This window comes from Sinohyriopsis cumingii, chromosome 2, assembly GCF_028554795.1.
Source record: "Sinohyriopsis cumingii isolate HCF-2022 chromosome 2, ASM2855479v2, whole genome shotgun sequence".
Classification (NCBI taxonomy): Eukaryota; Metazoa; Mollusca; class Bivalvia; order Unionida; family Unionidae; genus Sinohyriopsis; species Sinohyriopsis cumingii.
Window position 1 is genome coordinate 9,356,282 of NC_142962.1, and position 140,254 is coordinate 9,496,535.

At 35.6% G+C, this 140,254-nt stretch overlaps 1 protein-coding gene across 1 annotated transcript; it reads right to left on the reverse strand.

Moving 5' to 3' along the window:
• Positions 1 to 24,025: 24,025 nt before the first annotated feature.
• On the reverse strand, positions 24,026 to 114,611 carry LOC149804321 (uncharacterized). Its single transcript, XM_089938773.1, has 13 exons — positions 114,441 to 114,611; positions 105,335 to 105,560; positions 95,193 to 95,300; positions 91,231 to 91,335; positions 84,934 to 85,061; positions 80,559 to 80,691; positions 77,144 to 77,320; positions 67,510 to 67,706; positions 61,467 to 61,593; positions 50,774 to 51,067; positions 47,355 to 47,486; positions 45,074 to 45,231; positions 24,026 to 30,234 (listed from the first exon to the last, which is right to left on the reverse strand). Exons 1-13 carry the CDS (start codon positions 114,581 to 114,583, stop codon positions 30,096 to 30,098), a joined length of 2,067 nt encoding a protein of 688 aa, XP_089794899.1. The 5' UTR covers positions 114,584 to 114,611; the 3' UTR covers positions 24,026 to 30,095.
• Between the last annotated feature and the right edge of the window lie 25,643 nt (positions 114,612 to 140,254).

Genomic DNA, 140,254 nt, shown 5'->3' on the forward strand with positions numbered 1-140,254 from the left:
GTCGGCGGACAAACGGGATTAGCTAGTGTCACGTACCAACGCTTTAACTTGAAGTAAATGAGGACGCTTCTCGACCGAAAAGATTATGAGTGTGATGTAGACATTCAGCTGAAAAATAATTCAATGTTTCACCATATGTTGTGCCTTTCCGAAAAGCGTGAATGGACTTGAGATACGTTTTAAAAGTTCAGAAACTATTTTTCATCAAATATGACTATTTACTATAGAAAACAAAAAGGTCCGGCTCCTCAGTAATGAAAAAAACACACTACAAGAATGCCCGTGGGTACGCATTTTTCGTTGAAATACGTCAGTGACATTAAGGATCAAGGAACAGAGACCTTATTTGTGTATGTGCAAAAGTGAATGCATTCATGGGGAAAAAGATATGCCAAATTATAGCTGTCTCATTCCATTGGAGATGTCAAGCATGATGCTTGTGGGTGTCATGCAGGGTAAGTAATATAATAATATATTCTGGCTTTATGTGCACAACTTATAATGCAAACCAACAAATAGACTACATGTATGCATAAAACATGATGTATATTTCAGATGTCTAATTATATAACACAAAACTTCTTTTGTCCATGTAATTATTCTATAGAAATTGCTGAGCTTGCATAAAGTCTTCATATGACTAGTTTTCGTACTTGCCAAGATGCTGCTTCCCATCCAATTTCATTTCACCTTTTGTGTGTGAATCCATCCATGAATCATAAATGTATATCTTCATTTTAAAATGTCATATTGCAACAAGAAGCTGTAGTGTCTAAAAGAATTTTTCTAACACTTAACTTTCATATATATATATATCCTCTAATAGTTTCCACGCCACCCACTCACACGTTTTTCTTTTACCAAACTTAAACAACAGAATAATGTTATTTATATGATCAATTTTCACACCTTGGTACTATGTATCGCGCTTGATGATTAAATTAGAATGCCTTGTAATTGAAAACCTATTTAATGTATTTTTACAATATTGGACTAAAGGAAGAGGGAAAGTGTAACCATGTGTGTGGGCTACTTTTATGTGTTGAGTACTTCAACCACAAAGGTCTTAAACACGAATCAAGCACATCCAACTTAAACAGATGGATAGTTCCATGTAAATTGAATTTGTCAGCAAGCCCCTTTCAGTGATCTAAAAAATTAAAATATTCATTATAGCAGAAGCAAACATGAGACAGAGACAGTAACACCTCATGGCCCAAAAGCACCTCAGGATAGATTTGCAGACATTCTCTCCGTGATTTATATTCAGATTTTCCTTCCATCTTCTGGGCTTTTCTTATTTCATAGTGACCCTGATGAAAATAAATATCCACATCTCATTACAAGTGCTAGTTCTGGAGGTTGGAACAATATTGACGTAGTTTCTACACTGTGAGTTGAAAATGATTATTATGTACACAAAGGTGCATTGCTTTAATCAGATATTATAGCGATTTCGGGCGAAGATTTTATTGTATTAGATATTGAAATTGATGAAATGGAAAAAGCTGTTCAGACTGCATAACCAATGACAACTGGATTCAGAAGGGATTAAACAAGGAGAGCTAACTACCAAGGAAATGTCATTATGCAAGAATTTCAAGATGTCAAACTAACATATTCTTATTTTGAGAAGGTAATACAGTGAGAAAGCCAGGGAACATTGCGAAAGTCATTTTATATTCAACTTTAAATTCGGAAGCATTTAATATGGTCATTACAATAAAGTAAACGCTAGTAGAGAATAAACACAGAGTCAAATAGAAATGGTGCACCAAGTAAGGGCGGTAGATTCGGCATAATAATTTACCAAGTCAAGTCTACTTTAGGAGCAAGCGTAGATGGAAAAGTATTTTATATTAATACAATACATATAGGTGCTTAGAAGTTAAGCGTCCTAATTCAAGAACAGACAGTCTGTTGCAGAACCCTGTGTCCAGAAACCATGAGGTTTGGTTAAAAGTAATAATGGGAGAATTAAGTTAAATAAGAACCAAGGCTATATCTTTCAAGCACAAGGTCAGACGTATGCACTTGGTCTTAAAGGGAGTTTGGTAGGGCCATAACGACGTTTACATTGAAAGAATTAGATCTGAACAGGATGTATTAGAAAACAGCTGGTTACCGTTCTTAAAAAAGTCCTACACAAAGTATTTATCTTAACACAGAAAAGTCACTTTATCCAAGCAAGAAGTATACAAAACTAAGAGATGCTTAAAAATATTGGATGAGCCAGCTTTAAATGCGTTGTGCACTGGAAGAAATAAGTCTTAACAGTTATCGTAAAGTAAATGAAGTTGCAGTTATTCATTGATATATTGTTTCTACATTATTAATATCATGTGTATTGCTATATATATTGTCAATGCTCATTGTTGTCACATATTTTTATATATTCAGACATAATAATATAGCTTCAACTGTATATTTACGTTGCATTGCTAGGATGACCATCAATCTCACTTCACCCTTTTTGTACTTACAAATAAGAATTACCGGTACTTTTCTGGAACTGGTAAATTTCTTGGTAGCACTCTCAAGTCATGCATACCATGAATGAATCATAATTAAAACTGACAACTTTGTGCATGAGAGGCTACTAATTGTATTCAACATTTTATATATATCTATATACTCTTTATCACTAGACATTTTATAAAAACATGCCTTGCTCATTTTCATATAACCCAATGATATAAATGGATTTTATTAATGTTACTTGCATAAACTATATCATTCAATATTTTGTAACACACCACAAACAGTGTCTGGATTGAACAAAATAACATTTGACGAAAGACAGAATCAATATAAAAAGTGTTATAAGTACAAAATGTACCTCACGTTCTTACAGTGTATCCAGCTATATGTAGAAGTCTAAGCGGCAGAACGTAATCAAGTATGTTTTTATGAGTTCTATTTCACGTTTTAAATGAATATGAACTGAGGCAATATTCATTGTTTCATTATCATCTCCAGAGGAAGATTATTTACTTGCAAATAAAAATGTAAAAATATTTAAATTCCCACCTTCAGAAAGTACATATGCCAAGTAGAAACCTTTTTCTGCCATAATATTATCCCGTGTCTAAAATTTTCAAAACACCAGATTTTAAAGTTATATTACAGTCGCTGACTCCTCCGCCCATCAAATCCGACATAAGTGTAAAACAACCATTTCTATTTACTACTACAACACTTTAAACGTATTGTGGTGCTAGAAACTGGACTGTGTCTGGGATTCGACAATGTTTGATGAAACAAATTCAATTTAGATTTTATTGCAATCTATGATAAGGCGTGTGGTTGGATATTAAGAAAATTCCTGAGGCTTATTCTTCCTGGTTTGATTTTGTGAGAGAAATGGACAAAATTGGGGGTAACTCATGGGAAGAAAATGTATCCAGGTTATAAATATTTTTGGAAAAGGCTTTGAGATATATGAAACCTGTCAGAAATATCTCTCACTAAACGTCCAATTTACTGTAGCACCAGCACAATAAAACGTTCATCCTTTCTGGTCAATGAGCGCATCCTTTCTGGCCTAGCTTTTGTTAAATCTTGATGATCATGATCTCTTCCATCAACACCATATTGGTTTTGCCCTCGCCAATAGTTCAATTCTACCTTTTTTCCCAATACTTTATAAATAGCATTGAATAGCTCGATGTCTGGAACTTCTGTGTAAGATATCATAGCCTTTTAATCATCACATACGTTCTCAAAGGAGACCTTGTCTGACTAAAATCATCTACTAATTCGGTTAATTATGTAATTCTGTCAACAAGTATCTCATTCTGCTTCTCCACGGTTTAAATTACAATTTTCAAAGTTTCTGACCAAGTTAAATCTGCAGTAGAAAATGGTCATAGTGGCAAACATATTTCCTGTTACTACCTGTAAACTTCCTGTGTCTACTTGGCAATCGTATTTACTTTAAATATAAAGTTCAACAAAAATTAGTATGTATCGAGATTGATGTCAGCTGCCCTCTAAATCTAGAACGGATAGTAATTGTTTTCCAATTGATTGTCGTTAAAGTTTATTTAAACTGTATACCTCTGGTCATGGTTTGATAGCTATATTTATGTTATTTTTTCAGTTCGTATTAATCTACTTTTTTAATTAAAAAATGGATCTTATATAAAGTCTAATACCTACAGCACAAATATATCTATGATTTATACGGTAGACACAATTTCCTCTGTCAATAACTGCGTGGGACTTTGGTGATTTAGTACTTTCCATTTGTGTAGTCTAACTGAATATGGTTGGTCCTATGTCCAATTTGATGTCAGATTCCTTTCCAAGCTATAGTACTTATTAACTGTGAGTCTGCCTGCAGGAAATAATATTGTCTTGCAGAGTTTAAGTGGGCATGAGAAACATAAGAATGCAACAAATCTGTTGTCATATGTGCCTGATTCTCAAATCAAAATCCAAAATGAACTGAATGATTGTTGGTAAACGCGGAAATTAATGATTTCATTTTTGCATCAGAACATAATATGAGGATGCATTACACCTTTTTTTACAAGCGATCTTATTAGTTCTTTTTACTTACTTGTTACGCTCGTAGTATCATTGATTAGTGCGTTATACTCTTAATCGAGAAAATTTAGGTTTGCATCAAGCTTGGTTAAATTCATATCGTTTTTGATAATTGAGAAAACATCGAGTTTAGGATGAGTTGCACACGATAATTAATATATAATATTACAATGTATCGTCGGTGTCAATTACACTACCTACAAGGCAGGCATAATTGTTTGGGAGTTACTCTTGTCTGAAGCAGCCTGTGAGCCTTTCATGATGTCGCTTGTTACATTAGGGGCTCATCTGCAGTTATAAATTGACACTGACGGTAACACGTTTGTTGACGGTCAAAACGTAATGTGCAACAAATGAAGGTTACAGAGTGCCTATAAATATCAAATAAATATACCTTCAAAACAACCTAGGCGGTGACAGATTCCTTTTGAATTTCATAATAAATAATCCTGTTGAGTAATATATAATGACGCCAAATATATCACCGCTCTACATTCACAATATGATGAAAGAGTTCGCATCTGTAGTTAATGCAGGAATTTAATTGCCTGACAAATGGTCCGTAAGTGAAATTGTAGAAAATATATCAAATTACTGATTAGCTTAAATGCATTATATCAATTTGTTAAAGAGGTCCTTAATATGCTGTAGGATTTTTCAAACATGTATTCGGTGTACACTGAAAACTGATACGGGTTACGGATCACTTAAAAAAATATAATTAAAAAAATACACGTGCACGGCAAAAAACTAGGCGAATATTAAATTCATTGTTTTATGTAATGCAAGAAAATTTCAAGTCGCCGGTCTAAATGAGTTGCCGGTGCAAGTAATCATTGTTGAACTTGAAGATTGCCACACCAAATGTGGGCATTGAAATATTCAACTTAGACAATGAACACGGCGGAGATGACAAACGAAGCGAAGAGAGAGAAAATCTTCATGATCTCTGTCAATAAAAAAGTTAATAAAGACATAAAACACAAGAGGATCTTACAAGTATGCGTGAAAAACAATATCAGAAAAGTATACGCGATTTGGAGGAAGTAGAGGAACAAGTATGACATGCTTATGAAGAAATATTCAAGTGCAAATACATTGAGTCAATACACAAGGACGGCGGATCGTTTGATATTATTCGATGCTAACGGACAATTTGTTGCCATTTACGAGTTTGTCTAATACAATTTGGTTTGGCAAGCGTGGACTGATTAGGACGAAAATGGCTTTATAGAAAATTGTATTCGAGCAGGAGAAGCTATCTCATGCTAATCAGTACTTTCTGAAGTCTGGTGACAATGCTTACTTTGTCATTACTATTCTGAGTGAAACGTATTTCCTTCAGCATTAGGATTTTCCGACGGGCGTAGAATCAATTACTCTCCATTGAATCATGCTCTGAAGTTAAGCAAACCATCAGTCGATAAAAATGATGATTACTTCCTTTAGATCATACAACTTGCACAAAACCGTGATAAAAGGATATCAAGAGTCGCAGAACGATAAGATTTACTTGCGTTATTTATACTTCCACGTCTGTCCGTATGACAACTTCGTGCAACAGCAGCACATATACGTATTGAAATTCCTTAACGGACCAAGCTGACTGGTACTGGACGTGAGGTCACAGATGGTCAAGATCGCTGCCATGTCAAACCCATTACCGCCGCTGAAGCTGTAATGAAAGTACATCAACGATCAGAGGTCCCCTTGTTAAAGTTACACAAGCTTGTTGGTGATTTCGCCGATTACCGAGCAATCATTCCACAAGCATCCAAGCAAGACGCTATGAAGCTTCTCTCAAACATACGTCAGTCGATCTGATCAAAGTTGCAATACGAGGTACCTCCGAGTCATTACTGAAAACCATTATCGGTGTATACTGTACTGTTCTGCTTTCTGCTGCGGACTCTAGATGTTAAGATGAACTTGTTTAAAAGCTCACGTGGGTATTTGTGATCTTGAAACGTGGAGACACCTGAGACATAAATGATGAATTGGCAAAAGGTTTGCAATGATGATCAAGTGTGCTGATGCTTACACCCGAAAAGGTACAGGATGGACTCTTTCCAGATGTACGGAAGTTCACGTTGATGTTTCCTTGTACGATTAATTTTGCTGATTCAAACATAACTTGATCAGCTCAAGCGGATAAACGATACAACACATCGGTAACATTAAAGGTGCCCCAAGTGAGATGTGATGTAAATGCAACCAAGCTGCATAATATTTCTATTAGAGGCAGTAGGAACAGTATTCGTAATGGCCCTGAAAAAGGCGACTCGCGGATCCATAACGTCTTTACAAAAGTTGGAGAGAAAAAAGAGTGCCTTATGCGATCCACATTTTTGCTTCAAAAGGCCCTGTTGCATCTACACTTTATGGATAGTTGCAGCCTGTTTTATATGAGCCATCAGATGTACACTACTGATGAACGTTATAATTATCCATATCTTTGTCTCCCAAATCCTCTTTTATTTCTTTAAACCATATATTTGGAAATGTAGCCGATGATAGAAACTGCATTTGCATGATTTTTTTGCGACTGTGTTTGCTCTATTTAGTTTTATGCCTAGTATTTATCGTAAATCAGTCATAAGGCGGAGTGTATTATGGTATATGATGATCGGTCCATCTATCTTTAACCAAGTTTGGTTCCACATAATAACTCAAGTTTTCCATAACCTACAGATGGATGACTTGTATTTGGGGTAAAAAAGAACCATCTCTATTTTGGTGGTAAAAGTTCAAAGGTCAAGGTCATAGCGACTGAGAGACGAAATTGGCTTCCACAAAATAACTCAGATTTACCACCTTTTTGCAGTTACCAAATTTTGCAAATGATTTGAACATATTTCAGGATGAACTCTGTCAATCTTTGGTGAAGCGGATATAGGTCTAAGTCACTGTGACTGAAAGCAAGAAAATGGTTTACACAAAGATTAGTTCATGATCACATACCTGGACAAAACTTCTCAAGAAGGAAGAAGTTGATATTGAGATCTAAGTTCAATTTCACTTTGACGGAAAGAAGAGCAATAAGTTTAGAATAATTAAATTCGTTCTATGTCACCTGAAGCAAGAAAGAATCCTTTGCTGGTCAAATCAATAAAATTTAAGGTCTGAAAGACTAAAAGAAGAAAAAACGGTTTATATACAAATATTTAAGGCTTCTTCAGAGGACTACTTAGCACGTGTCGGACAAATAATGTATCACGCACGGTATACTCCTCTCAGGCTTTGAAGTTATTGGCTTATGATATTTGCCATCAATTCATTATATCTAAAACTGAACACTTCTAAGACTTTTCCCGATCTCCTTTGCTGTGGCAGTCACTGGTGTTAAGAGCTAGTGATTGACATTATAAAACCAATACCCATATGCATAGAGGAAAATGAAGATTAAAAAGGGCGAGGAGAAGAAACAGAAGGATAATACAGGTGAAACAAGAAAATAATATATTTTCATCTTTACATATATTTATTGTGATCTAACGTGTCTGTGTGAGAAAGTCATATGTGATAAACCTACCGTAAAAAGTGAGTGAATTTGATGACAGGACTTCTACATCATCTTACCCTTGATTCAAAGGGTGTCCATTAAAAGTTTAGAATTAAAGCCATCAAAATATACTGAAATATATTTATATTACATTATATAAAATTATGAATTGATTTCCATAATAATACAAGCTATTTTTATTTAGATCCAATTCTAGTACTTATAATTACATGAAATCAACAGTTTTACATTAACTAGACAAAATCTTGATTTTAAGCTAAAAGATGGCCGAACATTAAATGCAAAGTATAAAAACTAATTATGCGTCTCTCAAATGTATACTAAGACAGTTGACATTGGATAGCTAATTATGTGATATGGTAGCTAATTATGTGATATGGATAGCTAATTATGTGATATGGTAGCTAATTATGTGACATGGACAGCTAATTATGTGATATGGTAGCTAATTATGTGATATGGTATCTCACACAAAATTTGACAGCTGATATGGGGCAACTGGACAACTAAGGAATGTGGTGTCTTACACATATGCTGTGACAGCTAACATGAGACAACCAGACAAAACATGGAACATGGTGTCTCAAAAACCAGACACAACCATATAAAATGGTACCAAACACGCAGGCTGCGACGACTGACATGGGACAACCATAAAAGCCATGGAACATGGTGTCTCACTCATAGGTTGTGACAACTGAGATGGGACAACCAAATAAACCATGGAACATGGTGTCTCACACATATGTTATGACAATTGACATGGCACAGCCAGACCAGCCATGGAACAAGATGTCTCACACATAGGCTGTGACAATTGACATGGGACAAATAGACAAGCCATGGAATATGGTGGCTTACACATAGGTTGTGACAACTGAGATGGGACAACCAAACAAACCACGGAACATGGTGTCTCACACATAGGTTGTGACAATTGACATGGAACAACCAGACAAGTCATGGAACATGGTGTCTCACATATAGATTGTGACAATTGACATGGGACAACCAGACCAGCCATGGAACATGGTGTCTCACACATAGGCTGTGACAACTGAGATGGGACGAACAGACAAGCCATGGAACATGGTGTCTCACACATAGGTTGTCACAACTGACATGGATCAACCAAGCCATGGAACATTGTGTCTCACACATAGGTTGAGCAGCAGAAAGGGCGAACAGACCTAAGGGTTCCGACAAAAAAAAATAAAGCTTCCATGGAAATCTAATCCGTAGAAGGGCTCTGTTTACCAAATAAACGCTTCCTGGAAGGGTTTTATTTTTGTTGGCTTCAACCCGATGAATAAACCCTTAGTTCGAAAAGATAGCTGCAAAATAAAGTTGTATACATATTTATTTCATTGCTGCTTACGTTTTTTACGACCAGCTATTGGTAGCGCCATTTCTGCTGCTATAGTAATTTTAATTGATATGAGTCAGAGAATTTTACATCAGAGTTTTACAAAAAATTTAATTTTTATTTTTAAGATATAAATTGAAATTAATAATTATTTTATAATCATGGATGTAGGAGAAGCATTAAGAACCAGAATAACACGAGAAAGACTAGAAACATTTAAAAAATATATACCATTACGAAAATCAGTTAAACGAAAAATACAAGCTATTCAGGGTGCAAAAGAAGGATTCGCTGAATCATAAACCAGTAACTGAAACAACTGAAAAAAGTTCTTTTAGGTGACGTGGATGATCCTGCAGTGAGAAAACATGGTATCCTTCCTGTGTTGAAAAGAATTGAGGAACAAACTCGACCTCAACCTGTACCGGGACCATCTAAAGCTAAAAAACCTAAAATCATATATAAATCTAAAATTAAATATAAACCTGGAGCTGGTATCGCAGCTGAGGATGATGACAAAGATACAATTGTACCTGAAGATGAACGACCCGCAGAACTTGAAGATGAATCTGAAAAAAATTCTTCCATGGGAAAAACTTAATGAAAATGGTTTACAAGCAATAAAAGAAACGACCTTTTGCAAATGAAAATGAAGTATATGAATTTGGGGCTTTTGCTCACTCTACCTTTAGAGAAAGAAAATAATTTTAAAACCTGAATATCTTTCTAAAATTAGTAGCAATGATTTATGGAAAGATTTAGTATTTAAAGTAAAACTATTTATCAAACATTTATGCGAGGTGCATTAGATGCATTAAAGTTAGAGAAACAAGAAGCAGAAAAAATAAAAGAAGAAAAAGAAAAAATAAAAAAGAAAAGAAAAAAGAAAAGTCCTGAACCTCAGCAGGAAGAAGAAGATATACCTCAACCTCCCCCTCAGCAGGAAGAAAAAAATTCCTGAAATAGTACGTCATGAGATACAACCTGATGAAGATGTCGAAGAAGAAGAATATCATGATACTCAGCAACAAAAAGAAGAATCGTCCTTAGAATATTACAAAAAAAATGCTTAAAGAAGATGTTATTCATAAATTTCAGAGCAGTGAGAATGAAGCAATCAGGATTGCTGCTCGTCCTGATACGAGAGATCTTTACTTGAAAAAAGATTATCTTGATGATATACAACCAAAATTATGACCAGCATTAGTGTATTTTGTATCTAAAAATGAAGAATTTAATATTGACGATCCAGAATATAAAAAATTTCATGAAAAAGTAATAGAAAAACAGAAAATATTTCAAATATCAAAACCTGCTACTGGTAAGGGTTATAGTATCTGCCCTGATATTGTTGTCAACGATGTATCTCGGTTAGAGGTTCTTATTGGAGGAAAACGAGCTGGAAATAATTCACACGAAATAATTAATGAAGTAACTGATATCTGCCGAAGATTGTTTCAGGCAAACATTATTTATGTAGCTGTTTATCGTGATCTTATTGATGAGCTCGTCGACGATTACAGTAATTAAACAATTAAATAGTAAATAAAAATGATCATACATAAAGGTCATCGTCCATCATTACCAGCTCGTGTGGTAAACTCGCGGTTACCGATGTATAAAGTTACATACGGTGGTCAATTAGGTTTAGTTACTCGAATAGCAACTAAGCTCGGTCCTATCGCTAAGCAGCTGTCAATGAAAGCAATGGATTTTGTTCGCGATAAAGCTGCAGCTGCTGTTGGTGCTGCTGCCAGTAAAGCATTTGATGCCGTCAAAGACAGAATATTAAGATTAATACGACGAAAAAAAACAACTGTAAAATTACCGAGTACCACTGAGATGCCCCGGTGATGTTAGTAAAATAATAAATGACTCAGCTAATCAAAAACTAGCGTCGTTGGCTCAAAATGAGATAATAAATACTAGCGCATATGGAGGCGGTCTTCGTTTTAGACGATAAAATAATTTATTATAAAAAGGTTCTCGCGGACATCTAATGATGCTTTTAAGCTAGATGAGCTAACAGAGAAAGATGAATCAGTACGAGATTTTCAGTGTTACTCTTATGACGCGATAACACCAAATAGTAGCAGTCAAATTGAATTACAGGTACAGGATACAACAAGATATTTTCTACCATATGAGGCGTTTATCGAGGTGGTTGGTTATATCGTAAAAAATGATAACACCAATTATGGTGCGAATTTTAAGGTTGGATTCGTTAACAACGGTATTATGGCATTGTTTAAGAGCGCCGCGTACATGATTGATGGAAAAGAAATTGAATCGATTAATGATAACGTTGATGTTGCAACAACAATTATTGGCCTAGCAAGGTACTCAGATGATTTTACCAGATCAGCTGGTCCTAGCATGATGTTTACTAAAGATAATTCTGATGCTGCTGATTCTGATCCATTTGTTATAAGACGACCAAAAGATCGTGCTAATCTAGCTCAGGATGCTGGTATCGAAGATATGATCATAAAAACTAATGATAATTTTAATCTTGGATTTGCTGCGTGCAAAAATATGTTATCAGGTGATAATAGAAGGTTTTCATGTGCTATTCCGCTATCACAAATTTTTGGATTCTGTAGGTGGTTTAGAAAAGTTATTTTTGGAGCTAAACACACAATTGTTTTTTTTATCGAAAAGGTGATAGTAACAACGCTATCTGGAGAGGAGGTGAAGCAAATGATAATGGTAAGGTTGTATTAACTAAGCTCACTTTGTGGATGCCATCGATAACACCATCAACAGATGAAGAACTAAAATTATTATCTTTCATGAATCAAGGTGGTAAATCGATAATGTCGTGGTTAACAACGGTTACGGATAATATTCAGAGTAATATTAATGGTAGCTTCACTTGGCATATAGCATCTCAGCAGGGTGTTTCTGCACCAAGACATATTTGTATAGCTCTTCAGCTCGCTGATAGATTAAATAACCAGCAACGTAGTCATATGATTTTTGATCATTTTAATGCCAGTGAGATCTCACTGAGAATAAATGGACACCAAGAACCAGTTGAAGAAATATCACTGAATTATGAGCAGAATTCAATAGCACGTGGATATCATCGTTTATGGAGCTATATGGGTCGAGATCAAAATATTGACACTGGTTTGCAAATATCTCAGCTAGATTTTAAACATTTCTACCCGATTTATTATTTCTCGTTGGAGCATCTTGATCTGCTGAAACAATCTATTGTTGACATGCATTTTAAAGCTACAATAACTAATGTAGGTAATGCTCCATTTAGAGCTGTTGCTGTCATACTCAGTGATAGAACCATGATTTTTGAGGGTATTAGTGGTAGAATGAGAGTCATTGATGCTCCTGTGGAGAAAATGTGATTTAAATCAATCACGTTATCTATAAAATGCCATATGAACATGTTAGTGTGACTCTGACTCCGAGGCAGACTAAAAAACTTCAAACAGATACAGCAAAAAAATGTGGAGTGAAATTAACACTAAAAAATGATCGGATTCAAGGTGGACCAAATAAACTATCTATAACTAAAATACAACAAAAACATTTAAATAAAGCTAAATCATCTAACATCGGAGTACAAATTAGTTTATCTCCAAGTGCTATAAAATATATGGTTAAAATAGGTGGATTTTTCCCACTGTTAGCTGCGTTACCAGCGTTATTCGCTGCTGCTGCACCAGCTGTAGCAAAAGCTGCTGCGTTAGGTGCTGTTGGGACAGCATCTGGTATGGCAGCAAAAAAAATGCTTGGTGGGAGATATAGCAAAAAAAAGGACGAGGACTTCGATTACCAGAAACACCTCCATCATGGTACGGAAAAGGTCTCCGATTACCAGGAACAAGGTAACACCGATGTCTAATTATGATCTAATTAACGCTGCTAAAAAACTAAAAATAAAGTTTTTCAGAGGAGTATTTATGCGAGATCAACTACCAGCATATCCAAATAAATATGAAACAGGAATTATAAATCTCGATAACAGTACTGGACCAGGTACTCATTGGGTAGCTTACGCTATTAATCCACGTGAAATTATCTACGCTGACTCATATGGATTAGCTCCACCTGAGGAATTTTTAAATTATGTAGCTCAGTTAAATACCCCCAACGTGGTATTCTACGCTACCAACACAAACACCAGCCGATCCTCCGATATGTGGTAGTGAAGCAATAAATGTTCTTTCTGCGATATCTAATTCTGATAAACCATATCATAAAACAGTCCACGAGTACACTTCAGGTAAATTAAATCAAACAAATAAATATAATGGTCGATATTTATGGTAGATCTTTGTTAACAAGAACAATAAAAAACATATTAGGAAAAGAAAAAATTGATGTTGGTGATCTATCCAAGTACGCAACAAAAGATGATATTAATAATCTTTTATCGTTAGCAGAAGCAGAATCTGACGAGGTTGCTGTCTTTCAGGATCAATACGGTAAACTAAAAACAAGTAATGTTAAAATCGGTGATATAATTAAACGAAATGAATATAATATTCACGTAGGTGATTTTAATACTATTAAGGAAGATACTAGAAAAATTAATGATATTATTAGAAAAGCTAATGAAGATATTAGTAATCGCGTAAAAATCACCGGTGATACAATGTTAGGAGAAATTAACATGAATAAAAATAAAATATCTTCACTAGGAGATCCAACAGCAGGTGAAGATGCGGTAACAAAAAAGTACGTTGACGATGTAAATTTAAAATTAGGTATTTTACGCGCAGAATATGATTCTCATATAATATCCTTCGCAACCTTTAGAAAAAATACTTTAGATCCAAACAAAGCAGCTAATGAATTTTTTAGAAAACCTCCTGTAGTTAGCATAAAACTCGCAGAGATTAAAAAACTACTTGATGATACAATTCGTGTGGTATCATCATCTACATCTGCAACATGGACAAGAATAGATAATACAGTAAAATATACTCCAGCTGTTACTGGTATATACAGATTATCGGTAATCAGTCCAATGAAATTTAAAGTAATTATAGCTGGATTATCAATTGAATCTCCTCACCCAGTAACAGTTGAATTACAAAAAGATACTGAAGCATTATTTGAATTACAGCCAATTGATAATGTTTTAGTTAAAGCAACTTACTCATACGTGTTAGAATTTCTAGTTAAAACATCTTAATTAATAAATAATGAGTGCATCAAAATACAGGTATAATCAAGCTCGTGCGTTGCAGATGTCACTGAAGAATATCATCGACGTCTACCAGGTAAAAATAAAAAAATATCAACGACGATTAGTTATCATTGATGTTGTTGTTTATTCTGTCTCAGCTCTTGTTGCTGGTGCTGGAATAATATTATCTGCGATAACGATGATGGCACCGGTAACTGTTACCATAGTTGTTTCCGCAACCACCACGTTGACTGGTGTATTTAATATCATAACTAAAAAGATATCTTCATGCGCTAATGTAAAATTAATCGAGTACAAAGATAAACTAAACACAGCAACGGCAGCGTACTCAAAATTGTCTTCGTTGTTATCGGAGAAGCTTAATGACGGGGTTATATCTGACGCGGAGTTCGCATTAATAACTAAAATTTACAATCAAACGATTAAAGATACTAATATAAATAATGACAGAGCTACTGCAACAGATCGCAATGAACACAACACAGATAAAAACAACAATGATATCAGCTAGTTCAACTAAGCCTGAATTTAGTATTATTTTTCCTGCTCCTATTTCTATCAGTGAAATAGCACTAGCTCAGTTGCGCGTCTATTACAGCTGGCCAAATATAAGATCGAGTTCATTCAATGGATTGCGATCAAATAATTCTTTTGTTTTTGCTTATAAAAATAAAGCTGATGGAACGTAGTTGGAATACCAACAGGCAGCTATCAGATCGAGCAAATTAACGATGAGCTCGTGCATAACATAAAAAATATAACTGGACAAGATCCTGGAATAAAGATATCTGTGCACGAACCGACATTAAAATCAATTATTGAAATAAGTTCAAATTACATCGTAAATATTTATTCGAGTTCAATAAGAACCGTACTAGGTTGGTCTGAGGTTAAACCACCAGAACAACCGGTACCACCAAAACCTATAAAATCAGAAGATTATACAGATATACATTTGTTATACATTTGTTAGTTATTCTGAGTTGGGATATTATTAATATTAATATGAGTTACAAATAAAAAATAAAAATAATAAAAAATAATTATTTAACAAGATAGTTTATCATCAGAGGAAAAGATGAAATATTATTGATATTTAGAGATGATGAACCATATATAGGATATCCATATATAGGATATCTCGATCTTTCTATTGAAATGAGTGAAAGTTTTGAATATTTCAGAGAAATTAATGAAGAATATAAAAAACAGTTAAATAAGTTAAAAGATTTATTTAATGAGTGTATAAATTCAGGTTCATGTGACGAGAAGATGATGAAAATGCAAGTACGTGTATTAAATACACTTGCAGCAGATATGAGAGATATTAACTCAAGTTTAGTTCACATCGTCTTTAATAATAGATCACCTTATAAACAAAAATTTTGGATACATATTCACTAACTGAAGAGACGTTAAAAGTTTTTAATTTTCCTGGTTGTAACGTGGATGAATTAAGAAAAACTACCGCAGACACCATTAATGATTTATTTAATGAAATAGATAAAGCATGGAGAAAAGAATCACCACCACCAGCTATTCTTAAACGTGATAATGCTGAAGATGGCACCGGACGACATACTTCACCTGAAATAGTAAATATAACTAATGTCATCGCAGTTAATCTTAATTGTGATATCGTCGAGAACAGTTATATCGCTGATGCATCAGTATCAGATCAAGCTCATCAGTGGTTCGTTCTTTATTCGTTTTCACCAAAAGATCCACCAGGATTTTTAATCATCCAAGAACCAATTAATCTTGTTTATCTTCGGTGTCATAATAATTTACTGCAACAAGTAAATTTCTCACTAACAGATCAACACGGACATCTGCTTGATCTACGTGGAGAAACTCTGAGTATAAATTTATTAATAAAATCATAAATTGTATAGGTAAAAAAATATATATTTTTATATATACATTTTTTTACTGATTTTCACTATCTATCAGCTTTCTCAGTTGTCGTGCACGAGTATCAATCATTTTTTTAGACTCATACTCGTCAGATAGCGCTGATCTGATCTTCTCGAAGGCACGAGCTAATGGGGTGAAATCTGCTATCTCAGCCTCATCGATGTTAATAAGTGATTTGTACATAGCAGATTGAATCTTTTTTATGAATCTGTACTGGGACGACAGAATATATCTACCCTGCTGTTTGTTCTGTATTATGGTATCAAAATCTTCAGTAATTTTATCAAAATCTAACTCATCTGATAGTGGTATTTCTTTGATTTTTAATACCTTAATAGATTTAATTATTTCATCAATATTTTTCTGATTCATTATAATATTATTTTTATTTCTAAATAATTTTATTTATCCAGTATTAAGGGATAATAACTGAATTTTATCCAGCAACCAAATTTATATGAAAAAGTTGATTTATATACTCCTTCTGCAACAAATTGCACCGCGTGCATTAATACCAAAATATTTACCAGCAGAGGACATTGATTGAAAATATAATTCTTCAATTGTTTCTGTGCTGAATGATTTTACTGCTCTGGAAACTTTACGTCCACCTGTGTTATTTCCTTTTATAATATTTTCACTCTGAGTAATTACCTGAAGGTTATCTACAGAATTATTAAGTTTATCTCCATCAATATGGTCAATTACAAGACCATTTTTGATCGGTCCATTGAAACATTCAAACACAAATCGATGGTTAAGGTAGGTTCTATCACAACCACCATAGCGCAAAGTAAACCTGAGATAACCAGCATTATTGACCTGACCAACCGGTTTCTTCGTTTTACGGTTTCTAACTGTTCCATCACAAGATGCCTCGTAGTTATCATAGATAGGATGCTTCCTGTATATGGAATTCATATACAATAATCCATTTGTCTAAATTAAAGTTTGTTTGAAAATCTACTTAAATAATCCTCCTCACACTTAATAGCGATATTACTATCAGGAGATTTCTTATCGTAGTGTCTTTTTAGTTCTCTGTATTTATTTCCACCACATTGTGCACAAATACGAGTTTTTGCTCGAATTCCAATACTACATCTGATATATCTTGTTGGTCCAACTCCACCTCGATTTATATAAGCTAGATGTATCCCACAAAATCCTTTTCTGCACGATCTACCACAGCAAGTAAATGAGCCAACCATCAACCATTTGCACTTGTTCATTACTATTTAAATACTTGTTTAAAATATAATATGTTATTTGATCTCGATGAGGCAGAATATATTTTTCCTTAGGTAGATCAAGCTAAAAAAGAATTTTACGATGATGGAGCAGCTCATGTGTGGTCCACGTGGAAAACAGCTGATATCGATAATGCTATGAATGATACACGAGCTAAAAAAAAATAATCAGCTCACTCAGTAATGATAAATTTATATTCAGAATAAAATTCATTGTGAATAATGAGAACGATGTTTGGATTACACGTGATAAACGTGATCCTGTAATTAATGGAAAAAAATCTGTTACTGTAAGTAATAATTCTAGACCAGGATTACTAACAGGTATATATAAACCATACTATGTACGAGTTTATCCGGTAGCAGCTGTTGTTTATGGCATTTATCGATTAAATAAACCCACCGTTGAGAATCTCGCTAAGATGAAAATGTCGGTAAAAATAAACTGTGTAGCTGAACGAGTGATAGAACACTTTACAAATGCGCGACGTGGAAACGGTCTAACAGATCTACGAAAAGAAAAAATAAATAATTGGGCAGAATCAGTTGCTGATGGTGCATCAATAAGTGACGTTGCTACGCTATCAGCGAAATTAAAATTCCCTAAAACAGTAAAAATGCTATCTGGTGAGATATTATACTCTTCTGCGTATAAATCCAAAGGAGCACCTATTGAAATAATTGATCATAATTCTCATGCTTGGAGTAAATCGGTAACAATTTTTCCTCGAGATCGTAATATTAAATTCTACTCTGAAAATATAATTGATTTTATTTATAAAATAAGTAGATCAGATCGTGTATCTGTTTGGTTATTTTCCAGTGATGAGAAATACGATCAATTTGTTAGACCTAATGGAGATATGTATCGAAGTGAATCTTTACATGATTCAATGATAAAAATAGCAGAAAAATATTCAGTAAATAAAGAATTACTTGCTAACTGTTTTACTATTCCATCTGTTGTTGCTCACGCAGCAATAGAGAAAAACTCGTGGAAACCAACTCGATGGGAATTTCTTAAATATATTCAACAAAGTTGCATTGAATACGGTCACAGAGGATTATGGAATACAGATTATAATTATGCTAACATGATTTCGTTTGACATGATAGCATGCTACCCAGGTAGTTTTCTAGGATACGGCGAGTGCAATAAATATTTCACTCAATTTGGTCATCCTACCGACGAGATGACCAGAGTATCAGTTAATGGTCCGCTGCCAGATTTTATTTTAACAGGATTTGCTCGTGTTGTATCGTTTAAGTTTGCTGCAGGATTACATAAAATATGTTATGTTTGGTTTGGTAAACATTTTTCAGAACAACGATGGGTTCCAATAGTATTATTGCGATATATGTTGGATTCTGCGATGTTAACGTCGTTGACGGTCAGTGAAGCAATTATTTCATATCAGAAACAAACTAATGTTTGGTTACCAACAGAAAACAGCGACGCAAAGGATTTAGGCAGAAAAATAATTGGTAAGTTTACTCAAGGTGGTGCGTATGATCATCAACGACATCATTGTAGATTAATAATGGATGAGGTTGAATTAGATTTTATTATTGCTGATACCGCTGAGAGAGGAATATTTTGTAGCAGAGAAGATATTTATCTATCTGATGGAACAAAGTTAGGTATCGTGGTTAGTTATCTTGAAGGAGAATCACCACAATATATTCATTTAAGATCATCAATGTTAGCTTATGCGAGTATAAATTTATTATCGATGATAAATAGATTTCCCGATGACGCAGTTAGAGTAGCTACTGACTCATTCTACGTCGACAGAAAAAACCTACCAGAGCTAGAAAAATTAACCGGAGATGGTTCATGGGGTACGTGGAGATTAAAAGATGAAACCATTTTATATTAATGTGAAAACGCTGATGTAATTGCCGGGAATAAATGCTACTCAGATAGTGTACTAGAAATATCAACAGCACCAAATGTGTATGATCCCGCAGCGACATATAAAACTGTTTACATAAACAGACTAGGTAGTTCAGGTAAAACGACTAGAATGATAGAATTATTTAAGAACTCTGATGTAATTGTTTTAACACCAACACATCGGTTAGCGAGAGAGATGAAACAATGAGGGGTTAATTCTAGCACATACCACAGTTTTTTCAAATATAACGGTGGTGCGTGGAGTCCATCTCGAATGGGAGAAAAATATATAAATAAAGTTATTATCTGGGATGAGATTTGTACTGTTTTTGTTGGAGTATTAAAAATGTTTCTAGATTGGTTATTAACGAAAAATGTCGCAATAATCATGTGCGGCGATCACGGTCAACCGAATCCTATTGATGGAGAATCACCTCATATGTGGTTGAAGAATTTTGTTGATTACTATAAAGAAGTTGATACCGATTACAGATCAGTAGATGGTAGATTAAGTGAATTTAAAAAACTAATCCGATTAAAATCTAATAAAATTCAATGTAGCGTGATGCGTGAAATAATCTCAGAAACATCAATGAAAGATTTTTTATCAACGTGGACGCCAAATGATCTAATAGTTGCTAGTAGAAAAATAATCAGAGATGTACTTCAACGAAAACTATTTAAATTACATCAGGAGAAATTTCCATTATTACCTGTGCCGGTATGTTATAGACCAGCTGATACCAGATTAAAAAATATTGACATTGATATATCAGGAAAAGGAAAACAAAATTTAGTATTAAATGATATCGTTACCGTCGATATTAATTTAGCCTAAGAAGCACTAAACGCAATAAAGTCACCTTGGACTCTAGGATATGCTATGACTATACATTCTTCACAGGGATTAACAATTTCTGATACTCGAGTTTGGATTATGGATGACTACATCGAATGGTCCAACTTGGTTTATTTAGCTGTTTCCAGAGTAAAAAAAAATATCTCAGTTAGGTCGAATTATCTTAGATCGATTATTAGCTGCGAAACCGACGAATGCGTAATAAGAAAAAAATTATTCAGCTATAAACAATTTGACCAAAAAAAATAATTATGAATTTGATTTGGATGTGGATTTCATTTTATTGCTGAAAGAGAAACAAAGTAATCATTGCAGTGGTTGTAATTGTATTATGACGTGGAGTTATGAAAAAAATGATTCCAGACACTTTACGGTGGACAGAATAAATAATAATCTAGGTCATAATAAAGAAAATGTTACTTTAGCGTGTTTAGAGTGTAATCGGCGTGGAGTTGATTATCTAAGTGACTGAGGAGGTAATTGAGTATCAGCTGGAATTACCTGTAATTCTTCATGAGTAAAACCACGTTGAGGGGCAAATACATCAAGTATATAAATTGCTGGTCTACCTGATGATCTCGTCACAGATACTATTCTGTGTGTTGTTGTGCTCCAAATAGGATCAGTTGCTCTTTTTCTGCCTCCTTCAGCCTCACCCGGTTTATATAAATACCTGACAATAACATCACCTAATACCGGTCGAGCTGAAAAATTGCATCTTTTTATCGGTATAATTTTTTTTGTGACAGCAACTGATGGTTTCATTGATATTGCTCTTGTTGGCTCATTATTCAGCGCTAATATAACACTTGGTAACCTAGTAACCCAATCATTAGATCTTTTATTTTGAATGAATTCCATCACATATTGGTACCCAAATAATCTTTCAGCTAGTGTTTTATTAAACCGCTCAGCAATAGCCTGGTCGTTGTGGATATTAACTTTTCCTCTTCTTATTTTTGTATATTTTTGTTTCATTAAAAAAGTAACCGCACCAAGAAATTCTCTTCCTGGATCAACCTGAAGTAATTTTGGCCACGTTAATGGTCCTCGATATATTTTTTCAAATGCGCTGGCAACCTCAGTTGCTGTTTTAGTTACTAGTGGCTCAGCTTCTTTGTATCTGCTCACGATATCTAATACAGTTAGTACATACTTGTAGGTTTTATCATTAACAGTATCATGTGGTAGGAACATTATATCAGCCTGATGAACTTCATTTGGTACACTAACATCAAAATGTGCGTATTCTATTCGTTTAGATGGTGGTAAATATATTTGCCAAATAGCTTGTTTAGCTAACCATGCAGCAGCTACTGATGGTTTTACTCGAGCAGCTTTTGCTAATTTCTTAATAGCTGATTTACCTCGCTAAAATCCAGCAGAAGAATAATAAATTGCTTCCATAATATTAATTACCAGCACCTAAAACTAATTTACCTTTCATAGCAGTATTAATTATCCAACTAGCTAATCTCTCCTTGACAGATTTATTTTTTATAGAATTTAATGTATGAATTAATTTTACATCAGCTAGATGTCGTTGTAGATCATTACTTCAATAAGCGATATCATGAGCTAAACAAGCTCGATCGATTGCATTTATTGGATCCTCACCAGGATTTGGTTGATCTTGATTATTTAATCTGATATCGAGTCGAGTACCTGGTCCGCAGTAATTATATCCTGGTAAATGTTTTTCTCCACGATACATAGACCAAAAAAATCCTGGAACAGACATTAACTTTGCTGCAACATCACCCCTGTGTTTTCTTCCTTTTTTTTTTTGATTGTTTCTGATTTAGTTGATTTCTGACCTGATGAAGCGAATCTAAACTTTTTTGTGCCACATATTTCACATGTACCAGTAACAGCTGATCTATTATTACATGTAGTAACCGTAGTCAAGTTTGTCGTTGGTGTACGTGTTTTACATCTCACACAATATAAATCCATAATATAATTATATCATGAATGTAATTGATTTTTCAGCTACAAAAAAATCGGTACCAGTCAAACATCATGCTGCATTATCAAATTCAATTAGAATGGTAATAATAGGTCCATCTGGATCAGGTAAAACTCAATTATTGTTGAATTTGATAATGAGGTGGTTAAAATGGGATAAACTATATTTAGTTGCACCATCTGTAGATGATCAACATTGCTATCAGGTACTTAAAGAGTTTAATGAAAACACAGCATTATTAAATGACGGAGAAAATATTATTGATTTTATAACAGATGTTGAAGAAACACCATCAGTTGATGTCTTAGATGGTTTGATTAATAATTTTATTGTCTACGACGATGTAATGTTAGATAAACAATAAAATCCAGCTAGAATTTTCTCTCGTGGATGGCATAAAAACACTGATGTAATTTATGTAACTCAGAGATATACACAAATACCAAAAGTCATCAGGGATAAATGTAATATGTTAGCTGTCTTTAATGGAGTTGATGTTCATACACTAAGAAATATTCATCAAACATGGTGCAGTGGAGACATGGATCTGAATAAATTTAAAACTTTCTTTAGTCAAGCTCAAGCTACACCTTATGGTTTTGTGACAGTCATTTTATGTGATCCTAGAACAAGATATCGAGTCGGTCTAGATAGAATCTTTTAACATTTCCTCTGACTCGTATCAATTAAAATTACTACTGCAGCAGAAAGGGCGCTACCAATAGCTGGTCGTAAAAAACGTAAGCAGCAATTAAATAAATATGTATACAACTTTATTTTGCAACTATCTTTTCGAACTAAGGATTTATTCATCGGGTTGAGGCCAACAAAAATAAAACCCTTCCAGGAAGCTTTTATTTGGTAAACAGAGCCCTTCTACAGATTAGATTTCCATGGAAGCTTTATTTTTTTTGTCGGAACCCTTAGGTCTGTTCGCCCTTTCTGCTGCTTAGGTTGTGACAATTGACACGGCACAACCAGACAAGCCATGGAACATGGTGTCTCATACATAGGCTGTGACAACTGAGATGGGACAACCAGACAAACCATGGAACATGGTATCTCACATATGAACAATATAAGGAGTATTCTGTTTATGCAGGCCAGATAGGAAATCCTTTGACATCAGGCTACAAACAGCAGGCACATAGCAATATTGTACCAAAGTTTTACTCAAATACGGCAACTGATGTAGATGATATCTAACTTTTATAATACCTAAGCACAGTAACTTAACATAGCTGACACCATTCCTGCTGCAATTTAGAAAGTGATACCTACATATTATCTTTAAAAGGCAAGACAACATGAGATATAAGATTCCAGTCCTTAACATTTTTCTATCACAAAGGTGAAGAAAAAAAAGAGGAACCAAGAATCCAGAGTGCACAAAGGTAACGTTTCCATATATATATATATGACTATGATTAACACTTGCCCTTAATGTTTGCAGTTATATTGTGTACCAAAGATCACTTTACAATATTCACATATTTAAAGAATGATACCAAAAATGAGATTAAAAGATTTATTAAGAGGAATGTAAAAAAGAAGTTATTTCAAATATTATCAAATTCAAAATCATTATTATTATAAATATTCCATCCTCTTTCAAAACAGACAATGTAAAACAAAAGCTTCAGCAAATATTCTCACAGAGGGAAATATTCCAACTTTCAAAGTTTCTAGTACGAAATGTTGACCTTTATGAAAACTTGTATAAACTGTCCAGTGAGAGTAATTCAAGAATCACACACATTCTGTTTTAACTTTCAGTGTCATTGTAAAAATAGTTTACACACAAACATCTACATCGATAAATACAATGATCCATTATCAGTAAAATCTCTGTGCACATCCATCCACACACACACACACAAACACACATGCAAGCACACACAATGGCCATAATTTGTCAAATTAGTGTACACAGAAACATACACATACATACAATGGCCCATCATTTCTAAAATCAATGTACACAGACACAGACACATACATATACATACAACAGCCCATCATTTCTAAAATCAGTGTACACAGACATATACATATACATACAACAGTCCATCATTTCTAAAATCAGTGTACACAGAAACATACACATACATACAATGGCCCATCATTTCTAAAATCAGTGTACACAGACACATACACATACATACAACAACCCATCATTTCTAAAATCAGTGTACACAGAAACATACACATACATACAATGGCCTATCATTTCTAAAATCAGTGTACACATATACATTCAACTGCCTCACATTTCTAAAATTTATGATCACATACATGAAATCTTGATATTCATACAATGATAATATATACACACATCAATAAAGACTGGTTTTTAGTCATAAACTGTAACTGGTATATATGTACAAATACATAAAGGTTTCCTGTGTTTTCCATAATCAACAATGAAAATGTTTGTTCAACACTGTATATCAGAAAATGTTTGTGATTACTTATTTCTACCATTTTACAATCACTGGTTCCACCCAAATTCAAAATGATGACAAAATAGAATTCTGCATCAATAAATCTACATCTACTATCTCTGGAACAGAGTTCCATAGTTGCAAACCAAAAATGTTTTACACGAATCTAATGCAAATATAAAACCACTCAAAAATGATGTGGTATACTGTTACTTCCTAAAGTGATTGGAAAAATGTTTTTTCTTCTTATGCAGTTGATACAAAATATTGCTGGCTTTGATTTATTTAAACATTCTGAACCCACATCTCAGAATGATGCCTGAAGTTGGAAAATCTGAAAATTCTGTAACTTTGCCAAGCATGAGATCAAGATGATTTAACTTGTAGAATTTTCCCAAAATTTTCATTATGTTACTTGTACACTAAATTTAAATGAAAAATATTAAATCAAAAGGTCAATTTTCAACATCAATGTAGAATCTCACAAAAATTTAATATACACATTATAGCTGTTAATCTTTAGCATAAAACAAGCAACATAGGCTTTTCATGTTGACTGTACAGAGACAGAGATTATTTATGTCTGCACTGGACAGGTGGAGAAAGGATCAAAGAAAATGTATCATTTGATTCGAATTTGTTTTTGCTGCTAAAGATTGATCTTTTGATTAAATGTATATGTATGCTGTGCAAAGAAAGCGGAGAGGAGAGGGACAGCTAGAGATAGTCCGTCAGAGCAATTTAGCGTTATAATAGCCAGAGTCATGTGATGCAGAAATAACAATTCATTAAACATATATTTATTTCAATGATAGAAACAGGCTGATGTATGGCATAAACCTGATGGATTGAAACTATTTATTTCATATTTGGAAAGCAACATATAATAATTAAATTTTCATTATAGTTGTCCAATTTTGGCTAAGTAATAAACAGTTCTAATTTATGCTGCACTGGCACTGTCTTTCGCTGCCTCTTCATCAACTTTCCTTTTCCAGCAGAATCAGTAAGATTGCATTTTCTCTCAAGCAATTTTGTTGTCCTGTGGTTACATCTGAGACTTTTCATATTCAAAATGAGCTAGTTGCTGACCATTCTCCATAAAATTTTACAAGGAAAGCTGACTCATTACCACCTTCGATACATCAAACAAAAACTTGTTGTAGGGTTTAACCCCATTTTTCAGCACACGATAGGCTCTACATGGTGGCCAGTATTAACGGTGGAGGAAGAGCCGAGGAAAATCCCCAGAAAGAACCAATGACCCACGAGAAGCTACTGGTAAGCTTTCTCACATACCACGTTGGCCAAATCTGAGACTCAAACCCACACAGACAGAGGTGAGATGGCAGACAATTGAAAGTAATCATCATCTAAAAAAATGGGAATATATACCAGTCTAAATGACCTTAATAAAATGGGAACATATACCAGTCTAAATGACCTTATTAAAATCGGAATATATACGAGTCTAAATGACCTTTATAAAATGGGAATATATACCAGTCTAATTGACTTTAATAAAATGGGAATATACACCAGTCTAAATGACCTGAATTGATCATTAATAACATTCAATTCACTTAGATGTAATGCCAATGTATTTAATTTGTATTATCAAAACAAAACTCACTGGACATTATTAAATCAAAGAATAATTTACAACACATTCAAACAGGCACAAAAAAACTAACTAATAACAGCTGTAAAAACAAACACTTCGATAAAGATAAAACAAGGCACATAACTTCCAAGAGTCCTGATTAGGAATTATGTAATACAATTAGGGTTTTATTGGATACCTGTTTCAACAGGTGCCAATATGCTTGCAAAGCCTTTTAAATAGTACATTGTTATTAGATACTAGGACAACAAACCACAAGGAACCCTATTGAAATATGCTCTGTCTTGGGGACATGAAGGGGTCAAAACATGTGCTTCCAGCAGGCTGACTGTTATGCCATGGAACTGGGCCTTTGGGTCAAAACATGTGCTTCCAGCAGGCTGACTGTTACGCCATGGAACTGGGCCTTTGGGTCAAAACATGTGCTTCCAGCAAGCTGACTGTTACACCATGGAAATGGGCCTATGGGTCAAAATATGTGCCTCCAGCAGGCTAACTGTTACGGCATGGAAATGGGCCTTTGGGTCAAAACATGTGCTTCCAGCTGGCTGACTGTTATGCCATGGAAATGGGCCTTTGGGTCAAAACATGTGCTTCCAGCAGGCTAACTGTTATGCCATGGAAATGGGCCTTTGGGTCAAAATATGTGCTTCCAGCAGGCTGACTGTTATGCCATGGAAATGGGCCTTTGGGCCTTTGGGTCAAAACATGTGCTTCCAGCTGGCTGACTGTTATGCCATGGAAATGGGCCTTTGGGTCAAAATATGTGCTTCCAGCAGGCTGACTGTTATGCCATGGAACTGGGCCTATGGGTCAAAACATGTGCTTTCAGCAGGCTGACTGTTATGCCATGGAACTGGGCCTTTGGGTCAAAACATGTGCTTCCAGCTGGCTGACTGTTATGCCATGGAACTGGGCCTTTGGGTCATTGGAAATCCATGTATCACTATCTTATGTATGCAGTTTCCAAGTTTAGAAAAACTGACACAAGCAAAAGCACATAAATACAATTTAAATGGCACAAACATAATGAAATATTCAGAAGAAAAATAAACCTCTTTCATTTAAAGTACAAAAATAACAAATAAAAACCTAAAAATTCAGATGACATCTTATATAGGTACATTATTTTCTATGAGAATGCCTCTAACTTTAATGACAAAAGACACAAAATTAAACTGTCTTGATCAGTTATCGCCTGACACAATGACAACACTGAAGTAAAGGAAGTCAACTGGGATCCATTCATAAGGAGTTCAAATGCCACTGATTATATCAAACTGTAGCCATCATTTACTCCACCTTTTAATGGGACACAATCTAATCAAATTTCCACAGCTTTAGGGGAGTCAAATTTTTATAAGACAACTAAAAATGTGATAATGCAACATGAATGCCCTAACTGTGAGGTGCTACTGAAGGGACAAAAGTTTCAAATTCAACAGGGTTCAAAGCTTGGCAAATAAATTTTAAAAAGTGTCATAAAATTAGCTTTAACTTAGGTCTGCTAAACGCAAAGACTCCAACCTAATTCTGTTGAATCCATGTAGTACTTTATAAATTATTGAGTGAAAATGAAATTACTGTTGGGGGTATGGCTTGGATGGATATGGATAACGCTATGTCACTTCCATGTATATGGCACAGCCATGCAAATCTTGTTCTTAGTAGTTTAATCAATCAACATCAATGGTAGAATTAGACTGTACCTTTGTCAAAGGGCCACATCTGTTATATTTTTAATCAATCAATATCAATGGTAGAATTAGACTGTGTCTTTGTCAAAGAGCCACATCTGTTATATTTTTAATCAATCAATATCAATGGTAGAATTAGACTGTGTCTTTGTCAAAGGGCCACATCTGTTATATTTTTAATCAATCAATATCAATGGTAGAATTAGACTGTGTCTTTGTCAAAGAGCCACATCTGTTATATTTTTAATCAATCAATATCAATGGTAGAATTAGACTGTGTCTTTGTCAAAGAGCCACATCTGTTATATTTCTAATCAATCAATACCAATGGTAGAATTAGACTGTACCTTTGTCAAAGGGCCACATATGTTATATTTTTAATCAATCAATATCAATGGTAGAATTAGACTGTGTCTTTGTCAAAGGGCCACATCTGTTATATTTTTTATGGAAACAAATAATAAAAGCCCAACACCCTGATGACGCATCCATGTCACCAACAAGAGACTGCATACTTTAACTGCACAATTTTCTTTAAAAATTCCAACTTTTTGGAAAATGGTTTCTCAAGTTCAGCAAAGTACCAGGATCTTCTAACTGCAGGGGTATTTCAGAAAAATGCAAAGAAAATGTTATAATGCCAAAAACTGTTAACTTACATTACCATCATAACCCCAACCCTAACCCTAACAAAACCTTTCCCCAACAAATTGGACTGAATGAGCAATAGTTCCGTTATTTGACATAATTATGATGTTATCTGGCTGCAATTCCTTTGGATTTAACATCCACAACAAGCAAACATAAATCAGCCACATGTCTATGCTCTGGTATTTACTCTGTGTGATGGATGAAGCCACTATCTGTTCTGTAGATAAGTTTAAGAATGCAAATGGACAGTATTTGTCTTGATTTTCTTCTGATGATGACCATAAGACCTGGATGGATGGTGTAACAGTAATACCTTGACATCTCTATTCTTCAAGATTTGATTCCTGGTTCAAGCGCTTGTAATAACAAGGTTTCTTACAATAAAGAGCCTCAGTACAGTATAGTCCATTACGTGACACTGATATGTTATTGAACTCACCTTTGGGATGAATATGTTATATATATTTGAGTACAAGGTGGGTCCAACTCCGAAAAATACATACACTCTGATCTGCCCTTGGTTAATGTGCAGGCAGATCAGAGTAAACAGATTCTTTTACTGTTTTTATGCTTGCACTCAATTTGCTATCACATAATGTGCTGGCAGATCTGGTTCTATCCAGTCTGCTGATGTATCAGACCTATGTGATAAAACAGATTCAAAATATGGTCTCCATGACTAGCCTATCAGATCAAATCTTTAATATTTATGAAACTTGCTCATTACAGAACTCACCCAGTGTGTTGCTGATATAAACCGTATTCCAAGTGTGACTGAAATCTGATTCAAAATGGTGAATCCAGAGTGGTAACAAGCCAATGTTGACAGATGGATGCAAAACAGCTGACACACAATGAACACAGCCAAACCATAAACTCCCTTGTCTTATGACCAGGTAAGCTATGATCAGCTCATACCAATCCTTAAAAGTCAAAATACACCCACTATAATTACAATTTAAACGTGATGTACATCATGCCTGATTGGACCACAATTTTTATGTTATTTATTTTCTACCTTGTAAGTCTATATTTTTCAAACAAACTATTCCCAAATAAAAACACACCTCAGAAAACCATTGTACAAAAGGCGACCAGCGTGTTCTTTTCTATACATTTACTTTTCTACAGCAAAACTTGTAAAATGTTCTACAACACTGGTAGCACGTTATCTATTTTTTGACTGAAATGTAAATGGCAGCAGATCTTTAGCTGGGAATCCATGATTGACGAGGAGTATTATCACCATGGCAACAAATGGAGCCAGAAGCAACCACTGAAGGTCCTGAAGAATATTCTGGTTAAATCTGAAATAGAAATAATAATAATAATAATAATAATAATAACAATAACAACAACCTTCCTCCTTCTTGGCACTCAAAGGAAAAGCAAATAGACTATGGAAAGTCCTTGAGATCTTGTGCCATGTGCAGTGAGCCAATCTTAAGAAAAGATAGCCAAATACGGTATCATAAAAGGGTTGAATAATAATAATAATAATAATAATAATAATAAAAATAATAATAACAATAATGATAATAATAATTACAATAACTATAAAAGCGCATCTTGCTTGCATAACAGCTGATCATTTCACCAAGCAGTTTTGTAGTATTATAAGAACATGACCTTATGCAAACTATCTTCCAGCTTTTCCATCATGTTGATTTTCCTTTTTTTTCACTAACATGTTCAGTGAATCACAGGCAAGATAATCATATGATATGCATTAAACTTGTTCATTATCAAACTTGTCCAAGGTCCTGATGATAGCGTAGTTCCCCTTTTCAGCTCAAGAGAGATCACCCCTTTCTTAAGGTTGCCATGTCCAATACCAAAATGGTATATATTACTCATTCTGTCTCTTTTAAGGCCAGCTTTTCAAAAAAGAAAAGATAACCTTAAAAATGAAGGATCACACTATAATAAGATATTTAAAATTTAAAACATTACCTCTGGAGTTGAAAAAAGCTCAGTCAATCAGATACAAGATCATCTCATTATGTAAGTATATATGTTGCTCATAATCGAAACTGTTCAAGATCCCAATGATATAAGTATATATACCAAGTTTGATTTAAACAATCTGAATTATGACCTCCAGACTGGTAATAAGCTCAGCTGATCAGGGAAGTGTTATGTATATTTAATTTCTATTATGTGATTGACCTATGTCCATAACTGAGGGTAGGAGTATGGGCCCACAATATAATCTAAGCAGAAGATCTGATCTTATTTGACAATATGACCCTCATCCTGGTCCTCTTCTTGTGTCTTAGGTTTTTATATTAGGGTTGTTTCTATTTGAATTACTCATTCCTATCATAACATCTTAAGTGGAATCAGTCTTTTAGTTGTGTTCAGTTTTAATGTGAGAGGATTTGCTTAAATTATTCATTGGAATTACAAAGAACTCATTAATACTTTCAGAGTAAATTGTTATTTTGGGATCATTGAGAATTTATTTAGATACATTTTGGATTATATCAGTGTGATACACCAAGACTTACCACATCAACACTATTCCATGCTATTGGTACATCAGCACATTCAAAACTGGAATCATTCAGAATACTTGGGATTTAATTCACAATACTGTATTTCATGTTATTTTTTGTACATGAAAAAAAATTATTAATTTTATTGTACACAAAATATATATGTAAAATAAATAATTATCATTTTGTGGTAATGACCGTGTACAAAAATAAAGGAATCATACCTGGACATGGCCTGCAGAACACACGACACCCGACAACCAAAGGTACAAAACTAATGTATAAATTCTTTCTCATTCTGCTCTCAAGAATCTGTTGTTATGAGAGAGAGAGAGAATAACCTTTATTGTTCAGTTACCTGTCAGTTATTCCTTATGTAAACACTGCAAGGGCACTATTATATTTCATTGGCAATTAAAACCTGAATAAATAAATTGTTTTGTTTGCATAATGAGATCCATTGTCACTGTGCCACATGGGGCCCCGAGTGGCCGAGTGGTCTAAAGCACTCTCTGTTACGGATCACTGCCATCTCACCTCTGTCTCTGGCGGTTCGAATCTAAGATTCAGCCAATGTGGGTATGTGAGAAAGCTTGCCAGTAGCTTCTCGTGGGTCGGTGGTTCTTTCTGGGGTTTTCTCGGGTTCTTCCTCCACCATTAATACTGGTCGCCATGTATAGCCTATCGTGTGCTGCAAAATGGTGTTAAACCCCACAACAACAACAACAACAACAACTGTGCCACATGGCTATGCAGATGTAATATACATGCTAATTAAATACGCTTGACCTTTAGCTTGGTCTTTTCCAGTAAATACTGGATTGAAGACCAGATTCACCAATACAGGTCACATTAAGGAGGCTCTACATAGGGTAATGAGGCTACCCATGGGGTGTTGAAAATGTGTACAACAAGCCCATTAACTCAAGAACAATATTAATCTACTGATACTTGTTCCAGTTGGAAAAAAAATGGCAAATGAATTTAACAGAGATAGAGAGAATAATAAAGCAACGTGTATAAAAAATATTATTGTAATATAAACACGTTATTTTCAAGGATATAATTTGTGATCCGAAGTTGGACGAATGCACCAAACAAATGCAAAAACAAGATGCAAAGAAACATTCATAATTTTCAAGAGTTTTGCAAGTCTTCCAACAAAAACAAAAAAAAATTCACATTCTTCGTCATGAGCTGCATTGTCACTCCTTATGTAGTAGTCCTCTCTACCATTTATTACATTTGAAAGGCCAGTAACTCTGAAGCTACTGATTATCATGTCCATTTTCTTCTTAGATTCTTCAATGGCTTCAAAAATCTGGTCATCTGCTGCTTTGAAGGGGCTACTATGGGCCTAATTTCACATAGTTTTGCCTCCTCAACAATTCTTATTTTATCGTTAATGTCCCATTTCCTATAATTTCCTCTTACTGGTGACTTTGCAGGAAACTGGCTTATATCCCTCATACCTTTGCTGTAGTCCAGCTTGTCTACTGCAGGTTCAGGAAATTTTTCAACAACAATGGGCACCTTTTAAATAGTATCTTTTGGTATGATGGCATTATCTGCTGCATCAATATTTGATTTGTGCAGTTCAGCATCATCTTTTACACTGGCGTTCTCGGTAACTGAAGTAACAGACAGGTGATGGATTTTATCTTTGTCTTTTCTGGGCCATCAAGGTCTAATTTTCTGCCTTTTGTTTGGTGGTTCAGTGCATTTTGGTGGTGGATGGAAAAAAAGTCTCTCCCTTTGGCAGGGGCTTAAAGAAACTTAATAATGAAGACATGCCCAAGCACGACCAGACCAAGATCTTTAAGATATTAACTATATATAAATCAAACTCATGCAGTCAATGTCTTTTGCATTTATGATTAAAACTAACTGGGTTTTATAGTTTTTATTGCATTACTATACTGAGACAATAAGACTAATTACCCGATGGTCTGTGGTCTTCGCGTCTTCCTGCACTGAGATATTATTTTTACTGGATAAATAAACTCAAATGGCTTCTGAACTCATTTTCAAATGCATGCGTTTCTTTGTTACACTGACTGATGTAATCAAGAGTGCTCATTAACGATATCTTCCAGCTGTTAATTAATAGCGGTATATATATTGCAACAAAAAAATACACAACCATTATATTTTTTCTCGTTGATAAAAAAGACGAAGAACGGCAATATGAATGGATTCTCATTTAACAAAACAGTTGCCCTTTCCAAGTAAGCAAAGGGCTTTCTACACACTAATAATTAGTGAATATTTCTTTAGTTTTTTTCTTTCTTTTTCATTACTAGATGCCTCAGATACACATTTACGCGAAGAAAATTGATAATTCAGATTTGTGTTTCACTGAGGAAACAAATATAAGATCACTTCAGCAATGTATACAATTTTTGCTCATTGATGAACTCATTCAGGTACAAGATCACTTTGGTAATGTATACAATTTTTGCTAATTGACGAACTCATTCAGGTACAAGATCACTTTGGTAATGTATACAATTCTTGCTAATTGATGAACTCATTCAGGTACAAGATCACTTTGGTAATGTATATAATTCTAGCTCATTGATGAACTCATTCAGGTACAAGATCACTTCAGTAATGTATACAATTCTTGCTCATTGATGAACTCATTCAGGTACAGGATCACTTTGGTAATGTATACAATTCTTGCTCATTGATGAACTCATTCAGGTACAAGATCACTTTGGTAATGTATACAATTCTTGCTCATTGATGAACTCATTCAGGTACAAGATCACTTCGGTAATGTATACAATTCTTGCTCATTGATGAACTCATTCAGGTACAAGATCACTTCGGTAATGTATACAATTCTTGCTCATTGATGAACTCATTCAGGTACAAGATCACTTTGGCAATGTATACAATTCTTGCTCATTGATGAACTCATTCAGGTACAAGATCACTTCGGTAATGTATACAATTATTGCTCATTGACGAACTCATTCAGGAACAAGATCACTTCGGTAATGTATACAATTTTTGCTCATTGATGAACTCATTCAGCTACAAGATCACTTTGGTAATGTATACAATTTTTGCTCATTGATGAACTCATTCAGGTACAAGATCACTTTGGTAATGTATACAATTCTTGCTCATTGATGAACTCATTCAGGTACAAGATCACTTCAGTAATGTATACAATTCTTGCTCATTGATGAACTCATTCAGGTACAGGATCACTTTGGTAATGTATACAATTTTCGCTCATTGATGAACTCATTCAGGTACAAGATCACTTTGGTAATGTATACAAGTTTTGCTCATTGATGAACTCATTCAGGTATAAGATCACTTTGGTAATGTATACAATTTTTGCTCATTGATGAACTCATTCAGGTACAAGATCACTTTGGTAATGTATACAATTTTTGCTCATTGATGAACTCATTCAGGTACAAGATCACTTTGGTAATGTATACAATTTCTGCTCATTGATGAACTCATTCAGGTACAAGATCACTTTGGTAATGTATACAATTCTTGCCCATTGATGAACTCATTCAGGTACAAGACCACTTTGGTAATGTATACAATTCTTGCTCATTGATGAACTCATTCAAGTACAAGATCACTTTGGTAATGTATACAATTCTTGCTCATTGATGAACTCATTCAGGTACAAGATCACTTTGGTAATGTATACAATTCTTGCTCATTGATGAACTCATTCAGGTACAAGATCACTTTGGTAATGTATACAATTCTTGCTCATTGATGAACTCATTCAGGTACAAGATCACTTTGGTAATGTATACAATTCTTGCTCATTGATGAACTCATTCAGGTACAAGATCACTTTGGTAATGTATACAATTCTTGCTCATTGATGAACTCATTCAGGTACAAGATCACTTCGGTAATGTATATAATTCTTGCTCATTGATGAACTCATTCAGGTACAAGATCACTTCAGTAATGTATATAATTCTTGCTCATTGATGAACTCATTCAGGTACAAGATCACTTTGGTAATGTATACAATTCTTGCTCATTGATGAACTCATTCAGCTACAAGATCACTTTGGTAATGTATACAATTCTTGCTCATTGATGAACTCATTCAGGTACAAGATCACTTTGGTAATGTATACAATTCTTGTTAATTGATGAACTCATTCAGCTACAAGATCACTTCGATAACGTATACAATTCTTGCTCATTGATGAACTCTTTCAGGTACAAGATCACTTCGGTAATGTATACAATTCTTGCTCATTGATGAACTCATTCAAGTACAAGATCACTTTGGTAATGTATACAATTCTTGCTCATTGATGAACTCATTCAGGTACAAGATCACTTTGGTAATGTATACAATTTTTGCTCATTGATGAACTCATTCAGGTACAAGATCACTTTGGTAATGTATACAAGTTTTGCTCATTGATGAACTCATTCAGGTACAAGATCACTTTGGTAATGTATACAATTTTTGCTCATTGATGAACTCATTCAGGTACAAGATCACTTTGGTAATGTATACAATTTTTGCTCATTGATGAACTCATTCAGGTACAAGATCACTTTGGTAATGTATACAATTCTTGCTCATTGATGAACTCATTCAAGTACAAGATCACTTTGGTAATGTATACAATTCATGCTCATTGATGAACTCATTCAGGTACAAGATCACTTTGGTAATGTATACAATTCTTGCTCATTGATGAACTCATTCAGGTACAAGATCACTTTGGTAATGTATACAATTTTTGCTCATTGATGAACTCATTCAAGTACAAGATCACTTTGGTAATGTATACAATTCATGCTCATTGATGAACTCATTCAGGTACAAGATCACTTTGGTAATGTATACAATTCTTGCCCACTGATGAACTCATTCAGGTACAAGATCACTTTGGTAATGTATACAATTCTTGCCCACTGATGAACTCATTCAGGTACAAGATCACTTTGGTAATGTATACAATTCTTGCCCATTGATGAACTCATTCAGGTACAAGACCACTTTGGTAATGTATACAATTCTTGCTCATTGATGAACTCATTCAAGTACAAGATCACTTTGGTAATGTATACAATTCTTGCTCATTGATGAACTCATTCAGGTACAAGATCACTTTGGTAATGTATACAATTCTTGCTCATTGATGAACTCATTCAGGTACAAGATCACTTTGGTAATGTATACAATTCTTGCTCATTGATGAACTCATTCAGGTACAAGATCACTTTGGTAATGTATACAATTCTTGCTCATTGATGAACTCATTCAGGTACAAGATCACTTTGGTAATGTATACAATTCTTGCTCATTGATGAACTCATTCAGGTACAAGATCACTTTGGTAATGTATACAATTCTTGTTAATTGATGAACTCATTCAGCTACAAGATCACTTCGATAATGTATACAATTCTTGCTCATTGATGAACTCTTTCAGGTACAAGATCACTTCGGTAATGTATACAATTCTTGCTCATTGATGAACTCATTCAAGTACAAGATCACTTTGGTAATGTATACAATTCTTGCTCATTGATGAACTCATTCAGGTACAAGATCACTTTGGTAATGTATACAATTTTTGCTAATTGATGAACTCATTCAGGTACAAGATCACTTTGGTAATGTAAACAATTCTTGCTCATTGATGAACTCATTCAGGTACAAGATCACTTTGGTAATGTATATAATTCTAGCTCATTGATGAACTCATTCAGGTACAAGATCACTTCGGTAATGTATACAATTCTTGCTCATTGATGAACTCATTCAGGTACAAGATCACTTTGGTAATGTATACAATTCTTGCTCATTGATGAACTCATTCAGGTACAAGATCACTTTGGTAATGTATACAATTCTTGCTCATTGATGAACTCATTCAGGTACAAGATCACTTCAGTAATGTATACAATTCTTGCTCATTGATGAACTCATTCAGGTACAAGATCACTTTGGTAATGTATACAATTCTTGCTCATTGATGAACTCATTCAGGTACAAGATCACTTTGGTAATGTATACAATTCTTGTTCATTGATGAACTCATTCAGGTACAAGATCACTTCAGTAATGTATACAATTATTGCTCATTGATGAACTCATTCAGGTACAAGATCACTTTGGTAATGTATACAATTCTTGCTCATTGATGAACTCATTCAGGTACAAGATCACTTTGGTAATGTATACAATTCTTGCTCATTGATGAACTCATTCAGGTACAAGATCACTTCAGTAATGTATACAATTCTTGCTCATTGATGAACTCATTCAGGTACAAGATCACTTTGGTAATGTATACAATTCTTGCTCATTGATGAACTCATTCAGGTACAAGATCACTTTGGTAATGTATACAATTATTGCTCATTGATGAACTCATTCAGGTACAAGATCACTTTGGTAATGTATACAATTTTTGCTCATTCAGGTACAAGATCACTTCAGTAATGTATACAATTATTGCTCATTGATGAACTCATTCAGGTACAAGATCACTTTGGTAATGTATACAATTTTTGCTCATTGATGAACTCATTCAGGTACAAGATCACTTCAGTAATGTATACAATTATTGCTCATTGATGAACTCATTCAGGTACAAGATCACTTTGGTAATGTATACAATTTTTGCTCATTGATGAACTCATTCAGGTACAAGATCACTTCAGTAATGTATACAATTCTTGCTCATTGATGAACTCATTCAAGATCTTGATGATATGATGCATGCGTTCCTTATATGATCAAAACTAGATAAAAAATATGGCCTTCATTATGGAAACAAGCTCAGTCACCTCATTAATATGCATACAACTTCATCATTACGGAACTTGTATAAAAGTTTGAAGTTATAAGCATATATTCCAAGTCGGAATCAAAACTTGATCAAAAATATGGTGTTGTAAAACATAAGTATTGACTGACGATGAATAATGGCCACAAATACAAACAATAATAAAGATGGCAATGATAACATTGATCATAAAGTTATTAGTGATGACAACAATGGTGATTATGCAATTGGACTGTGTCTATATAGCATCAAACAGTGCAATGATACCATGGACACAGGATTGTGCTTCATACATAAACATCCCACCACTACTAAAACTTCAAACTGGCACATCTTGTCAGTCAAGCTTGCTGAAAGGCTGATGAAATATTGTTCCACTCACAGTATCTATTTCAACGCAATTTTGAAACAAACACTGTGACATCTCCGCCAGCTTTCAGGATTCCCAGTCAAGTTGTTCCCAGCTAGATATACAATGAAGCCTCATTAATCCAGACTCTGTTTATTTGGAAACCTTGCTATTGGACATGTCTCAATGGGAATGAAATTCCTAAACATTAATTTGATCCAATAATCCAAAAATCTGCATTCTGGATCCACAGTGGGACACAATGTGTAAAATGACTATCACATTTGCCTCAATAATCTGAAAATAAACTGTCCAAACATAAGAAAATTGGAGAATCGTATAGGAAAATGCAGTCGGATAACACAGATTCACTTATGCAAATTTGGAGGTGTGTCAATTTATCAATCTCTGATTGGTCAAATTTTAGTGGTGCATTTAAATTAAAAATTGATCATGTAATCATGTGTGTTAAGTCTTAAAGTAGTGGACCATACTGTAACCAATGACTGTATAAACAATGTCTGTCATTGCCACTTGCTGACACGGGTGTTGATTATAAATAAACACACTGGGAACAAATTGCCACACTTCTGATATTACATATGGTTAATAAATTGTGTTTCATCCTTGTTGTTGACCAATTGTATATAACATCAAGTCTGTTGATAGCTGTACAAATAAAGTTGACTGATTTAAGCTTTGGACAATACCGAGCTTCACGTCAGAATTAAAACTGGCTCATTACCAGCCATAAATTTTAAAATACGACTTATAAAAATGACAGCATTTTATTAACTTACAATATGCATTTAACTGCAAGTTATCAGTTTGTAGTCATTGTACTTTTTACATTACATTACTATGGTGACACCATCAAGCAAGCATAGTCGTGTAGAGATACCGGCCAGCATAAACAAGATTTGCCAGTTAAAAAAAAATCAATGTATATTTATGTACAGGGCATATTATAATAAAGTGATATAAAGACAAGTTAATAAATGTATTCATTAATTTATTTCAACCTTTATCTAATATGCATATCATCATTGGTGACTCAGTCTCGATAGACCATGCGAATAGCTCCCTTGGGGTGTTGTCTGTCTCTGTTGGCATCGTCTGCTGTGGCTGTGCAGGCCTATACGTGAGTGACAGTCCCTATTGCAGTTGGTGCAGATATACTGGGAAGTCTGCGTTACTGTGGTTGCTGCCGCATTCTTCTTTCTCTTACGTTTCTCTGAAGCCAACTGGCCTCTCCTCGCATCAGCGACTGATATGCCATTGTTTACCATCAGTCTCCAGGTGTCTCGGTCCTCAGCCAGCTCTTCCCAGCCATCGGGTGAAAAGTTGCATGCCTTCATGTCCCTCTTGCATACAGCCTTAAAACGGAGTGAGGGGCGTCCGATTCTTCTTGTGCCAGTGGCCAGCTGTCCATATAGGATGTCCTTTGGCAGCCTTCCGTCCTCCATGCGTCGGGCATGTCCCAGCCATCGAAGGCGGCGTTTGCTCAGCAGGCAGTACATGCTGGGGGTACTTGCACGCTGCAGGATCTCGCTGTGTGGGACACGGTCTTGCCAGCTGATTTTCAGGATGCGTTTTAGGCACCGTATATTGAACGAGTTGAGCCGGCGTTCTTGTCTCATGTAGGTACTCCAGGTCTCACTTCCATATAGAAGGGTGCTGAGAACGCAGGCCTGGTAGACTCGGACCTTGGTGTGCTCTGTCAGCGCATTGTTTTCCCACACCCTCTTCGTTAATTGAGCCATGATGGTGTTTGCCTTTCCAATCCTTCTGTCCAGCTCCATATCAATCGAGAGAATGTTGCTGATAGTTGACCCTAGGTAGGTAAAGTTGTTGACTGCTTCCAGGGTGACACCATTGCTTTTGATGGAAGGGGCAATGGTTGTATCTTGCACGCTGACATTTGTTTTTTCCAAGCTGATGGTGAGACCAAACTGCATGCAGGCATCAGCAAAACGGTCTCCCAGCCTCTGGAGGGCTTCTTCAGTGTGGGTCACAAGAGCTGCATCATCTGCAAAAAGCATCTCCCTGATGAGCACAGCTCTCACTTTGGACTTTGAGCGCAGTGGTGCCAGGTTGAACAGCCTCCCGTCGGACCAGGTGTGTAGATATATGCCATCCGTGGACGTGTCGAAGGCGTAGGACAGGAGCAGGGAGAAGAAGATCCCAAAAAGTGTTGGTGCCAGCACGCAGCCCTGCTTCACGCCGCTGTTAATTGGGAAGGAGGTTGAGGAGGATCCATCATACAGTACTGTTCCATTCATATCTGCATGGAAAGAGATTATCTGAGGAGTTTTGGGGGGCAACCAATCTTACTCAGAAGTTCAAAAAGGCCCTTCCTGCTGACCAAGTCAAAGGCCTTGGTGAGGTCGATGAACATCATGTAGAGTGGTTGACCTTGCTCTCTGCTCTTCTCTTGGAGTTGTCGTAGGGAGAAGATCGTGTCTATCGTCGACCTGCCTGCTCTTAAGCTGCACTGTGATTCCGGGTATACACGGTCCACCAGCAACTGCAGCCTGTTTAGTATGATGCGGGTGTACACTTTACCAACGATACTTAAGAGCGAGATCCCTCTGTAATTATTACAGCCACTGCGGTCGCCCTTGTTTTTGTACAGGGTCACAATTGTGGCATCGCGCATGTCTTGGGGGACTACTCCTTCCTCCCAGCAGAGGCAAAGTAGCTCATGCAGTGGTTTAATCAATGTTGGTTTTCCACGTTTGATAGTTTCAGGTGGGATGCTGTCACTACCTGGTGCTTTGCCATTTGGAAGGGAGTCAATTGCTTTGCTGAGCTCCTCTAAGGTTGGCACTTTGTCAAGTTATTCCATGGTGGGCAGATTTTTTATGCTGCTGAGGGCTGCATCGGTGACTGATGTTTCTCGGGAGTATAGCTCTGAGTAGTGCTCCATCCATCTGGCCATCTGTTGCCCATGGTCTGTGATCTTCTCTCCCATCAGAGATTTCAGGGGAGCGACCCCTTTCACTGTAGGGCCTAGAGCCTTCTTGATGCCACTGTACATACCTTGGATGTGTCTGGACTCGGCACATCGCTGGATCCCTTCACACAGTTGTTGCCAGTACTCATTCGCACATGGTCTAGCAATGCATTGGGTGTTAATTCGGGTACTTCTGAGAGCAGCAAGCGCACGTTCATTAGGGCATTTTTTGTAAGCTATGAAGGCTTTTCATTTCTCCTCAATTTGTGGTTCCATCCTTGATAGGTGTGTGTTGAACCAGTCCTGGCTGGGTCGTTCCTTCTTGCCAAACATTGACATAGCTGTACTGTAGATGGCACCCTTCATGGCGTTCCACTTGGCTGTAGCATCGTGCTCAGGCAGGTCCTGGAAAGCCTTGTCCAGGGCGGACACATACTCCTCCACCTTGGCAGGGACAGACATCGGCGCAGTGTTAATATGCATATTATGGCTAATATGCATATATGGCTAGCAAATACATGTACATGTATACAATATGATGACACTGTAAAATAAAAATGTGTGTGATTGAATTATTCTGGAAAACTCTTAATCTGGACATATTTATTAGCAGATAAGGTGTCCAGATTAACAAGGTTCCACTGTATATAGCACAGGTCCAGCATGTGGACATTATTTTTAGTCTCAGTACACAAGTCACTTTGTCTTTCCTAAATTGATTAAGGGCCATCTCCCCATACCCAAATTTTGAGCTTAAGGGATTTTGGTATAGACAGGGTTCTGTTTTGAGGGGTTTCCTTATTTTAGCTTCAGCCTAATGTTAAAAATATAATGATAAAATAAATAAAACAAAAAGTGCTAATTTTCTAAGGTAATAATAATAATATTATTATTATTACTATTATTATGAAGAATGTAGTTTATACTTAAGAAATATTATTAATTTTGACTACATTGGTAGCTAGATTTACATCACTTACACATAGTTTTCTACCTTCTTTAAACTCTGATTTATCTGGAACTATTCACCATACATGTAAATGACTCGACTTGGAAATATCAAATATCCAGAATCAACAGACAGTGATTCGTTTTAATTTATGGCAAAGTACGAATGAATTTTTATTAACACATAACTGACACAGCAAAATATCCTGATATATAGGTTTATCTCAATAAATGTCAGTAAAAACGAAACATGTAATTTTTAAATAAATTTTGTGTCAACCAAAAAGCTTCTTTCATGCCAAACAAATACCATATATACTTGCTTATAAGACAAGTCCAACCGCTAACTGCACACACCCAGATCTGTCGTTGCATAATGCACTTGCAGATCTGGGTTTTTGTGGGGGTCTTAGGAGTAATGAGTAGACCAAACACACACCCTGATCTGCATGTGCATCATACTAAAGCAGATCAGGATCTTTGTTGTTTGCATTCTGACTCAACTTATAAACAAGTACATAATTATGGTACTAGAAAAATCACAATTTCTGGCAATATATACAGCATGTTCCATACATATCTCTCTCTCTCTCTCTCTCTCTCTCTCTCTCGTTATTTGTGGTATATCTAACAATTTTATATTTAAAAAACTGTAAATATGTGGTACTAAGTATGGTATGCCTGACCCATTACTTACACCTAAGCAAAGCCAAGTCAAGCAGGTAACACGTATATGTAGGCTAAAAATAAGTCCAGTGTCTGCATAACTCTGTCTTGCTGGGGACTTGAAAATCTACAGGCTACTCAAGTTACAATGTTTGCCAAGGTAGGCAGGACAATGTTGTGTCAACCAATTGGCAAGCTTGATTGGGTTGATATGCAAATTTCAAAGTTGAGTGATCATTGAGATTTGTACTTGAAGCAACAGCCTACATTGATGGTATGTCTGAGCCTTTATAGCTAGCGATTTCAGTTATTAAAATAAACAAAGGTTCCATGAAAGACAGAATCTCACCAATGCCACATGGAAATGATATACCCATAATGCATCTGACTTGCCAAACTTTAGCACAGAATCAAATACACCAACACTGCTGCCCTCCCTTTAAAAAAGTGACATCTATATCTAACCATTTACTACACAGGTGAGACAATACAAATCTATTTTCCACCATCAATTTATCTCAAGATCTTAAATACAGGAAAGACAAAAAAATCTGTCTTCATCCATCTACCATATTTCCTGAACTCATGTGAGACAATAAAATTGCTTTTTTCAGCATCCACATTACCTCCTGATCTAAAATAATAGTGTAATTTGCATGGTAAAAGCTTTTGACACAAGCAAGGGCGTGAACAGTGGAATTACTCAGATGATGTATCTCCAGCTTGGGAAACCTTATTAAAATGGAAATTTTGTAAACCTACATATTTAGAATATATTAGTGCAAATTTATGATGGATGATATAAAATACTGACTGCTTACTCAGGAACAAACACTGATTTTTAAAACTTTAATGCTCATGTAACTATTAACAACATCTACAACCATCAGTAACGGAGGACAGTAACTTACATAATTATTTATGTCCAAGGTGCATGTGTTGCACTCTTGCACCTTCTGAATGGGCACCAGTTCCATTTGGCTGCCCACTCAGAAGGTGCAAGAGTGCAACACACACTCAGTCACAGGCTTGTTTAAAATATCCTTTTTCACACCTTGATTTTTTCAATATCAATTCCATTGTAACATCTTTCACTGATGATCTGAATTCTCTTTATTTTTGTTACTAAACTGTTTTCATTCTAGCCTATGAGTAATCCGTTGCAATTTTACTGTCTGGAAAAAGAGTACAAAAAAACACTAGTAACTGAAAGAAGGTTCATTTCTAAAAGAAATTTAGTAAACCAAACTTTGATCAAATTATATCAAGGTTCTCTCAGGTATTTATAAACGTCCTAAGGTCAGGCTGAGTTGCTCATGATGAAGCAGCAAGCTGATGTTTATTAGCTTTTCCATGATGTTTTATGTCATGGGTGCCTCCATGCCCAATGGCAGAATCACAATTACACAATTTGCAAACCAGAGATTTCCCCATTACTAGATGGTTTCATAAATCTAAACAACATGACATAACTGTCCTTCAAGTTCTGTTATTTTCAATGCTGGAGAAAATTCTGAATCTTCTTGTTGATGTGACCAGAAGTTGAATATTACAAAGATGACATAAAGTGACAGCGGCAACAGCTTTGCACAATCTAATATGGTGATTAAAGACTGACATGGTAGCCTTGATTTTGAATGAACCAGTCATATCTTAGAACCCAATATCCCTGTAAACATGTGATACAGTTCTCTCAGAATGGAACCTGGACCCTGTTCTAAACAGAAAATTGCAAGGAATTTTTTTATTTAATTTATTTTTAAAAAAACAGATTCTTAACAAGAAAAATATACACCCATATTCAGGTCCAAATATGGGACAAACAGTATTTGACAGCTATGCAGATTAATTATCTACACAATTCAATTATTGTACCTAATTATCTTCACAAGAGCATTTAACAGTATATTTGTTTACCTTAATGGGTACATGTCTTCAAAAATCTGCCCATATTGATTGGTCATCACCATGACAACATGTCCATGCTGAGGGGACTGCCATGCTGGTACTGTAAGAGCATACTCGCCAGGCTGATCATACTGAGCTGAATGCAGAAGATGTCTTCCAAAATACACCTATTGGAATAAAATAATGGAAGATACATTCAACAGGTGCAGTTTCTCTTCAATATCCTGCTTAACTACTGAACAATTTGTCTCGGTGAAGGGAAAAAAAGGTGCAATATATAGTGGAATAGACACATGGCAAACCGAAAAATACCTGTTTGGACTCATAATTTGTTGAAGATGGTATGATGATTCCAAGAGTATTATAAAAAAGTGGTTGTTACATTGATGCTAAAATGATAAAGTTTAAAAGTGTCCATACCTTACTAATTGTGTCAATCTTTGGCTCAAAGTTCCATGAAAATATACATTTCATTCCACGAGGACTATATTTACTGGAGTTTAGTTCATTGTTATTAAGTGCAATCCAAAACGAGAATAATAAAAAAAGCCTCTCTATTGCAGGAAAACAAGTACTGACTCTCATTTTTGTCATTTGTTACATAGTTCCTATCAGTTCCACAAGCACCCTAAGCATTAGCATGGTTCACTGTAACACTGTAATTTGATCAAATTCATACCCTAATGCTACCATATATATATATATATATATATATATATATATATATATATATATACCTCATCCTAGTACTACCTTTGGGGACCTGAGTGGCCGAGTGGTCTAAAGTGCTCACCATTACGGATCACTGTCATCTCACCTCTGTCTGCATGGGTTCAAGTCTCAGGTTCAGCCAAGGTGGGTATGTGAGAAAGCTTGCCAGTAGCTTCTCATGGGTCGGTGGTTCTTTCTGGGGTTTTCCCGGGTTCTTCCTCCCCCCATTAATGTGTGTGTGTGATTTTGATTTTTAACGTAGCTTTAACAATTGTTCAGTCATATTGCTATGATTTCTGCAGTGTGGCAGTTTATAGTGATGTCTAGCATGGGATATCATGCCACAGACATGTAGCATGATGTCTCACCCAGTCACATTATTCTGACACCAGGCCGACCAGTCCTAACACTAACCTTTTAATGCTGAGCGCCAAGCGAGGCGGCTTTTAGTACCATTTTAAAAAGTCTTAAGGATGACTCAGCTGGGGATCAAACCCATGACCTCCCGCATCTGAGGTGGATGCTCTAACCACTATGCCACCGGTATGGTTTCCTCCACCAATAATATACTGGCCACCTTGTTTAGCCTATCTTGTTCTGAAAAATGGTGTTAAACCCTAGTACAACTACAACTAGTGCTACCTTATGAACTTACTTATTAATCAAGTCCAACTGTAAAGTGCACATACCTAGATCTTTCTGCCACTGTAAAATGCACATATCTAGATCTTTCTGCCACTGTAAAATGCACATACCTAGATCTTTCTGCCACTGTAAAGTGCACATACCTAGATCTTTCTGCCACTGTAAAATGCACCAGCAGATCTGGGTCTGTATAGGATGTTAGGAGTAATGAGTAGAAGAAATAACACATACCCTGATCTGCTGGTGAATTACATGATGGCAGATCAAGGTCTAACTTGTTGCGGTTGGACATAACTTATAAAAATGATAATATGGTATGTCAGTCTATGCAGCATGGATGTGAAACACTGACTCTGGAAGTAGCTGGTGGTGATGTCCCAATGAGTCTAGTGTTAATTACTACTCTAAGATTGCCCAATAGTCACAAATCTCTCTTAAATATGTCATTTTGTTATGTCATTTCGGTTTCTTTGTTTTGTTAGATTTGCAATATTTTGGGATATTCTGACAAGATGAGTGAAATTATTTCATGGATAAAAATGTGACTTACCTGTGAAATAAAATCAGACATTTCTTTCTGATTATGAGTCATACATGGTTCAACATTTCTAACTGATTATCAGTCATACATGATTCAACATTTCTAACTGATTACCAGTCATACATCACATCACAGTTGTAACTGATTATCAGTCATACATGGTTCAACATTTCTAACTGATTATCAGTCATACATGATTCAACATTTCTAACTTATTGTCAGTCATACATGGTTCAACATTTGTAACTGATTATCAGTCATACATGGTTCAACATTTCTAACTGATTATCAGTCATACATGGTTCAACATTTGTAAATGAGTATCAGTCATACATGGTTCAACTTTTCTAAATGATTATCAGTCAGACATGGTTCCAAATTTAGACAACTTACACTGACAGTGTATTTATTGGCAATCCTCAAATCTCTCTGTGGATGTGGGTCAAGGATTTCAAACTCAATGATGAATGTACTTCCAATCACCTCTTGCTGACTCCTGCTGATTTGGTTCACATAGATACCTGGCTGTAACATGACAGAATCAATAATAACAACCATATTATAATTAATAATAATAATAATAATAATAATAATAATAATGAGGACTTTGTATAGCACCTAATCTTTAGAAGCTCTAAGCACTTTACAACATTAGACAACACCTATAACATAAAAAACATATTCAATGATATGATTACAAAAAACAAACACCATGAAATTAGAAAATATTAAAAACATGCTGAAAATATTTAAGGTAGGAAACATTATTAGGTCTTTAAGTTTGTTCTTGCAGTCAAAATAAGTGAGTTTTAAGAGCACTCTTACATGGGATCACTGTGTCTTTGTGTCTAAGTTCAGTGGGCAATTCATTCCACGTTGCTGGGCCCTGGTATGCAAAAGAATGTTGTCCATATGACTTCATTTTCATAGTGGGAATAATGAGTATACGATTGTCAGAAGAGGAGCATAAATATCTTGCTGGTGTGTACACATGGGTGAGGTTGGATAGAAATGTTGGACTGGAGTCTGTCAGTGAAACATAGCACAGAGAACAAATTTTATGTTTGATTTTGGATCGCATGGGTAGCCAGTGTAGGGTAATGAGCAGCGGGAAGGTGTGTTATGATCATGGTACTCTTTGTATGATCCGAGCAGCTGTGTTTTGAACTTTCTGAAGTTTCTGAAGTAGATATTGACATGAACCAGACAGAATTGAGTTACAATAGTCCAAGTCTTGAAAGTACTAATGAACATACAAGTGTTTCAATGGCATCAACTGATAGATATTTGCAAATGGAGCTGTTGTGTCTCAGCTCAAGATATGCAGCCTTGCATATGTTCATGACATGCTGGTGCAATCTGAGAGTACTGTCCAGAGATTTCGCACTGACTGTGAATTTAATATTGGCATTGCTGATATTTATTGTTTGAGGTAAAGGATGTGACTGAGAAAGTCTTTGTGTTGTGATCAGAATGGCCTCAGTTTTATCATCATTCATCTGCAGCTTGTTACATGTCATCATGATTTCACATCAGAAATGCACCTCTCTACACCTTGGATGGTAGCATCAGCTTCGGTTGGGTGGCTAGATTTGTATATTTGGTTGTCATCAGCGTACAATTGGTCAGAATATAAGTCAGATACAACTGCTTACTGCATAGATTCAGATCTGCCATAGCATAATGCACCAGTAGATCAGGTCTATGATGTTTCTTCAACTGATTACTCCTAAAAGACCACACAGACCCAGATCTGATGGGGCATTATGTGACAGCAAATCTGGGTCTGTGCAGTTTACATCTGGGCATGACGTATATACAAGTACATACAGTAATTAGCATTTCTAAATATAACTAAGTGATGGAAAAAGAGAGATATGAGTCTGAAGTTAAAAAATTAATGGTAAATTAACTTCATCAATAACAGATATTCTGCTGACTCGGTAAGTTGAATATTATTAAACTACACAAATTATTGATTATACTTTGTGAAAATATTATAAACTATTCATTCTGAATATGAAATATGAAAACTACCAGCTAGTTTTATTACAAGGATTAAAAAGTAACAAAGTGATTATTTCCAAAATTAAGTGATTAAAAATAGTTGAAGGCAGATTATTGCATGGTCATGTTTTCAGGTGCAAAATTGTGGATAAATTCAATATCTTTTGCAATTTTTGGTCTCAAAACTTGTTTAATGATACAGAATTGGGGGGGGGAGGCAAAACTACTGGGATTTCACTCTTTCCACAGTGTTTTGCTTGGTGGTAAAATTGTAAACTTAGTGGAAAAATTGTAAGCTTGTTGGTGGAAATGTTAACTTTGGTAAAACTGTAAACTTGTGCATATTTTAAATGTAACTTATGAGATACAAAATTTAATCTCAAGCAATATTATACTGCTTTACACACATAAATAAAATCACACAAGACTCACTACTTTTAGAACATAAATAAAATCACACAAAATTCACTACTTTTAGAACATAAATAAAATCACACAAAATTCACTACTTTTAGAACATAAATAAAATCACACAAAATTCACTACTTTTAGAACATAAATAAAATCACACAAAATTCACTACTTTTAGAACATAAATAAAATCACACAAAATTCACTACTTTTAGAACATAATTGGGTTTAATTGGGGGAAAGAATTGGGTAGGATGTAGCCAATGACTCATGGTAAGGAAAAGTCAACTTTGCTTTCCTGACATTGTGAAACAAAATTTCATGGATAAAGGGTAAAATTTTGCATACCCCTATGCCCCGACCCACTTCAAATTTTTTAATCAGTAATGTTTGTGTGGTTTTGTCTACAGAGTAGCAGTTTATTGAGATCGTCTAGCATGGGGGCATCATACCACAGACAAGTGGCATCATGTCCCACCATGTCACATTATCCTAGGCCAACCAGTCCTAACACTAACCTCTTAATGCTGAGTGCCAAAGTGAGGCAGCTGCTAGTACCATCTTTATAAATCTTTGGTACGACTTGGCCAGGTTTAGAACCTGCAACCTCCTGCATCCGAGGCAGATGCTCTAACCACTTAGGTTACCAGAGTGGTTCATAATCAGTAATGAAGGTTTCTTTTTTAAATGTTTCATATTTCTTTTACTTTTATGAAAAAAAAGAAAAAAAGACTTCTTTTTTTTTTGTTTAATCATAACTTACATTTCTCTGTAGGTGTTGTTGTTTTCACAGGTGGTTATTGAAATATTAGTTCTTCAATTTTGTGGTTTGTGACAATAAGAACCTACGCAGACAGAGGTAAGATGGCAGTGATCCTTAACGAAGAGTGCTTTAGGCCACTCGGCCACTCGGGGCCCCTTTCCAGATTGGAATTAATTTGTAATACCACTAGAATTTATTTGGAATACTCTATATTTTTGTACTTGTGATAAAATATATAGAACTACTTTGGATTTAATTAACGATATTATAAGTTCTTCTTAAATTTTCACATTGTATTCTAGTGAAATAATTTATCTGCTGAATTTTAGAACTGGTGTTGGTTTTTGCTATTTTCTGTTACTTAGGTTATAATAGTCTCATAATTGATTCAAAAAAAAGATACTTTTGATGTTTCAATCTATCAAAATAAAACCTGATTTACAACAAACAAATGCTTTCAAATTCAATTTACACAGGTTTCTAAGATCCATGAAACAGGTTTTTTTTCACTATATGAATCAAGATGCAGTTTCTTTGCATGGCAATATTCCTTCTAAAACTGTATATTTTTCTATAACTGCTCTAATCATATCAATAATATACCTTGAAACAATACTTAAATTTGTATTACCTTTGCTTTGGAAAACACAAAATCATTAGGGGACTTCGTCTCAGATGGTAGTGTAAGGGATAAACGTATTTTATTATCTTCTTCATCAAAATATTTGTTCTCGGGTTCCTGTCCAGAGCCCATGCAAATTAGGGTTCCATCACTTGTTGCTATAAGAATCTCCAAACCCTCTGATTGGCTCATCAGCTCATGTGACAGGATCTGGACCAATGATTTTTCACCAATACTGTACTGTGTCTTACAAGACTGGTCAGCTGACATGATGTGGAGGGTGCCATCATCCGACAAGAAAACCTGGCAATATAAATTATGTGTATCAGCAGGAGAAAATAATTTACTATCTAACAATATAATGATAGAAAGGTTACAGAACTCAAATCCTGGGTTGGATCAAAGGCTCCAACATGTGCATGAGAATTTGGTTGGCAACCCAAGGTTGTAGATTTTTTTTCTCTCTAGGTTCAGTGGTATCCTGCACTTAAAAGACCACAATACTCAGACATATAAGACAGTGAGATTACACAGTAAAAACTGTTTGAAGTTGTTGTTCAATGGAACTAAAATGAAAAAGAGAAAAGTTGGGTGTTGGACAAGCTAATGGTTTTACAATGTGGTTAGCGTTTTTCCATTTTACTGGATCCTGGGCATGCAAATTTGTAAGCGAAATGGGAATAATCGCACAATATATATATATATATATACTTAAAGACCTAATAATGTTCAATACTTTAAATATTTACAGCATGGTTTTATGTTTTCTAATTTCATGGTGCTTGTTTTCTATAACAATATATTTATATATGTTTTTTTATGTTATAGGTGTTGTCTAATGTTGTAAAGCATTTAGAGCTTTTAAAGATTAAACACTATACAAAGTCCTCATTATATATATATATATATATATATATATATATATATATATATATATATATATATATATATATATATATATATATATATTCTGAATTTACAATACTTAAATTAGACAGATGACAGGCTATACAATAATAAGCCCCTCAAACCATGTTATTTGATGTTTAACAATGTGGAAGTGTGTCAACGCAGATCAGACCTTAAGAACACAGTCCATCCAACCAAGGCACCTAATTAAAAAAGGAAAATGATGCTAGCAACAGCAACTAGCCTTTACTTTCATCTTCTGATATATGTTTCATAGCCACTTTAAATAAAACTGTCAAACTTGATGAGAAATTCCCATCAATTAGGTCTTATGTAGTAAATCTTCTTGTCAAAAAATAAATAATTTCCAAAACTGTAAAATTGTATAACATATTTTTTGGGGTGGGTGGGTGAAATTACACAGTACAGTTTTCTGAAAGAAAATATAATTGTTTTTTTTTAAAAATATGTACATGTAGCTTGAGTAAAACTAAACTGACAGCTAATCCAGAACCAAGAATGACACATTAAATAATTTTTGAATATCAGTACTTTATCTGAAATATCATCCAATATCTAAACAGTCAGGGTACTATAAGCTTTCAACATGAACTCTTGTTTAGCTATTACCCCATCAGTACTTTATCTGAAATATCATCCAATATCTAAACAGTCAGGGTACTATAAGCTTTCAACATAAACTCTTGTTTAGCTATTACCCCATCAGTACTTTATCTGAAATATCATCCAATATCTAAACAGTCAGGGTACTATAAGCTTTCAACATGAACTCTTGTTTAGCTATTACCCCATCAGTACTTTATCTGAAATATCATCTAATATCTAAACAGTCAGGGTACTATAAGCTTTCAACATAAACTCTTGTTTAGCTATTACCCCATCAGTACTTTATCTGAAATATCATCCAATATCTAAACAGTCAGGGTACTATAAGCTTTCAACATAAACTCTTGTTTAGCTATTACCCCATCAGTACTTTATCTGAAACATCATCCAATATCTAAACAGTCAGGGTACTATAAGCTTTCAACATAAACTCTTGTTTAGCTATTACCCCATCAGCCAATTTGTTATGAAACAAAAATTGTGACTGGTTTAAGTATTTAATATTCTTTTAGCTAAAGTCTGCAAGCAGAAGCGACTTTAGCATGCTCTAAATTAAGTGTTCATTTCTTCAACAGACCAATGAAAAGCATAATACTAGCTCACAGGCATTCATTGTGCCAACCTAAGAAAATCCCCCCCGCCATATAATGTTGGTGTGCTGACCAAAGATTAACATTCCTGTGTATTTTTTATTTAAGGCTTAACCCTGAGGGGTTGGTAGTAAGAACTGTGATTAATTAATTAGATAATGAGTATCATACACATTAGGATCAGTGTGACCTCTTGCTGAGGATTAGTATGACCTCTTACTGAGGATTAGTATGATCTCTTACTGAGGATTAGTATGACCTCTTACTGAGGATTAGTGTGACCTCTTACTGAGGATTAGTGTGACCTCTTACTGAGGATTAGTGTGACTTCATACTGAGGATTAGTATGACCTCATACTGAGGATTAGTATGACCTCTTGCTTAGGATTAGTGTGACCTCTTACTGAGGATTAGTATGACCTCTTACTAAGGATTAGTGACCTCTTACTGAGGATTAGTGTGACTTCTTACTGAGGATTAGTGTGACCTCTTACTGAGGATTAGTGTGACCTCATACTGAGGATTAGTATGATCTCTTACTGAGGATTAGTGTGACCTCTTACTGAGGATTAGTGTGACCTCTTACTGATGGCAACAACCCAGCACTTAACTACAGAATCATATAGACATTGCTTGGACTTGCCCATCAATGTCAGGATCAAATGTTTATTGCTAGAAAATACAATACAAAAAATTCCATTACAATTTCTAAAATGATCATTTATTAATATGTTTTGGTTGCCTGACTGGACTTTCACATTGGTAAAACGGGTTATCTGGTATTAAACTCTAGCTGTCTCTGAGAATAGATTAGTCTTTCTGTCTGTCTGTCTCTCTCTCTATATATATATATATATATATATATAGCAAGAGCTATTCTAGTGAAAAACATATAACAAGAGCTGTTCTAGTGAAAACATATAACAAGAGCTGTTCTAGTGAAAACATAAAACAAGAGCTGGTCTAGTGAAAACATATAACAAGAGCTGTTCTAGTGAAAACATATAACAAAAGCTGTTCTAGTGAAAACATAAAACAAGAGCTGGTCTAGTGAAAACATATAACAAGAGCTGTTCTAGTGAAAACATATAACAAAAGCTGCTCTAGTGAAAACATAAAACAAGAGCTGGTCTAGTGAAAACATATAACAAGAGCTGTTCTAGTGAAAAACATATAACAAGAGCTGTTCTAGTGAAAAACTGCATGATCATATTTTTGTCAACCAGTATACTATGTACGCAATGTTTGTTTTTCTTCTATAGAGTGTGATTCCATCTTCTACACAATGAGATTCCATCTTCTACACAATGAAGTTCCATCTTTTACACAATGAGATTTCATCTTTTACACAATGAGATTTCATCTTTTACACAATGAGATTCCATCTTCTATATAGATTCCATCTTCTTCATATTGAGATTCCATCTTTTACACAATGAGATTCCATCTTTTACACAATCAGATTCCATCTTCTACATAATGAGATTCCATCTTCTTTATACTGAGATTCCATCTTTTACACAATGAGATTCCATCTTCTACATAATGAGATTCCATCTTCTTCATAATGAGATTTCATCTTTTACACAATGAGATTCCATCTTCTACACAATGAGGTTCCATCTTTTACACAATGAGATTCCATCTTCTACATAATGAGATTCCATCTTCTACACAATGAGATTCCATCTTCTAGATAATGAGATTCCATCTTCTACACAATGAGATTCTGTCTTCTACATAATGAGATTCCATCTTCTACACAATGAGATTCCATCTTCTAGATAATGAGATTTCATCTTCTACATAATGAAATTCCATCTTTTACACAATGAGATTTCATCTTCTACACAATGAGATTCCATCTTCTACACAATGAGATTCCATCTACTACACAATGAGATTCTGTCTTCTACATAATGAGATTCCATCTTCTACACAATGAGATTCCATCTTCTAGATAATGAGATTTCATCTTCTACACAAAGACATTTCATCTTCTACACAATGAGATTCCACCTTTTACACAATGAGATTCCATCTTCTACACAATGAGATTCCATCTTCTACATAATGAAATTCCATCTTTTACACAATGAGATTTCATCTTCTACACAATGAGATTCCATCTTCTACACAATGAGATTCCATCTACTACACAATGAGATTCTGTCTTCTACATAATGAGATTCCATCTTCTACACAATGAGATTCCATCTTCTAGATAATGAGATTTCATCTTCTACACAAAGAGATTTCATCTTCTACACAATGAGATTCCACCTTTTACACAATGAGATTCCATCTTCTACACAATGAGATTCCATCTTCTACATAATGAAATTCCATCTTTTACACAATGAGATTTCATCTTCTACACAATGAGATTCCATCTTCTACACAATGAGATTCCATCTACTACACAATGAGATTCTGTCTTCTACATAATGAGATTCCATCTTCTACACAATGAGATTCCATCTTCTAGATAATGAGATTTCATCTTCTACACAATGAGATTTCATCTTCTACACAATGAGATTCCACCTTTTACACAATGAGATTCCATCTTCTACACAATGAGATTCCATCTTCTACACAATGAGATTCCATCTTCTACATAATGAGATCCCATCTAAATCTCATATAATGAATACGTTTGTACTCCTTCCTGTGGCCAAATCTGCTATCATAATTACTCTTATATAGTTAGTAGCCTAACTGTAAGAGATTTTCTTGGGAACCTTGAACAAAATCATTGCGAATGGTTTCCATAAACATTTTAATTTACTTTTGCTCACCTTCACACAGGTTGATCTCAACAAGGTGGCATTGAATGGGAACCTTGAACAAAATCATTGTGAATGGTTTCCATAAACATTTTAATTTACTTTTGCTCACCTTCACACAGGTTGATCTCAACAAGGTGGCATTGAATGGGAACCTTGAACAAAATCATTGTGAATGGTTTCCATAAACATTTTAATTTACTTTTGCTCACCTTCACACAGGTTGATCTCAACAAGGTGGCATTGAATGGGAACCTTGAACAAAATCATTGTGAATGGTTTCCATAAACATTTTAATTTACTTTTGCTCACCTTCACACAGGTTTTACATGCAGATGTTTTGTCTGGGTGATAGTAAAAAATTGATCTCAACAAGGTGGCACTGAATGAAAAATCTTTGTTTTGTAAATAATATTTAATATTATTGAAGAAGTTAAACCTGGTGATGAACATATTCCACAAGAATAATATAAAATAACATCATTCTTCAAGACAATCTAACTTCAAAAGTGTGAGTACTGACAGATAATTTTCATCCATGTTCGCTCTCATATTATTATAATATAGATAACTTTGTTATCTAAATACTTCTGTAATTCAACACATGAATAACTGAATATGATTCAAAGTCTTCATACTGAATATAACAAACTCCAGAGATTCTGCCAACTATTTCCTTATGAAAGGAGTATCCACATCATCCTGCAAAAGCTGGGAGTGTGTGGATGTGGAGCAAAAGGTTATTTAGGGGGAATACTTTTATTTTTTTGTGCACTCACTAAATGCCATAATGTGCAGACCATCTTTGTGTCCACATTTTCCCTAAGTAATCACTCTTATGTTCTGATATGACTATAGGCTGCTATTGGTCTTTAATGAAATATATAATTCCTTCATCACAGATCAATGGACACATTTTCTATAGCCTTCGAGGAAACAATCCAATCAGAACCTGTCCATAAGGTTTGTATAAACCACATCAGATTTCAATCATACAAATAAGATACTATGGACAACAAAAAATTTAAAGATGACAATTTAAGGAAAATTTATTTTAAAATGAAACAAAATGATCTGTGCAACAGATGCCAGGAATAAAAATACTCAGGGTCTAGATTATTTAGATTCCACTTATATATGAACTTTACAATGTCAATTGTCTTTAACTTTACTGGTACAAAAAAATAAAAGTGTTAGTTACGCAATAACATTAAAATCGTTGTTGCCATGCTATTGGCACCAATAATATCTACACATACAACACAGTTTTTCACATTTTAATGCAATTTTGTGTTCTGGATCATTTCTTGTGTTCAAATGGTATCAAAGCATACATGCTGCAAATGTTATTTAATACAAAGAAAAAATCCCTATCAAAGTATGTTTTCATTTCAATTTGCGATGCTGCATCAATGTTTCCTCTATACCCTGATTTGTGCATCAGAGTCCTCCAAATTTTTAACTTGCCCTCCTGTTTAGACATTAGGGTTTGGTTTTCACTCAATGTGACCCCCAGTTCAGACACCACGGGGATTTTGACTCTCAATCTTGCACCCCAAGGGGATACACTGTTGTATCACTGTCGGAGTGTCCTAGTTCCTGAAGATTGGTTCATCAGTAGTTCTGCATGTTTCATTTACTGGCACAATATCTGTGCTTGTGTTTTTGTCTGTATTTTTATATTTTATTGTGCTGCATTTTCAAATAGCAACAAATGCACCTGAACTTAACCACTCTTGCACTTAGTGTACTTTCATTGTTTTTTTTTTAAAATCATGTGTGTTTCAGCTTAACCAGTGCCCAAAGAACAAACTGTTTAGACTCAGGCCCAGGGCTGGTGACTATAAAAGTTCACAAGCCTTGACTCAAATTCCACAAACCCAGACTTCAAATGCCATATGCCCAAAATTTTGCCGTTTTAATATTAATTGTCACACATAAATGCAATTGCTACACTTCAAATATAAATTCAACAGGGTTCTGAGGGTAATGCAAGTGTCATTAGTGTTCATCACTAGAGACTGGTGTTCATCACCAGATACTGGTGTTCATCACCAGATATTGGTGTTCATCACCAGATACTGGTGTTCATCACTAGAGACTGGTGTTCAAACTTATCTGCTGGATTCTGTGAGCAAATACTGGTATGGATCAATCAGTTCTGGGCATCCACAATGTTAGCCTTTTCAAAACTATCTGATACAGTCTGCTCATGAGATATGCCTGTCTTTACAGAAAAATGTATATCCATCAAATTGGGTTGGACCATTTCATTTGAGGTGGGGGGATAATATTTTCAAGTTTAATGGAGCTTGACAGGTAATACAGCAGTAATAATCCCTCTGTCCAGTACAGGTGATAACCCTTTATCAATACAAATCAACTGTGTGAACACAAACTTGTGCTTATTATTGTCTTTCAATCAATATATTCATGGCTAAAATCATCCTGATAAGCATGTGTCATTTAGTAGTTTATTTTAACAAGAATAAGATAACAAATAAAAACAGCTAATTTGAATATTCATTTCAGCGTGTCGAATAAGTTACATGCAGGTGGTGCTCTTATTTTGACAGATATGGTACACACTGGAATGATGCGTGTCAATATGTTGGTTGCCATATGTGCAAAAAAGTAAATGCCCCTCCCCCCTTTCCCAGTATGCTTCACAAACTAAAACTCCAACAACCAGGAGTTCTAAAATTTATTTTTGCTGGCTTTTGCTTGCTTTGTTGATACCTAATTGCTTCCTATGTTGCCTTAAAAATAAGTCACAGCTGAACAACATTCTGACAAATGAAATAATCATGATGTCCCTTTTATATATCAGTAATATCCAGCTTCAAATAAATGCTATTGCTGTTCATAAAGTTGTCAATGATCTTTGGTAGATGGCTTAAACATTCGCATTCAAGGCAATGATAATTAATAACTTTATTCTCCTAAATAAATCTAGCAGCTCTTTCATTTACATATATTGGGTTGTCCCAATTTGTAATCTTGACCCATGGAAATTAGCACAAAGGACTCACCCACTGCAGTCTTCAAACACATCAGACTATACAGCTACTGTCAACCAATTATGCAATATGTCAAAGGGTCGTTTATACCTGACCTCTTTACCTTTTAACTGCTATTAACCAATCAGGATAGTGTTACATCAGCTCCAATCATGACCATTTGCAATTTTTATAATGCTACATGTAATGAGCATATATCGATGTTTTTTTTTCTTTTCAAAGATTGCTGAAGATTCTTTTTTTAAATGTGACAGCCTCAGGTTTTTTTGGGAGTAAAAAATCATGTTTTTAGCATGACATGTCATGTTATGCCAGGTTTAAAATACATTTCTATGTTTCATCAGCATGACTGAAGTTTTCTTAGGCAAATAAGATTTCTTTTTGTAACAAGCCTGACTGGCATCACAATTAGAATACAGGAGGGGCCTGATCTGAAATTAGAGAGGCCCTGAGGCTTTAGGATTTTTTACCACTGTACTATGCCAGTAATATATGGCAGCTTCACTGTGTTGAGCTTGCATAATGTTACCTGTGGCACTCAAATATACTGCATCCAATTTTAACAAGTTTATTTAGCAAATCCTTCAGATATCTGTGTATGTGCCGATAACCATTCAACTACCCTCTGTCATGTACTGTGGTATATTTAAGAAAATCACAGAAAAGACAGTGGTTTCTTGTTATGTGTAGATTTGTCTACAGAATGCTTTGCATTATACCTCAATTTTTTCTTGCTATAATCTTTTCCCCCACATATAGCTTTGACTACACAAGAAAGTCAGAACAAATATGTTCTTGAAATTGCATAACTCTGCATTACTTACCAATTATTCTTTTATATACTCAATTCACCATATATATTAATTCAGCATTATAAACAAAATATAATACAAACAGAATAGTGCCTTAAAGATGTTGAACAATTGTTATTAAATTTATACGTACATTGTCAAAATACACACATAATTCCTCTGTCAAGACATATATAAATGACGCCTTGTTGCAAATCAAGGCTAATGCAGTTAATACGATTTCCAAAGTAGTATATTTACCAATGTATAAAGTCTACCCAAATGCAAACTGCATAGACCCTAATCAGCAGTCGCTTAGTGTATCAGCAAATCAGGGTTCTACGTTTGTTCTTCTTACAATGTTAAACAGTTTCAACCCTGATTCACTGGTACATTTTGAGAAAAAAAATCAGGCTTTATGTTGGTAACATGCTGAACAGCAAATCAGGATCTACACTGTTTACAGTTGTGTACATATGATAGAGTGGATCAGGGTCTACACTTTACAGTTGTGTACATACTATAGAGTGTATCAGGGTCTACACTTTACATCTGTGTACATATTATAGAGTGGATCAGAGTTGACACTTTACAGTTGTGTACATACTATAGAGTGGATCAGGGTCTACACTTTAAAGTTGTGTACATAGTATAAAGTGGATCAGGGTCTACACTTTACAGTTGTGTACATACTACAGAGTGGATCAGAGTTGACACTTTACAGCTGTGAACATATTATAGAATGGATCAGGGTCTACACTTTACAGTTGTGTACATACTATAGAGTGGATCAGAGTTGACACTTTACAGCTGTGTACATATTATAGAGTGGATCAGGGTCTACACTTTACAGTTGTGTACATATTATAGAGTGGATCAGAGTTGATACTTTACAGCTGTGTACATATTATAGAGTGGAACAGAGTGGAGACTTTACAGCTGCGTACATATTATAGGGGATCAGAGTTGACACTTTACAGCTGTGTACATATTATAGAATGGATCAGGGTCTACACTTTACAGTTGTGTACATACTATATAGTGTATCAGGATCTACACTTTACAGCAGTGTACATAGCATAGAGTGGATCAGGGTCTACACTTTACAGCAGTGTACATAGTATCGAGTGGATCAGGATCTACACTTTACAGCAGTGTACATAGTATAGAGTGGATCACAGTCTACGCATTTCAGCTGTGTACATAGTATAGAATGGATCAAGGTCTATGCCTTACAGCTGTGTACATAGTATATAATGGATCAAGGTCTATGAATTACAGCTGTGTACATAGTATAGAGTGGATCAATATCTACACTGCTTACAGTTGGGTGGATGTTAAACAGCAGAACTGGGTCTACACTTTCAGCTGGGTATATGTTAAACAGCAGATCAGGGTCTATACTTTACAGTTGTGTACATAGTATAAAGTGGATCAATATCGACACTGCTTACAGTTGTGTGCATGTATAAAGCAGATCTGGGTCTATACTTTGGGCTGGGTATATGTTATACAGCATATCAGAGGCAACACTGTTTACAGTTGGGTGCATGTTATACAGCAGATTAGGGTCTACACTAAAACCTGTGTGCATGCTGTACAGCAGATCAGTGTCTACGCTTTAAGCTGTGTGATTGTTATACAGCAGATCAGGGTCTATGCTTTTGGCTGTGTGATTGTTATACAGCAGATTAGGGTCTATGCTTTAAGCTGTATGCATGTATTACAGCAGATCAGGGTCTACACTTAAAACTGTGTGCAAGTTATACAGCAAATCAGGGTCTACACTTCAAACTGTGTGCATGTTATACATCAAATCAGGGTCTATGCTTTAAGCTGTGTGCATGTTTCACTGCAGATCAGGGTTAAAACTTTAACCTGGATATATTTTATACAGCAGATCAGGGTCTATACTGTCTGTAGTTGAGTGCATGTTATTCACAAGAAAATTCAGTCAATAGGAGAAGAAAACTTACCAAATCTAAGGTCTTTGTCTTGGATGATATCTTTGTGGCAAGAATATTTGAATTAATTGGATGTCCTGTCTTCACTGGCCAGTTCGGCAAGACCAAGCCATTTATTCCATTCAGTGCATATATATCTCTAAAAATGAAATGAAATTATAAATATCAAATCATTAAATGCTGCTGAAAACAAAATAAAGTTTTTTTTGGTGTAAATTAAGTTGTTTATGTGACATCAATTGCATTGATATTTTGATAGATCTAAACAGTAGATGCATTCAACATTCTCAACTATGCACTAGAGGAATGGTTGCTCGCACAAATATACCACCACCCTCTCACATCCCACCAGTGCCCCATGGTGGAGATGAATCCATAGAAAAAAAATCGCAGGACACTTCTGAAAATTAAGTGAGTATAATAATTTGTTAATATGCATGTCTTCTCATATTGACCAAAATGTGTACTAAGATACACACCAATCCACTATATACTAAGATACACACCAATTCACTATATACTAAGATACACACCAATCCACTATATACTAAGATACACACCAATCCACAATATACTAAGATACACACCAATCCACTATATACTAAGATACACACCAATCCACTATATACGAAGATACACACCAATCCACTATATACTAAGATACACACCAATCCACTATATACTAAGATACACACCAATCCACTAGATACTAAGATACACACCAATCCACTATATACTAAGATACACACCAATCCACTATATACTAAGATACACACCAATCCACTAGATACTGAAGGAGCAGTTGCATTTACAAATATTTGCATCCACCTAAGTCAGAAAGGGCAATAACTCTTACAATAATCAAAAGATGACAAAGATTTGTAAATACAGTAAAACCTATCATGAGCTACCTGTGCTATGAGTGACCACCTGTCATTTCCAACCACAAGTGTAATGCACAGATTGATTTTATTACAAACCTGTTATGAAAGACCACCTGTCTTGAGAGGCCATGTTTTATGGACAGAAGGGGGTGGTCTCTCAAGACAGGTTTTCCTATATGCACATATTTTAATGATGAACATAATATGTGCCAAGTTTCACAGCAATTCATTTAAAAACTTCAAGTCAAACTGCAGAACTACATGCACTAACAAGACTGTGTCAGACACTGTAACAATCATTAAAAAAATAAATAGCTTTAAAAACAAATGCAGCAGCAAAATGATTTGTTGACATGTACATCTACAGGTGATGACAATACAATCTACAGGTGATATGTACATCTACAGGTGACATGTACATCTACAGGTGACATGTACATCTACTGGTGCTATGTACATCTACAGGTGATGACCATACAATTTACAGGTGACATGTACAGCTACAGGTGATATGTACAGCTACAGGTGATATGTACATCTACAGGTGATGACAATACAATCTACAGGTGATATGTACATCTACAGGTGACATTTACATCGACAGGTGACATGTATATCTACAGGTGATGACCATACAAGTTACAGGTGATATGTACATCTACAGGTGATGACCATACAAGTTACAGGTGATATGTACATCTACAGGTGACAAGTACATCTACAGGTGATATGTACATCTACATGTGATATGTACATCTACAGGTGACATGTACATCTACATGTGACATGTACATCTACAGGTGATGACCATACAAGTTACAGGTGATATGTACATCTACAGGTGATGACCATACAATTTACCAAGCTTCATGACATTCCATAAAAAAGGCAGGACTAGTTACACTAATGAAATTGAGACAAAAAGGGCAATAACTCTTATAAAATTTGTGGGAGCAAAATTGATTTGCTGATCTGGACACTGTTTGGTGGTGACCATAATATTTACCAAGTCCAATTACAAATACATTAAAAAACTACTTGACTAGTTGTGATAACAAAATTGTGTTATACATTGCTACAAGTCAAAAAGGGCAAAAAATAATGATTGTATCTTAAGTGGCACATTATACAATTTTTCCACATGGTGGAAGGATGGCCAGATGGCCAATACTGCCTCTATATAAAAAAATAGCAATTTCACTTAGTCCACCTTTCTTACACTGGCCATGAGTTTAATCTGGATGCTACTCACATCAGACATGGTAAAATCTTTGGTTTATGAACATCACTGTTTAACACAAGAACCAAGATCGGCTGATCCAATTATCAAATTCAAAATATATTACACATACATCTTTTCATGAACTCTTTAGAAATAACTCAGCCAAAACATCATACACTGACAGTGGCATAAAAGCAACATTTCATCCAGAAAAGATGAAATTTAAACTGGTAAATAAAAATATCTATGCTCTCTCATGAAGCCACATTTAGAGTAAAATATGTTTCGTCATTAAGACTTACCTGTTTATAACATGTCAGAAGTACATCAATTACCATGCACATCTGTCATCCCAAGTTGGAAAAGACACTGGCTGTATAATTTCGTTTGTTTTTGCAACAGATGCATTAAAGTATCCTCAAACTAGAGTGGTCTCTTGTTGTATAGAAAATGACAGGTGTCAAATGTTAATTGTCAATTACTACTGGTGTGAATGTGCATACTCTCTGATGTATGCATGTATGTAATTGCAGGGAAGGCTTGGTATTGTATGCATGCATTATGATTTGGTATGTATAATCAAAGACACACAATGTACTTAAAAACTAGTTTCTTCTTCAAATACATTACCCAATCATGAAGGCATACGACAGGCAAAATCTCAGCTGTCAAGGAATCTTGTGGTGCTGAGGAGGAGAGTTTGTGGCTGCACTGAGAAGACTCAAGAAGCAAAAAGATTACCATGCTAAGATATCACTCCAACTGTGTGTTTGTGTGTGGGAGGGTGATCCCCAATGGACATTCCAGTGGGAGACAAACCCAAAACCAAACAGGGTTTTGGATCCCATGCCCAAATTAATGAAGAGCTGGAACTGAACAACACAGTACTTGTCCTTGCTGACAAGGAATCGGAGACAATGCATGATGCCCACCCTGTGTTTTTGACTAGGGTGCTGGATGCATGATGCCCACCCTGTGTTTTTGACTAGGGTGCTGGATGCATGATGCCCACCCTGTGTTTTTGACTAGGGTGCTGGATGCATGATGCCCACCCTGTGTTTTTGACTAGGGTACTGGATGCATGATGCCCACCCTGTGTTTTTGACTAGGGTGTTTGGATGCATGATGCCCACCCTGTGTTTTTGACTAGGGTGCTGGATGCATGATGCCCACCCTGTGTTTTTGACTAGGGTGCTGGATGCATGATGCCCACCCTGTGTTTTTGACTAAGGTGTTGGATGCATGATGCCCACCCTGTGTTTTTGACTAGGGTGCTGGATGCTGATGCCCGCCCTGTGTTTTTGACTAGGGTGTTGGATGCATGATGCCCACCCTGTTTTTGACTAGGGTGCTGGATGCATGATGCCCACCCTGTGTTTTTGACTAGGGTGCTGGATGCATGATGCCCACCCTGTGTTTTTGACTAGGGTGCTGGATGCATGATGCCCACCCTGTGTTTTTGACTAGGGTGCTGGATGCATGATGCCCACCCTGTGTTTTTGACTAGGATGTTGGATGCATGATGCCCACCCTGTGTTTTTGACTAGGGTGCTGGATGCATGATGCCCACCCTGTGTTTTTGACTAGGGTGCTGGATGCATGATGCCCACCCTGTGCTTTTGACTAGGGTGCTGGATGCTGCCCATGTATGACTCCAGTACTGAATGCTGCACTGTCTGTCCTTTGTGAATAGTAGCAGATATGCTGTGAAGACAGTTCATCATACCAAACTGTTTTGATTAATGGTTAAGTCAATGCTGGGCCAGACCTGGATATGTTTTCTGATATCTGAAACCTAATTCTGGTACCGCCTATTGAAGGAACGATCATCACAGCTAGTATCAGGATCTGCATAAGGTGATGGAATGTCCAGGAATGGTATAGGTGGGTTGCCATGCCATTCTAGTACTGACCTGGTAGTCTGTGCTCATGAAGAAATGTTCTAGTTTTGGCTCAGTGGTTACGGTATACCAGGAAAATAGATCAGCATAATCTTTCTGGTGGTAGACGTCATAGATCAAGTCAGTATCTGAGCTGGCTGACATTTGCTGCCAAAGTGTTATACTAGTTATCAAGGAAATGATGACCATAATTAGTATTGGAGTCTATAAGAGATGATGGAATTGCCATAAGTGGTTTAGGTGGGCTACAATAGTATGTCGGTAATGACTGGATCATATCTGTGTCTTGAATCTGTGACTGGGTGTACCAGGAAAACAGATCACTGCACCCAGACATGGAAGCTGAAGACACAGATCAATGCTGTGCCAAAGAAGGTCTACAGCCTGCTGGTACCTGGTCACCCTGGGAAAGATCACTATAGCCAGTACTGTGGTTTGTGTCAATGGTATTTCTACCATTTGTCCAAACAGGCCATCATGCCGTGTCTAAACTGGTAAAATTGGTAAAGCCAATGAGACCTTTTCTGGCAATGAGAGTAAGAGCAGGCCTGTCATGGTGTGAGATCCTCGTGATGGTCAGCATTGCCAACAACACTGATGGCACTTCCATCCTGGATCATGCCATTCATACATATCTCATTTACCTGAATTATTTGTTTGACAGTGACTGTCACTCATACATTCCAGACTAGGGTATACACATGCCACATGTATGGCCTGAATTGCGCCCCATACAATTTATAAAGGAAAAGTGATTATATTTAGTTGTGTTGAACTGCCTGCAGTTAATCTTACTGATTGTGTTAACACCTGTAAATAGACAGAGCAGAACAATGACACTTAGATGAAATCATACTAGTTTCACACTGAACTTACCGGGATGGGCATGCTATAATTTATAATATGCCAAAGGAATTTACAGAAATGATCTAACAACATGTAATAACAGATCAGTTGCTTGACAAAATTCAAAATAATGTTGAGTACAGAGTTGAATTTAAAGCCCTATAGACCACTGGACAAATAATGTTGAGTACAGAGTTGAATTTAAAGCCCTAAAGAACACTGGACAAATAATGTTGAGTACAGAGTTGAATTTAAAGCCCTAAAGAACACTGGACAATTAGTAGACAACAGTGATAAGACAATCATACTGATAATACATCCCTAAGGTATAAAACTCCAAATAATAATAATCATATTGATAATACATCCCTAAGGTATAAAACTCCATATAATAACTCAAGTGATGAAAATTCAAAACTGAATTTTATCTCAGTAAGGCCCTGAGAAACAGCATGCTTACAAACATGACTGACAGCAGCAACTGACAATGAATAGATGTGGGCACCAATTTCTCTTTTCAAGGGAGAACACTCTAGTTTGACTCCTACAGTGGCAAACAGATGTTAGTATTTCTGTTACTAAAACAAATCAAAGACTTGGATGATGTTTTTCTTAGCTTTGAAAGACTGGATTTGCAAGGAAGTTGATGTGCTCTTCATGTTTTATGATTGGGTAACTTATCTAAACATGAAATGAGGTCATAAAAACCTTAAAAACGTCAACTCAAATGAATACACTGAAAATAAGTGTAGAAGACATGCCTAAAACTACATTTCTTTTAATACAAAACACTGTTGGCTTTATCATTTGCAACTGTAACAACAGTGAATATCAAGCTAAGCCTTGTACTGTGGGCCCCTTAAGAATATGTCTATACAATACTCTTACATTCTTAAAAAAAATAGAAATTTTTTGAGCATGTGAATGATAATGCTAAACAGCGACCATGGCACACTCAAGAAGATAAAAATAAAAAACAGAACTGTGGTAGGACAGATGCTTTGCACATCTGTGTTCCTGAGTGCCATCTCTGGTTCCAACCTGCAATGGTAAAATCAATGGTTCTGGATTCTAATTTCCTCCACTTCACCAACACCAAATTCCACCTTTGAAACCATTTAATGCACTTCATGTTAAGTCATGACAACTTTACTATAAATGTACTATACAGAGAACAATATTGGTATAAACTAGTTCAGTACCCATTATTAGTTGTTATCACAACGTCCATGTAGGTATCTCCATTTACATCTAACAAGCGACTGCCAGGCGAAGATGAACCAGAAATCTCCGCCTCCCAGTACAGAGTTCCATCACTGTTGTAACACTGGACATTTCCACTGGTGTCTACAGTGATCAGCTCAAGTTTGCTGTCCTTATTGATGTCTGCTATTGTGACCTAAAGTTGATAAAAAATATACTCATTTAACTCCCTTAGTCCTACAATGTAATATGTCTATCCTGATATTTATGTTTCTTGGGTTGACCCAACATCATCGATATTAGGGTAATGTCTTACACTAAAGGACTATCCACTCCCCTTGATTTTGACTGCACAACCAAGCTCCACTTCAAGGATATGGATTTTGCTAATTCCTTAGACTTTCACACACAGTTATCAATATGGAACTGTGAACATTATGAACACACTCACACGAATAATCCATCACTTTGTTTGAACAAAACAGGAAAACAGATAAATAATGTTTTTTCCATAAGACCAGGAGGCTAGTGTAATAAATCTGTCAGAAAGTTGGAGATGGATTTATTACCAAAGATATCCCTAATAATTTCCCCAAATTCTGTAAAAATGTGGGATGGGCTTATCATCAAGGATGGGCTTATAATCAGATAAATGTGATAAAAGAAAATTTGTAAGTATTCACTTTGTCTACCATTATCTGTGTTCTTTGGATCAAAGCAAAATAAACATTCTCTTCTGGTAATAACATCAGTGCCCCTACCTCCTTTATCGACAGGGTAATAAAATGATCATATATGTACCAGTAGAGCAACTCTGTGATTCACACCTTGTGCTTTTTATAGAATATTATCAGAATGTTTGACATTTGCACACATATCCTAAAACAAATCAAATAGTCCTCGAATTTAGTATGTGTATTACTTTCTTCATACAAATTTGAGTTGTCAGCCATGTTAGTTTATCTAATACTTCTTCCATTTTCAGCCTTGTTTTTTCAGTGTGCCTTATAAGGACACTGTATGGTAAATATGGTGAGCTTTGAATAATGTATCACAGAGTAGCAAGCTTTTTTTGGAAAATGAGAGAAGCTCATATTACTATACCAATATATTTTACATAATACAGATTTAATAACTTTGTCATGAGTCAAACTTCCTGAAAACATAACTCTACTTTAGTAGTAAATTTTATGCATTTCTTCATCTTTGACTTTGACAACAGTTTTATCGGCTCCATTTCAAAGAACATGATCACTTTGCAGCCTCAAATATGCCTAGGCTATAAAATAAATATATTCTCATCAATGAATCACATTAATTGACCATTTTATTTTTATTCATGTAACTAAAAATACAGAGTTCAAGGACAAAACCTAGTTTTATATATTTATAAAATGTATGCCATACTGGCTGGAGACCAATTCGCAATGCAATACCAACTATCACCATAGTAATAATTACTCGTCATCATGTGTGAATTGTTTCCTGTTTAGTTAAATAAGAAAGGCATTTATAGCTGACATGTCTTAGAGAAAATAAGCATTAGGTAAGTTGCTGAAGTAAAGAAAAAGAGTCAACTCCCCATTTTAGCCCCTTACACCCTCATTTATTTATGCAGGGAGTTACATGGTACCATTAGCATAATGGACCAACAAGAACTATCATTTATTTATGCAGGGAGTTACATGGTACTATTAGCATAAATGGACCAACAAAAACTATCATTTATTTATGCAGGGAGTCACATGGTACCATTAACATAAATGGACCAACAAGAACTATCATTTATTTATGCAGGGAGTTACATGGTACTATTAGCATAATGGACCAACAAAAACTATCATTTATTTATGCAGGGAGTCACATGGTACCATTAGCATAAATGGACCAACAAGAACTATCATTTATTTATGCAGGGAGTCACATGGTACCATTAGCATAATGGACCAACAAGAACTATCATTTATTTATGCAGGGAGTTACATGGTACTATTAGCATAAATGGACCAACAAAAACTATCATTTATTTATGCAGGGAGTCACATGGTACCATTAGCATAAATGGACCAACAAGAACTATCATTTATTTATGCAGGGAGTCACATGGTACCATTAGCATAAATGGACCAACAAAAACTATAATTTATTTATGCAGGGAGTCACATGGTACCATTAGCATAATGGACCAACAAAAACTATCATTTATTTATGCAGGGAGTCACATGGTACCATTAGCATAATGGACCAACAAGAACTATCATTTATTTATGCAGGGAGTCACATGGTACCATTAGCATAATGACCAACAAAAACTATCATTTATTTATGCAGGGAGTCACATGGTACCATTAGCATAATGGACCAACAAAAACTATCATTTATTTATGCAGGGAGTCACATGGTACCATTAGCATAAATGGACCAACAAGAACTATCATTTATTTATGCAGGGAGTCACATGGTACTATTAGCATAAATGGACCAACAAAAACTATCATTTATTTATGCAGGGAGTCACATGGTACCATTAGCATAATGGACCAACAAGAACTATCATTTATTTATGCAGGGAGTCACATGGTACCATTAGCATAAATGGACCAACAAGAACTATCATTTATTTATGCAGGGAGTCACATGGTACCATTAGCATAATGGACCAACAAGAACTATCATTTATTTATGCTGGGAGTCACATGGTACCATTAGCATAATGGACCAACAAGAACTATCATTTATTTATGCAGGGAGTCACATGGTACCATTAGCATAATGGACCAACAAGAACTATCATTTATTTATGCAGGGAGTCACATGGTACCATTAGCATAATGGACCAACAAGAACTATCATTTATTTATGCTGGGAGTCACATGGTACCATTAGCATAATGGACCAACAAGAACTATGTCATAATCCTATGCTTTGAAGCTGGCCTCCTTCTCTAATAGACACTGTTAGGGTAATAAAATGGAATGGCATTCCATGGAATGCTGATGTAAAAGTTCATATTTCCAAAATAAAGCATTCTGAGTCAAGTGGGTTCTTTAAAAAGATTATCACATACTTATATCTTTTAAAAGATATCAAAAAGGAATAAATCCCACCCATCCCACCCTCAGTTCCAAAATGTGATTTAAAATACAAGTTTTGCTTACATGTTGATTATCAAAAATGCAAATCTACAAATAAGAAATATCAATGGAAAATCTGATATGGAATTCAAAGGCTATTTGTGAATAAAAAAAACAAGTTATTTCTGATAAACATTATCTAACAGTATAGATAACAAAAAAATTACAGAATCAAAATTTATTTTTTGTAGTGATGCCCAAGATGCACAGAAGACCTTCAGTTTGCAGTTTTGTATGTGAAGCAACAAAAAACTGAAAATTTCACAAGCCTCAAGGAAATTCAAAGTCCCTTGAAAAATTTTTGATGACCATGTAAAAGGTAATGTACATGGTCCCTGAACGATTGTCCAGTTGAACAGCAAAGAAGGAGTCATCCATTGTCAATTAATTGATGAAATCCACACCAAGGTTTCCCTTTCACAAGACAAATCACAAGACAATATGTCATTACCATCTTGTAGCAAAATGGAGTCCTTCTCTTTTTAACATGAACAAAGGTTTCCATGACAAATACTTCTGCAAATTCGGTAAGAGTCATCAAGAACTATTTGAGAAGCTGGCTGAGCACCAGGACAGAAAAAGGCATAGAATGACAAACATCAATGCAACAAAAGGCATAGAATGGCAAACATCAATGCAACAAAAGGCATAGAATGGCAAACATCAATGCAACAAAAGACATATAATGGCAAACATCAATGCAACAAACCAAAAGGCATAGAATAGCAATCATCAATGCAACAAAAGGCATAGAATGGCAAACATCAATGCAACAAACCAAAAGACATAGAATGGCAAACATCAATGCAACAAAAGGCACAGAATGGCAAACATCAATGTAACAAACCAAAAGGCATAGAATGACAAACATCAATGCAACAAACCAAAATCACCAGGACAGAAAAAGACATAGAATGGCAACATCAATGCAACAACCCAAAAGACATAGAATGGCAAACATCAATGCAACAAAAGGCATAGAATGACAAACATCAATACAACAAAAGGCACAAAATGGCAAACATCAATGCAACAAAAGGCATAGAATGGCAAACATCAATGCAACAAAAGGCATATAATGGCAAACATCAATGCAACAAACCAAAAGGCATAGAATGGCAAACATCAGTGCAACAAAAGGCATAGAATGGCAAACATCACTGTAACAAACCAAAAGGCACAGAATGACAAACATCAATGCAACAAACCAAAATCACCGGGACAGAAAAAGACATAGAATGACAACATCAATGCAACAAACCAAAAGACATAGAATGGCAAACATCAATGCAACAAACCAAAAGGCATAGAATGACAAACATCAATGCAACAAACCAAAAGACATTGAATGGCAAACATCAATGCAACAATCCAAAATCTCATTTTCTTTCAGGGCATGCTAAAGATATTGGGCCTCCAAAACAAGCCAGAACAGATTTCAACAAGTTAGAACAGATTTCAACAAGCCAGAACAGATTTCAACAAGCCAGAACAGATTTCAATTGCAATAAGGTGGGATTCAGTGATATAAAAAAAAGCCAGACAGAGAGTAAGTGGTATGAATGGTCTCCATAGCTGCAACATACCATTATAGAATCAGGTCCCCTATGTATATGTATATCTGCCATTGGAGGAGCTCTTCTTTCTTTGTGATTTTTCGAAAGTGTTTACGCCATATAGCATACAAAGAGCGTGGGTGTTCCAGGTTCATGGTTGTGTGGGTACTCAGAAAATGGGTACCTGGATGGTACACTCTTGACTCACTGGTTTAAAGCATGACTAATGTTATTATCATGGATAATCATGACAGTCACACATGTTTTTGATATAATCAGGATTGCATGAGAAAAATATAATGAACTGTTGCTGCTGCCACCACATACAACCCACCTTCTACAACCACTGGATGTACATATATCACAGGTCCATTCAAAGCAAATTTCAATTTCATTGCTGTCAACCTGGGTTACATCAACAAGCATCAAGCATTAAAAAAGGCAACAGAGAAGAAAAGGAAATAACTATGAAGGATTTAAAAAAAAGAGAACAGAAAAAAAAAGATCATAGAACGTCATACATGCCAACCCTCAAGAGGTATAAGTGTGATTATTATAAGTGGAAAACAAAACTTATTTTGGCCATTAAAAGTGTAATCTATATATTACATGCCAGAATTATAGCACTTAGGAAAAATATTCATTCATTTTTGCTACTAACCTGGCTCTGCAGCTAGTCAAAATTCTTTTCACAAATGGATTAGAATGAGAATATAAACTACAGAAAAATTTATATTCAGCACGCACTGTAACTAATCTACATGTGTAACTTTCACTGAATGATCATCAACTATAACGAGCATGGTCAGTTGCTCAGAGTGCTGTAGACAATTACTATTATATTCTTCTTTTAAAGTGGTGTTGATTTATTATTTCTTTTATCTCATATGTTTTGAAATTTGAAAAAATCCATCTACTCTAATACTGTCTGTCAAATAATATCCACAACTCACACGGTAAAGCATTTCATATGAAGCCATATTGTTTAAAATTATAGACTGCTCAACTAACTTACTTATCAATATAATTAATCTGAGTTCCTATGACTCTGCACCATAGTCGCTAAATAAAAATACACAGAACTAGTGAAGTTTGAAGTTCATATTTAAAGAAACTCTTTTGTTTTCTTGGAAATGGGTCATACACAGTTTCTATAAATAGCAATAAGTAAAGTACTCTTAGGCTATTCTTATGTAGCAGTCATCTTTCTTAAAATAAAACATAAAACATAATTTGGTGAAAAAGCATAATGGCTGGCATGTAAGGAAAGACCTAGATTTGCTGAAAACAACCCATGTAAATAAATCCAGAAAATCTTCAGAATGATGGAAAAAGATGTGAGATACTCTTATGATATATGCGGTGAATGCACATCTTCTGATCTGTGGAGGAAAAATGACAATGACAAGGACAATGATGGAGATGAGATGAAGGAAACATTTGGGGTTTAGTGTTGCAAGTCTCCACAGTGGTACCTCCAACCCTATTTTGGAATGCTTGATCTTAATGATGGTATCCCTGGCAAATATGACAGCTTTATCACCTCACAATTTATCTGCAGCATTTGTTTGAATAAGGAAGAATAGTTTTGTCAGTAACAATGACTTACTCCATACCAAACTTGATCATTTTTCTGCTGGATATAATTATGCTTTTATTACATTGTTTACTTTTTTATTTTGAACATTGTTTCAATAATTTCATTAGCTTATTATACTTGAGAATTGAGAATGTGCCAGCCATGCCATATAAATGCAGTTTAATATATGCACATTGTATACTTTGGACTTTCAAGCTAGTCATTAATTATTGGAAGATGTTAAACAAAATTTATTTTAAATTCTACTGTAAAGGCGTGTTACTATTTTCTTTTTTTCCAAATAAACTTGAAATTAGGAGTTATATTCCACTGAGTCAAAATATTCATTTTTATAGTCAACTACTCCTATTCTACGAGTTGTCTCATTAATTAATTTTGCATTTATTCTGATGATTTGCATGTTAAATTCATTTTCATCATTGTATCCCTGATATAGCCTGATAATCTGACAAAATTAGTGTGTACCTAGATGTTCACCATTTTCAAGGGACTGATATATCTTTGACTTCTTAAATGTCTAATATGACCTTTCTTGAGACATTTATTAAAAAAAGACTTAAGATATTGATGTAAATTCATCGTTTAATGCCACGACACCAAATGATTACATTTTTTTGAATCGGTCAATAAGTAAAACAATATCCTTTTCTATCATCTTTTTTAACAGCTATAAATACAAGAATTTGAATTCCAATGGCAAAAAAGATTGAGGTTAAATAATCAGAAATTCTTATATTTTCACTGAACTCAAGAACAAAGAAAATCAACTAATGAGAGGAGCAAGTAGATGATCAGTTTTTCAAGGTGCAGATAATTGGTACGGTATCCACTTAAAAAATTATCACAAATACTAATATGGTATCCACTTAATAAGTCATCACAAATACTAGTATGGTATCCACTTAATAAGTCATCACAAATACTAGTATGGTATCCACTTAATAAATCATCACAAATACTAGTATGGTATCCACTTAATAAATCATCACAAATACTAGTATGGTATCCACTTAATAAGTCATCACAAATACTAGTATGGTATCCACTTAATAAATCATCACAAATACTAGTATGGTATCCACTTAATAAGTCATCACAAATACTAGTATGGTATCCACTTAATAAGTCATCACATATACTAGTATGGTATCCACCTAATAAATCATCACAAATACTAGTATGGTATCCACTTAATAAGTCATCACAAATACTAGTATGGTATCCACTTAATAAATCATCACAAATACTAGTATGGTATCCACTTAATAAGTCATCACAAATACTAGTATGGTATCCACTTAATAAGTCATCACAAATACTAGTATGGTATCCACTTAATAAGTCATCACAAATACTAATATGGTATCCACTTAATAAGTCATCACAAATACTAGTATGGTATCCGCTTAATAAGTCATCACAAATACCAGTTATGGTAATGGTTCCACACATCAATGGACATACTGGTAATTTTGCATTTAACATAAGGAAAAATACTGTTAATGACCCTACTGTTAAGCATTGTATCGCCATGGAGTAAGTTCATGTGGTTGTCACACAAACCCATGAAAGTAAAAGCTTGGGCATAACATGTTACCAAGCTTGAATACTGGATATACTCACCGAGCAATACAAATGTTGAGATTTTAAGGAAAAGCAAATATTCTTGGAAAATACCCATGATGCATGGAACGCAAGATGTTATATATACATTAATGTGATTTGGAAATATAAGGAGAGATAGAAGCCAGGCAGGCAGGAGGGTGTGTGACTCCATAGCCCTTGCCAAGCATTTTGGAAGGTGAAGGATGGATTTGAATTGTAGGAAGGGTGTGTGTGACCCCCCAGACCTCATCAGGGGATATTCAAAATATTGGCATTAAAAGCGAAGATATATTGAAATCTGGAACAAAGAATAATGTTCAATTGTGGCCATGTCTAGCTGTTATTTTTTAAAGAATATATATATATATATATATATATATATATATATATATATATATATATATATATATATATATATATATATATATATATATATATATGTGTGTGTGTGTGTGTGTTTGTGTAAATTCATTGAGCCAAACAGTGGAGTGATATTTGGATCAGGATACAAGTGGGAAAACTGACTTTGCAGAGTTCCTATGGTAGTGCAATGACAGAACAATACAAAAGAGAGCTGAATAACAGGAACTGAATATTAATGTTATTTCATTAAACATATTATTATTACCATGAGAGGTATTGTTAGTAGGAATGTGTGAGTGTGTCATACAAGTGTAATATTATTTGTGTGAGTGTGTTATATGTCATACAAGTGTAATATTATTTGTGTGAGTGTGTTATATGTCATACAAGTGTAATATTATTTGTGTGAGTGTGTTATATGTCATACAAGTGTAATATTATTTGTGTGAGTGTTATATGTCATACAAGTGTAATATTATTTGTGTGAGTGTGTTATATGTCAAGAAGTGTAATATTTGTGTGAGTGTGTTATATGTCAAGAAGTGTAATATTATTTGTGTATTTTCCGGTGTTTGTCTTTGTGTGTTAGTGATTATCGCTTGTCACAAAAATTCACGCTTCTGCATCTTAAAGCATTTGACTAAGTATTCATGACAGTGGTTTAAAAAAGTTATGAGAACTGATTTCCAGCCAGTATATACTCCCATTTACATTAAGTCTAATTGTTGTTGACACTATCTGCTATTTATTCATGTTTCATTATGGTATGTACACAGCTGGCTAATTGTCCAGTCTATATGAAAATGTGAGCACAAACTCAGGACTATTACAGAGGTAAATCTGAATACAGGAAGCAGTATTTCTCGGATTGTCTGCACACATGCATCAGTAGCTACATCTGAATCTACTGATTTGTACAATTTGTCCAGATATTTAAAAAATAAATGACATAATAATATTACTGTGAATGAGTACTCCATTTATAAGAATTAATGAAAATACCTCAGGCAATTAGTACCAAGATAATACATGTAATAAAATATAATCAAATCATTTTTCTTTCATTTCTTTGATATAAAAATATATCAAAATAGTAAGTAGGACTCGGTTATGGATGCTATCCTGTCTGATTATTATAATTATCATTTCATACGTGTACTACAAGAGAATTACTGGGTTGATATGTGCTTGTGTCTGCTATACATCCTTTCTTGGGATGGGCAATTACTCTATAAGGACAATGGTACATGGGAGATAAGCAAAAAGTGCCATTACTCATAGCATAAGCTTGATTTTCTGCTCAAAATATATTATAACTCCTTAATGTATTTGATTTTATTAATGTTATTCTAAGATACAAATGAAATGTATTAACCTGTCCATGGATGGTGTTCCTTAACACAGGGAACCCTGGTGTTTCTTTCCCAGCTGTGTCAATTACATGCAAGGAACCTGCTGATGTTCCTATTACAATCTCCATCTCACTTCCATCTCCATCTATATCAATTACAGTAGGACTGAACAATGCATAGGCTGGGAAACTAGAGGACCTCTGAAAAATAAGCAAAACTATCTTACATCATGCGAATTTCAACAAAGGGTAACACAAGTAAAGTAATATTAATAATTTTCAATCTCTGTATTTATCAATGTTGTGACATCATGCCAAAACACAGTGGCATAACATATAGCAAAGGCAGACTGCACACCATTATGGCAATCTATGCAATAAGAAGAATCTTATATATGTATTTATTAGGCATTTAATTTATTCAACTCGTTGAATAATACAAGATGCCACTCACTTCAGGCAGCTTGCACTATACATTACTGAACTTGTGTAAAAAATGTAATATCTAATTAGTACCTGTAAAAAATCTTGTATGAAATGGACTTGAATACATGTACCTGTATAGGTGTTGCAAAGGCATATAATGTATGAATTGGACTAAAATACATGTACCTGTATAGGTGTGGCAAAGGCATATTCAATCAAACTACATACACTATAATAAACTGATATATAATTTTTATAAATTTCTTTTCACAAGTGAATTTTATTACCAAGTTTTATGGAATAATTTTTAATCTTTAAAAAAATGCATTATCAAATGATTCAGTGGCATTATGGTTAGATTGTTTCATCATTTATTATTTATAAATTTGTACTAAAATCAAACATAATTCATAGGCATTTGATATTTTTCACCGACATCCCAATAATACTGAAATTTAAGAATAAATTTCTCTAACTAATCAATCTTAGGTTTGGGGTCTTAAGGTAAAACATAATTGGTACCCAGGGAAGGCACTTTTAATGTATAGTACTCATCCATAGATGCAATTTAAAATTTTCTTATCATTTTAATGTGAAATATGTGTAATCGAAGTACACTGATGTATATTCTAAAAAAATTGGCCTTCCCTGTATGTTTAAGTAGAACAGCCCTTACACAAAAATACACAAGTTTTATTTCCATAATCAGCAGAAGAAACGGTATAGGGATGCATCAAGGTAATCAATCTATATCAAACAAGTCCTTTCAACTATACACAGAAGAAAAGACAAATATGGTCATGAATTTACATAATACCTCCTTTTTATTGCTTTCTTAATATTTTTACAGTTTGAATGGATGTCAAAACAAATTATAATCAACAGAACATCAATTCAGTGCATGTTAGTACATTGATGCATCTGAAACCAATCTGAGTAAATACTTCCATTCTGGGTGTGCAGTTTATGGAAAATATGGGTTGAACAGTCGCTACAAGTTTCATTCAATAAGGCTGACATATACTGGGTTAAAGTTTAAGTCCCAAATTTTTAAATTATGTAGGTGAAATTCAATATTTTGATATGTACCATGATATATGGGGCCCTGAATGGCTGAGTGGTCTAAAGTGCTCTCAAATATGAATCATTGCCATCTCACCTCTGTCTGCATGGGTTCGAATCTCTGATTCGGCCAATGTGGGTACGTGAGAAAGCTTGCCAGTAGCTTCTCGTGGGTCGGTGGTTCTTTCCAGGGTTTTCCCCGGGTTCTTCCTCCACCATTAATACTAGCCGCCATGTATAGCCTATCATGTCTGAAAAATGGAGTTAAACCCTACAACTACAATAACAACAACCAAGGTACACAAATATATTAGAGAAATGAATTTAATGTTCTGGGATAGGGGTCTGACCCTTTTTATCAAAATTTCCATCGATCAAAAACTGGAAAAAAAATATCTTGCTCAAAATAACACCATGTTATATCCATTATATTATCTAAATATAATTTTACAGAGATAACAGACAATAATATATCTCAGTTCAAGAGAAAACTGCATCCACTTGGCCATGACAATTAAATGAGCATTATGGTAGATGAATTTGCTATGTGTATGTTAATTGTTAAGTTTGACATCTAACAACATTAACTAAAGTAGGATGATTAAGTTTGCGCTAAATTACTCTGGTCGCCAAGTGGTTAGAGCATCCGCCCCACATGTTGGAGGTCACGGGTTTGAACCCTGGCTGAGTCATACCAAAGACTTATAATAATGGTACTAACAGCTGCCTTGCTAGACACTCAGCATTAAGAGATAGTGTCAGGACTGGTTGGCCTGGTGTCTGGATAATCTGACTGGGTGGGACATCATGCTACATGTTTGCAGCATGATGCCCCAGTGCTAGACATCACAATAAACTGACACACTGCAGACATCATAGTGATATGACTGAAAAAATTTTAAAGCTACGTTACACACACATACACTCAAGATTGAACTATAGTTTACACACTATCAAAACATTGTTCTGACATTACAGAGCTTGCTAATAAAAATAGGAAGTGTTGAAACTGTTGTGTACACACTTAAACCTACTATTTACTAACAACACTACTGATACAAATGGCAAAGTAAATTCAAGTGGGAAGCCAACATTTGCACAAGACATTTATCAAAGAGAGGCACTAAAAATAAAACAAACTTAACAAATGAAAAAATATTTAGTGGAGAAATTATGTAAAATTCAAACAAAAAATAATTACTCTCCTGAAAATATTTGGATGATCTGCAAGGAATACAGGTACTAACACATTTACATATGCTATTACATAGATAAAACAAATTACATTATTCTTAAAAAAACCTGAAATGTTTTCAAAACTAGGATTTGGCCCAAATAAGTTTCACAACATTCCATTTGGACAACACGTTAGTATATGTGACAAGTGTCAAACATGTGATTAAAGAATCATAAATATAATTAAACTAGCTAGTGGATGGGAGTGATAAATTTCAAGTTTTAAGATAAAAAGTAAAAAAAGCAAAAAAAATATAAAATATAAACAAATTGCATTGAGTGATAAAAAAAGAAAGTTCTAACAGAAAAAAAACAACAAAAAAACCATTAAAAAGATTGGGATGTTGCTGTCAGTTTCAAAAATGCAGCCTCTTGTGTGGCGGGCATGACACACAGACAAATGGGGTTTTTTATATCTAAGATGTGTAATATTCAAAATTAATCTGAGACAAATACGAATGTTTTCTAAAAAGAAAAATTGAAATTTTGTTTAAAATTATTTTGTTATGAAAAATGAAGAAAAAAAACATGCTGTTAATTAAATTTGTAATAATATAATTTGGGAGTTTCCACATTCATTTTTTAGTGACAATAACTATGTAAGTACCAGTACTGATATTTAACACCAGAAAAAATACCATGGTAAACCATTAATTATCATGCACTTCTACTAAAAATGGACTATGATGGACTCTCACTTAATAAGGATACTAACTGTGGTAAGGTCTAGGAACATTGTTTTGATGACTTCCAAGCTGGTTAAATTTACAATGGTGAGGCCAGCCACCAGGTACTTGTCTAAATCAGAAGTGTTCAGATTGCTAATTTGCTCAAAGTTTTCTGGAAGCCTGAAAAAGAAAGAAATATAGAAAGATACCAGCCCTCCCAGAAAAAACACCTCTCTTTTAAGCTAAAGGACCTAAAAGTTATGGCAGTTGGGCAGAGTGATCTCCCCTCAATATAGTGATTGTGGACAAAACCCATGAATAGCAGTTATTAAAGTAGGGAAAAGGAATTTTGACAGACTATACAATACCAGCTTCTGAAAGTGCAATGAATGAATTACCATATAAAAAAATATAAAAAAGTTATTGGCTTTTTGGGGGGATAATTTACCAATGAAGTCCATGAAGTGAAAATGACAAAGAGGAGCAAGCATTTTTTCAAAGGTGCAAATCTGAAGTATGGCCAAGCTGTATACTCTATAACCCATCAATATTACCCCAAAATAGAGGTAATTATAAGTTCTTTTGAACAATATCTAAGATATACAAGGTCTTGTTAAAACAGTAAGTATAACAAGTGAGAAAATCCAAGGAAATTCTTTTTTCTTAAAAAATGTAACCCTATGCAAAATACTAAATTGTTGAGCACCACCTGAAAACAAATATGGAAAGTTGTACAAATATTTTTCTTATTTTCATATTATCATGCATGATAGTTTTAATAAAACTGTATATATTAGCATTACATGAAAATAAGCAAATTATGATTATTTTGCATATGCTTACACAATATGCTGTGAGGCAATATTGCATGTGTAATGACCTTAACTATGGAGAAACTACAAGTCTCAGAACACAGGAGTGAAGTAAACTTAATTTAAAACTGTTGCAATGTAAGTGAAAGAAATATGTTGTGAAAATGTTTCTTTTCATTGATTTATGATGAAATTAAGAAATAAAAGATGACAAAGCAAAATCGCTTTCTTCCATATTTTAGTGTTAGAACAATAAGCAAACATTTTAACCTTTGACCTCCATGAACATCATCTGTTCCATTCCTTTTCAAACTGTAAATTTATTGGTGACATGTCAGGAATAATTGTGGCAAGTTTCATGTTCCCGTCTTTCAGCATAATAATGGTTGCTATGTTGACAAAGTGGAATGTGCATCTTTTAAATAACTTACTTTCATTGTAAAGGGGGTGGGGTAGGCTGTGCTTGTGTGGGGCTTTGATACTAGTTAATACTGCTCTGTTGTGGCAGGGGGGAATACAGGAGGATTATTTACATGGACTGTTTTGATGCTTACCACTAAAATGTTTCAGTCATACAACCAAAATTAAATCATACAATAATTATAGGTTACTGCATTTGTATGGGAAAATATGAACAAGTTTTTTTTGCAAAATACTGTATGGCCTTGCAGTAACCTTTTTATCATATGCTTATTTTGTTTAACTTCCTAAGACTTAGCAATAAAAGACATTACAAGAAACATTGTAATTTAATGTATGCTTTATTCCAAAACGATTCACAACCGTAGATCCATCAATATGCAATAACAGTATTCATGTGTACATAACTCCACCCAATGACCTTTTAACTTTGTTGTGCGGTCCACATCAGTTTAAAAAAGAAATGTAATTTTGGTCTGCTTAAAATCGAAATTTAGAGTGATATTGTTAATGAATGCATAAATTTAGTTTCTATGTTGATCCATCTCAATTGTGCTTTTCTTTTTGGATTACTGGGTCAATTCAGTGAAATATGGTAAGTGTACTGCAGCTGGAAATGTAGGCTATTCCAAATTCCAGTACAGCTTCTGTTTGTATCAGGATTTGCAGGATATGTCTGTCAGATTTGAAGAGCTAAGAAAACACAATTTGAAAAAATTCAAAATGCATAAATGTAAGCATATTTATTACCATTCTTATTACCAGCTAAAGAAAACATGCTTACGCCTAAAATTGTATTAAAATACTTACACAGGGAAAATTGAAAAGCAGCTTTTGTGTGATAATCCATTTACCCAGTGGAAATAATACTTTTTTGTTGTCTTGGATTATTGGCTCTGAAGCTTCTAGTTTCCTACCATAACCTTCATTTGCATTTTTTGTCTAGTATTTTGACAGACTTGTAAAATGGTATGTCTCTGATAGATATGCAACAGCTCTTGGCCTCAATATGATTTTCTGTGCTATTTATTTAGACCCTAGAGAGCATTTATCTTAGTCTTAACAATTTTATTTGCAAAATGATAAGAATATTCTCCTAAATAAGTGATGCAGTGATCAGAATGGTATTTTCAATTACTGCGTCTCTCATATTTGTTGTTGACATTGCAAATATCGCATTCACTAACTTGCTTCTTTGAATGTTTCGTTTCTGACTCATTGAACTTGTCCACATTGTTAACTTTATGATCCATCCTTTCAAACCAATGAAACACCTGCTTTAGTTCATTAACAAACAAATTTAATCAACCATAACCTAGAGCATCTACTATATGAGTGTACATTGTTTGTTTACAAAGTAATTCCTAATAGACTATACTATCTTTAGGCATGTGTCCTGCACATGTGTGCAATATAAAGGTGTTCAATATCGTAAAATACTGCATGATTCTGACAATGTAAAGTTAACAGAGACAAAAATGAACATATAATAGTAATACCTATTTTTTCCTTATGGGTTGCTACAGATATTACGAACTTTATGAGAGAGTGGCAGGTGAAAGGTAAAGTTATTTACATTTGCAACACGCACAATAGAGAGAATGTTGGTATATTAGTAAACATGTAGTTTTTTTAGTTTTATCACTTTTTCATTATTTCAGTTGATCTTAAAAATTTGAATAACATTGAATTATTCTTAAATAATCATACAAGGGGATGTAATTCAAATTTCACTTCTTAAATTAATAAATTATCATAATTTATAAAAGAACATAACACAATATAAAATGTAAAAAAACAAACTTGAAATTTGAAATATACAATATTCACTATTTTATCAAATTAAAATATATTATAAATACTGCAATATATATAATAAAACTGTTTATCTCAATTTATTTATAAAGTTCCAATATATTATTATGTGTAGTTAAAAGGGTACCAGATTAAACAGGTCGATCACTTGACAAGGTATATTCCTTTTAAACACTTAGTATTTCATGTAATAACTATAAACTGCCACTGAAGGAATAAACTATTGCAAAAAGTGCAAAATGTAATCAGACAATCTGTTTCTAGAAAGAAAAGTGAAAGCAATTTGATTAAATGAAAAAAAATTATAATAAGTTCTTCGATCATTACTGAGAAGTTTTATGTCAGAAAGATTAAAATCAATATCATCAGTAATTCATTCTGTTGTACTGGGATAATGTATATGTTAAATGTGATAGTTGTATTCCGATGTTTGCCTTGACTTTTAAATAGTTACAAAAATTACCTATGCACCTGGTATATTATATGTAATTATTTCTCATAGCTGTGTGATTTATCTCTATAAAGGCCACTCCTCTTATAAGGCTATTTACCTGCTGCAGAAAGGTGGCCATATCAATTTACAATGTAAACACAGTAAAAGGCCATATCAATTTACAATGTAAGCACAGTAATAGCTTGTTTAATTTAACTCATCAAGGGACACAAAATGTGTCAGTATAGACGAGAGTTTTAAAGAAGAATTTCATTCAGGGGTACAGACATAAGAGTGACTCATTTTGTCAAATCACTCTCAATTTACTAATATAGTCAGAAAGAAAATAACTTTACAATTAAGCTGAGTCTAAATAACTTTACCATTAAGCTGAGTCTAAATAACTTTAACACTGAACTTCATGTAAATAACTTTAACACTGAACTTCATCTAAATAACTTAATTAACATTGAGTTTAATCTAAATAACATTAACATTGAGTTTAATCTAAATAACTTTAACACTGAGTTTCAACTAAATAACTTAATTAACATCTAAATAACTTTAACATTGAGCTTAATCTAAATAACTTTAACACTGAGTTTCAACTAAATAACTTAATTAACATCTAAATAACTTTAACATTGAGTTTAATCTAAATAACATTGACATTGAACTGAATCTAAGTAAGTTTAACACTGTCAGAGGATAATCTAGGTTGCTGATAGATGTATGGATGCATGTACAAACATACAGATGCCAAAATGACTGCAATGTGCAACTTATACCAAGACTGAGTTGATAACAAATGTGGTACAACTTACTGCTGACAGGACAACTTGATGTACAATCTGCAAATTGAATGGAAGAGACCCAAAGAAACCCCAATACAACAAACATTTAATATTCATACATATCTGAGATGATGTGTAAAATACCAACCTGTAATCATCTTTATTGTAGAAATAGGAGACAGGTATGACCATCTCCTCTGGTCTCAGGTCATGATTCAGGTCCACAATTACTGGGCTTGCCATCACATGTGGATCCACGGGAACATATTGTTTTTCCTGAGAAAAAAAATCAAGTTAAGTGCATGATGTCATCAACATAATGTACTAAAACCATCCATAACAATAAAGAAATTCAATATATTACAGTCCCTCATACAACCTGGTACAAAAACCATCCTTAACAATAAAGAAATTCAATATATTACAGTCCCTCATACAACCTGGTACAAAAACCATCCTTATCAATAAAGAAATTCAATATATTACAGTCCCTCATACAACCTTGGTACAGTCATGGATCCCATCAAATATCTCAGGGATCAGAAATCAATTGCAAATTTCACAATTTGCTAAAAATATTAACCAGGTAAAAAATATAGTTGGCTAATATATCTGCATAACAAAATACAGTCTGGTGAAGAATCCTACTGCTGACTCTCCAATCTTTGAGGTCAATCCCTCCATGTGACATCTCAAATTGGAAATAATATGATTCAAATCCTCACTACTTAATACTATCTAAATTTGACAATTAGAAGTATCCTCGTAGGTGTCAAAAATGCATCTATCAGGCAAAGATCACCTGGTGAGGAACCCCGTTTTAACTCGTGTTCATTACACAATTCTTAATGGCGCTTTTCCAAGTTAATCAAGTAACAAACTCTAGAATAAAGTAAAGTTTATTATCACAAGAAAAATCTGCTTAGCATAATGCACAGATTGTGCCTTCAATAAATTTGATAGTTGATATAGATTTTACAGCTGACAATGTCAAAAGTCGTTGGCACTCACATGAAATAATACTCTTTCCAATTATATATCATAACCATCTAAGTGAAAGATAAATTAAAAAGTCTCAAAATCACATTTAATACCAACATGTTTTGTCTGGAAACAGGACATCATGCTTCCAAATATGTTTTTATAATTTTTTGCTCAGTATATATTAAGAAAAGAGTTTATGCAATACTTATTTAAAGACTATTACTTCCTAATTGTTGTAGTAACTAACTTGAAAAAATGAAAATTTTACATAAATGATTGTCAAAGAAATTTAAAATCACCCCAAAATGAAAAGGTTGGTGTGCATTTTCTTTCACCATTCTTAGATGATTTATCTATCCCAAAGAAATGGTCATTACATAAAACAGTATTAGTTTTTAATTAATTATTTAAGTATTTCCATACTTGTGATGTCACCGCTAAGATAGTGATCTATAATATAAATCCTGAAATAGCACAATCCACTGGCCTCTTAAAACGATGGCAGGGCATAGGTACCAAAGTTCACTGCATTGGCATCTGTACAAATCATTATTCCTGGCAGCTGGACATGTAAGGGAACACCTGCTGTGAGCCAAGCAATGTCCTCCCATTTGTTGAAATGTAGCATCATATTAACTGAAACAAGGACTGTTTATTCCACAATGGACAAAGTTTCAGTCACCATACGGAGAACAGGATCGTTGGTAATACCCACAACGATGAAATCCACTGTTGCAATGAGGAGACCCAATAGGCGAAGAAATTCTTGATTGGAAATGTGACTCTCTGTAAGAATCAAAGCACTGTCAAAATGATTTTTAAAGCATGTTCCTGGTGGAGACAAGACTCTTCAGATGCATTTGAATTCCATATTCAAGTGGATGAAATCCTGAGATGGGATGGTATCAGATTTGTCCTTGCTGACAAGTAATCAAAGGGAATTCATGTCTTGATTTAAAATATAACTCACCTGGTGTTCTTGTATGTCACCCAAGTACATGGAGATGATCCCCAAGTAAGACAATACTCTACCCATAATTTCTGTGAAGGCTTGGGAATTGATACTGAGACCAAAACAGAGTGCCTTGAACAGATATGCCATATCCCAGGAAGCACACTGGAGGAATTTCCTGGAAGTCTAGTGAATGAAACATGTAGGTATGCATCAAAACTGATTGCAAAGTCTCCCTCCTGAACAGTATTTAGAAACTTTACTGCTGTTTCCATTCCAAGCCATAGTGCCTATATGAAAAGGTTTCAAAAGCTGAGGCCAATAACTGACTGAAGAATGCCTTGGTACTCAAAACAGTCTTGAATACAAACCTCTGTGATTTAATTTTGTAAACCATAACTATGACATTTTCTCTGAGAAGTTTATTTTCTGCAGTAGAATATCTCATTTGAATGTATCTTTTAGGGTGTCTGTAGCTGAAAGGGCCTTGGAAAATGGGAGAGGAGCATTGAATTTCAGAATGGGGGAGGAGCACTATTTCAGATTCCCAAGCCATTTTGGCTTGCAAGATCCACGGATCATTGAGGCAAAGTCTTCCCCATTCTATTGTAAATTGGCCAAGTCTTCCCATACCAGGATATATGACAAAGGCAAAATGAAAATGGCATCATTTCTTAGTGGAGAGAGGCTGGCATAGACAGAAACATGAAAACAATCCCCCCCCCCGCTTTTTGCCCACATTTGATCTTAAGAACTTTCGCTTCCAACATGTATAGGCTCTGATAGACTGCTCCCCATTTGGCATGCCCTTGGAGGTAGGGGGTCTCTCTGTTCCTCTCATATCTATTCCAGAACAATCATTGAGGCCTCTAATGCTGTGACTGGAGTAGATTTGTTTCCCCGTAGGCCTGTTTGCATAATTACCCCAAGTGACCATTAAAAAGTTGTTGTTGTTGTTGTAGGGTTTAATGCCATTTTTCAGCACACGATAGGCTATACATGGTGGCCAGTATTAATGGTGGAGGAAGAAACCGTGAAATCCCCGGAAAGAACCACCAACCCTCGAAAAACTACTGGCAAGCTTTCTCACATACCCACATTGGCTGAATCCGAGACTCGAACCCACACAGACAGAGGTGAGATGACAGTAATCCATAATGGAGAGCGCTTTAAACCACTCGGTCACTTGGGGCCCCCAATTAAAAAGTAAGCTGGAGGATAATTATTGTGATCTAAGCTTGACTAAGGTGGAAGTGAACAGCAATGCATCTCTTTCCACCAGCTTTAAACTGACCACTACTATCATGGAACTAAACTGTGCATGTGTCCCATATGCATATTGACTGGTGTTCTGCTTAGTGGAAAACTGTTATTGATACCAGGTTCAGCATAGATCCTGTAGCATCTACATTCTGGACCAACTGTTGGCAGAACTCTTTCCGATCCATCCTTACTAATGAGAATTTCAACATTCCCCATCTTCACTTGCCAAGGTTCAGATATGATAACCTTATCTACATCTTGATGGATTGAGCATATATTCTGTGCTTTGTCCTAGCAACATCTATTGAATTTCATGAGATTCCTCCCTTAGTATGTGATGCCAACTAACCAATAGCATGTAACAGTAGTGCATTGTACATTGCCTGAAAATGGTGGAGGTAACCGACTTCAAAAGGATACTGCATAAGCTTAACATAAAAATTCTGACTAACAACCAGGAGCCATTACCTGTGTATTTGAGGGAAAGACATATTTTTGCAAACGCAGACTGGCAGTGGAAAATCACTTATTTATGAGTCCATTCCAGTTAGAGATGCCTCATTTAGTATGTAATGCCAACTAACCAACAGCATGTAACAGCAGTGCATTGTACATTGGGAAAATGGTGGAGGCAATTGACTTCGAAAGGATACTTTGTAAATTTAACATAAAAAATATGACTATATACGAGAGAAAAGTCATTACAGGTGTATTTGAGTGAAATGTATATCTACAAACACAGACCAGCAGTGGAAAATTGCTTATTTATGAGTTCATTCAATTTGTGTGCTCCTCTTGTCTCAATCGTGTAGGAACAGTGTTCAAATCTGAACAATTTAATTTTGATTGGGTGTGGTGGTCAAACAAAATTCACTGACCCGAAGCACAAAAATATCTGCTTGATCTGCCAAGGTGTAGATAGGGTTAATATATTAGAACAATAGCTAGTGAAGGTGAACATTCCTAGGCCTACTAAATCTCTGTCAACAGCTAGGATTTGTGTGTCGTATAGTATGTTTTAATGAAAATGGTCAGCAGTCGCTGCAGAGAAACAAATGGTCTACTTACACTTGGGTTCTAAAGATGCCTTTCTAAGCAATTCAATAAGTCAGCCACTCAACCAGACTGTGGTAAATGTTTGAAATCTGGTTGGTCATTCTTGGTTAATAGATCAATGGGGCACAATGGGACAGGTGTGAGCAGGAAAAATGATGTTGTTAACATCTTCTTGATCAATGCTTGGAAGGCAGACTTTTTTCTTGTAATTGCTGGGACAAGACAATGGAGACTGTAAGCATGATGCCAAATGAAGAGTTTTTGTACTGCAGATGATTCTTATGAAAACTTACATGGGTAATGTGGCACTAACCTAGTCATAGAGTGTGCATTATGGCACTATAATGGATAGGCTAATCTTCATTAGTGTGATGGTTTTGATGTCAGGACAGAATATGAGATGTTTCATCAACATAAGCAATCTCATCATTCAACATTACATACAAGATTGGCTTTTATATTGATCTATTGCTGTTGGCTGAGTTCAATCCTATTGGTGCCAGGATCTTAACACCAGACTGGTTATGGGATACTGGATTCACAAAAGTAGTCCCCTCCCATACTAGGTGAGACAGTGTTGGGAGCTGGATTTACCTCTCTATCATCAGAAGAGTAGACTGGTTGTCATACTATTGCAGCATAAGTCCTATTGGTTCTACCAAAAGTGTCATTTTAATAATCTAACATGAAAATATGCAATAACATTAGTCTAAAGGGACTATTTAGAACTTAATTTCTCAACTTCTCCATTTATCTATCAACTTTGCCTATTCTGGCTGGAGAGGTAATATGACCCAAATGTTAGAGTTCAGCATAGACTCTAAACTTATTGCTCTGGTGGCCTAGTGGTTAGGGCATCCACCTCGGATGCAAGAGGTTGCAGGTTCAAACCCAAGTCAAATCATACCAAAGAATTATAAAAAAGGTACTAACAGCTACCTCACTAGGCTCTCACCTTTATGAGGTTAGTGTTAGGACTGGTCGGACTGGTGTCAGGATAATGTGACTGGGTGGAACATCATGCTATGTATCTGCAGCATGATGCCCCAGAGCTAGACATAACTACTATAAACTGCCACACTGCAGACATTTAAGTGATATGACTGAAAAATTGTTAAAGCTACATTAAAAGTTCAAATCACACACATACCCGAACTTATTATGATTAAATGCACTTAGCAAGATGAGTATGATTTTTAAGATGAATTCTAGTAAGGAAAAGACAAATTATGGTTTCCATCTACCGACACATGAAGTAGATATGAAAGAAATGATACACATAGTTTTGGCAACTTTCAATTAGGATATACCAAAGTAAAATTTCTGGGAATGCCAACAGAAATTGGGGCTGCCAGGCAACCCTAATTTATACAGCAGAATCATCCCAGGAGTTTCACATGTCTCTGTATAAGATGACTGTACTTTGAACAATGCTATGATAAGCAATACAGTATTGACTTCATCACGGTATCAAGCAAGATATGAGTGTAATATAAATCAGTATAGGATGACTTCACTCTGAACCATGTCACATCATGATATCAAACTAGACATGAGTGTAACATAAATCAGTATAAGATGACTTCACTCTGAACCATGTCACATCATGATATCAAACTAGACAGGATTGTAACATAAATCAGTATAAGATGACTTCACTCTGAACCATGTCACATCATAATATCAAACTAGACAGGATTGTAACATAAATCAGTATAAGATGACTTCACTCTGAACCATGTCACATCATGATATCAAACTAGACAGGAGTGTAACATAAATCAGTATAAGATGACTTCACTCTGAACCATGTCACAACATGATATCAAACTAGACAGGAGTGTAACATAAATCAGTGTAAGATGACTTCACTCTGACCCATGTCACATCATGATATCAAACTAGACAGGAGTGTAACATAAATCAGTGTAAGATGACTTCACTCTGAACCATGTCACAACATGATATCAAACTAGACAGGAGTGTAACATAAATCAGTGTAAGATGACTTCACTCTGACCCATGTCACATCATGATATCAAACTAGACATGAATGTGAATGTTTCAGTGGACTGTTGAACACAACTGAGACATATTTTTGTCCATTGATAGCTGGTATATTACATGAAATTTACAAAGCTTTTTTGTTACTTTTGCAAAACAAAGACATTATTCATTGAATAAATTTACCTTATCTATGTTTGGATTGGCAGCCATTACATACTTTTGCACATCTGTGATGGATGCACTTACAACATCTTGATACCAGTTTTGTAACACATATGCTGGTTTTAGCTGAAAAAAAGTTTAAGACAAATATGAGATCATCCAATGAAAGATGTCAACAATGGTGGAACCTTTTTTTCAAAGTTCAAACAAACCTCTTCTTCATGTTTGTGCATTTCACTTGTGAGGTTGTAGTATGATACTTATCATGATACAAAGGTTGCAGTATGATACTTATCATGATACAGAGGTTGCAATATGACACTTATCATGATACAAAGATTACAATGATAGTCATGGAAAGAGAGAACCATATACACTTGCTTACAAGTCAAGTCCACCTGCAAACTGCACAGACCCAGATCTGCCATTGCATAATGTGTCATCAGCTTGCAATGGCATAATGTGTCATCAGCTTGCAATGGCATAATGTGTCATCAGCTTGCAATGGCATAATGTGTGAGCAGCTTGCAAGGGGTAATCAGTAGAACCAACAATATTGACAAATTATGTCACTGCATATTAGGGTCTATGCTGTTTGCAGCTGGATTCAACTTATAAGTGAGTACATGCAGTATTCCATAAATAAATTGCAAAAAATTGTATTGCAGTCAATACAATTCAAATATTGGCATGAAATGTATGGTGTATCTGAGGCAAAGGAAACAAGGGACTTAACTTTGAATGGGAGACCACTTAAAGTAACTACCTGGGTGTGACAAATAAGCATATTATCAACTGACCTGTTTAAAACAATTCATGTAGCAATATAACATATCATGATAAAGAGGTCACAATACAAAGCCTATCATAAAAAAGAGGTTGCATTATGATGACTATCATGATAAAGAAATCACAATATGATGCCAATAATGATACAGAGATCACAATATAATGCCTATCATGATACAGAGGTCACAATATGATACCTATCATGACACAGAGGTCAAAATATGATGCCTATCATGATACAGAGGTCAAAATATGATGCCTACCATGATACAGAGGTCACAATATGATACCTATCATGATACAGAGGTCAAAATATGATGCCTACCATGATACAGATGTCAAAATATGATGCCTACCATGATACAGATGTCAAAATATGATGCTTATCATAATACAGAGGATGCAATACGATGCAAATCATTATACATAGGTTTCAACATATTGCCTATCATGACAGAAAGATCAAGTCACAAGATATAGCATATCACGATATAAAGGTCATAGTATCACAATACAAAGGTCAATATAATGCCAATCATGGTCACAGTATGATGTCTATCATAATATATTGGTTGCAATATGATACTTATCATGATACAGAGGTTGCAATATGATGCTTATCATGATACAGAGGTTGCAATATGATAAGTGTCATGATACAGAGGTTGCAATATGATAATTGTCATGATACAAAGATTGCAATATGATGCTTATCATGATACAGAGGTTGCAGTATGATACGTATCACAATACAGAGGTTGCAATATCATACTTATGATACAGAGGTTGCAATATGATAAGTGTCATGATACAGAGGTTGCAATATGATAAGTGTCATGATACAGAGGTTGCAATATGATACTTATGATACAGAGGTTGCAATATGACGCTTTTCATGATACAAAGGTTGCAATATGATAAGTGTCATGATACAGAGGTTGCAATAAGATCTTTTAATGATGCAGAGGTTGCAATATGACGCTTTTCATGATACAAAGGTTGCAATATGATAAGTGTCATGATACAGAGGTTGCAATATGATAATTGTCATGATACAGAGGTTGCAATATGATGCTTTTCATAATACAGAGGTTGCAATATGATAATTGTCATGTCACAAAGATTGCAATATGATGCTTATCATGATACAGAGGTTGCAGTATGATACTTATCATGATACAGAGGTTGCAGTATGATTCTTATCATGATACAGAGGTCACAACAATATGATGACTATTATGATAGAATATTACAATATAAAGCATATTATGACAGGTTGCAATATAATGCCTACAGTGATAGTGAGGTCACAATATAAAGACCCATCATGATAGAGAGGTTGCAATGCCACATTATATTACACAGAGGTGCAATATGATGCTTATCATGATACAGAGGTGCAATATGATGCCTATCATGATAGAGAGGTGCAATATGTCAATCATGATACAGAGGTGCAATGATACTTATATTGATAAAGAGGTTGCAATATGATGCTTATCATAATACAAAGATTGCAATATGATGCTTATCATGATACATAGGTTGCAATATGATGCTTATCATGATACAGAGGTTGCAATATGATGCTTATCATGAAACAGATGTTGCAATATGATGCTTATCATGATACAGAGGTGCAATGATACTTATATTGATACAGAGGTTGCAATATGATGCTTATCATGATACACAGATTGCAATATGATAATTGTCATGTCACAAAGATTGCAATATGATACTTATCATGATACAGAGGTTGCAATATGATACTTATCATGATATAGAGGTTGCAATATGATAATTGTCATGATACAAAGATTGCAATATGATAATTGTCATGATACAGAGGTTGCAGTATGATACTTATCATGATACAGAGGTTGCAGTATGATTCTTATCATGATACAGAGGTCACAACAATATGATGACTATTATGATAGAATATTACAATATAAAGCATATTATGACAGAGGTTGCAATACAATGCCTACAGTGATAGTGAGGTCACAATATAAAGACCCATCATGATAGAGCGGTTGCAATGTCACATCATATTACACAGAGGTGCAATATGATGCCTATCATGATACAGAGGTGCAACATGATGCCTATCATGATACAGAGGTGCAATATGATACTTATCATGATTCAGTTTGTTCTAAGCATAATTAATTACCATGTTAACAACTGCATTCCAACACTATGAACAAATGTACAGGATATTTCATTACCAAACTTAAACATAGTGACCCCTCACACACACACAAATTGTAGTACAAAAATAACTGAATAACTGTAAAAAATTATTTCAACACCTTTTCTAAGAGATCATATGGACTATTTAAGAATTTAAGATGGTAGGTGCTTTGTCGAGGTGGTATGGACTATTTAAGGCGAGTGGGTGCTTTGTCGAGGTTGTATGGACTATTTAAGATGGCATGTGCTTTGTCGAGGTGGTATGGATTATTTAAGATGGTAGGTGCTTTGTCGAGGTGGTATGGACTATTTAAAATGGTAGGTGCTTTGTCGAGGTGGTATGGACTGTTTAAGATGGTAGGTGCTTTGTAGAAGTGATAAGGACCATTATGATGGCCATGTGTAATGATGAGGTAAAACAGACTATTAAAGGTGGGTGGATGTTTTGTAGAGATTACTTGGACTGTTTAAGGTGGGTGGGTGCTTCATAGAAGTGATACGGATCATTTGTAATGGCTGTGTGCATTGTTGGGGTAATATGGACTATTTAAGTTGGTTGGCTACTTTGTAGAGATAATTTGGACTGTATAAGGTGGGTGGGTGCTTTGTAGAGGTCATTTTGCTATTTATGGTGTGTATACATTGTTAAGGTGAGATGGACTATTAAAGGTGAATGTAGTGATTGAAATTGGTGAAATGGATTATTCAAGCCCAGTGGGTGCTTTATAAATTTGATATGGACTATCTACAGTGATTGTTTGCTTCATAGTGGCGATATGGATTATTCAAGGTGAATCGGGTGGGTTTTTTTTAGGTGATATGGACTATGTAAGGTGTGTGAAGTTTGCTTTCTTGAGGTGATTGGGCCAATTTATGGAGAGTTGGTGCTTTGTAAAGGTCATAAATCAATGAGATATATACCTATATAATGGGATAAAGTGATTGATGATGACTTTTCTAATCTGTAACCAACTGAAGTGAAATTTCTGAATTACCTCCAAATGTTTTGCAGCTATGTATGATCCACTGGGTGTAAATGGCAAAATCTCGCCAGAGGTTGTGATGAACAGAATATCCAACAGACCATCTCCATCAATATCAAACTGAAAATTAAATAAAATACTGTGTCAAATTTCCAAGTTATGTATGAATTAACTACAATACATTTTATGATGACAAACAACTCTGATGCTTTAAAGAATCTGAACTCAGAAAGTTAAACAAATCCGACTGGAATAACCAGTCTATGTTGCAAGAGTACATTTGTTATCCAACTGGAATAACCAGTCTATGATGCTAGAGTACATTTGTTATCCAACTGGAATAACCAGTCTATGTTGCTAGAGTACATTTGTTATCCAACTGGAATAATCAGTCTATGATGCTAGAGTACATTTGTTATCCGACCGGAATATCCAGTCTATGATGCTAGAGTACATTTGTTACCAGTCTATGCTCTTAAAATCAGTAACAGAAAAGAGTGTAAGACAGGAAGCTTTGTAAAATTTAACAAATAATTAATTTCCCTAGAATACAAAGTGAAAATAAGACAAAAGAACTTGCAGTATTGCGAATTAAATCCAAAAATAACCCGAGAACTACAGATACAAGTACTAGTAATTTAAAGTCCTAAATAAAATTCAGTACAAGTCCAGATTAAATCCAAAAACTGAAAGCAATGACGTGTCTTTATAGTCTTTTGTTGAATCACAGTAATATAATTTCAGGTTTGAATTCATCATAAATTCCAGTGAATATCTTTATCCAAGAATTTTATCAGAGCAATTTTGAATTTCCAGAGAAAATAATTACATGAATTCAATAATTTTAATAAAAAAGATTCCAGCACAAATCTACTGGTCAAACATGTAATATAAAACTTGAAAGTACTAGATCTTAAAGCACAAATGACAAAATTATCTCTGTTACAATATGTATAGTTCTCTACTTGACCTCAGGTCACAACAAGCATTTTCTATTTAAAAAAACATTACATAATGGAAAATAACCTTCTAGAATGATTTTCATGTTTACAAAATAAAAACAATAACTTGTAAAATTCACTAAGGAAATCTAAAACCTTGACCCAAATAAACACATTTACTTCATCTATTAATAATAATACCTATTTTAAACCCATAAACAGAGAATAATTTAGCTATGTATTAGTTGTTTATAATGAAAATAAAAAAGTCAATTTAGGTCAAGCAGAAATGAACTCAATTTTGGATAAGGTCAAGTCCAACATACAATGTTACATTACAATAACATGTAATGAAAAAAAACCAACATAAAACTAAGTAACAAACAAAGCAAATTAAATATACATCACGCTATATTGGCGAAACCACCATTTCATGTATGGGTAATATACTGATAAACTAATCTCTCAGGTACTATTTTGGCTAAACCAGACAAGGGTACTATATATAGTATCTGTAATTTTTTCATTCATCATCCATCCATACAAGTATTTATTTTTTGTTCTCTAATTTTTGGCACTGAGAACCTATTCTTAATTAAATTCAGGAAACTGAAAGTACCTATTAAATTATGGTTAATATTTTAACTTAAAATTATTGGTACACCTGGATACATAATTACTAAAAAGCGTCTGAAAAATGACAGACATTAGAGTAACTATAGTACTTATCTCCCCTACATAATAATATTTATAACAGTGTCAGTTGGTCAGATTAAATGAGTTAACCTGACTGTGACAGCAAAATCTTACACAGGTAAGATTCTGGGTTATCAAAATTACAGACAGAGCTGTGAGGGTAGATAGACATTTTTCATGTTTGAATATAAGAAGATAATAATATCATATTTATGATGATTACATGGTTCTCAACAGATTTTCAAACTGAAGAGTCAGATGACCCTTGACCCCAAAATATCAGTGAATCAAAATGAAAATCTCACGAGTCAAAACTAAAATTGCAAGAGTCAATTCTTCTGGACAGTCATGAGCCCATGAACTTGTTGTCTTTCAATCTTTTCTGTTACTTATTTTAAGAGCTGTGATTCCTCGTTCTTGTCTCATGCTCAATAATATGAAATACTTGTAGAGTATTTTGTAAAAAATATACAATCTCATTTTTGTAAAAGTGTTTTTCTTTCTAACTATATGTTTCTGTGTGTATATTTTGTATATCAAACAGAGGATTATTTTATACTTTTGTTATATTTTCATCTTTCCACTATAGTCCATTATAAACTGCTAAAATCATGATGTGATTTGGATTTTTAACATAGCATTAACAATGTTTCCGTCATATCGCTACGATGTCTGCCATGTGGAAGTTTACAATGATATCTAGCACTGAGGCATCATGCCGCAGACATGTAGCATGATGTCCCACCCAGTCACATTATCCTGACACCAGGCCGACCAGTCCTAACACTAACCTCTTAACCTATACAACTATGAAGGTTATATATTATTCAAATATCACAGAAATGTCAGTTCACTTTTCTACTGTCCTTAAACTTTCTAACAAATTTTGGAGATTGATCTTTCTTTGTTTCTTTGGTGTCTCGGGGTCAGAAAATTCATCACTGGCAGGTCATTTCCGAGACAAAGACAGAAAGGAAAATACACTTGTTTGTGCCATTGTGATTTTAAAGTTCCGATGTATGCAATAAATGTTTTTTGTTATGCCTGTTCAATTTTTTCTGAATGATCCATTAATTATAACGTTCGAGGTTTTAAATGTTTTGCCAATTCACGCATATAATTAATTGCTAATAAAATGCCATTTCACCCTGAAAACTGGCTTAGCAAGAAGTCATATATTCCTGTTTTGTCTAACCGATTATAATTTAAAGTGCAATCAAAGAAATGCCAATAGTTTATCAGAAATGAATCCAGAAAAGTCATAAATGATTCCAAAATTTTAAACATCCCACTAAAAATGAAGCAAATTTCACAAAAAAAAACAATTAAAGTTGGTCCACTTCCACTGACAACTGCCTTCATGAACCGCCATAATGATATGCTCCAGTTCGGATCAGTTGATTATAATTTGATGTCAAAATGCAATAACTGGGGTCCAAAAAATTGGACTGCTTTAATATCGGGGTCACATTAATGCAGGGTTTTAAAGTATTTTACTTTTTCAGAGAACAATGCATTGGCACATATACGTGTATTCATGTCTAATGTATATCATGAATAGGGTATCAACACCATTTACTATTATGCCATTGTGGCATGCAATTCATCCGTAATGCATGTAATTCCATTGAAAAATTGCACACCAATTTAAAATATTAAATAATTTTGTCACAGATTATTATGTCTAAATTCAACATCTAATATATAGCATAAACAGAGTATTAACACTGTTTACTTACCATCTGATATTGTACCGTCGTTGCATGCATATTTAAACTATTCAAAAATATAGTTACAGATCATTACGTGTCAGAATTCAATGGGAAACGTTAACAGCAAATTTAGGTTAAGAAAGACGAAGCACATGAACAGTTCATTCCGTTCCAGGGTCTATGAACATTGTCTGTACAAATTTCATACTGTAAAATTTTCTCATATGTGTTTCCGTGTACTTTAATCGGTTGTAAATTCTCAATAATTAACACTTGTATGCCTATTAATTTGAATGACTACAGCAAGAATAATCAACAAACAACAAATTCTTTCAGCATGCATATAACCTTTACTTCAGATTTTGTGAATATCGAAAGAAACATGTGAAAAATACTTTATAAAGATTTTTAAGCTGAATGCATCTACAATTTCATACCCTTTCAATTTCAAGCTAATAAAGTGGCTGTTATTTACTAGTCAACTGATTGCTTCTAATAACAATGCAAAGCCCAGTAAACACATTGACAGCTTTCATTTTTTGATGCTTATTTAATTTTTAGAATCTTTTATCAACCACCACATTGTCTGCTGCTTGGTTGCGTATGCAATTTAAGAAGAAACATGTCATCTATTGTTTGAGCAACGATTGTATACAGTATTAATTGAAGACAATCACAAAGATGACTTACTGGCTTTACTCATGGATCAGTAATAAGTAACATTTGCGATAATGTTTAATTTAGCATAACACTTCAAGATGCTGTTGAAATTCTTAAATTTCCAAAGCCACACAAAGATTGTATTATTAAAAAAAATAATTCCAGGTATGAGAAAAATACACATACATGTAATTAACATTTCAGAAACCACGCCATTTGTTAGAAAGTTTAAGGACAGTAGAAAAGTGAAATTTCGGGAGCCTCATTACAATCACATTATATCTGAATTCGCGTTATTGCAGGACACATATGAGTGGGGTCGCACTGTACCAATGCTCATATTTGATCAACAGGGAGTCTGTTCATGTCCTAGTTGTTTCCTCTACCTCTATCATAAATTTCAAATGTAACCTCAAAACAATCCAACCTAATTCAGTTGAATCTGAGCCTGACTTCTGTAAACTGTTAGCTCTGACAAGTTCATGTATATCTTCCACTGATGTGATGTCACTGGCGTCTAGCTCTAAACTATCATCGAGCTGATGTCAATCAGTGCTTCCTACAGTAAATTTGTCATAGACAGTGTCAAGCTGATGTCAATCAGTGCCTCCTACAGTAAATTTGTCATGGACAGTGTCAAGCTGATGTCAATCAGTGCCTCCTACAGTAAATTTGTCATGGACAGTGTCAAGCTGATGTCAATCAGTGCCTCCTACAGTAAATTTGTTATGGACAGTGTCAAGCTGATGTCAATCAGTGCCTCCTACAGTAAATTTGTCATGGACAGTGTCAAGCTGATGTCAATCAGTGCCTCCTACAGTAAATTTGTCATGGACAGTGTCAAGCTGATGTCAATCGGTGCCTAATACAGTAAATTTGTTATGGACAGTGTCAAGCTGATGTCAATCAGTGCCTCCTACAGTAAATTTGTTATGGACAGTGTCAAGCTGATGTAAATCAGTACTTCCTACAGTAAATGTGTCATGGACAGTGTCAAGCTGATGTCAATCAGTGCCTCCTACAGTAAATTTGTCATGGACAGTGTCAAGCTGATGTCAATCAGTGCCTCCTACAGTAAATTTGTCATGGACAGTGTCAAGCTGATGTCAATCAGCGCCTCCTACAGTAAATTTGTCATGGACAGTGTCAAGCTGATGTCAATCGGTGCCTCCTACAGTAAATTTGTTATGGACAGTGTCAAGCTGATGTCAATCAGTGCCTCCTACAGTAAATTTGTCATGGACAGTGTCAAGCTGATGTCAATCAGTGCCTCCTACAGTAAATTTGTCATGGACAGTGTCAAGCTGATGTCAATCGGTGCCTCCTACAGTAAATTTGTTATGGACAGTGTCAAGCTGATGTCAATCAGTGCCTCCTACAGTAAATTTGTTATGGACAGTGTCAAGCTGATGTAAATCAGTACTTCCTACAGTAAATGTGTCATGGACAGTGTCAAGCTGATGTCAATCAGTGCCTCCTACAGTAAATTTGTCATGGACAGTGTCAAGCTGATGTCAATCAGTGCCTCCTACAGTAAATTTGTTATGGACAGTGTCAAGCTGATGTCAATCAATGCTTCCTACAGTAAATGTGTCATGGACACTGTCAAGCTGATGTCAATCAGTGCCTCCTACAGTAAATTTGTCATGGACAGTGTCAAGCTGATGTAAATCAGTACTTAATACAGTAAATTTGTCATGGACAGTGTCAAGCTGATGTCAATCAGTGCTTCCTACAGTAAATTTGTCATGGACAGTGTCAAGCTGATGTCAAACGGTGCTTCCTACCGTAAATTTGTCATGGATAGTGTCAAGCTGATGTCAATCGGTGCCTCCTACAGTAAATTTGTCATGGACAGTGTCAAGCTGATGTCGATCGGTACCTCCTACAGTAAATTTGTCATGGACAGTGTCAAGCTGATTTCAATCAATGATTCCTACAGTAAATGTGTCATGGACAGTGTCAAGTTGATGTCAATCAGTGCCTCCTACAGTAAATTTGTCATGGACAGTGTCAAGCTGATGTCGATCGGTGCCTCCTACAGTAAATTTGTCATGGACAGTGTGAAGCTGATGTCAATCGGTGCCTGCTACAGTAAATTTGTCATGGACAGTGTCAAGCTGATGTCAATCAGTGCCTCCTACAGTAAATTTGTCATGGACAGTGCCAAGCTGATGTCAATCGGTGCCTCCTACAGTAAATTTGTTATGGACAGTGTCAAGCTGATGTCAATCAGTGCCTCCTACAGTAAATTTGTTATGGACAGTGTCAAGCTGATGTAAATCAGTACTTCCTACAGTAAATGTGTCATGGACAGTGTCAAGCTGATGTCAATCAGTGCCTCCTACAGTAAATTTGTCATGGACAGTGTCAAGCTGATGTCAATCAGTGCCTCCTACAGTAAATTTGTTATGGACAGTGTCAAGCTGATGTCAATCAATGCTTCCTACAGTAAATGTGTCATGGACACTGTCAAGCTGATGTCAATCAGTGCCTCCTACAGTAAATTTGTCATGGACAGTGTCAAGCTGATGTAAATCAGTACTTAATACAGTAAATTTGTCATGGACAGTGTCAAGCTGATGTCAATCAGTGCTTCCTACAGTAAATTTGTCATGGACAGTGTCAAGCTGATGTCAAACGGTGCTTCCTACCGTAAATTTGTCATGGATAGTGTCAAGCTGATGTCAATCGGTGCCTCCTACAGTAAATTTGTCATGGACAGTGTCAAGCTGATGTCGATCGGTGCCTCCTACAGTAAATTTGTCATGGACAGTATCAAGCTGATTTCAATCAATGATTCCTACAGTAAATGTGTCATGGACAGTGTCAAGTTGATGTCAATCAGTGCTTCCTACAGTAAATTTGTCATGGACAGTGTCAAGCTGATGTCGATCGGTGCCTCCTACAGTAAATTTGTCATGGACAGTGTGAAGCTGATGTCAATCGGTGCCTGCTACAGTAAATTTGTCATGGACAGTGTCAAGCTGATGTAAATCAGTACTTCCTACAGTAAATTTGTCATGGACAGTGTCAAGCTGATGTCAAACGGTGCTTCCTACAGTAAATTTGTCATGGATAGTGTCAAGCTGATGTCAATCGGTGCCTCCTACAGTAAATTTGTCATGGACAGTGTCAAGCTGATTTCAATCAATGATTCCTACAGTAAATGTGTCATGGACAGTGTCAAGTTGATGTCAATCAGTGCCTCCTACAGTAAATTTGTCATGGACAGTGTCAAGCTGATGTCGATCGGTGCCTCCTACAGTAAATTTGTCATGGACAGTGTAAAGCTGATGTCAATCGGTGCCTGCTACAGTAAATTTGTCATGGACTGTGTCAAGCTGATGTAAATCAGTACTTCCTACAGTAAATTTGTCATGGACAGTGTCAAGCTGATGTCAAACGGTGCTTCCTACAGTAAATTTGTCATGGATAGTGTCAAGCTGATGTCAATCGGTGCCTCCTACAGTAAATTTGTCATGGACAGTGTCAAGCTGATGTAAATCAGTGCCTCCTACAGTAAATTTGTTATGGACAGTGTCAAGCTGATGTAAATCAGTACTTCCTACAGTAAATGTGTCATGGACAGTGTCAAGCTGATGTCAATCAGTGCCTCCTACAGTAAATTTGTCATGGACAGTGTCAAGCTGATGTAAATCAGTACTTCCTACAGTAAATGTGTCATGGACAGTGTCAAGCTGATGTCAATCAGTGCCTCCTACAGTAAATTTGTCATGGACAGTGTCAAGCTGATGTCAATCAGTGCCTCCTACAGTACATTTGTCATGGACAGTGTCAAGCTGATGTCAATCGGTGCCTCCTACAGTACATTTGTCATGGACAGTGTCAAGCTGATGTCAATCAATGATTCCTACAGTAAATGTGTCATGGACAGAGTCAAGCTGATGTCAATCAGTGCCTCCTACAGTAAATTTGTTATGGACAGTGTCAAGCTGATGTAAATCAGTACTTCCTACAGTAACTGTGTCATGGACAGTGTCAAGTTGATGTCAATCAGTGCCTCCTACAGTAAATTTGTCATGGATAGTGTCAAGCTGATGTAAATCAGTACTTAATACAGTAAATTTGTCATGGACAGTGTCAAGCTGATGTCAATCAGTGCTTCCTACAGTAAATTTGTCATAGACAGTGTCAAGCTGATGTCAATCAGTGCCTCCTACAGTAAATTTGACATGGATAGTGTCAAGCTGATGTCAATCGGTGCCTCCTACAGTAAATTTGTCATGGACAGTGTCAAGCTGATGTCAATCGGTGCCTCCTACAGTAAATTTGTCATGGACAGTGTCAAGCTGATGTCATTTGGTGCCTCCTACAGTAAATTTGTCATGGACAGTGTCAAGCTGATGTCAATCGGTGCCTCCTACAGTAAATTTGTCAAGGACAGTGTCAAGCTAATGTCAATCGGTGCCTCCTACAGTAAATTTGTCATGGACAGTGTCAAGCTGATGTCAATCAGTGCCTCCTACAGTAAATTTGTTATGGACAGTGTCAAGCTGATGTCAATCAGTGCCTCCTACAGTAAATTTGTCATGGACAGTGTCAAGCTGATGTCAATCGGTGCCTCCTACAGTAAATTTGTTATGGACAGTGTCAAGCTGATGTCAATCAGTGCCTCCTACAGTAAATTTGTTATGGACAGTGTCAAGCTGATGTAAATCAGTACTTCCTACAGTAAATGTGTCATGGACAGTGTCAAGCTGATGTCAATCAGTGCCTCCTACAGTAAATTTGTCATGGACAGTGTCAAGCTGATGTCAATCAGTGCCTCCTACAGTAAATTTGTTATGGACAGTGTCAAGCTGATGTCAATCAATGCTTCCTACAGTAAATGTGTCATGGACACTGTCAAGCTGATGTCAATCAGTGCCTCCTATAGTAAATTTGTCATGGACAGTGTCAAGCTGATGTAAATCAGTACTTAATACAGTAAATTTGTCATGGACAGTGTCAAGCTGATGTCAATCAGTGCTTCCTACAGTAAATTTGTCATGGACAGTGTCAAGCTGATGTCAAACGGTGCTTCCTACCGTAAATTTGTCATGGATAGTGTCAAGCTGATGTCAATCGGTGCCTCCTACAGTAAATTTGTCAAGGACAGTGTCAAGCTAATGTCAATCGGTGCCTCCTACAGTAAATTTGTCATGGACAGTGTCAAGCTGAAGTCAATCAGTGCCTCCTACAGTAAATTTGTCATGGACAGTGTCAAGCTGATGTAAATCAGTACTTCCTACAGTAAATTTGTCATGGACAGTGTCAAGCTGATGTCAATCAGTGCCTCCTACAGTAAATTTGTCATGGACAGTGTCAAGCTGATGTCAATCAGTGCCTCCTACAGTAAATTTGTCATGGACAGTGTCAAGCTGATGTCAAACGGTGCCTCCTACAGTAAATTTGTTATGGACAGTGTGAAGCTGATGTAAATCAGTGCCTCCTACAGTAAATTTATTATGGACAGTGTACTCTTAGCAAGAAACTAAGCTGGAAATGAATCAGGAGTACCGGTAATTAAGATTGATGTTCCAGCCCAAATCAATGTGCATCAAAAAGACACACAAGTTGAAATTTCTGCATGTCCAAAATGGTTATTTTAAAATCTACATATCAAAACCCAAGGGTACGCATCTACTGAAAACCCTGGATTACTCTTAAACTATATTTAAGAGAATTTAAACATGAATTTCACACGAAAAAAAATTAATTTAACTGTTATTTATTTTTTTAATTTACTGATATAAGTAATCATTACTAACATTTTCATGGATCAAGCAATCATCAACTATTTAATTAGTACTGAGAGTGTACAGAGAATTTTTTAAAAGATTTTTTAATACAAATATAATATTTCTTATTATGTTGTGCATTTCATATGTCAATTAAAAATCTTTGTGCACAAACCCACCATTATCAACAATAAAATTAGTGATAAATCAAAGTTTCGTTAACAAGTTTTGATTGTGATTTTCTTCAAGTTCAATAAATGAGGGCTAATTGTTTTTGTATTTTCTAAAAATTAACAAAATGGGATCTACATCTGACCCCACATTATAACTGGGATCATTACTTATCTGGACATGAGTGATTGAGAGGGAGGCATATCTGTGACACTCTTCAAGACAAAGACCTGTAATGGACTAGAGTTGATGGAACTATCCAGTTTTTGGGCTGGCCATCTGGTTCCTGGCAGTGGCTTCCCTGTATCTGCCTGCAGGACAGTCAATGTCTCACTAACAGGAGCCGCCACAATGTCCAGACTGCCATCAGCATCAACATCAGTTAAAAGGGGTGCAGCTACAAAGGGCGAGTGAGCCACTTCTGCTGACCATAGCTGAATGAAATGGTAGCCACATCTGAAAAGTAAAACTGTGTGTAAAGGTAGCCACATCTGAAAAGTAAAATTGTGTGTAAAGCTAATACTTTGTTATAATGATCACAAAAACAAAATCAAACTGTCATGAAACCTGTAACAAATAATGCAATTCACTTGGCTAGTAAAATTTCATTCTACTCGACATTGGTCAAAAATCTGAAGTTATATGATTCTCATCCTGCGATGCTCAGAGTTCGATCAGTTTCTCTAGCATCGTGCATATCAATGCAAGCCCAGAAAAAAACAAGAACCTTTGTTAAAAGCAGTAGCATTACATGGTATTGCTATGGAAACCATGGCATGTTAAGATATTTTGTATGTCTTTTCATAGTTTAATTTACATAGTACATTCATTAACTGACAAGGTATATATGCATATATTAAGGTTTAATGGCACATCAGCACAATACTGTAATTTTGTCATTCAGGATAGTTAACTGGGGATATCCCAGGGTTCTCACTAGGATTTTACAAGTTGGAGCCCAGGACTCAAATCCTGGATAAAGTTGGAGTCCCAGACAAAAAATTGGAGTCCCAATTATCATGAATTATTAGTTACCTATAAATTATTATAGATTATTATAGAGGTGCAAGCATAAATTATATTGCAGAAAAGTAAACAATGTACTGGCCAACTACCTGCATTTTTATTCAGTCTAATAAATAAATAAAATAAAATGCAAAAACAGGGGTCACATTAATTTAAACCTGTAGCAATGGCAGAAGTCCCCTTTTGAACAAAGAGCTTATTTTAAAACTAAACATAGCCTGTAGCTGAGATATAAAATGAAGCATTATTCATAATGATGGGTATTTTAGTGATTCTATTCTTCTCATTTTCAGAACACAATAAGTGAAATGTTACCAGTATGCAATTAAATCAACCTAATGAATTTTAACAAGAACATGGACATATACATTAGGCAACAGTGGAGTATGAATGAATCTGGAGATTATTAACCAGGCAACAGTGGAGTATGGTTGAATCTGGAGATTACTGACCAGGTAACAGTGGAGTATGAATGAATCTGGAGATTATTTACCAGGCAACAGTGGAGTATGAATGAATCTGGAGATTACTGACCAGGCAACAGTGGAGTATGAATGAATCTGGAGATTACTGACCAGGCAACAGTGGAGTATGAATGAATCTGGAGATTATTTACCAGGCAACAGTGGAGTATGAATGAATCTGGAGATTACTGACCAGGCAACAGTGGAGTATGGTTGAATCTGGAGATTATTTACCAGGCAACAGTGGAGTATGAATGAATCTGGAGATTACTGACCAGGCAACAGTGGAGTATGAATGAATCTGGAGATTACTGACCAGGCAACAGTGGAGTATGAATGAATCTGGAGATTATTTACCAGGCAACAGTGGAGTATGAATGAATCTGGAGATTACTGACCAGGCAACAGTGGAGTATGAATGAATCTGCAGATTATTAACCAGGCAACAGTGGAGTATGAATGAATCTGGAGATTATTAACCAGGCAACAGTGGAGTATGGTTGAATCTGGAGATTACTGACCAGGCAACAGTGGAGTATGAATGAATCTGCAGATTATTAACCAGGCAACAGTGGAGTATGGTTGAATCTGCAGATTACTGACCAGGCAACAGTGGAGTATGGTTGAATCTGGAAATTATTAACCAGGCAACAGTGGCATATGAATGAATCTGGATATTTACCAGCAACAGTGGAGTATGGTTGAATCTGGAAATTATTGACCAGGCAACAATGGAGTATGGTTGAATCTGGAGATTACTGACCATGCAACAGTGGAGTATGAATGAATCTGCAGATTACTGACCAGGCAACAGTGGAGTATGGTTGAATCTGGAGATTACTGACCATGCAACAGTGGAGTATGGTTGAATCTGGAGATTATGGACCATGCAACAGTGGAATATGGTTGAATCTGGAAATTATTAACCAGGCAACAGTGGAGCATGAATGAATCTGGAGATTACTGACCAGGCAACAGTGGAGTATGGTTGAATCTGGAGATTATGGACCAGGCAACAGTGGAGTATGGTTGAATCTGGAGATCAAAGACCAGGCAACAGTGGAGTATGAATGAATCTGCAGATTATTGACCAGGCAACAGTGGAGTATGGTTGAATCTGGAGATTACTGACCAGGCAACAGTGGAGTATGAATGAATCTGGATATTATTGACCAGGCAACAGTGGAGTATGAATGAATCTGCAGATTATTAACCAGGCAACAGTGGAGTATGGTTGAATCTGGAGATTACTGACCAGGCAACAGTGGAGTATGAATGAATCTAGAGATTACTTACGATTGGGTCTCAGTGAGCTTTGACAATTGCTCAAGGTTCGTATTCTTCGACAAAACTTAACATGCAGAAATTTAGCCATGATGACTTTGATTTACGAACATTTGACCCCCTTATCAATAGGCCTCTTCCATATCTTAAGTGTAAGCCCTGCAAACTCTGTCATCAAGGTACATAGGTAATAAGCAAATATTTGTGCCAAAACAATTGTTCTTCTTTCAGTCTCAGTGACATTGACCTCTGACCCTTTGACCCCCAAATTGATAGGCTTCTACCAGTCATCAAGAGGAAAATATTAACAAAGGTGTGCTTGGTCTGTGATGTAGAACTAATGTTACTGTGCAGAAACCATTTTTTTCATTGAATCACAGCAGCCATGACCTTTAAAATTTCTTCCAGTTCCAAAACTTTGACAACTGCAGTGTGCCAATCACAAATGATTCTCCACTTTGCATCATTGGCCTTGGATACAGAATGTGTTGGGCCTGAATGATGCAGTCAGCAACCTTACTTGGTATGGTTTTTGTTGGTTTTATGAAATTTTTCAGCAAGTGACAAGTAATACATGGTAGTGTAACCTCATCCGAAAACTGTATCAAGCATATAGTCACATGAGTCACATGAGTCACATGAGATAAGTTAAGTATGAAGGTGGAAAATCTGACTGCTGTAACAAGGATACTTTTGAGGTTATGGTTCTGTCAATCCAAAGATCAAGGAGATTATTGCAGTCACAGACGTGATAACAGGATAATCTGCGCTATGGATGTCATGATCTTGTGAAGTGGAATAAACCTGATGGGAGGGATGCTTAAACAGAATGCTAGTAGTTAATCCCACCTCAGGCTGAAGGAGTCCACTGCCAAAGGTTCTGGTTTGTGACTGGGAAATCATGACTAGAATTTTGTTGCTGAGTTTCACTTCAAATGAGTTCACCAGAGATTCTTCCTAATGAATAAACATAGACTCTCTACCCATATCGATACAGAGACCATTCTGTTAGGACTATCTTTTCTGCTCTGGACAAACTGCCTGTGTGGGTATTTTCTGTGCTGGAATGTGACAAACTCAAAGTGTAATCCCTTCAGAAACTGTAGAGCACTGAAGGTCTCCAATTTGCATGTTGAGATAAGCACGAGGTATGCAATCACCAATGTGTTGTATGAGAAGACCATGATACATACAATGCCCATTGGCATGATCTATATGACCTTTCAGGGCAAAGACCACAGTACATATTGTTTTATGTATAATAGGCTTCCAAAGAACACAGTCCATATTGTTTTATGTGTAACAGGCTTCCAAAGAACACAGTTCAGATTGTTTTATGCGTAACAGGCTTCCAAAGAACACAGTCCATATTGTTTTATGTGTAATAGGCTTCCATCCTGGGATCAATGGCCCTGGAGGAATACTCCTTCTGACTCTAAGTGAGCCCATCTGCTCCACGAATCAGACATATTGGTGCACAGACAGGAGTGGGGTTCAGGGACATGCAAAGGAAATACCAACAGAATCAAAATGTACCTTGTCAAGTGCATGGTCTTGGCAGGTACTCCATTAACACAATATATGCTAGTTAATCATGTAACTCTTGGAATGTTTTCGCTGACCCAATGGATTTGTGAGGCCTGGAGATTAGTGATCCATTCTGCAAACTTTTTAATCTCAGATTTGAGAATTATTATTAATTATGATCCTTATATGATGGAATTAAATGATGGAATTAGAATTCTCCATGTGGTCACAAAGTCTCACCCCATTAAAATGATATACATGTTTGATTATTTAATTTACCAGAAACAAAATGGAAAAAAGGAGTACCACTGAATATTTTGTATTCTATTCAGTATCTTGGTCTTAACTTAAATTTTCATGTAATCATTTACCAGTTTTTTGATGAATATTTCCATCTTTCTTTGAATTATTTTTCTTTTTAATTCACTGAAATAATACTAAATTATTTCTTTCTAAAACTTTCTTTCTTGAAAAACTGAGTCCTTGATAGGATTAATCCAACCTCAAATACTTTACAACTACAGTCAATTGTGGCATTGCAATCAAGTTTTGCAAACAGGAGCAACTTAAACATTCAAATTACAAAACTGATACAAATCACCATTTAAATAGCTGGATTATATACATTTAATTCTTCACATTAATTCAGGACTTCCACATATAATCACAATGCAAAACAACGATGTTTGAGAAAATGATCTACACTCTTTCTTTGGATAAGGAACTGGTCTCTGCATCACTGACAATTTCCCCTAAGGAGGTAAGCAAATGGATTCTTTATGCCATTTTGTGTACGTTAATAATGAAATGAAACACATAAAGCACTATAAACATGGCATCTACTTTCAGTGATTGTCCTGGGCTTTGCCAATGTCGCAAATTGAGATCTGTTTTCCTTAATGGCGACAAAATATACCATCTGGCGATTTTTTTGGTGACAACATTTTTGGCCATTTAATTTGTACATGCAATCATAGATTTGGAGTGGAGACATTCAAAGGGACCACGAAAGGAAGCCACAAACTTGGATACACAATGCACTGGAATCTGTTACATAAACAAATCTTTTGTTCGTATTGACAAACCCATCTTTACAGTGCATTGTTACATCATAATCCGTACGTTAGACGTTGCATGTTCATCGTCTCATCTTAAGAGTAAGTTAACAAAATTAACAGCATTTGGATTTAGTGCAAATTCAAATGACAACACAGTCACTGAACCTGATATTATATCAGGCAGTCCAACATCATCTACATGTAGTGATGGTAGTAATGCTTCAAGTGCGACACCATTTCATGATGACTGGGTCAGAAGTTCCCGAAAATTTAATGACAGCTGCAAACTTGGGCGTCCATGGCTGAGATATGATAAAAAGTTAAAGCAGATGTTCTGTGATATATGTATCAAGGCACAAGTCATCAATTCATTTACAACTGGTTGTGATATTTTGAAGGAGTGTGTCACCAAACAGGAATCCAGGCAGAGGAAGTAATATATGGTAATTTTGCTCATTGATCTTTTACTGTTGGTGAATGAATTTCTATTTCCTAAAAGTCCTTTCAATTCCAATAATTCCAAGAAATCTGAATATGTTCCAAAGAAAAATACCCCTTCAGTGTTGAAGTTTCAAATGTATAGAAAGATTTCCAAAAGAATTCAAATAGGCATTGAATAATTTAGTTAATACCAATCAGTTATTCTAGCGTGTCATGCAAAAAATAAATCTTTTCAAAAACCAAGTTGGGAGATTGAATCCAAAAAACATGCAGATTGGGACCTACCATCTGTACGTTTTTTGCGGCATATCTAAGCATCATTTTCACTAAATATTCATGGATTTTTCAGGTCCAGTACACATGAAATTCTCAAAAGACACATCGTTTCTCCCTGTGGAATGCGTTATTCCCCTCTCCCCCCAACGTGACCCCCATTTGATATTCTGGTCAGGTGTGCCCAAACTGCACAATAGTTTGCAGTTAGACTCAAGCCTCTTCGACATACTTCAAAGAAACTGCCTGTTCTACAGTGAGTGAAAGCATAGCAACTGATTGACAAAAAAAGAATGCCCGTTTGTGTTATAGCTAACAATACCTAAAATGGGTGTGAATTTATGTTAACAATTCAAATGTGGTCTCAAGCTACCATAAATGTGGTAACTATTTCCCACATTTTATATCCCACCTTATTTCCTTATTGTTAACTCACATATATGCATACAACTAAATAACATATTCCGAATTATTGGTGGGGAGGCACATATGCTCTATGATATGTTTCTTCGTTCCTTCATGGAGAAAAATTGCATTATAGGTCAAATCAGCTATAAATGCTGCATTTGCCAATACCAGCTGAACTGACCATTCGTGCTTAAACAAGTGAAAGAAAAGTATGACACATAAGTGTCATTCTGCATTTATAATCTGGGGTTTCACTGTAAAGAGCACTGCTTTACACAGCTTACATAGAATTCTTTGCTCAGTACTAATGTTATATCATTCATAGTGAGACAGAAAAAGACATGTAAAGATGGACAAATATACAGCAAAAATACCTCAACACAGGGCACAGAGTTCAGAGACGTTTTATGAACAAGATATACTTGCTTACAAATCAAGTCAAACTGCAAGCAGCAAAGACCCAGATCTGCCATAGCATAATACACCTGCAGATCACGGTATATGTTTGTTCTAGTGTGTTCTATATGTACATATATATTAGAAATGTTTGTATTGTCTACGTGTCGATTTTTGTTTCAAAATGTCTATTTGCACTCAGTACTATAATAAAATATAAATATTCAAAAATGCCTTTTGACAATACTTGCCATATGTGTGTGTGTGTGTATATCTATATATATATCTATATATATCTATATCTATATATATATATATATATATATGCAACAAACTGACAACGAGCAGTGCAAAACTAGTATCTCACTAACCTTTAACGAGTCTTTTTCAAGGCAAATACAAAACACAGACAAGACAAACAAATAAAACAGAAAAACGGTTATGTTTTCAAAAATTTACATGACTGTTTCTACAGGAATTCAACCTTTTAACTTTATTATGTTTCAACTAGTTTATTTCAACTTGTTGCTGATACTGGAAAATATTTGTATTGACCTAGAAATTGATGAGCCATAATGACACCTGTTATTTTATGTAAATTTATGTAAGCGCAAATTATATCCCGGATATTTCATTGTTATAGTAGTCATTATAGGCTATTAAGCAAATTTAGAAAAATTTTTAAAAGAAAATGTGTCGGCTGCAAAAGGTAATTTTATTTGTGCATGGTTGTCTCTATCTAGTCTTCTTGGCTTAACTGCTTGGTTTCAATGTTCTAAAGTGGTATATCCAGTAAGAATCCTTTTCTTTCCTGGTTTGGGGACTCCAGTTGGGGTTGTGAGCAATTGCAATAAGTGTTATATCACTGAAAGTGTAGCCAGGGGAGGAAATGTGTTATGTGACCTAGCTTCTGTACAGCTTCTTTGTCATCCAATCAGATCTATGAAGGTTGATACTTTTGTGTAGCTTTTCTGTTTCTCAAACATAATGAAGGCTACAGATCTTACATGTGATGAGATAAATGCATGTTTTGTTTGGACAATGTATGTTTAATTTTTCTCAAGTTACTATGTTAGAAAATGTCCTGGTCTCTATCATATGATTACAGGTTTTGCACCTTTTATCACCACAGGATCCAGATTGACTAGTGTGGTCTTGATTAGTGATTGGCTTTAGTTAGGTATATCTTGGGGGAAGGTTGTTCAATTTTGCTAGGCCAGCTAGTAAGCGGCTACCCCATGCTGACACCAAATGGTGTTGGCGAATTCCAACTTTCCGATAGAGAACGGAATCTGAACCTGCACCCCAAGTGTAGCCAGGGGAGGAAATGTGTTATGTGACCTAGCTTCTGTACAGCTTCTTTGTCATCATCCAATCAGATCTATGAAGGTTGATACTTTTGTGTAGCTTTTCTGTTTCTCAAACATAATGAAGGCTACAGATCTTACATGTGATGAGATAAATGCATGTTTTGTTTGGACAATGTATGTTTAATTTTTCTCAAGTTACTATGTTAGAAAATGTCCTGGTCTCTATCATATGATTACAGGTTTTGCACCTTTTATCACCACAGGATCCAGATTGACTAGTGTGGTCTTGATTAGTGATTGGCTTTAGTTAGGTATATCTTGGGGGAAGGTTGTTCAATTTTGCTAGGCCAGCTAGTAAGCGGCTACCCCATGCTGACACCAAATGGTGTTGGCGAATTCCAACTTTCCGATAGAGAACGGAATCTGAACCTGCACCCCAACATACATGTCAAAGTATAAAAAACTGTGTGACAAGGGTCAGAGGAAACTCTAGTCCTACAATGTAAGACATAGCACATGTTGTTTTTGTTTTGGTGCTATGTCTTTCTACCCAAATAACAGCCTTGTATAGCCTGTTCCAATGTCATCTGACATTGGAATGAGTATTCAAAGTTTCAGGAATATCTCACACACTTGTTGTTGTTAAAGAATAATATTTCAATTTAGCCCGATTTCAGCATTCCCGGATTTAGTCGCTTTCCAGCCAAGTGAAATGTGGGCCAACAAAACTTGAAAACAGGTCCATTTCGTTTGTGAGACTTTGAATTTATTAGAGAAAAGACATCAGGGTAAGTAAAGTCTGACAAAAACGTAACTTTACTTTGTAGAAAAGCGTCGTTATTGGTTGCCAGTTGTATGTGATATTCCTACTTTTTTTTTTTTTACTTTCATGACACTGTTAGTCGACATCACAACATGTTATACAGCGCCGTTAGTTAGGCAGTAAGAACCATCACCCCCAGAACAAAAATATCGGGTGATGTGTCTTACCTTGTAGGACTAAGGAAACTCGGATTATTTATGTATATAGCATGGCTGATAGTTAAATCGTAAGCTAGTTAAATCATAAGCAATGATACGAGCCCCAATGAATGGTCCTGGGCAGACATGACCGGTACCCTGAGGAAAAATGTTTTGATTTACATTTACCTCGTACGTTCAACTTGATCACTTTTCAACTCGGATGCAATATTTACGTTGATGCCTTTAATGACAGATGCAAGAAAAACCGAGAAAATAACGAAGTTAAATAATGCACTCATATTCTTCGCAGGGCGCAGACATATTTGCATTGCAGCGCCACTGATACCACGATATCTAAGATGTAAGCAAAGCGTATACAACTCTAACACAAAACGGCAAATAGAAATAGATCCGAGGAAGAAAAAAAAGAAATAAAAAAGACGGAGAAAAAAACAACTCCGAAACAAAATAAAACAAAAACCAAACCAAACAAACAAACAAGACCAGAATAAAAACAAAAAAATAAAGAAATAATTAAGCGAAGAGAATGGGTATATCAAATTCATTTTTTTAGAATATTTCTCCTTGAATGCTTTGTGCAAGATCTGTGCCATATGTTGTCATCTGTTAGTGCAAATATTAGTTTACCCTCATCTTTTATTTTGAAAAATATGTCCATCATTCAAATTAGAAGTTCAGCAATCAAATTAAAGAAGAGAAAGATTTAACTTGATACAATGCATTTAAAGTGAATCATTAAAGACCAGATGCCACCGTTCTGTGCAAAAAGTCAAATTATTTTAATACTTCATCGTGAAAGATATTGGTTCTAAACGTCATTGGGTTCCATTAAAATCAGATAGCATCGACGTATCATCACATTAGGAGCCATGCAATTTCTCCCTCGAACTGTGTACGAATTAGTCCGATCTTAATCGGTGATATCCGTGGGTCAAGCGATTGCTGTCGAAAGCTGGAACACAAGACTTCATGACGTCACTGTTGTAAATATAAGAAGTCAACACCACGCTATGTCGGATTGTCTTTAACCCAAGTTCGTGACTTAAATTATTCCAGCGCCCCAACTGACCACATATATTCATCCAAGTCTTATTTTTATCTATTGCACACTTTTTCTTCTCAGACCCGCTTAACAAAGACGGGCTTGCCTCTCTTCTTTCCATCTCAGATTAATTTGTTTGCCACGTTCGAATGTGGTTACTATTAGATTAGTCACTAACTGAATTTGTCTTATGTATCCCATCACTACTTTTTTAAAACACACCCGAAAAAAAAGAAAGGAAAAAAACGGTATTACGCACGACTTACTTGACTGAATTAAGGAGTTCTACCTCTTAATTCAAAACTAAATATTTTAATGTTGTTTAAAGAACTTTTTTTTTTGTTGTTTTTTTTTTCTTTCTTCTTCAGATAGTTGATTTTCTAACCAATCGTTTCCATCCTTCCAAACTTTAATTACATGGAAGAATAGTGAAATCTATGATAAACGGCGGCATTGGGGCTTTAAGGGGCGGGTATGTGAAAGGTAGAGAAATGGGAAGGATAACGTTCAGTGACATTGTTAGCATATTTGTGTCTTTCTTATTTGTATTCACCCAAGCAGAATGACGTTGCTATGGAAATATGGAAAGTCTGCAGATGTTCAGCGTCAGATCAGTATTGGCTTGTTCTTGTGAATCACTTATGGGTTGTAGGGCCGTAGAGAGCGATCAGGGGCCCTGGGGTAAGAAACACCCGGGCCTCTCCTAGTTCTTGTTCAAACAAATTTTTTCTTTTATACAATTAAAAAGTGTTGTTCGGCCCTGGTCCCGGGGATAGATTCTCGGTCCCTCCCCCTCTTGTCGGCCCTGATGGATTATACCACAGAGAGAACGCGTGAAATTGTCAGCTGGCACGACTCACCTTCAAACATTTAGATACTACGTCTAAATTGCGGTCAGATTCTGAACAGTGGGCTTGACAACAGAAGAAAAAAAAAATGTGTTAGCTCAGCGTTTGCATAAGGCAGAGAGAAAAAAAAACGGAACAGGAAACTAAACGGAACTACACTTGAACTCACTGAAATAAGAACTTTATAATTTTGTACCGAAGAGTGTATGTGAAATTGTGGCAAAAACGGCCTTCAAAACTAATAGACATTGCATTTCCCCCTATGCACAAGATCACCCCACAATATTTTTAGAATCGGATACACCTTGTACCACAGACTGTCATCCCATCCCCATGTTAAGTTCCTCTTATGCCCCAGACTGTACCTCATTGTTAAATTAGCCTTTTTTCGCCGACTTCCCAACTGAAACAAGGTGCTCTGCTTTACTACTTATATCTCAGATTATTTTGCTAGTGTTGGTTAAATTTGCATATACTGAACTGATGTGTTAAATAACTACAATCAAAGGAACAAACTCATTACATACAACTGAAAGTGACTAAAAGTAACAGTAAAGTACGAAACTGCCACAGAATTTAGCAGAGACTGGATTTCACTGAATAGTAAAATCAATTGGTAGACTCTAAAAGCTATACTAAACTTTAGAAACTAATATGGACTTCAGCAGAGACTACTAATAAATCAGAAATTTTATATAAAAATCATATTTTCCCTTTAAAATGTAGCTCACTAAAAAACATTCCCTCAAAGATGTCAAATTTTTAAAATATAGTTTCACAAATTGTTAAAGAACCTTTAAGTTTTAGAAATCTATTCAAATTTAAATTACAAATAATTGTACAAGTAAAAATGAAAGGAAAAGCAAGCAAGCAAATTATACCAAACTTAGCCAAGAATATTTATATATAAAAAACTAGAAAACATTCGAAAAGCTGGAAAACAATTCCAAAATTTAAAGAAGCGCTACTGCATAATACGAAAATAAATTAAATTCTCGAGATTCAAAAGGAGTATTATCCTGGAAAAACACAGATTTCTGCCCATAAAGTACACGTTAAACATTTGGACTTAAGTCAAACTTCAAGATTTGGAAAAAGGCAATGTACGGTTTTTAATTGTAGAAATAGCACACAGGAATATTGTATACATATTCAACAACAATGGCAGTTACTGACCGCTCCGATGGCCGAAGTGGCTATCGCGTCCGCCTCGGATGCGGGAGGTCGCAGGTTCGAACCCCGGCAGAGTCATACCAAAGACTTATAAAAATGGTACAGAAAGTTGCCTCACTTGGCGCTCAGCGTTAAGAGGTTAGTGTTAGAACTGGACAGCCTGATGTCAGGATGACGTGACTAGGTGGCGATATGACTGACAAATTGTTAAGGCTACGTTCAAAATCCAAATCTCTCTCTCTCTCTCTCTCTCACACACACACACACACACACACACACACTGTGGTTGTTACAGTAGAAACTCATGATTCCATGCAAATATTCAGAATAGAGAAGACGCACATCCAAGACAATGCGATGTGTTAGTGGAAAATCCCCCTATACAGACGGGATTTTTTTGATCGAAAATGCGGAGAAAGGAGATATAAAAGATTGTACAACGGGATTAGTTTGGTCAAGAAGACGGAGAAAGTAGATATAGAAGACTGTACAACAGGATTAGTCTGATCAAGAAGACGGAGAAAGAAGATATAGAAGACTGTACAACGGGATTAGTTTGATCAAGAAGACGGAGAAAGAAGATATAGAAGACTGTACAACGGGATTAGTTTGATCAAGAAGACGGAGAAAGAAGATATAGAAGACTGTACAACGGGATTAGTCTGATCAAGAAGACGGAGAAAGGAGATATAGAAGGCTGCACACAGCAATAATACGACGGAGCTAGATGCTTCCAACCTATATGTAAAATGACTTAAAATAAGTTGATTTGAAAGAATGACGGGCATCTCAAAATCGTTTTACAAATGCTATATTATTAATATTGTAGATGGTACCATAATATCCAGTCCATGCTTCCAGCAAATTTAAATGACAATGATAGTCTGCATTAATGATATAGGAATGGATATGCATTAAATATAATGACTAAAAGTATCATTACAGGAAATTAACATGGATTGTCAAACGTAAATATATACTTTCATCCTTTGACTTTTAATTGAGAACATGATAACAGTTCATGCTATCTACATCACCAAAAATTGTTAATAATTCAGTTGCTTTACTCAACATTTCTTGACTGCGCATTGTATAGACTGCAGATTCAATCAGCAGGGTATCATAATTTATTAATTTGTGTTAATTAATATTCCTTATTCATTATCATTTTTCAGATACCACATCATATAAATGACGTTTAAATCACTGTTATTAACATAATTATTCAAGCCAGCTTACTAGAGGCCTGGTACTGATCCTCACATTGTAGAATCCAAAACCATTTTATCTGCTTTGGCTCATTGTGAACTTAGCTTACAGTGATAGAAATGTATCAGCAGGGAGGGTGAACAGACCGCCTTTTTTTACAAGGTCCAGATCGGTAAACCAACCCTTAAAGCACGCAAAAACCCGCAAAAAACACGTGAAAGATTCTCTGAATTTTCGAAAGTTTTTCTCCCTGGTCAGCTATTTTTTGTCACCGTGTGTGTGTGTGTGTGTGTGTGTGTGCACTGGTTTACCCGAGTGGCACAATCGTGTGGTAGGCACCCTCCCTGTTGGTATCAGTTATTTTGTTTTATCTAGACCAATTCGATATCGCACTCGTAGATCATGCAAGTTTATTGTTATGAAACCATACAGGGTTGACTTTACTAAATAAATTTTTAAACCGATTATAATCCATATCACCGTTGTACCAAGTATGATATATATTTCTTATCGTATACTTATCAACTCCGTTAAACACAGCAAAAACATTACAGTTATCCCCGATCACTTTAGGTATTTTTGTGTACCGCTGAGTACATAAAATCATATTGGTGTTTTTATGCCTTCCTCGGGAAAATATTCAAGCAGGATTTAACTGTTTGTCTAGCATTATGTCGTCGTATACAACTAAATTGTTAATAGACCTCTCAAGGTCATCTACAGTGGAGGCAGCATTGATGTCAGTGATAAATTCAATAACATCTTTGTGTATAGTTGCTGCGCGGACTTCATAACACGGCTGATCATCAGCTGACGAAACTACCAAATACAACTTATCCCATTTGATCCATCTCATTATTAAATTAAGTAGCAAATGTGTTTTACCAGAACAAATCGGCCCTATAATAATCATTCGAAGAGAATTTGGTAACATCGAATGATGTTTAACCGGTTTCCGTACTCGTGTCGCTGAAAAATCAATTGCATCCATATACTTATAATAGGAATTTATATTGTGTAAAGAACGGAGCGTTCACGAGCACGGATGCAGTAACGACTATACGAATAAAAAACAACAGACAAGCACTCACCGGCAAATATGAACGATGTGGTACACATTTTTAAAAATTTATCCCAGGTCCAAACAGTAAAAAAAAGGAGGAGATATTGCCGTACAGTTAATAAAGCTACCCGGAGTTCCATTGGGAAAATGCCCAGGAGAAAATCATCTTCCAAGATACAATTATTGTGGACCTGGTACCAGACTTGATATCCGACTTGATAAACAAGACCAACCAAGACATGGTGAATATTTAATAAACGCTATTGATGTGGCTTGTCATGCGCACGATGTGTCATATAAAGCAAAGATCTTCAGCATCGGCATATCGCGGATGTAAAATTAATTCATGCGCTAAATTCTATAAAAAAATAAATCCTTCAAAGAATCATTAGCTAAATGGTTAATAAGATCCGCGATGAAAGGTAAACTGGTATTATGGGCTGGTATTTAATCAATAATGGAGTCAATTTATTATAGCCCAAGAGGATACTGGAGAGGTAAAGCAGCTATTAGTAAACTCGCCTACGCAGCAGGTGTCGAACGTTTTGTTGCTTGTTGCTAAATAATGGCTGGCACGATAGGCAATATGGCAAATTTACCTACCACCGACTAAACAAATCGAGTATGCGCATTTTGATGTTAGTGTGCCAAATGAAGTTCATCAGGCGGATATTTTCTTTTTGCCACACGATACTATCAAAACACGAAAACATAAAACATACAAATACGCGTTAACTGTCGTTGCTGTTGCAAGTAGATACAAGGAAGCAGAGCCGCTATCAACAAGGACAGCAACTGAAGTAGCTTCTGCGTTTAAACGAATTTATCAACGTGGTGGTCTACGATGGCCACAGCTGCTATAAGTTGATCCTAGTACAGAATTTCAGGGCGCAGTATCATCGCTGGTGAAGCAACAACGCGTTAAGATACGACGAGGACATACTGCAATTTATCGTGATCAGCAATTGTTGAACGATTTAATCGAACACTTGCTGAGCGTTTATTTGGATATCAATACCCGAAGGAGATAATTCAAGACACAAAGTGTGATAGCTGCATTAAATAATGAAGTAACTCGAACAATTAACATGAAACCTATTAACGCGATCACAAGCGCGCATATACCAGTACAACGACATGATTTTTCAGCGCAGCCAGTGCTGGGTAATGTTATTATAAGATATTTATATGAATCTGGTGAAATTGAAGGTGGTAAAAAAAAGAGCGATTGATCCCTATCTGGAGTATTACCACAAACAAAATTTCCAACGTGGTTACATCTACTGGTAGGCCCGCAATCTACATATTAGATTCAACTGCTCCTCAACGTGGATTTACACGTAAACAATTACAATTAATTCCTACGGATAAACAGTTACCACCGCGATCACTTAACTAGCGCCGTTACGCCGATTACATTCAAGACAGTATAGCCTGGTATTATCACGTGTATGGCCCGGGTTATTATCTTTTCTATCCACGGTGAATTAATGTGGGTGCTTACTCGAATACTGCCACAGCAATACTGCGTTACAGTCGGCACAATGATTATTTTGCTGTTGTCTTAGCCCATTATAAATTCGGCGTCAAGGTCAAAGTCGTGATTTTTTTGTCGCTGATTTTATAACCAGCTAATAATTGTTTTCTTATTATATCATTGTTGGCATCATTGCTGTTGCTAGTTTCTATAAAATCTCCCCCGATGACAATTCTTCGTAGCTGAATTATCCTTCTAACACTGGAAGATAAATTAAGTTTGACCACTCAATACGATCATCAACAATCCAAATTCGCGTATCAGTAATAGTTAATCCCTAAGATGAATGGATAGTCATATCCTAACTTCCACGGAGATTTATCCATGTTTAACGCGTCCTCAACCGCGTTAATATCAACTTCAACAACATCATTTAGTACGAGATTAGGTCGCGTTGATGATCCTTGTATATCAACGTCGATGTTTTGTCGTCCTGTATCAACTGGTCTATATCATAACGGCGTAGGTAAATTTTGAATTTGTTCTTTATGCATGGTAAATAATCGCTGTTGAAGTTCATCACGAACTACCTTTCTTCTTGCTATTATTATGTCGCTTGGTTTCAATGTGTTCCAAAATTTATCCAATGGGGTTTCTTTTATCACTGTATGCAGTGTCTCACATTGATCTTTATTCCGGTGTAATCTGATTAGCGCTTAAGCGTTTTTAGCTTTTCATCGAGTAATCTGTGGTCTTCATCGATTTCCTCGTAATAATCTACAAAACTCTTCAACCATTCGTGGGGAGACTTTCCAACAAGTGGCGGTGGCTGGGTTAGAGTTCACCCTCTCTAGGATTGACCATGATCACCGCACATAATCACCGTGGTATTTTTTAACAATAACCATTCAAGAAAAACTTTTAGCGTATCCGATGACACCGTGCATATTTCATCCCAGATAATAACCGCAGATATATATATTTATTGCCCATCCTCGCATGAGTCCATGCCTCGCCGTTGTATCGGAAAAAGCTGTGATAAGTACATGATTGTACCTGCCGTTGCATCATTTCTCTGGCAAGTCTATGTGTAAGAGTTAAAACGATCATTTTACTGCACCCCCGAAACAATTCAATAGCTCGTGTTGTCTTACCACATCCTCATGATCCGTTCAAATAAACCGACTTATACCTGGATATCGGCTCATACACATATGGCGCCGTTGACACTTCTGTTGTGCATGTACAACATCGGTGGTGGCTAGATAGCAGTGTAACTGTTCATCTTTTATTCTCCATGAGCCCCAATCAGTTGATTGATTAATTCCGGCATCTTTTAACAAGTTTAAATATTTCCGCGAAATATAAAATGAATCCGTGGCAACTCTAACCGCGGTGTTAGGAAATCTGTTCACTTTCGATAATAGATTTATAGAAACATACGCGAGTATTGAAGATCTGAAATGAACAAACTGGGGAGATTCACCATGAATGTAACTCACAATTGTACCAAGCTTACTTCCATCCGACAGCAACACAGTTTCTGTGCTCGTAAATGTGTTCTTGTTTTATCGTGTCATTGATTATAAAATCCAACTCGGCGTTATCCATGATTAGCCGCGTACATTGTCGTCGATGATCACTACCGCCTTGAGTAAATTTACCGATAATTTTTCTGCCAAGATCCTTCGCGATATTGTCCTTGTTGTACACGCGGGCGTTATACACGCTATTGAAAACCTTAGCAATCTCGCGTTCGTTTGTGATGGCCAAACCGGATAAACAACTCATGACAATAGCCATAACGAAGAAAACTCCCTGGATAACACGCTGTCATATCCACGGATACAACATCGTTGTAATCATACTTGGTGTTCCACAATCCACTGTGCCCGTACTCGACGCAACTAAGTCTGACATCGCTGATAAACTCAGAGCGTGATGGTCTCCGTGAGTATTTTTCCCTGGGCGAAATGAGCTGCCATTGACGGAACTGTAAAACAATTACTCAACAACGCGTCATTGCAGGTATATACTTGTGCAAGATTTTTCATCGCGTTGTGAAGAGATTCACGACTGTAAATTTCTCCGTTTGCGCGTACAAATTGATCATATTCTCCTGTGTTTGTTGAACTCCGAAGCAGCCACGCTGACACAGGACCGGTCTTGGTTGTATCAGCAATAAAATCAAACATGTTTCCGTGGTAAAATTGAACAGTCCGATCCCGCGAAAAAAAGTTATCTGGGATGTCCACGCGTGTGAGTTATCGTCGATAATTTTAATCGGAGATCCTCTTGTTTTGTAATGTTTCGAATCGTGTAAAATCTATATCGATATCGCTGCCACAGTTATTGAAACTTTAGCTTTTTTTTCTAACTGGCAACGTCGTTGATTGACGCTTCTGTGTGTTTAACCAATTCGCCCATTTATGTTTTTGTTATGCCTCAGATCCTTTAATCCGTTTCCACGCATCGCCGTGCTAAAATGCTCGATTACACGCTCGGTTAGACAGTTTAACGTTGACAGTTTCATCGGAGTCAACGCGTTAATATCGGGATTATTAATCACATACATTCCATGAATAACCGCGCTGACTGGATATGCCCGTGTGTAATATGGTTTGTCAATCCCGGTTAACATACACGGAAGAGATTTTTTGCTTAACACGGCAACGGTGTTATTATGATACACGGGATTATATTTGTCTCGGATAGTCCAAGTTTTTCCTGATGGATCAAGTATAACAAATTTTATTTTGATAAAATATTGCTTGTCATCAAGGTAATTAATAATCGTTAAACCCCGTTGGTCACTTATCATTGCATCAACTGGTTTAACTTGGGAGATCTTAAATGTCGACCACGTGTAAGCTGCACCGTCACGACAAAATCTTTTCTTGGCTTCGTTGATACTTGCAATTAACATGGATTTCATCGTTCACTTTTTAATTAATGGCAACGTGGATATTTTATCAAGGTCAAATTCACGTCTGTTTTTTTTTTTTTACATCAACGGGAGTGATTCGAGAAAACCTTGTAAATTAGCCCATGTATTATTTAAATAAATATGTCTTCAATTTAGATACGCGTGAGTAATAAATATAATGACCACGCAAAATCTGCAAATGGAAAATGATGGGATCAACTGATCTTTGTTCGCGCAAATGCTAGGGAGAATTCAGTTCGTTTCATGGTCAGCAAACTCGACGTGGGAGTAACGGTCCTGTCACGTGAATACGCTGTGGAAATGGAACACGATGACGAACACAGTTATGCAGCGCATGTGGCAGTAAGCAATATCGAGAATTTTTAGATATTATGCACGTAAATACAACTTTGATATGTCTGAACAAGATTACATTACGCGAGATTATTTAAATAAGTTTAGCCATAATTGAAAACATTTTGTTTGCATATTATGGAGAATAAATTTGTAAAACATCCCACATTTGTTAATTACGAGGCATCTCGAGATGGAACTATCAGTCACTGTAAATGAAAAATCAAAATAGGCTGAATTTGTAATTATAATTACTACAAGGTTGGTGGCAAGCCGAGTTTTTCTCACAGGTTTATTTATGAGTGTTTAAATGGACCAATTGGCGAGAATCTCGTTATTGACCATATTAATTCAAACAAGACAGAAAACCGCTTATCCAACCTGAGAGTGATTACTCCACGAGATAACTGTCGCAGGGGAAACTCTGGGAGATATAACAAAAGTAGTTAATGACATTCTCTCTGCGTTGGATAGATTACAGTTCTCACCCTCCTTGATTTGTCGGCAGCATTTGACACAATAGACCATGATATATTACTTCACCGTCTCCAGCATATATTTGGCATTCATGATACAGCCTTACTACGGTTCAAATCCTACTTGGTCAACAGGACACCAATTGTATCTGCAAATGGAATACACTCCAGCCCAGATGATCTATGTTGTGGTGTTCCACAGGGGTTTGTTCTTGGACCTGTTCTCTTCATTCTATACACTCAGCCGCTCTCAAGTGTCATAAATCATCATCCAGGGTCCCACCAATTGTACGCTGATGACACCCAAATATTCAAATCTAGCCACCCAGCTGAAGTTGATGCTACCATCCAAGGTGTAGAGAGGTGTATTTCTCATGTGAAATCATGGATGACATGTAACAAGCTGCAGATGAATGATGATACAACTGAGGCCATTCTGATCACAACACAAAGACTTTCTCATTCACATCCTTTACCTCAAACAATAAATATCAGCAACACCAACATTAAATTCACACAATCAGTTCAAAAACCTAGGTGTTATTCTGAACGGTACTCTCACATTGCAACAACATGCCATGAACATATGCAAGGCTGCATATCTGGAGCTGAGACGCATCAGCTCCATTCGCAAATATCTTTCAGCTGATGCCACTAGAATACTTGTGTGCTTGTGTGTTCAATGGTACTTTCAAGACTGGATTATTGTAAATCAATTCTGTCTGGTTCATCTCAATATCTGCTCTAGAAACTTCAAAAAGTTCAAAACACAGCTGCTCGGATCATACTTAGAGTACCACGATCAAAGCACACCTACCCGCTGCTCTGTACCCTACACTGGCTATCCATTCAATCCAGAATCAAACACAAAATTTGTTCTCTGTGCTACATTTCACTGTCGGACTCTAGTCCAATATGCCTATCCAACCTCACCCATGTGTAGACACCAGCAAAATACTTACGCTGCTCTTCTGACAATCGTATACTCATTATTCCAAGTATGAAAACAAAGTCATATGGACAACGTTCTTTTGCATACCATGACCCAGCAAATTGGAATGAATTGCCCACTGAACTTAGACACAAAGATACAGTGATCACATTCAAGAGGGCTCTCAAAACTCACTTATTTCGACTGAAAGAACAAACTTAAAGACCTAATAATGTTTCCTACCTTAAATATTCTCAGCATGTTTTTTTTAATGTTTTCTAATTTCATTGTGTTTGTTTTTGTAATCATATCATTATATGTTTTTTTATCTTATAGGTGTTGTCTAATGTTGTAAAGCGCTTAGATCTTCTAAGGATTAGGCGCTATACAAAGTCCTCATTATTATTATTATTATTATTATTATATAATGAACCAAGTAAACATCGATGAGTTGAAAAAAGAGATCAAGCGTCTTGAAGATATGTCTGCGATACCTCCCAACATTGCTGATCTCAGCGATAAACACATGGACGGCGAATACACAGGTGTTGTACTAATCCAACTCAATGGTTTGGCATCACACAGAAACGAATATTGTATAATGAAGGATATCAGAGAGGCAGTAAGAAAGGCGGCTCAGACTTCCAGATTTCCAGTTGGTGAAGTTTTACCACTTGCTACCATGGTAAGAAACATCACTAAACAAATAGGTAAAAAAATTGGAGAAAATAAAGAAGCTGAGATTAAAAGACAGCACAGACGAGAATTAGCAAAAATGCTTGCTAACACTGTTAACTTCGACGACACTACGAGTTAAAATGTTTTGATATCACCGCGATAGGGTCTTCCTGTGGTAGGTTTTTATTAGTTTTTTATTTCGCTGCGTTAATTCTTTAATCGCGGTGGTTAGCTTTTGTTGTCATTGATGACGTTATCATAATCAGCGGACATTTGTTGATTTTTTCGATGACGGTATTATAAGCAGCGGTTAGTTGTTGATTTTCTTCGACGACGCGATTATAATCATTAATTAACTTATCGCGGTAATTTACCATCGTCTTAAATTCGGTTTCCATTTAATTTATTTAGCATCTGTGTGACACTGCTGATTTCATTTTGTTTTGTTTTGATATTTTTGCTGATCTGTTGGACTTTTGCGGTAAGATTATCATCACGTGAAATTCCGGTTACTCCAGCTGGGTAAACATACACACCCGCGTGGGTCCAGATCTTATACAGCCGAGTTAACCAGATACGGTAATCAGATGCAACTTTTACTGGTTTTTCAAGTCCGAGCGCAGCAATAATATTTTTTCTCATCCGCGTCAGACAAATATGTGGGTACATTAGGCATATTATCCACGCAGATATTTCATGGTTAATTATATCGGTAATCATGGAATCGGTAATCATGGAGAAACAATGATGGTAATCATAGCGGTAAATATCCTGTGAAGAATAATCATGGAGTAATCATAGCGGTAATTATCTCTGTAAAACAAGTAAACAGTGTTACACTATGTAGCTCCACACAGGGGTGTTTTTTGTCAGTGGAGAAAATCATACTCCATAATTACCATCATTGTTACTGTATGATTACTCTATAATTACCGATATAATTACCGATTCCATGATCACCGCTATAATCACACATGCACGTGCAATGATAAACTTAACACTTCGTTACGGAGATCAAGTAGGTGCCCGTGCTGGTCAGTTAGTCTAAAGTTTATTCGCGACTATAGCGGGTTATGACAACGCAAATATACCGGATTGATCGGCTCTTGCACAATCAAATGCCCGGGCGGAACTTGCGTGGTAAACGCATAAAGAATATATCCTTGCTGTGCTTGATTTGATATTTCTGTGTTTGTCTGATAGATGCCATCAATTACGTCACATACAAGATTGACCGCGATCGTTGAGGTTATATTTAAATTCCCGGTGAAATATGACGGCCTTGTCCGTTTTGTCCATTGTTGTATCTGAGAATGTTATCCTGCTGTGGTGTTATTTTTCTCCATTGTTCAAGTATTTTAGGAAAAAAACTCATCGATGATATCATTGACTGACTTTTTTAGTTTGTCTGCGTTATACCCGGTAGATCAGATTCTGTCATCGAATATGCATTTCAAAATTATTGTTTAGCGCGATATATGTCGTCAGTATAATTAATTGTTGCCTGAATTACTCTTTGGTTAAGATATTCAGTATTAGATACGGGCTGATTTAATATTTCAATTTGTTTAATGCTTTCCTTGCGTGAACTTGCTATATCAAAACGATATTCAGTGAAACTTTGCTGTAGTTTTTCTCGTTGTATTTTATGTTCTTGATTAATGATTTCAAAATATTTTTTTTATAATATCACTTAGGCGAGTAGATATAAATTTAGTTTCTCCTATATCACGATAGTAAATCAAATCACAGGTTACAAGATCCTTATTAATAAAGTTAAATTTAGTATCCTTCACCGTTACATTTTTGTAGCAAGTAAATATTTTTTATATGATGGGTTAATTTCCCAATATGATTGTTTATCCGTCGTAAAATCAGACCGCTCTGGTTTAGGTATTGGCGGTGGTGCCTCTGGGGCAACTTCAGGCCATCCTAGCACTGATCTGATCGATGTCTGATATATAACAACGGCGTAATCCGGTGAATTTATCTCTATCGCGGCGGACATTGTTGGTTTATTAACCGTTATGGCTATCTTGGATTATTTCTCCGTAATATTTTTTTATTCTGCGCTGAAATTCATCATTGATTTGTTCGATTTGATAATTTCCCGTGGGTATTCCAACAACCTGCCAGTCGGGTGCTCCATCAGGTTTATTTTTATTTGCAAATACCAACGAATTATTAGACTGTAGTCCGCCGAATGATCTTGACCGGATATTTGGCCAACTGTAGTATACTCGCAACTTCGCTAATGCGATCTCTTTCCATGGAATCGCGGTTGGAAAATTAATACAAAATTCAGGGTTGTTGAGCTTACTGATATCATCCTGGTTTTTTACGGGGTTGCGTTTGCGACTATCTGTTGTAAAAAATTCGTCGATATTATTACCACGGTTATTTAAATCATTTACTTCATCGTATATTTTAATAATCGTGGTAAATTCAGAGTCTGATTTTACGCCATTGTTGAGGCTTGATGATATTATCGATGATAATTTAGAATACTCGGCCGTGGCTGCGTCTAATCGCACCAAATAATCATTTAATTTTACACTTGTACACGTGAATATCTTTTTCGTCGTAAATGCACCACGCAAATCGTGAACGCGTACGGGGCCACTACCAACGATAACACACCCATGGCACGAACAACCGCGGACACAGAATAAACCACAACGTCGATGATAACCAATATATCGCGCACACTGGATTGTTTTGCTACGCGGGAAGACCACGCTTGATATAATTTATGTCCTCAATGAGACTACCAAGTCTCACAGGCACGGCAAGTGGTGTACCAAAAAATCTTCTGCGATCTTGTTGAGTCTTAAAAAATTACGACGAGTATTAACAAACGCGTTCACGTGGAAATCGTACTCGACTCTCAGCGTGGATAGCTTATCATCGATGACATCCACGTATTGTTTTGTCGCCGCGTCCTCGTCCGATGTTGGGGTCTCTAATGGCCGCAATAGATATGCTTGAGTCTCTGATTTTTCCGCCATCGGTAAACACTGGAATGTTGTCCGAGGTGTCACCAAGAACTCTTCTGATTATGTCATTCAGCTTAATTTTCCTTGTTTTTAAAGCGCCATGCCAGTCTTGAAAAATAACAACCTCGTCGGGGTCAAATCCGGCCAGGTTCATAATATCAGCGAGTTCATCCTTGGTCGCGTATTTTGATAAGTCCACGTCGAAGGGTTTTTTTTTTCCACGCGAGATCTTTCGTAAATATCAGCCATAATTATTGTTTAATATCTGTTTAATTTACTACTTGTATATTCGTATACGACTTTGTGCTGGGGTTTGTCCGAATTTGATACGGAGTCAAGTACAGCAATTGCTTCATGCCCGCATATCGGTGGGTCAGTTAGTGTTTGTGCTGGCAGCGTTGAATACCAGACTGGCGCGTTAATCGGTGTAACATAGCTAATAAATTTCCGTGGTGGAGCTAACCCGTATGTTTCAAAAAAAATAATTCCACGTGGATCAATCGCGTGTGCTACCCAGTGAGTTCCAACCCCGGTGCGTTTATCAAGATTAATAATACCTGTTTCGGGATTGCTTGGTCGTTGCGGTAACTGATCTCGCATAAAACACCTCTACAGATTTTTAAGTTATGTTTTCTGGCAGCATCGAGTAAATCAAAATTTGATAACGGTAGGACCGCTAGCGGTTCCATCAATGCAGTATTCCTGAAAGTCTTAGACCCTTTCCTCGATGAGTTCCGGGAAGCCTTAAGCCCTTTCCCGTTGCTTTTTTAATGCCATTCCAGCGGCGGTCCCAACAGCACCTAACGCAGCTGCTTTTGCAACGGCTGGTGCGGCTGTGGCTATCAGCACTGGTATTGCCACGAGGGGTGGAAATATTCCTCCGGTCCTAGCGGTGTCGCTGATGACACCAGTGGAAAGTTTAAGTCGTATTCCGGTTTTGGTTTGTCTAGCTTTATCGAGATGTTTAAGTTGACGCGTTGTCAAGGACAGTTTATATTCACCGCCTGTGATTTGATTGTGCTTTAGCGTTATTGTGGTTCCTTTTTCTTCACTGACGCGGATTGTAGTTTTTTTAATCTGACCAGGAGTCAGACTAACACTAACGTGATGGTAAGATGACATTTATAAAATACTCGTGTTTTCAAATCGTTACACATTTGGAAAACATTACATGTTTTCTAATGGTGCGTCAACGACTTTCATTCGGCCACCAGCGCCCTCAAGCAAAATCGCCTTGTCGCTGAGTATCACCGTGATTGCTTTGTAATTAACACCACCTGGATTTACTCTAGCTCTGAAGTGTATATCAATGACAGATTGTCTAAAAAAAATTAGATGTTCCAGTGAAAAGTAATAGATCGGATACAGTGTTGTAAAATCCAACTGTGAAATTTGTAAACCAGTGTCTATGTTTTGATCACGCCCCTTCTACGACAGAAATCGATGAAACGAGCGAGCAACACTATTTTTTTTCAAAATTCAAGACTATATCTTCAGATTGTTCTTGGTGTCCGTTTTCTCGTAAAGAAACCTTTGCTGACTCCAAGGGATCAAATATCATTTGACTGCGTTCTTGACTACCCAGCCGATTAACATTTTGCAGGGCAACAAATATTTGTCTTGGTGCAGAAACACCTTGCTGAGTTGCTATTTGCCATGTAAATACCCCGGTAATATTACTCTGAGTGCTATCCGCAGACGTTATGTACCATGACAACAGAGACTTACCACCTGTGTCCATGAAAGAAAGTAATCGATGTTCTTCAGCGATAGATGGAGTCATTGTTGGCATCCACAGTGAAATTTTATGTAGATTTACCTTACCAGCAGCCGGTGCGGCTGATCGCCAAATTTCATGATCATCATCGCTACCTTTTCGTACAAGCACAACTGTGTGTTTCGCTACAAAAATAACTTTTCTGACATTTCTGCAAAATCCAAAAATATGTGACAACGGAATCGCACATGGAAATCTTCTATTGTTACCTTTTAGCACATTTTTACGCGTAGCAAATCCAAGGTTGTAATTGTTGTTGTGTATATACGGCATTGAAAAGTTATCGGCGGGTCTAAGTACTCTCGATTCAGGTGGCTGTGGGTCATCCGAAGTATTTCGTGTTACAAGCATGGTAAGAAATTACCTGGGATCAGGATGATTAGAGTTAGCTTTGTAAAACATCATCGACGGACCAACTGATCTTGTATAATCGTCGGAGTATCCTGTTAACCCTACTATTGTTGTGGCAACGTCAACGTCCTTTTGAATTTCTTCGATGTTTTATCCATCAATCATGTAGGTGGCGCTGTCAAATAATGCCATAATACCATTATTAACAAAACCAACTGTAACCCCCTCGTCGTATGGTGTATTGTCACGAACATTTGTTACAAACTCACCTTCTACCTCAATGAACGCTTTGGAGGGAAGAAAATATCTACTTGTATCATGAACTTGCAATTCAATTCTTCCTCGTGCATTAGGTACACGTGCGTCGTAAGAATAAAATTGATAATCACGCACGTATTCATCTCTGTGAATTGGTTCATCCATATCGAATGCTGTGTCGGATATGCGTTTGAACATCTTATTGTATTGTCGTTTTTCCAAATGGTTATCGCGCATAAATGCGAAGACCGCTTCCTGAAAAAAACCTCGTGTTTGTTTCGCTAGGTTCTTGTCTTACCAGTTCTACTAGTTTTTGATTTGCGGCCTGATTTATTATTTTACTGGCATTTGCGGGCATAACTTCGGTGCTTGGTAATTTTTCTGATTGTTGCTGAACCAGCTTTCGCCTGCGTATTAATCTTGCTATTCTGTCTTTGATTGCCGTGAACGCTTTACCAGCAACATTGCTGATTATACCATGAGCTTTTTCACGAATAACGTCGATGGCTTTCATTGATAATTGTTTTGCGATTGGTGCTGCTTTGGGAGATATTCTTGTAAATAAACCCGGAACGACATCGCCAAGTCCATCTCCGTAATACGCGCTGTAAACAGGTAATCGTGAGTTTACTACTCTGACCATCTTGGGTCTGCGGTGACCGTTGTTGTGTATAATCATCTTATTTGTTAGTTATTCGTTTAATCGCTGTGGTATCCATCCACGATTTCATCAATAAGTTCCCGATAAACATTAATATCCATAATGCCACCTTGAAATAATCGCCGACAAATATCAGCTGCTTCATTATTTCCGGATAATTATTTCCAGCTCGTTTTCCTCCTCTGAGAACTTCTAGTCGTTGCACGTCATCGAGGATATTGTTAGGACAAGCAACAAGACCAATTCCAATACAACTTCCAGTTGCTCTTTCTTTCCCATTTGTTGTTTCCGCGCTTTTCTCAAATAGTTTTAAGGGTGATTTTCTACCTTTGCTTTTTTAAGTAGTTCTTCAGACCTTTCAAGTTTCAACATCAATCTTTGTTGCGGTGAAGAAGATTGCTGTTGTTCTATCTGTTGCTGCAGTGGTGGTGCAGAAGGTAGTTGTTTATTAAGCTCATTATCAAGTCTTCTTATGTCTTCGACATATGCATCGTATTTGACATCATCGCGCCTAACTTGTTTTTTGTTATAATAATATACACGATATACTCATTTAATAAAATTGTCATCATTACGGTTTCATAACCGCTGTTTGTTGTTGTTGTTTTGGGGTTTAACGCCATTTTTCAGCACACGATAGGCTATACATGGCGGCCAGTATTAATGGTGGAGGAAGAACCCGGGAAAACACCGGAAAGAACCACTGACCCACGAGAAGCTACTGGCAAGCTTTCTCACATACCCACATCGGCTGAATCCTAGACTCGAACCGCCGCAGACAGAGGTGAGGTGGCAGTGATCCGTAACGAATAGCGCTTTAGACCACTTGGCCACTAGGGGGCCCCCATAACCGCGGTTTATTATTTTAGATTTATCATACACGCCAAATAGTATTTTTCTAGGTAAATCACGCTTTTTAATATCTTTAATATCTTCAATAACATCTTCATTAAAAAATTTTAATCAATTCAATATTTTCTTTTTTTACTTTGGGTTTACGAGCAAGTTCTTTTACGTCGCGATTTCAGTACGAATATTTTCAGGTATTTCTTCACCTGCAGGAGGTTGAGCGGCAGCTATTTCAGTTGGAAGTGCTCGTAAAATCCTTTTTGTTTGTTTATTTCTCGCCGCTTTTTTTCAGTTTGCACAGCGGTTTGTTGTACTGACGCAAGTAGACCTTCAGTAGCCGTTGCATCTCTTTCAGTAACTTCTGTGATAGGCTTAAACAATTGTTCTGTGCATGTAGTGAGTTCAACTTGTACTTCTTGACGCGCTTGTATTTTTTTTTTTTTTTTTATAATAGAATCAAATAGTGGAATATATTTCTTAATTTCTTCTAGTCGCTTTCGAGCTAATCTAGCTGTGTAAGATTCCTGCGCTGGGGGCATTATCTGATATAATTTTATTTTAATTGATAGCAGCAGGGAGGGTGCCGACCACACGATTGTGTCACTCAAGTAAACCATTGCACACACACACACACACACACACACACACACACACATGGATACACGGTGACAAAAATTAGCTGACCCAAGAGAAAAACTTTCGAAAATTCAGAGAATCTTTCATGTGTTTTTTGCTTGTTTTTAAGGGTTAGTTTACCGATCTGGACCTTGTAAAAAAAAAAAAAGTGGTCTGTTCACCCTCCCTGATGCTCGTTTAACTGTTATGGCGAAGGATTATATGTATAATTTTGCCCTGATCAGATCTATACCTGAGCTACAGTGTTTCCAAAGAATGGGTTTTGTTTCTGATTACAAACTAGATTTAAATTTGTGTTCCTGGAAAGGGGAATGTGATGTTTTGTATAAATATTTGCATGTATAACAGTTTTACTATCCAGTACCATAATATAGACTATAATTCGGTGTCTTAAATTTATTATCTGAAGTGAAAAAAATCTAATTTTCTAGTTTGCCAACATTGAGTAAACTTTGAATACGTAGTTATCAAAGGAAACTGGCTATCACAAATACTATTCAATCACCTGTAGACAATTTCGTACAATACCCACAAACTATCTACAAACTTTAAAAGGTTTCGTTTTCCAATTTTAAAATTGGAGGACATAATAATAATAATAAATAATTATAATCGGATGCAATGTGAATAGGATGTTTTATGTGATTTCCCTCTTCCTGACTATCTGTCTGTCTGTCTCTTCCTCCATTAGTAATGTAGTGTATCTCCTACATCATTAAACACAAAGACTTAAAACTTTGGAATATGGTTGGGGATGGTCTTTTGATGTACACAGTGGTTTCTAATGGATGGATAAAACTAATTTAAATCTAAATACCTGAAGTATTGTTGGTGGAAACCTTAAAGATGGTTTGTGTCATCTTCAAGACAAGGGCTTTAACATATGCATTGGGCTTTTTGAGTTACACTATCCGGTCTTGCCCGGGGATGGTCCCTGTGTGCATGCTTCCCCGGGGTCAAAACTTGGAGAAAAGGTGATTTCTCTCATCAATAGCCATATATAGGTCTGAAGGACATGATACAGACCTAGACTTACTGGTATATCCAATACACAGAACTAGACATACCGGTATACCCAATGCACAGAACTAGACATACTGGTATATCCAATACACAGAACTAGACATACTGGTATATCCAATACACAGAACTAGACATATCGGTATATCCAATACACAGAACTAGACATACCGGTATATCCAATACACAGAACTAGACATACCGGTATATCCAATGCACAGAACTAGACATACTGGTATATCCAATACACAGAACTAGACATATCGGTATATCCAATACACAGAACTAGACATACCGGTATATCCAATACACAGAACTAGACATACTGGTATATCCAATATAGACCACGAGTATGGAGCTGCATAGAGAGCTAGGTATGATTAATATAACATCATAAATTATTAATTTATCATCTGTCCTGCATTAACATATGAAGTGACAAAGTTTACTTCTTATAACAGATCAAAATTACAGTTTGACATCTAAAGAAATATTATATTTGGTTAAATCCTTGATAAGTCATTTAAGGCAAATTGTATTTTTGACAGATTTCATAGCAACTATAAAAACTAGTTAAAAATACATGTTTTCACATCTTTCCCCAGAATAGAGTTTAACACATTGATCAAAGAATTGGAGGAAATATTTATTATGTCATAATTTACAAAGAAATGTATGAATCTTGGTCACCATGATAGCCAGTCAAAAATATAAATTTCCTCCATCTTCAGAACCTCTTCATCTAATGCTGTCAAACTTTCACGAAGTTTTCAGTGTGACATATTTTAGTTACACACAAAGATTAGTTGCGTTTTTGTGTAGGGACCTTTGTAATGTGTTCCTCCTTTTTTATATTATGGACTTTCTAGTTACTTTCATTATTAAAAACTAGACAGTCAACTATAAAATGACTCCAAGGGATCGAAATAACCCATCTAAGTGATTTTCTACCCATGTAAGTTTGAAATCTATCTCAGATTAAATATTATCTTTGAAAAACACTGTAATTTAAATTGAATTTAATTCTGCACGGTAAATAATGTTAACTGTGTTATTAGTTTCGCTTGCAATTTGTTGAAATAAATTTTTAATAAATTTACTCATAGACCCCGCTATATATATTTATAGATTACTGCATTTGTATGGGAAAATATGAACGAGTTTTTCGAATGGAAATACGGCACGACACAACAGCAACATTATTACTGAGCACATAACTACGCCCAGATACAGTTGAAGTTAGTCGCGCGTATAACTTTGGAAAGAAAATGGCGTGTCTAGTTAAAATTGAAATTTGGAGTCATATTGTGAATGAATGCGCAATTGCAACAACTTTTCCATTTGATCCGGAATGAATAGATAGAGGATATTTGCTTGAAACGAGTGAATAATGGATATATTTCATCGAGTGGATGAAAAACTCAATATTTTCACGAGTGGCGAAGCCTCGAGTGAAGATACTAGAGTTTTTCACCCACGAGATGAAATATATCCGTTATTCACTCGTTTCAAGCAAACATTCTTTTTATTTTATGCTCACATACATTGGCTACCTAAAGTTTGTAACACAGTAAATTAGCAGATTTCTTACGGTAATGTCAGCTGTTTACCGTACATGTTCTGCTGTGCTATGTGTACCTGCGCACAAAATTAGTTCCACATCTGACATTAATAGTTCTACTGCAATTTCATCAGTAATCGGTTTTTCCATTGTAATTTTGGTTGCAGACGCCACAGAGATGACAATGACATGTACATAAGGAATAAGTAGTTCACCGACAGAAAATAAAAGGGAGGTAAGTATGTTCTGACCCAAAAAAGTAGTTCCTGTAGTGGAAAAATATTGTTATTTTTTCACTACAGTGAAATATCAATATTATTTTAGTTAGAAAATCAAGTAATTCACTGCTTAGCATAAAATAAATTTTGGTATTTTTTAAGATTCTACGAAATTTCGTGATTATGGACTGGATTTATATTTTGACAATTCCACATGAAATACATGGGATTGAAGAAGCGAGGGAGAAGCGTATTGACATCTGCAAATGTGTTTCTGTTTCTGTCATTGAAGGTTTGAAATCAAAATGTGGGAAAAATATGAAGTCTTTCTATTGCAATTATCAAAAAGACGCTATGGAATTAGATGCTTATTTCATTTTGAGTGCAGTAAGGAGGATGCAATTGCACTTATCATCGAAATTACAGTACAATTTCGAAATGTGTAACAAGATTGAGAACCTATGACATGGATCATGTAATTCGGATTTGCAGAACTAAGAAAGTACTTTTTGAGGAAATTCAGGATGTAAAACTGTAAGTATATTTGTGCCATTCTTTTCACCAGCTAAAGAAGACAGTATATGACTTGTCATTTGTATGTTATTTGTAAGGACTCTTTCTTGCGTCTGTTGTATACTGTTGCTAGCCTAAATCCGAAACATTGTATCAACAAATTGAACGCGGAATGTACCAAAGCAGCTGGTATGTGGCAGTCCACGAAACATCTGTTTTAGTTCATTCAGAAACAAATTTAAACAACCACAACGTAAAGCGCCTTTTACGCGAGTGTACACGATTTGTTTACAAATCAAAGGTGCTGGCGTCTGTGTCCATAGTTTGTTAACAATTGAAAATAGTTCCTTTATGCACGTGAATGCTATATGTGTATAGTCGCGCGAGTTCAGTATAGGGTAATACTGAACGATTCTGACAATGTTAAGTTAACGGAGAAAAAAATAAGCATATAATAGATAGAAGTTATGGTAATGGTTTAACCTTACTGCTTGATGGATTTAGTTGATTCGACTTTGAAGTTTATAGTCACCGTCAATGATTCTGTTTGATGCGCTATTTTATGTAAAAAAATAACACCTACTCGTAAAGAAACAATTTCACGAGGCATCGAGTAATAAACGTTGTGGTCTCCATGTATGTATGTATGTATGTATGCATGTATGTATGTATGTATGTATGTATGTATGTATGTATGTATGCATGTGTTTGTGTGTGTGTGTATGCAGACGCGCTAAGCTAAATTCGTATTTTGCACTAAAATGATTTTTAAAATAAACCAGCAATATATTTGGGATGGTTGACTTGTAAATTATGTCTCACAGTGTTACTTTAATCACAAATCTTCATGTTGCAAGTAATAGGCATCTTTGTTTTCTTCAAAACCTGCATCATACTTAATTAGTTTCTATCTAAAGAGACTGATAGACAAACAAATTATTTTAAAAATTCTATGTTATTGTTGTTAAAGAAGGGACCGTTATTTTGTCAAGAGATAGCTCAGTAAGATACTTTTTCTCGTGCAATTGTCAATAACGTTAATGTTCACTTTTCTTAGAGGTAGAGGGGGGATATGTGATAAACACGCCGAGCGCAAAATAGACAATGTATTGATTGATTTAATGTCGTATACTTTCTTGAAACATTGTTCTGCCAGTGGGTATCTAATGTTTGTGTTAATTATTGATAATATGAAAACAAAGAATTGACGTCACGATCCAAACATTATTCGTTATATTGTTTTGAACATGTACTTGTTCCGGATCGAATTAATTCATTCTTATGTATATTTAATTTGCATTATTTGCTAGTTTCTCTCAATGAATTTATGTTATGTATTTCTACATTGTGTAACTAGCCTTAGTCCAAAGTCAAGTTATTGGTCTACCTGACCAGTGACATTTATTTTGTAAATAACATAATACATATTTATTTTTTTAAATGATTATTGATTAAATATCCAGATCATTATTATTGGAGGCAAATGTGTTTACTTTTATCTTAATTTAGGATATTAGTACTTTGTTTACTCGGAAATTCCTAAACTTGTTGACAACTTTAAATGTTGTAGAGAGGAGATTGACCTTCATCATGGCTCCATTATTGTAACTTGGCTTTTTAATATCAATGTTATTGACTTGAAGAAAAAAAACAAACACCATTCATGCCTTAACATCCGACTTTGAACCAGTCCAGATGTTGTGCTCAGTTTTTAATTTGGGTTGATTTTTTTGGTTGTTCATATTATTCACTGGAATTACACAGTGCTCATTCATAGTTATTGGACTAAATGATAAATTTGAATTATAGTGAATTATGTCAAGGACATTTTGGATTATATTATTGTGATGCATCATACGACTGTTTGCACATCGCCACTTTCCAGGCTATTAGCACATTAACACATTCAAGACTACGGCACATCAACACATTCTTTTTTGGAATTTTTGGGAATACCAATGCAATTCAATTGAAAGTCTATACATCTGGACTTGTGAGCACTTATAGGAATATTTGGGATTTAATTCGCAATACCTAAATTCATTTTAACATTTTACTTTGCATTCGAGGGAAATAAACTATTCGAAGAATTTTACGAAACGTATTGGTATTCGCTTTTTTCTGTTACTTAATTTAAAATTTAGAGTCGTTACATCATAGATTAACTTGACTACAAACTTTCTTCATAGCTGGCTTCATATACTAAGTCGTGTGTTAAAATAATTAGCGACTTTTGATTTCGGCTGCTAGAAAGATTTGTTAGCCTCAGAAAAAATTGTATTGACCTTGACCTACGACCTCAGTGAATATTGATAAATCCTTGTATCATCATCATCATTGGTCACTAACTATATTATATTGCACTCTCAAGACATCATTAACTTAAAAGTGACTTCATAACCTATTTTCTTTGGTGTCATGCAGGTGAAATGCCGCGTTCACTTTTCTGAGACAGGTTAAAGGGTTTGCACTAAACGACGCAATAAAACAACTATAGATCTTTGCTGAAGTGAAAATGAAATATTATGCACCAGCAGACCAATCATATTGACCTCTGGGTTCTAATCAGTAAAGGTTTATAAAACTTAATTCGTACCTATCATGGTCAATAACTGCATTAGATGATAATCAATTGTATAAAAGTGAAGTAATATTGCTGCATGGGGACATATTTTGAACTGTACACGATGTACAATCGTTATTTGATCTCTATTGATATCTTAATCTTTTATTTATTCTGCAGCGCTCTTCTGTCTTTTCACAGAGAGTATTTTCAGAGGTGATTGGTCCAATTTGCAGTCTTGTTAATAATTGCCCAATAGCCTTTCAATTGGTGTAGGAAAAGAAAATTTCCAGGAAAGCCATTTTCAATTGACACTTGAAATTAGAGACGAATCAATATGAACTGTGAATGTGGAGTTTACATGAGTCGAGAGAAAATTTCTGTTCCGATGAAGTGCAA

Coding starts and splice junctions, on each gene's coding strand:
- LOC149804321 (XM_089938773.1), bottom strand. CDS start 114,583: ATGCAAATATGTCTGCGCCCTGCGAAGAATATGAGTGCATTATTTAAC. Junction 91,336..95,192: donor TAGCTGCAAAACATTTGGAG/GTAATTCAGAAA, acceptor ACTTTTTTTCAG/CTAAAACCAGCATATGTGTT. Junction 47,487..50,773: donor TTGTGTTTTCCAAAGCAAAG/GTAATACAAATT, acceptor GTCATGTTACAG/CCAGGTATCTATGTGAACCA.